Here is a 144,179-nt window from a genome sequence, read left to right as displayed (position 1 = left end):
ATTAACACAGAATTTGCGTCTATATGAAATACTCTGGATTCCCTGCATTGTCCTTCTAAATCGAGATACGTTTCTACGGAAACGGTAGGATTTCCCTTGGGGTTCCGAGTTTTTCTTTACCGATGCATTATTCCTCCTTTACTGCATCCCTCGCTCCCTCACATTGACGAATTAACACACAATTTGCGTCCATATGAAATACTCTGGATCCTCTGCATTGTCCTTCTAAATCGAGATACGTTTCTACGGAAACGATAGGATTTTCTTTTGGGAGTCGAGTATCTCTTTTCCGATGCATTATTCCTCCTTTACTGCATCCCTCGCTCCCTCACATTGACGAATTAACACACAATTTGCGTCCATATGATATACTCTGGATTCTCTGCATTGTCCTTCTAAATCGAGATACGTTTCTACGGAAACGATAGGATTTTCTTTGGGGTTCCGAGTATCTCTTTTCCGATGCATTATTCCTCCTTTACTGCATTTCTCGCTCCCTCACATTGACGAATTAACACACAATATGCGTCCATATGAAATACTCTGGATTCATTGCATTGTCCTTCTAAATCTAGATACGTTTCTACGGACACGATAGGATTTTCTTTGGGGTTCCGTGTATCGCTTATCCGATGCATTATTCCTCCTTTATTGCATCCCTCGCTCGCTCACATTGACGAATTAACACACAATTTGCGTCCATATGGAATACTCTGGATTCCCTGCATTGTCCTTCTAAATCGAGATACGTTTCTACGGAAACGATAGGATTTTCTTTGGGGTTCCGAGTATCTCATTTCCGATGCATTATTCCCCCTTTACTGCATCCCTCGCTCCCTCACATTGACGAATTAACACACAATTTGCGTCCATATGAAATACTCTGGATTCCCTGCATTGTCCTTCTAAATCGAGATACGTTTCTACGGAAACGATAGGACTTTCTTTGCGTTTCCGTGTATCTCTTTTCCGATGCATTATTCCTCCTTTAATGCATCCCTCGCTCCCTCACATTGACGAATTATCACACAATTTGCGTCCATATGAAATACTCAGGATTCCCTGCATTGTCCATCTAAATCGAGATACGTTTCTACGGAAACGATAGGATTTTCTTTGGGGTTCGGAGTATCTCTTTTCCGATGCATTATTCCTCCTTTACTGCATTTCTCGCTCCCTCACATTGACGAATTAACACACAATTTGCGTCCATATGAAATACTCTGGATCCCCTGCATTGTCCTTCTAAATCGAGATACGTTTCTACGGAAACGATAGGATTTTCTTTTGGGAGTCGAGTATCTCTTTTCCGATGCATTATTCCTCCTTTACTGCATCCCTCGCTCCCTCACATTGACGAATTAACACACAATTTGCGTCCATATGATATACTCTGTATTCTCTGCATTGTCCTTCTAAATCGAGATACGTTTCTACGGAAACGATAGGTTTTTCTTTGGGGTTCCGAGTATCTCTTTTCCGATGCATTATTCCTCCTTTACTGCATTTCTCGCTCCCTCACATTGACGAATTAACACACAATTTGCGTCCATATGAAATACTCTGGATTCCCTGCATTGTCCTTCTAAATCGAGATACGTTTCTACGGACACGATAGGATTTTCTTTGGGGTTCCGTGTATCGCTTATCCGATGCTTTATTCCTCCTTTATTGCATCCCTCGCTCGCTCACATTGACGAATTAACACACAATTTGCGTCCATATGGAATACTCTGGATTCCCTGCATTGTCCTTCTAAATCGAGATACGTTTCTACGGAAACGATAGGATTTTCTTTGGGGTTCCGAGTTTCTCCTTTTCCGATGCATTATTCCCCCTTTACTGCATCCCTCGCTCCCTCACATTGACGAATTAACATACAATTTGCGTCCATATGAAATACTCTGGATTCCCTGCATTGTCCTTCTAAATCGAGATACGTTTCTACGGAAACGATAGGATTTTGTTTGGGGTTCCGAGTATCTCTTTTCCGATGCATTATTCCTCCTTTAATGCATCCCTCGCTCCCTCACATTGACGAAATAACACACAATTTGCGTCCATATGAAATACTCAGGATTCCCTGCATTGTCCATCTGAATCGAGATACGTTTCTACGGAAACGATAGGATTTTCTTTGGGGTTCCGAGTATCTCTTTTCCGATGCATTATTCCTCCTTTACTGCATCCCTCGCTCCCTCACATTGACGAATTAACACACATTTTGCGTCCATATGAAATACTCTGGTTTCCCTGCATTGTCCTTCTAAATCGAGATACGTTTCTACGGAAACTATAGGATTTTCTTTGGGGTTCCGAGTATTTTTTTTCCGATGCATTATTCCTCCTTCACTGCATCCCTCGCTCCCACACATTGACTAATTAACACACAATTTGCGTCCATATGATATACTCTGGATTCCCTGCATTGTCCTTCTAAATCGAGATACGTTTCTACGGAAACGATAGGATTTTCTTTGGGGCTCCGAGTATCTCTTTTCCAATGCATTATTCCACCTTTACTGCATTTCTCGCTCCCTCACATTAACGAATTAACAAACAATTTGCGTCCATATGAAATACTCTGGATTCCTTGCATTGTCCTTCTAAATCGAGATACGTTTCTACGGAAACGATAGGATTTTCTTTGGGGTTCCGTGTATCGCTTATCCGATGCATTATTCCTCCTTTATTGCATTCCTCGCTCCCTCACGTTGACGAATTAACACACAATTTGCGTCCATATGGAATACTCTCGATTCCCGGCATTGTCCTTCTAAATCGACATACGTTTCTATGGAAACGATAGGATTTTCTTTGGGGTTCCGAGTATCTCTTTTCCGATGCATTATTCCTCATTTACTGCATCCCTCGATCCCTCACATTGACGAATTAACACACAATTTGCGTCCATATGAAATACTCTGGATTCCCTACATTGTCCTTCTAAATCGAGATACGTATCAACGGATAAGATAGGATTTTCTTTGGGGTTCCGAGTATCTCTTTTCCGATGCATTATTCCTCCTTTACTGCATTCCTCGCTCCCTCACATTGACGAATTAACACACAATTTGCGTCCATATGAAATACTCTGGATTCCCTGCATTGTCCTTCTAAATCGAGATACGTTTCTACGGAAACGATAGGATTTTCTTTGGGGTTCCGAGAATCTCTTTTCCGATGCATTATTCCTCCTTTACTGCATCCATCGCTCCCTCACATGGAAGAATTAACACAGAATTTGCGTCTATATGAAATACTCTGGATTCCCTGCATTGTCCTTCTAAATCGAGATATGTTTCTACGGAAACGGTAGGATTTCCCTTGGGGTTCCGAGTTTTTCTTTACCGATGCATTATTCCTCCTTTACTGCATCCCTCGCTCCCTCACATTGACGAATTAACACACAATTTGCGTCCATATGAAATACTCTGGATTCCCTGCATTGTCATTGTAAATCGAGATACGTTTCTACGGAAACGATAGGATTTTCTTTGGGGTTCCGAGTATCTCTTTTCCGATGCATTATTCCTCCTTTACTGCATCCCTCGCTCCCTCACATTGACGAATTAACACACAATTTGCGTCCATATGATATACTCTGGATTCCCTGCATTGTCCTTCTAAATCGAGATACGTTTCTACGGAAACGATAGGATTTTCTTTGGGGTTCCGAGTATCTCTTTTCCGATGCTTTATTCCTCCTTTACTGCATCCCTCGCTCCCTCACATTGACGAATTAACACACAATTTGCGTCCATATGAAATACTCTGGATCCTCTGCATTGTCCTTCTAAATCGAGATACGTTTCTACGGAAACGATAGGATTTTCTTTTGGGAGTCGAGTATCTCTTTTCCGATGCATTATTCCTCCTTTACTGCATCCCTCGCTCCCTCACATTGACGAATTAACACACAATTTGCGTCCATATGATATACTCTGGATTCTCTGCATTGTCCTTCTAAATCGAGATACGTTTCTACGGAAACGATAGGATTTTCTTTGGGGTTCCGAGTATCTCTTTTCCGATGCATTATTCCTCCTTTTCTGCATTTCTCGCTCCCTCACATTGACGAATTAACACACAATATGCGTCCATATGAAATACTCTGGATTCATTGCATTGTCCTTCTAAATCGAGATACGTTTCTACGGACACGATAGGATTTTCTTTGGGATTCCGTGTATCGCTTATCCGATGCATTATTCCTCCTTTATTGCGTCCCTCGCTCGCTCACATTGACGAATTAACACACAATTTGCGTCCATATGGAATACTCTGGATTCCCTGCATTGTCCTTCTAAATCGAGATACGTTTCTACGGAAACGATAGGATTTTCTTTGGGGTTCCGAGTATCTCATTTCCGATGCATTATTCCCCCTTTACTGCATCCCTCGCTCCCTCACATTGACGAATTAACACACAATTTGCGTCCATATGAAATACTCTGGATTCCCTGCATTGTCCTTCTAAATCGAGATACGTTTCTACGGAAGCGATAGGACTTTCTTTGGGTTTCCGTGTATCTCTTTTCCGATGCATTATTCCTCCTTTAATGCATCCCTCGCTCCCTCACATTGACGAATTATCACACAATTTGCGTCCATATGAAATACTCAGGATTCCCTGCATTGTCCATCTAAATCGAGATACGTTTCTACGGAAACGATAGGATTTTCTTTGGGGTTCGGAGTATCTCTTTTCCGATGCATTATTCCTCCTTTACTGCATTTCTCGCTCCCTCACATTGACGAATTAACACACAATTTGCGTCCATATGAAATACTCTGGATCCCCTGCATTGTCCTTCTAAATCGAGATACGTTTCTACGGAAACGATAGGATTTTCTTTTGGGAGTCGAGTATCTCTTTTCCGATGCATTATTCCTCCTTTACTGCATCCCTCGCTCCCTCACATTGACGAATTAACACACAATTTGCGTCCATATGATATACTCTGTATTCTCTGCATTGTCCTTCTAAATCGAGATACGTTTCTACGGAAACGATAGGTTTTTCTTTGGGGTTTCGAGTATCTCTTTTCCGATGCATTATTCCTCCTTTACTGCATTTCTCGCTCCCTCACATTGACGAATTAACACACAATTTGCGTCCATATGAAATACTCTGGATTCCCTGCATTGTCCTTCTAAATCGAGATACGTTTCTACGGACACGATAGGATTTTCTTTGGGGTTCCGTGTATCGCTTATCCGATGCATTATTCCTCCTTTATTGCATCCCTCGCTCGCTCACATTGACGAATTAACACACAATTTGCGTCCATATGGAATACTCTGGATTCCCTGCATTGTCCTTCTAAATCGAGATACGTTTCTACGGAAACGATAGGATTTTCTTTGGGGTTCCGAGTATCTCCTTTTCCGATGCATTATTCCCCCTTTACTGCATCCCTCGCTCCCTCACATTGACGAATTAACACACAATTTGCGTCCATATGAAATACTCTGGATTCCCTGCATTGTCCTTCTAAATCGAGATACGTTTCTACGGAAACGATAGGATTTTGTTTGGGGTTCCGAGTATCTCTTTTCCGATGCATTATTCCTCCTTTAATGCATCCCTCGCTCCCTCACATTGACGAATTAACACACAATTTGCGTCCATATGAAATACTCAGGATTCCCTGCATTGTCCATCTGAATCGAGATACGTTTCTACGGAAACGATAGGATTTTCTTTGGGGTTCCGAGTATCTCTTTTCCGATGCATTATTCCTCCTTTACTGCATCCCTCGCTCCCTCACATTGACGAATTAACACACATTTTGCGTCCATATGAAATACTCTGGTTTCCCTGCATTGTCCTTCTAAATCGAGATACGTTTCTACGGAAACTATAGGATTTTCTTTGGGGTTCCGAGTATTTTTTTTCCGATGCATTATTCCTCCTTCACTGCATCCCTCGCTCCCACACATTGACTAATTAACACACAATTTGCGTCCATATGATATACTCTGGATTCCCTGCATTGTCCTTCTAAATCGAGATACGTTTCTACGGAAACGATAGGATTTTCCTTGGGGCTCCGAGTATCTCTTTTCCAATGCATTATTCCACCTTTACTGCATTTCTCGCTCCCTCACATTAACGAATTAACAAACAATTTGCGTCCATATGAAATACTCTGGATTCCTTGCATTGTCCTTCTAAATCGAGATACGTTTCTACGGAAACGATAGGATTTTCTTTGGGGTTCCGTGTATCGCTTATCCGATGCATTATTCCTCCTTTTTTGCATTCCTCGCTCCCTCACATTGACGAATTAACACACAATTTGCGTCCATATGGAATACTCTCGATTCCCGGCATTGTCCTTCTAAATCGACATACGTTTCTATGGAAACGATAGGATTTTCTTTGGGGTTCCGAGTATCTCTTTTCCGATGCATTATTCCTCATTTACTGCATCCCTCGATCCCTCACATTGACGAATTAACACACAAATTGCGTCCATATGAAATACTCTGGGTTCCCTGCATTGTCCTTCTAAATCGGGATTCGTTTCTACGGAAACGATAGGATTTTCTTTGGGGTTCCGAAAATCTCTTTTCCGATGCATTATTTCTCCTTTACTGCATCCCTCGCTCCCTCACATTGACGAATTAACACACAATTTGCGTCCATATGAAATACCCTGGATTCCCTGCATTGTCCTAAATTGAGATACGTTTCTACGGAAACGATAGGATTTTCTTTGGGGTTCCAAGTATCTCTATTCTGATACATTATTCCTCCTTTACTGCATCCCTCGCTCCCTCACATTGACCAATTAACACACAATTTGCGTCCATATGAAATACTCTGGATTCCCTGCATTGTCCTTCTAAATCGAGATATGTTTCTACGGAAACGATAGGATTTTCTATGGGGTTCCGAGTATCTCTTTTCTGATGCATTATTCCTCCTTTACTGCATACCTCGCTCCCTCACATTGACAAATTAACACACAATTTGCGTCCATATGAAATTCTCTGGATTCCCCGCATTGTCCTTCTGAATCGGGATTCGTTTCTACGGAAACGATAGGTTTTTCTTTGGGGTTCCGAGTATCTCTTTTCCGATGCATTATTCCTCCTTTACTGCATCCCTCGCTCCCTCACATTGACGAATTAACACACAATTTGCGTCCATATGAAATACTCTGGATTCCCTGCATTGTCCTTCTAAACCGAGATACGTTTCTATGGAAACGATAGGATTCTCTTTGGGGTTCCGAGTATCTCTTTTCCGATGCATTATTCCTCCTTTACTGCATCCCTCGCTCCCTAACATTGACGAATTAACACACAATTTGCGTCCATATGAAATACTCTGGATTCCCTACATTGTCCTTCTAAATCGAGATACGTTTCAACGGATAAGATAGGATTTTCTTTGGGGTTCCGAGTATCTCTTTTCCGATGCATTATCCCTCCTTTACTGCATTCCTCGCTCCCTCACATTGACGAATTAACACACAATTTGTGTCCATATGAAATACTCTGGATTCCCTGCATTGTCCTTTTAAATCGAGATACGTTACTACGGAAACGATAGGATTTTCTTTGGGGTTCCGAGTATCTCTTTTCCGATGCATTATTCCTCCTTTACTGCATCCATCGCTCCCTCACATTGAAGAATTAACACACAATTTGCGTCTATATGAAATACTCTGGATTCCCTGCATTGTCCTTCTAAATCGAGATACGTCTCTACGGAAACGGTAGGATTTCCCTTGGGGTTCCGAGTATCTCTTTTCCGATGCATTATTCCTCCTTTACTGCATCCCTCGCTCCCTCACATTGACGAATTAACACACAATTTGCGTCCATATGAAATACTCTGGATTCCCTGCATTGTCATTGTAAATCGAGATACGTTTCTACGGAAACGATAGGATTTTCTTTGGGGTTCCGAGTATCTCTTTTCCGATGCATTATTCCTCCTTTACTGCATCCCTCGCTCCCTCACATTGACGAATTAACACACAATTTGCGTCCATATGATATACTCTGGATTCCCTGCATTGTCCTTCTAAATCGAGATACGTTTCTACGGAAACGAAAGGATTTTCTTTGGGGTTCCGAGTATCTCTTTTCCGATGCATTATTCCTCCTTTACTGCATCCCTCGCTCCCTCACATTGACGAATTAACACACAATTTGCGTCCATATGAAATACTCTGGATTCCCTGCATTGTCCTTCTAAATCGAGATACGTTTCTACGGACACGATAGGATTTTCTTTGGGGTTCCGTGTATCGCTTATCCGATGCATTATTCCTCCTTTATTGCATCCCTCGCTCCCTCACATTGACGAATTAACACACAATTTGCGTCCATATGGAATACTCTGGATTCCCTGCATTGTCCTTCTAAATCGAGATACGTTTCTACGGAAACGATAGGATTTTCTTTGGGGTTCCGATTATCTATTTTCCGATGCATTACTCCCCCTTTACTCCATCCCTCGCTCCCTCACATTGACGAATTAACACACAATTTGCGTCCATATGAAATACTCTGGATTCCCTGCTTTGTCCTTCTAAATCGAGATACGTTTCTACGGAAACGATAGGATTTTCTTTGGGGTTCCGAGTATCTCTTTTCCGATGCATTATTCCTCCTTTACTGCATCCCTCGCTCCCTCACATTGACGAATTAACACAGAATTTGCGTCCATATGAAATACTCAGGATTCCCTGCATTGTCCATCTAAATCGAGATACGTTTCTACAGAAACGATAGGATTTTCTTTGGGGTTCCGAGTATCTCTTTTCCGATGCATTATTCCTCCTTTACTGCATCCCCCGCTCCCTCACATTGACGAATTAACACACAATTTGCGTCCATATGAAATACTCTGGTTTCCCTGCATTGTCCTTCTAAATCGAGATACGTTTCTACGGAAACGATAGGATTTTCTTTGGGGTTCCGAGTATCTCTTTTCCGATGCATTATTCCTCCATCACTGCATCCCTCGCTCCCACACATTGACGAATTAACACACAATTTGCGTCCATATGATATACTCTGGATTCCCTGCATTGTCCTTCTAAATCGAGATACGTTTCTACGGAAACGATAGGATTTTCTTTGGGGCTCCGAGTATCTTTTTTCCAATGCATTATTCCACCTTTACTGCATTTCTCGCTCCCTCACTCTGACGAATTAACACACAATTTGCGTCCTTATAAAATACTCTGGATTCCCAGCATTGTCCTTCTAACTCGAGATACGTTTCTACGGAAACGATAGGATTTTCTTTGGGGTTCCGTGTATCGCTTATCCGATGCATTTTTCCTCCTTTATTGAATCTCTCGCTCCCTCACATTGACGAATTAACACACAATTTGCGTCCATATGGAATACTCTGGATTCCCGGCATTGTCCTTCTAAATCGAGATAGGTTTCTACGGAAATGATAGGATTTTCTTTGGCGTTCCGAGTATCTCTTTTCCGATGCATTATTCCTCCTTTACTGCATCCCTCGGTCCCTCACAATGACGAATTAACACACAATTTGCGTCCATATGAAATACTCTGGATTCCCTGCATTGTCCTTCTAAATCGAGATACGTTTCTATGGAAACGATAGGATTTTCTTTGGGGTTCCGAGTATCTCTTTTCCGATGCATTATTCCTCCTTTACTGCATCCCTCGATCCCTCACATTGACGAATTAACACACAAATTGCGTCCATATGAAATACTCTGGGTTTCCTGCATTGTCCTTCTAAATCGGGATTCGTTTCTACGGAAACGATAGGATTTTCTTTGGGGATCCGAGAATCTCTTTTCCGATGCATTATTCCTCCTTTACTGCATCCCTCGCTCCCTCACATTGACGAATTAACACACAATTTGCGTCCATATGAAATACCCTGGATTCCCTGCATTGTCCTAAATCGAGATACGTTTCTACGGAAACGATAGGATTTTCTTTGGGGTTCCAAGTATCTCTATTCCGATACATTATTTCTCCTTTACTGCATCCCTCGCTCCCTCACATTGACCAATTAACACACAATTTGCGTCCATATGAAATACTCTGGATTCCCTGCATTGTCCTTCTAAATCGAGATATGTTTCTACGGAAACGATAGGATTTTCTATGGGGTTCCGAGTATCTCTTTTCTGATGCATTATTCCTCCTTTACTGCATCCCTCGCTCCCTCACATTGACAAATTAACACACAATTTGCGTCCATATGAAATTCTCTGGATTCCCTGCATTGTCCTTCTGAATCGGGATTCGTTTCTACGGAAACGATACGTTTTTCTTTGGGGTTCCGAGTATCTCTTTTCCGATGCATTATTCCACCTTTACTGCATCCCTCGCTCCCTCACATTGACGAATTAACACACAATTTGCATCCATATGAAATACTCTGGATTCCCTGCATTGTCCTTCTAAATCGAGATACGTTTCTATGGAAACGATAGGATTCTCTTTGGGGTTCCGAGTATCTCTTTTCCGATGCATTATTCCTCCTTTACTGCATCCCTCGCTCCCTCACTTTGACGAATTAACACACAATTTGCGTCCATATGAAATACTCTGGATTCCCTACATTGTCCTTCTAAATCGAGATACGTTTCAACGGATAAGATAGGATTTTCTTTGGGGTTCCGAGTATCTCTTTTCCGATGCATTATTCCTCCTTTACTGCATTCCTCGCTCCCTCACATTGACGAATTAACACACAATTTGCGTCTATATGAAATACTCTGGATTCCCAGCATTACCTTCTAAATCGAGATACGTTTCTACGGATACGGTAGGATTTCCCTTGGGGTTCCGAGTATCTCTTTTCCGATGCATTATTCCTCCTTTACTGCATCCCTCGCTCCCTCACATTGACGAATTAACACACAATTTGCGTCCATATGAAATACTCTGGATTCCCTGCATTGTCATTGTAAATCGAGATACGTTTCTACGGAAACGATAGGATTTTCTTTGGGGTTCCGAGTATCTCTTTTCCGATGCATTATTCCTCCTTTACTGCATCCCTCGCTCCCTCACATTGACGAATTAACACACAATTTGCGTCCATATGATATACTCTCGATTCCCTGCATTGTCCTTCTAAATCGAGATACGTTTCTATGGAAACGAAAGGATTTTCTTTGGGGTTCCGAGTATCTCTTTTCCGATGCATTATTCCTCCTTTACTGCATCCCTCGGTCCCTCACATTGACGAATTAACACACAATTTGCGTCCATATGAAATACTCTGGATTCCCTGCATTGTCATTGTAAATCGAGATACGTTTCTACGGAAACGATAGGATTTTCTTTGGGGTTCCGAGTATCTCTTTTCCGATGCATTATTCCTCCTTTACTGCATCCCTCGCTCCCTCACATTGACGAATTAACACAGAATTTGCGTCCATATGAAATACTCAGGATTCCCTGCATTGTCCATCTAAATCGAGATACGTTTCTACGGAAACGATAGGATTTTCTTTGGGGTTCCGAGTATCTCTTTTCCGATGCATTATTCCTCCTTTACTGCATCCCTCGCTCCCTCACATTGACGAATTAACACACAATTTGCGTCCATATGAAATACTCTGGTTTCCCTGCATTGTCCTTCTAAATCGAGGTACGTTTCTACGGAAACGATAGGATTTTCTTTGGGGTTCCGAGTATCTCTTTTCCGATGCATTATTCCTCCATCACTGCATCCCTCGCTCCCACACATTGACGAATTAACACACAATTTGCGTCCATATGATATACTCTGGATTCCCTGCATTGTCCTTCTAAATCGAGATACGTTTCTACGGAAACGATAGGATTTTCTTTGGGGCTCCGAGTATCTTTTTTCCAATGCATTATTCCACCTTTACTGCATTTCTCGCTCCCTCACTCTGACGAATTAACACACAATTTGCGTCCATATAAAATACTCTGGATTCCCTGCATTGTCCTTCTAACTCGAGATACGTTTCTACGGAAACGACAGGATTTTCTTTGGGGTTCCGTGTATCGCTTATCCGATGCATTATTCCTCCTTTATTGAATCTCTCGCTCCCTCACATTGACGAATTAACACACAATTTGCGTCCATATGGAATACTCTGGATTCCCGGCATTGTCCTTCTAAATCGGGATACGTTTCTACGGAAATGATAGGATTTTCTTTGGGGTTCCGAGAATCTCTTTTCCGATGCATTATTCCTCCTTTACTGCATCCCTCGCTCCCTCACATTGACGAATTAACACACAATTTGCGTCCATATGAAATACCCTGGATTCCCTGCATTGTCCTAAATTGAGATACGTTTCTACGGAAACGATAGGATTTTCTTTGGGGTTCCAAGTATCTCTATTCTGATACATTATTCCTCCTTTACTGCATCCCTCGCTCCCTCACATTGACCAATTAACACACAATTTGCGTCCATATGAAATACTCTGGATTCCCTGCATTGTCCTTCTAAATCGAGATATGTTTCTACGGAAACGATAGGATTTTCTATGGGGTTCCGAGTATCTCTTTTCTGATGCATTATTCCTCCTTTACTGCATACCTCGCTCCCTCACATTGACAAATTAACACACAATTTGCGTCCATATGAAATTCTCTGGATTCCCTGCATTGTCCTTCTGAATCGGGATTCGTTTCTACGGAAACGATAGGTTTTTCTTTGGGGTTCCGAGTATCTCTTTTCCGATGCATTATTCCTCCTTTACTGCATCCCTCGCTCCCTCACATTGACGAATTAACACACAATTTGCGTCCATATGATATACTCTGGATTCCCTGCATTGTCCTTCTAAATCGAGATACGTTTCTACGGAAACGAAAGGATTTTCTTTGGGGTTCCGAGTATCTCTTTTCCGATGCATTATTCCTCCTTTACTGCATCCCTCGCTCCCTCACATTGACGAATTAACACACAATTTGCGTCCATATGAAATACTCTGGATTCCCTGCATTGTCCTTCTAAATCGAGATACGTTTCTACGGACACGATAGGATTTTCTTTGGGGTTCCGTGTATCGCTTATCCGATGCATTATTCCTCCTTTATTGCATCCCTCGCTCCCTCACATTGACGAATTAACACACAATTTGCGTCCATATGGAATACTCTGGATTCCCTGCATTGTCCTTCTAAATCGAGATACGTTTCTACGGAAACGATAGGATTTTCTTTGGGGTTCCGATTATCTATTTTCCGATGCATTACTCCCCCTTTACTCCATCCCTCGCTCCCTCACATTGACGAATTAACACACAATTTGCGTCCATATGAAATACTCTGGATTCCCTGCTTTGTCCTTCTAAATCGAGATACGTTTCTACGGAAACGATAGGATTTTCTTTGGGGTTCCGAGTATCTCTTTTCCGATGCATTATTCCTCCTTTACTGCATCCCTCGCTCCCTCACATTGACGAATTAACACACAATTTGCGTCCATGTGGAATACTCTGGATTCCCGGCATTGTCCTTCTAAATCGAGATAGGTTTCTACGGAAATAATAGGATTTTCTTTGGCGTTCCGAGTATCTCTTTTCCGATGCATTATTCCTCCTTTACTGCATCCCTCGGTCCCTCACATTGACGAATTAACACACAATTTGCGTCCATATGAAATACTCTGGATTCCCTGCATTGTCCTTCTAAATCGAGATACGTTTCTATGGAAACGATAGGATTTTCTTTGGGGTTCCGAGTATCTCTTTTCCGATGCATTATTCCTCCTTTACTGCATCCCTCGATCCCTCACATTGACGAATTAACACACAAATTGCGTCCATATCAAATACTCTGGGTTTCCTGCATTGTCCTTCTAAATCGGGATTCGTTTCTACGGAAACGATAGGATTTTCTTTAAGGATCCGAGAATCTCTTTTCCGATGCATTATTCCTCCTTTACTGCATCCCTCGCTCCCTCACATTGACGAATTAACACACAATTTGCGTCCATATGAAATACCCTGGATTCCCTGCATTGTCCTAAATCGAGATACGTTTCTACGGAAACGATAGGATTTTCTTTGGGGTTCCAAGTATCTCTATTCCGATACATTATTCCTCCTTTACTGCATCCCTCGCTCCCTCACATTGACCAATTAACACACAATTTGCGTCCATATGAAATACTCTGGATTCCCTGCATTGTCCTTGTAAATCGAGATATGTTTCTACGGAAACGATAGGATTTTCTATGGGGTTCCGAGTATCTCTTTTCTGATGCATTATTCCTCCTTTACTGCATCCCTCGCTCCCTCACATTGACAAATTAACACACAATTTGCGTCCATATGAAATTCTCTGGATTCCCTGCATTGTCCTTCTGAATCGGGATTCGTTTCTACGGAAACGATACGTTTTTCTTTGGGGTTCCGAGTATCTCTTTTCCGATGCATTATTCCACCTTTACTGCATCCCTCGCTCCCTCACATTGACGAATTAACACACAATTTGCGTCCATATGAAATACTCTGGATTCCCTGCATTGTCCTTCTAAATCGAGATACGTTTCTATGGAAACGATAGCATTCTCTTTGGGGTTCCGAGTATCTCTTTTCCGATGCATTATTCCTCCTTTACTGCATCCCTCGCTCCCTCACATAGACGAATTAACACACAATTTGCGTCCATATGAAATACTCTGGATTCCCTACATTGTCCTTCTAAATCGAGATACGTTTCAACGGATAAGATAGGATTTTCTTTGGGGTTCCGAGTATCTCTTTTCCGATGCATTATTCCTCCTTTACTGCATTCCTCGCTCCCTCACATTGACGAATTAACACACAATTTGTGTCCATATGAAATACTCTGGATTCCCTGCATTGTCCTTCTAAATCGAGATACGTTTCTACGGAAACGATAGGATTTTCTTTGGGGTTCCGAGTATCTCTTTTCCGATGCATTATTCCTCCTTTACTGCATCCATCGCTCCCTCACATTGAAGAATTAACACACAATTTGCGTCTATATGAAATACTCTGGATTCCCTGCATTACCTTCTAAATCGAGATACGTTTCTACGGATACGGTAGGATTTCCCTTGGGGTTCCGAGTATCTCTTTTCCGATGCATTATTCCTCCTTTACTGCATCCCTCGCTCCCTCACATTGACGAATTAACACACAATTTGCGTCCATATGAAATACTCTGGATTCCCTGCATTGTCATTGTAAATCGAGATACGTTTCTACGGAAACGATAGGATTATCTTTGGGGTTCCGAGTATCTCTTTTCCGATGCATTATTCCTCCTTTACTGCATCCCTCGCTCCCTCACATTGACGAATTAACACACAATTTGCGTCCATATGATATACTCTGGATTCCCTGCATTGTCCTTCTAAATCGAGATACGTTTCTACGGAAACGAAAGGATTTTCTTTGGGGTTCCGAGTATCTCTTTTCCGATGCATTATTCCTCCTTTACTGCATCCCTCGGTCCCTCACATTGACGAATTAACACACAATTTGCGTCCATATGAAATACTCTGGATTCCCTGCATTGTCCTTCTAAATCGAGATACGTTTCTACGGACACGATAGGACTTTCTTTGGGGTTCCGTGTATCGCTTATCCGATGCATTATTCCTCCTTTATTGCATCCCTCGCTCCCTCACATTGACGAATTAACACACAATTTGCGTCCATATGGAGTACTCTGGATTCCCTGCATTGTCCTTCTAAATCGAGATACGTTTCTACGGAAACGATAGGATTTTCTTTGGGGTTCCGATTATCTATTTTCCGATGCATTACTCCCCCTTTACTCCATCCCTCGCTCCCTCACATTGACGAATTAACACACAATTTGCGTCCATATGAAATACTCTGGATTCCCTGCTTTGTCCTTCTAAATCGAGATACGTTTCTACGGAAACGATAGGATTTTCTTTGGGGTTCCGAGTATCTCTTTTCCGATGCATTATTCCTCCTTTACTGCATCCCTCGCTCCCTCACATTGACGAATTAACACAGAATTTGCGTCCATATGAAATACTCAGGATTCCCTGCATTGTCCATCTAAATCGAGATACGTTTCTACGGAAACGATAGGATTTTCTTTGGGGTTCCGAGTATCTCTTTTCCGATGCATTATTCCTCCTTTACTGCATCCATCGCTCCCTCACATTGAAGAATTAACACACAATTTGCGTCTATATGAAATACTCTGGATTCCCTGCATTACCTTCTAAATCGAGATACGTTTCTACGGATACGGTAGGATTTCCCTTGGGGTTCCGAGTATCTCTTTTCCGATGCATTATTCCTCCTTTACTGCATCCCTCGCTCCCTCACATTGACGAATTAACACACAATTTGCGTCCATATGAAATACTCTGGATTCCCTGCATTGTCATTGTAAATCGAGATACGTTTCTACGGACACGATAGGATTTTCTTTGGGGTTCCGTGTATCGCTTATCCGTTGCATTATTCCTCCTTTATTGCATCCCTCGCTCCCTCACATTGACGAATTAACACACAATTTGCGTCCATATGAAATACTCTGGATTCCCTGCTTTGTCCTTCTAAATCGAGATACGTTTCTACGGAAACGATAGGATTTTCTTTGGGGTTCCGAGTATCTCTTTTCCGATGCATTATTCCTCCTTTACTGCATCCCTCGCTCCCTCACATTGACGAATTAACACAGAATTTGCGTCCATATGAAATACTCAGGATTCCCTGCATTGTCCATCTAAATCGAGATACGTTTCTACGGAAACGATAGGATTTTCTTTGGGGTTCCGAGTATCTCTTTTCCGATGCATTATTCCTCCTTTACTGCATCCCTCGCTCCCTCACATTGACGAATTAACACACAATTTGCGTCCATATGAAATACTCTGGTTTCCCTGCATTGTCCTTCTAAATCGAGGTACGTTTCTACGGAAACGATAGGATTTTCTTTGGGGTTCCGAGTATCTCTTTTCCGATGCATTATTCCTCCATCACTGCATCCCTCGCTCCCACACATTGACGAATTAACACACAATTTGCGTCCATATGATATACTCTGGATTCCCTGCATTGTCCTTCTAAATCGAGATACGTTTCTATGGAAACGATAGGATTTTCTTTGGGGCTCCGAGTATCTTTTTTCCAATGCATTATTCCACCTTTACTGCATTTCTCGCTCCCTCACTCTGACGAATTAACACACAATTTGCGTCCATATAAAATACTCTGGATTCCCTGCATTGTCCTTCTAACTCGAGATACGTTTCTACGGAAACGACAGGATTTTCTTTGGGGTTCCGTGTATCGCTTATCCGATGCATTATTCCTCCTTTATTGAATCTCTCGCTCCCTCACATTGACGAATTAACACACAATTTGCGTCCATATGGAATACTCTGGATTCCCGGCATTGTCCTTCTAAATCGGGATACGTTTCTACGGAAATGATAGGATTTTCTTTGGGGTTCCGAGTATCTCTTTTCCGATGCATTTATCCTCCTTTACTGCATCCCTCGGTCCCTCACATTGACGAATTAACACATAATTTGCGGTAATATGAAATACTCTGGATTCCCTGCATTGTCCTTCTAAATCGAGATACTTTTCTATGGAAACGATAGGATTTTCTTTGGGGTTCCGAGTATCTCTTTTCCGATGCATTATTCCTCCTTTACTGCATCCCTCGCTCCCTCACATTGACAAATTAACACACAAATTGCGTCCATATGAAATACTCTGGGTTCCCTGCATTGTCCTTCTAAATCGCGATTCGTTTCTACGGAAACGATAGGATTTTCTTTGGGGTTCCGAGTATCTCTTTTCCGATGCATTATTCCTCCTTTACTGCATGCCGCGCTCCCTCACATTGACGAATTAACACACAATTTGCGTCCATATGAAATACTCTGGATTCCCTGCATTGTCCTTCTAAATCGAGATACGTTTCTACGGAATCGATAGGATTTTCTTTGGGGTTCCAAGTATCTCTTTTCCGATACATTATTCCTCCTTTACTGCATCCCTCGCTCCCTCACATTGACCAATTAACACACAATTTGCGTCCATATGAAATACTCTGGATTCCCTGCATTGTCCTTCTAAATCGAGATATGTTTCTACGGAAACGATAGGATATTCTTTGGGGTTCCGAGTATCTCTTTTCTGATGCATTATTCCTCCTTTACTGCATACCTCGCTCCCTCACATTGACAAATTAACACACAATTTGCGTCCATATGAAATTCTCTGGATTCCCTGCATTGTCCTTCTGAATCGTAATTCGTTTGTACGGGAACGATAGGATTTTCTTTGGGGTTCCGAGTATCTCTTTTCCGATGCATTATTCCTCCTTTACTGCATCCCTCGCTCCCTCACATTGACGAATTAACACACAATTTGCGTCCATATGAAATACTCTGGATTCCCTGCATTGACCTTCTAAATCGAGATACGTTTGTATGGAAACGATAGGATTTTCTTTGGGGTTCCGAGTATCTCTTTTCCGATGCATTATTCCTCCTTTACTGCATCCCTCGCTCCCTCACATTGACGAATTAACACACAATTTGCATCCATATGAAATACTCTGGATTCCCGACATTGTCCTTCTAAATCGAGATACGTTTCTACGGATAAGATAGGATTTTCTTTGGGTTTCCGAGTATTTCTTTTCCGATGCATTATTCCTCCTTTACAGCATTCCTCGCTCCCTCACATTGACGAATTAACACACAATTTGTGTCCATATGAAATACTCTGGATTCCCTGCATTGTCCTTCTAAATCGAGATACGTTTCTACGGAAACGATAGGATTTTCTTTGGGGTTCCGAGTATCTCTTTTCCGATGCCTTATTCCTCCTTTACTGCATCCATCGCTCCCTCACATTGAAGAATTAACACACAATTTGCGTCTATATGAAATACTCTGGATTCCCTGCATTGTCCATCTAAATCGAGATACGTTTCTACGTAAGCGGTAGGATTTTCCTTGGGGTTCCGAGTATCTCTTTTCCGATGCATTATTCCTCCTTTACTGCATCCCTCGCTCCCTCACATTGACGAATTAACACACAATTTGCTTCCATATGAAATACTCTGGATTCCCTGCATTGTCATTGTAAATCGAGATACATTTCTACGGAAACGATAGGATCTTCTTTGGGGTTCCGAGTAACTCTTTTCCGATGCATTATTCCTCCTTTACTGCATCCCTCGCTCCCTCACACTGATGAATTAACACACAATTTGCGTCCATATGATATACTCTGGATTCCCTGCATTGTCCTTCTAAATCGAGATACGTTTCTACGGAAACGATAGGATTTTCTTTGGGGTTCCGAGTATCTCTTTTCCGATGCATTATTCCTCCCTTACTGCATCTCTCGCTCCCTCACATTGACGAATTAACACACAATTTGCGTCCATATGAAATACTCTGGATTCCCTGCATTGTCCTCCTAAATCAAGATACGTTTCTACGGAAACGATAGGATTTTCTTTGGGGTTCCGAGTATCTCTTTTCCGATGCATTATTCCTCCTTTACTGCATCCCTCGCTCCCTCACATTGACGAATTAACACACAATTTGCGTCCATATGAAATACTCAGGATTCCCTGCATTGTCCTTCTAAATCGAGATACGTTTCTACGGAAACGATAGGATTTTCTTTGGCGGTCCGAGTATCTCTTTTCCGATGCATTATTCCTCCTTTACTGCATCCCTCGCTAACTCACATTGACGAATTAACACACAATTTGCGTCCATATGAAATACTCTGGATTCCCTGCATTGTCCTTCTAAATCGAGATACGTTTCTACGGAAACGATAGGATTTTCTTTGGGGTTCCGAGTATCTCTTTTCCGATGCATTATTCGTCCTTTACTGCATCCCTCGCTCCCTAACATTGACGGAATAACACACAATTTGCGTCCATATGAAATACTCTGGATTCCCTGCATTGTCATTGTAAATCGAGATACGTTTCTACGGAAACGACAGGATTTTCTTTGGGGTTCCGAGTATCTCTTTTCCGATGCATTATTCCTCCTTTACTGCATCCCTCGCTCCCTCACATTCCCGAATTAACACACAAATTGCGTCCATATGAAATACTCTATGTTCCCTGCATTATTTTTCTAAATCGAGATACGTTTCTACGGAAACTATAGGATTTTCTTTTGGGAGTCGTGTATCTCTTTTCCGATGCATTATTCCTCCTTTACTGCATCCCTCGCTCTCTCACATTGACGAAATAACACACAATTTGCGTCCATATGAAATACTCTGGATTCCCTGCATTGTCCGTCTAAATCGAGATACGTTTCTACGGAAACGATAGGATTTTCTTTGGGGTTCCGAGTATCTCTTTTCCGATGCATTATTCCTCCTTTACTGCATCCCTCGCTCCCTCACATTGACGAATTAACACACAATTTGCGTCCATATGAAATACTCTGGATTCCCTGCATTGTCCTTGTAAATCGAGATACGTTTCTATGGAATCGATAGGATTCTCTTTGGGGTTCCGAGTATCTCTTTCCGATGATTATTCCTCCTTTACTGCATCCCTCGCTCCCTCACATTGACGAATTAACACACAATTTGCGTCCATATGAAATACTCTGGATTCACTACATTGTCCTTCTAAATCGAGATACGTTTCTACGGATAAGATAGGATTTTCTTTGGGGTTCCGAGTATCTCTTTTCCGATGCATTATTCCTCCTTTACTGCATTCCTCGCTCCCTCACATTGACGAATTAACACACAACTTGTGTCCATATGAAATACTCTGGATTCCCTGCATTGTCCTTCTAAATCGAGATACGTTTCTACAGAAACGATAGGATTTTCTTTGGGGTTCCGAGTATCTCTTTTCCGATGCCTTATTCCTCCTTTACTGCATCCATCCCTCCCTCACATTGAAGAATTAACACAAAATTTGCGTCTATATGAAATACTCTGGATTCCCTGCATTGTCCATCTAAATCGAGATACGTTTCTACGGAAACGGTAGGATTTTCTTTGGGGTTCCGAGTATCTCTTTTCCGATGCATTATTCCTCCTTTACTGCATCCCTCGCTCCCTCACATGAACGAATTAACACACAATTTGCGTCCAAATGAAATTTTCTGGATTCCCTGCATTGTCATTGTAAATCGAGATACGTTTCTACGGAAACGATAGGATTTTCTTTGGGGTTCCGAGTATCTCTTTTCCGATGCATTATTCCTCCTTTACTGCATCCCTGGCTCCCTCACATTCCCGAATTAACACACAAATTGCGTCCATATGAAATACTCTGGGTTCCCTGCATTATCTTTCTAAATCGGGATACGTTTCTATGGAAACGATAGGATTTTCTTTTGGGAGTCGTGTATCTCTTTTCCGATGCATTATTCCTCCTTTACTGCATCCCTCGCTCTCTCACATTGACGAATTAACACACAATTTGCGTCCATATGAAATACTCTGGATTCCCTGCATTGTCCTTCTAAATCGAGATACGTTTCTACGGAAACGATAGGATTTTCTTTGGGGTTCCGAGTATCTCTTTTCCGATGCATTGTTCCTCCTTTACTTCATCCCTCGCTCCCTCACATTGACATATTAACACACAATTTGCGTCCATATGAAATACTCTGGATTCCCTGCATTGTCCTTCTAAATCGAGATACGTTTCTACGGATAAGATAGGATTTTCTTTGGGGTTCCGAGTATCTCTTTTCCGATGCATTATTCCTCCTTCACTGCATCCCTCGCTCCCTCGCATTGACGAATTAACACACAATTTGCGTCCATATGGAATACTCTGGATTCCCTGCATTGTCCTTCTAAATCGAGATACGTTTCTACGGAAACGATAGGATTTTCTTTGGGGTTCCGAGTATCTCTTTTCCGATGCATTATTCCTCCTTTACTGCATCCCTAGCTCCCTCACATTGACGAATTAACACACAATTTGCGTCCATATGAAATACTCTGGATTCCCTGCATTGTCCTTCTAAATCGAGATACGTTTCTACGGAAACGATAGGATTTTCTTTGGGGTTCCGAGTATCTCTTTTCCGATGCATTATTCCTCCTTCACTGCATCCCTCGCTCCCACACATTGAGGAATTAACACACAATTTGCGTCCATATGAAATACTCAGGATTCCCTGCATTGTCCTTCTAAATCGAGATACGTTTCTACGGAAACGAGAGGATTTTCTTTGGGGTTCCGAGTATATCTTTTCCGATGCATTATTCCTCCTTTACTGCATCCCTCGCTCCCTCAAATTGACGAATTAACACACAATTTGCGTCCATATGAAATACTCTGGATTCCCTGCATTGTCCTTCTAAATCGAGATACGTTTCTATGGAAACGATAGGATTTTCTTTGGGGTTCCGAGTATCTCTATTCTGATGCATTATTCCTCCTTTACTGCATACCTCGCTCCCTCACATTGACAAATTAACACACAATTTGCGTCAATATGAAATTCTCTGGATTCCCTGCATTGTCCTTCTGAATCGGGATTCGTTTCTACGGGAACGTTTGGATTTTCTTTGGGGTTCCGAGTATCTCTTTTCCGATGCATTATTCCTCCTTTACTGCATCCCTCGCTCCCGCACATTGACGAATTAACACACAATTTGCGTCCATATGAAATACTCTGGATTCCCTGCATTGTCCTTCTAAATCGAGATACGTTTCTACGGAAACGATAGGATTTTCTTTGGGGTTCCAAGTATCTCTTTTCCGATACATTATTCCTCCTTTACTGCATCCCTCGCTCCCTCACATTGACCAATTAACACACAATTTGCGTCCATATGAAATACTCTGGATTCCCTGCATTGTCCTTCTAAATCGAGATATGTTTCTACGGAAACGATAGGATTTTCTTTGGGGTTCCGAGTATCTCTTTTCTGATGCATTATTCCTCCTTTACTGCATACCTCGCTCCCTCACATTGACAAATTAACACACAATTTGCGTCCATATGAAATTCTCTGGATTTCCTGCATTGTCCTTCTGAATCGGGATTCGTTTCTACGGGAACGATAGGATTTTCTTTGGGGTTCCGAGTATCTCTTTTCCGATGCATTATTCCTCCTTTACTGCATTCCTCGCTCCCTCACATTGACGAATTAACACACAATTTGCGTCCATATGAAATACTCTGGATTCCCTACATTGACCTTCTAAATCTAGATACGTTTGTATGGAAACGATAGGATTTTCTTTGGGGTTCCGAGTATCTCTTTTCCAATGCATTATTCCTCCTTTACTGCATCCCTCGCTCCCTCACATTGACGAATTAACACACAATTTGCATCCATATGAAATACTCTGGATTCCCGACATTGTCCTTCTAAATCGAGATACGTTTCTACGGAAACGATAGGATTTTCTTTGGGGTTCCGAGTAACTCTTTTCCGATGCATTATTCCTCCTTTACTGCATCCCTCGCTCCCTCACATTGATGAATTAACACACAATTTGCGTCCATATGATATACTCTGGATTCCCTGCATTGTCCTTCTAAATCGAGATACGTTTCTACGGAAACGATAGGATTTTCTTTGGGGTTCCGAGTATCTCTTTTCCGATGCATTATTCCTCCTTTACTGCATCTCTCGCTCCCTCACATTGACGAATTAACACACAATTTGCGTCCATATGAAATACTCTGGATTCCCTGCATTGTCCTCCTAAATCAAGATACGTTTCTACGGAAACGATAGGATTTTCTTTGGGGTTCCGAGTATCTCTTTTCCGATGCATTATTCCTCCTTTACTGCATCCCTCGCTCCCTCACATTGACGAATTAACACACAATTTGCGTCCATATGAAATACTCAGGATTCCCTGCATTGTCCTTCTAAATCGAGATACGTTTCTACGGAAACGATAGGATTTTCTTTGGGGGTCCGAGTATCTCTTTTCCGATGCATTATTCCTCCTTTACTGCATCCCTCGCTAACTCACATTGACGAATTAACACACAATTTGCGTCCATATGAAATACTCTGGATTCCCTGCATTGTCCTTCTAAATCGAGATACGTTTCTACGGAAACGATAGGATTTTCTTTGGGGTTCCGAGTATCTCTTTTCCGATGCATTATACGTCCTTTACTGCATCCCTCGCTCCCTAACATTGACGGAATAACACACAATTTGCGTCCATATGAAATACTCTGGATTCCCTGCATTGTCCTTCTAAATCGGGATTCGTTTCTACGGAAACGACAGGATTTTCTTTGGGGTTCCGAGTATCTCTTTTCCGATGCATTATTCCTCCTTTACTGCATCCCTCGCTCCCTCACATTGCCGAATTAACACACAAATTGCGTCCATATGAAATACTCTGGGTTCCCTGCATTATCTTTCTAAATCGAGATACGTTTCTACGGAAACTATAGGATTTTCTTTTGGGAGTCGTGTATCTCTTTTCCGATGCATTATTCCTCCTTTACTGCATCCCTCGCTCTCTCACATTGACGAATTAACACACAATTTGCGTCCGTATGAAATACTCTGGATTCCCTGCATTGTCCTTCTAAATCGAGATACGTTTCTACGGAAACGATAGGATTTTCTTTGGGGTTACGAGTATCTCTTTTCCGATGCCTTATTCCTCCTTTACTGCATCCATCGCTCCCTCACATTGAAGAATTAACACACAATTTGCGTCCAAATGAAATTCTCTGGATTCCCTGCATTGTCATTGTAAATCGAGATACGTTTCTACGGAAACGACAGGATTTTCTTTGGGGTTCCGAGCATCTCTTTTCCGATGCATTATTCCTCCTTTACTGCATCCCTCGCTCCCTCACATTGACGAATTAACACACAATTTGCGTCCATATGAAATACTCTGGATTCCCTGCAATGTCCTTCTAAATCGAGATACGTTTCTATGGAATCGATAGGATTTTCTTTGGGGTTCCGAGTATCTCTTTTCCGATGATTATTCCTCCTTTACTGCATCCCTCGCTCCCTCACATTGACGAATTAACACACAATTTGCGTCCATATGAAATACTCTGGATTCACTACATTGTCCTTCTAAATCGAGATACGTTTCTACGGATAAGATAGGATTTTCTTTGGGGTTCCGAGTATCTCTTTTCCGATGCATTATTCCTCCTTTACTGCATTCCTCGCTCCCTCACATTGACGAATTAACACACAATTTGTGTCCATATGAAATACTCTGGATTCCCTGCATTGTCCTTTGTAACATTATGTGATTGCCTTATCATTTTAAATCATTCATTAATCGAGCAGTCGCTCGGCAACAGCTACAGTTAGCAAATAATGTTGCGAAAATGTAAAAGGTGAACGACCTGTGACGTAACTTGTTTATTGTCGAAGCGCCGTCAGAGATACTGTGAGTTATTGACTTTGAAAACCGCGGCGCGAAAAACGGACAGAAGAAGAACATTTTTTTACACACTTTTTTTTGAGGTACGAGATATTCTCGATGAACAGTTACTCATTCTTTTGTTGTCTCCTGTAATTTGTGTCGGACGCGCATGTCTTGCCGCCGTATTATTATTGTCAAAATTAATATTGTTCTAGTGTAAAGTAAATGTGTAATACTAAAAGTGCCTAGCAGTAGATTTATTGTGCGACGTGTATGTGAAAACGTCAAAAGGAATTGTTTTCATTAAGAGAAGTGCCAGTCAAAACGGCATCCATGTTAATTTCTTCATTGCAGTGTAAGTTCGTCTATTAATTGCCATAAATTCAGAGTTAAATGGAACTGGTGTATGGACTATTCATTTACTATAGAATCTATGTCTCACTTCTTCATGAAATTATTTAATTTTCTATATGTTTCTGCCAAATAGAGAGTTCATAGTCACGAATTCTTTCGTCGAGTTCGGACGGAGGTTGCATGCGGCGAAATATTTTCTCCGCGCCATATTCTACTTGTAAATGCATGATAAACTACGGTCCCTTAGGAAATTCATGTTGAGCTATCCAAAATAATTATATTTTGAATAGGCATTTACTCTCCTCTGCAATGCAACTTCCGACTGATCAGACGATCCAACAAGAAACAGCCGCAGACGGTCGGCGTTCGCAAATATGTTTCCACCGCTGATTATAGCTATATGTTACAGCACAAAAGTAACATATTGTTATAATTAGAGACTAAGAACGGGGACATTTATAACTGTATGTTTATGTATATACATCACGTAAACATATCGTTATAATTGGCGCCCGAACAGGGACCCGAATTAAAAAAAAAAAAAACTTAAAGGAATAAAATTTTATGTAAGATAGGCATTGTGGAAATATTCATAAATAATTGTAGCTAATCTTGTGCTTTTTATTTGTTACATGGCATCAAACACCATCCAATAAAATTTCCATTGAGCGAAAGAAAGGAGATATTCAGAGTAAATTACGGAAGAGAGATTATTTTTTTTGGAACCGAATTTGTGCGAAAATCTAGTTGCAACGCCCAAAGCAGTCATCAGTAACGTAAGTTAAAATTTCGTTAGCCGTAGCCAAGCTTCCTTAATTTTAGCCGACATTAATCAATTTGTGACGATCTTTATTAGTTGCAGTAAAAATTTGCTTTGAATTCAGTAGATTGCATTTAGTAGATTAGTAATTTCTTCAAGTACTGTTTAAATTCCATTGTTGTGTATTGCATATCATTTGTTTTTAAATGTCCGCTGCCTGTTCACGGAGCTGACCAGCCTTAGTTTTCATTTATTTTGAACAGTGTGCAGCCATACTTTCTTTACGGTCCAGAATAGTCTCTTGTTCTCGTGACGTGCATCTCCCGACATTCCGATCTTGTGACGTAGCAGTGACAACCGACTCGCAACCGATAAATTACATCTCTGACAACAGCTGACGCCCGTAGCTCAAACGAACTTCATTGACTTACTGTTTGTAAATAAGTGAGCTATGGCAGACGATAAAATGTCATCACTAGATTCAGATGAACAGAATGAAACGAGTGAAGTGTCGCGTCGCTTACGGTCCCGCACGATAATTAGTAGGGCTGAGACACCAATTGAAACAATTGTAGAAAGTGAAGTGGGAAATCTTACGAACTTTGGTGCCTCACACCATAATGTTACTGGTACTGAACTAGACAATGCCAGCATAGTTTCTGCCACTAGTAGTCGTAGCCATATACCGGTTACAAGGGAGGCAGGTGAAAGCAATTCAGGGGTAGTGACAGACGATGTATTCAAACAGCTACTGAGTCAAATAAGTCAAATGATGCAGGACGGAAATCGCCAATTGAAAGAGGAAAATCGCCAAATGGTGAATTCCATTAAAAATGATTTGAAAGACGAAAATCGCCAATTGAAAGAGGAAAATCGCCAAATGTTAGCCGCGATTGAAGATAAACTGTCTACAGTAAGCGAAGAAATAAAAACTGTTAGAGAAGACGTAGCCAAAGAAGTAGCAAAGCAAGTTAAGGATGCTGTTTCTCAAATGCGAAGTGGAATAATTATCGAACTGAATGACACTTTAGCTACCATGCAAAGCGAGACAGCTGACATCCGAAACGCAACCAAGAATCTTGATTCCACCGTAACCACGGTTAATCACAGATTAGTCAGAGTAACTACGCAGGTAGAAAAATTAACCGAGGGAATGTCAAACTTGACTCTGGAAACGGAAACGAAAGTAAAGGAGAGGCTAGATAGTCATGAGAGAGAATTTAGAGAAAAGTGTGAGAACTGGATTGCTGGAAAGGACAAATTTGTCGAAGATAAAATTAACAAAGACCTAGTAGAGACTGTGAAAGCAACCACTCTTGGTATCTTGTCAGCTCCTGGAAGCTCCGGAGATACCGTAATGTCTGAACTCGGTAGCATTAGGCGTACCCTTCAGCAAGAATTACCAAATTGGAAGCAAGAGGTAACGGAACAGCTAAATAACCTGAAGGCACAAGTGAGTAGTAGTTCCCGAATACAGAGACCGAATTATCCTAACTCTTTAGCCTCAGAGGAAGAAGATGAATTATTTCGGCAATTCCGAATACCTGTTGTATCTAATGAACACACTTCACCACCACATATTCCAGTTAGTCAACGAAACCAAGAATCTGACTCATTAGTAAAAATGATGAAGGAAGAAAGCATGATAAAGCATCGAGTTTTTCAAACCTTTAACCCGGAAAAACGAAATATCCACCCAATTGTTTTTCTTCGTGGATTCTCCGGCATTTTTCCAAATTCGTGGACTGATTGACAGCGTATCCAATTTGTTACCGGATATATAGGTGGTGAATCGGCAATATGGGGAACAGAAATGGTTGATAAGTGTAGAACATATGAGGAGTTCGAGCACTGTTTCCTCAGCAAATTTTGGAGCGAAGGTGTTCAGAAGCGCCTTCGTAAAGAAGTCTATAATGCAGAACAATTTGACCCCAGGAATAGTAGCCTGAGAAAGTACTTCGAAAAATATCTTGGCAAAATTAGGTATTGGGATAACCCTATCAATAGTAAAGATGTAATTATGATTCTCAAGTCTAAATTACCCATTTCGATTCGTGAAAAGTTGATAGCCATACCAGATGATGATCCAGATACCTTTCTGTCGATATTAGATTCCCTAGACCTGATCTATGAGGACATGAGAGCTAACAAACCGCGGAATACTCCGCACAATTCTTGGCCACAACATTACGACAGTAACGGCTATGAAAAGCCAGGGAACGATTCAAAAAATAGTAACGATTGGCAAAACGGAAATAAAGGCAATGGGTATCCGCACAAAAGGAATAGACATAATCAACACAACCGATTCAATCCCGTGTATAACACGACTGGTAACCAGTACGGCAATCAATCGTACAAGCAGAAGTTTGGAAACGGTTTCAGTCAAAAAGGTTGGCAACAGCAGAGCGGATCGCAATGGAATGCACCGTACTCGCGCAGCCAACACTCAGATTACGGGCAGCAACAAACAGCTGATAACGCCCACTCATACCAATATAACTATGCGCCTAGTAAAAATCAAGCGCAGGGAATATACAGAAACACACAGTTTAACGGCAAACCACAGTGTGAAGGTGGATTTCACAGTAACAATTCCGGAAATCATAATAGTAATAAAAATCATCAGACCCCGCGAAGGCATTACAATCCCCCTGTATTTTTCGCAAACGCGGAAGACAGTAACACGTATTGGACACCAGAACAGACGCAGCAACATTTTGACACGAGGTTGGTGCATAACAGTAATTTTGTTCCTCAGTGTTCTCATAATGTCAGATTGGTCGAACTTTCTAATGATGAAGGCCAATCAAAACCACACAAACAGGAAAACTAAGTTCAGCATCTGAAAGCTCCCTAAGCGATGCTGTGAGACAGAATGGGGCTACCAGTTCGACGGAGAGACTAACCATGACGTACTTGTACTGAGATAAGGTGTTAACTTATAAAGTAGGCGAAAAGGTCTTGCTAAAAACACACTTTAAACCATCGTTGCTCTTACACAAAAATCGAAAATGGCAAAGTCTTTCTGAGGGACCTTACGAGATCCTTCGTATACCGCATACAGGTTGTTATCTGATTTCTGATCCCGCAAATGGAAAAATAAAAGGGTTATACCATCACTCTGATCTAAAAAAGTATCAAGCTACAGAATAAGTCAAAAGGAAAGCTTTATAATGACAAGAGAAGGTTAGCCGCTAGTGACTAAGTGACAACTGATCTGACTTCGTTAAAAAAATGCTTAGAATAAATTACACGACAGTGAGTCTATCTTGCTATACAGCAGAGAATTTAAAATATGTTATCTTGAGCCATAATTTAAGTACAGACAAGCTGATAAATAATAAAAAACAAATTCTTGTTTAACAAAGAAAGTGATCAACTCCAAGAACTCTACTTTTAAGATTTAGTTTTAAGGAGATAATATTTAAGAGAGAAAAATGAAATATAAAGCGAAGGATGTGCCTAACAAGCCGGCTTTTGCGATATGAAATGCTAAAGAAGTGAAAATAAAACATAGTATGTAAGAATTTTTTTTAAGTTCAAGGAGCAATGATCGAGAAATAAAATTTAGTTTCGTCAAGGACAAGGGTCGCTTGACAATTATTGGTTCCTGATCCCACAAAAAGGGAAAACAAGTAACTAATTTCTAAGTCAGCTATGTCTAGATTAAGTTCCAATGTACATAGAAATCTGGAACAGGTTCATCTCTGCATTAAAATAACGTAATGTTTACGAAGCATCTGAGTTACTTGTAAGTACCAACATGACCACGAAAGCGCTATCCTTCAGCTAGATAGATAAAGTAGCATTAATTGTGATTGCAATACGCAGGTCAGATTCATTCAAAGCCATAAGGGAAATAAATACGAAGTATAAGAGCGTAAGTGGCAAGGACAAAGCAATTATGACTTAAGGTCATATATAGAGGCCAATGCAGTGTAGCGCAAGCAGGCGTCAAGGCGAGAATAAAATGACGATGAAACCGCCGGCAAAACAAAGTAGCTAGTTTGTAATTGGAGCGCGTACGCAGACGTACGGCGCAAAGGAAAATTAATTTCTAAGTCATAAGGAACAAGGAGTTGTTTGCTAGATTTCTTCTACTATGTACTATTATATCTATGTCTTTCTTCTGAATTTGTGTAAATACCCTAACCCGCCTAAACCCGTCCCGTAGACTTGACGTCACAGATTGAGAAATACGGTTGACGTGGAAGGCTGGTTTGGCATACGATTTTCAAAAGGAAACGCGTGAACGAAATCGGGAAAAGCTAGTTTTGAAATGTCTTTATTTTTCCTTTTAAAGTCAATCCGAGACGGAAACCGAGATCGCGATAAGGAATTTGAATATTTTCTTGAATGGTGTTCTGTTCTCATGTGAGAGGGCGATCAAATGTGACTGATTGATCCTCACATCTAGTAAAAAGAGAATTTTTGTTGAAATGACAGTGATAACTTTAATGAATCTAATAAATAGAAAGAACGGTTGAAATGAATTAAAATAATAATAATTGCTAACAGATCGGAGAAACTAATGTATTGTGACTGTGAACTAAAAGCATAAATAGTCTTAGAGAAAGATGAGGAACAATGTAAAGCGAAATGTTAAAGATAGTTACCAACAAAGTAACAGAAATTGAAATGGACATGATAATCGAAGCTCTCAATTAGCAAGCTTCAAAGTGAGACAAACTATTTGATTATAAACTGTAAAAAATTGTGTACATAGTAGTGTATAAGTGAAGGCTTAAAATGGTGTGGAAGTCTGCCACAGACACGAAGCAATGCATCGTTGTTGTAAGTAAGTGATAATTTCATTCACGATGAAGATTAAAAGTGTTAAACGTGCAGATAGGCCGACGGACAATGATAGTCCGGTTGTGTAACCGAAGGCGGTGATGTGATTACGTGCAGTGCATCGGAAACCAAGTGTGTTAGCTGCTTTGCAAAGTGCGAGCGCTAGCCTACCTTAAAATCTTCAAAATCGGCGGGAAAATGTGGAGACAGGGATGGTTTCAATGGAGTCTCTGTCCCTGGTAATCTTCGTCCCTCCACACCAGCTCAGCAAACCACAAAAAACCACAACACCATCGACGCAACGTGTTCACTGAACCGTGCGCGGAAAAGCTGAAGTACCGCGTGGAGGCTAGTGAGCGCCTCGAGTTGCGATTCAGCTCTAACAATCAGCCTGTGTCAACGTACATCGACGCAACAAACGCGTTAAATTTAAAGTGATGTACTTGCACAGCACTCCCGCTGCAGTTCGACGAAACGGACTTTCCATGAAAGCCGCTCCCAAAATAAAAGACTCTTATATGAGTTCACAACATATCACATACTATGCTAATGTTATATCCCGTGGATGAAATGCGAACAGCCAAACCACACGCGAATTGTGACAAAGTCAAATTCCTATGAATCCCAAGTCCTAAAATAGATTTAAGCTTAGTTTTTAGACTAATGGTTATTTATATTTTTTGTTGCATGTAACGTGTGTACGTAACGTGCGAGTGAGACTCGCCCGCCAGAGCTGATGAAAAGTTTTCTACTCGGAGACCGCAAAGTAGCGATCCAACTTCTCAAGGCATAAGCTTCACCTGGAGAAGAATCAAATTTTAACTTACCTGTCAATACACAAACAATGAAAGCGTAAAAATTATAACAACTAGTGAGCAATGGAAAATGGACACGTGTGAGAAATTCCATGTGTGAGAACTATGTGTGTATAAAAAGATGAATCCTATGTGTTTTCTTTCAGGAGCAAAGAGCCTATGAGCTCTGGACAATAACTTGAGGCCACAAAGATGGTCGTTATGAACTCTGTAAAAAAAAGACTGTAATGAGTATAATTGTAAACTTCGTAGATTTACTGTCTTAGTCTTTAAATTTTTTTTGTGTATCTTTACCTTAAGAACTGACTTTGTCTATGAATGAGAGATCACCATATTTGTGTAATCCTAATAATCAAATGACAGGAATACTGTGTTTGATCAATGTAAATCTGTAAAGTACTCAATCCCATAATGTTAACGGCGACATGTGAATCTTGGTAATCTCCTTGATTTCCAAGATTCCCATGGAAGGCAATGTAACATTATGTGATTGCCTTATCATTTTAAATCATTCATTAATCGAGCAGTCGCTCGGCAACAGCTACAGTTAGCAAATAATGTTGCGAAAATGTAAAAGGTGAACGACCTGTGACGTAACTTGTTTATTGTCGAAGCGCCGTCAGAGATACTGTGAGTTATTGACTTTGAAAACCGCGGCGCGAAAAACGGACAGAAGAAGAACATTTTTTTACACACTTTTTTTTTGAGGTACGAGATATTCTCGATGAACAGTTACTCATTCTTTTGTTGTCTCCTGTAATTTGTGTCGGACGCGCATGTCTTGCCGCCGTATTATTATTGTCAAAATTAATATTGTTCTAGTGCAAAGTAAATGTGTAATACTAAAAGTGCCTAGCAGTAGATTTATTGTGCGACGTGTATGTGAAAACGTCAAAAGGAATTGTTTTCATTAAGAGAAGTGCCAGTCAAAACGGCATCCATGTTAATTTCTTCATTGCAGTGTAAGTTCGTCTATTAATTGCCATAAATTCAGAGTTAAATGGAACTGGTGTATGGACTATTCATTTACTATAGAATCTATGTCTCACTTCTTCATGAAATTATTTAATTTTCTATATGTTTCTGCCAAATAGAGAGTTCATAGTCACGAATTCTTTCGTCGAGTTCGGACGGAGGTTGCATGCGGCGAAATATTTTCTCCGCGCCATATTCTACTGGTAAATGCATGATAAACTACGGTCCCTTAGGAAATTCATGTTGAGCTATCCAAAATAATTATATTTTGAATAGGCATTTACTCTCCTCTGCAATGCAACTTCCGACTGATCAGACGATCCAACAAGAAACAGCCGCAGACGGTCGGCGTTCGCAAATATGTTTCCACCGCTGATTATAGCTATATGTTACAGCACAAAAGTAACATATTGTTATAATTAGAGACTAAGAACGGGGACATTTATAACTGTATGTTTATGTATATACATCACGTAAACATATCGTTATACCTTCTAAATCGAGATACGTTTCTACGGAAACGATAGGATTTTCTTTGGGGTTCCGAGTATCTCTTTTCCGATGCCTTATTCCTCCTTTACTGCATCCATCGCTCCCTCACATTGAAGAATTAACACACAATTTGCGTCTATATGAAATACTCTGGATTCCCTGCATTGTCCATCTAAATCGAGATACGTTTCTACGGAAACGGTAGGATTTTCCTTGGGGTTCCGAGTATCTCTTTTCCGATGCATTATTCCTCCTTTACTGCATCCCTCGCTCCCTCACATTGACGAATTAACACACAATTTGCGTCCAAATGAAATTCTCTGGATTCCCTGCATTGTCATTGTAAATCGAGATACGTTTCTACGGAAGCGATAGGATTTTCTTTGGGGTTCCGAGTATCTCTTTTCCGATGCATTATTCCTCCTTTACTGCATCCCTCGCTCCCTCACATTCCCGAATTAACACACAAATTGCGTCCATATGAAATACTCTGGGTTCCCTGCATTATCTTTCTAAATCGAGATACGTTTCTATGGAAACGATAGGATTTTCTTTTGGGAGTCGTGTATCTCTTTTCCGATGCATTATTCCTCCTTTACTGCATCCCTCGCTCTCTCACATTGACGAATTAACACACAATTTGCGTCCATATGAAATACTCTGGATTCCCTGCATTGTCCTTCTAAATCGAGATACGTTACTACGGAAACGATAGGATTTTCTTTGGGGTTCCGAGTATCTCTTTTCCGATGCATTGTTCCTCCTTTACTGCATCCCTCGCTCCCTCACATTGACGAATTAACACACAATTTGCGTCCATATGAAATACTCTGGATTCCCTGCATTGTCCTTCTAAATCGAGATACGTTTCTACGGATAAGATAGGATTTTCTTTGGGGTTCCGAGTATCTCTTTTCCGATGCATTATTCCTCCTTCACTGCATCCCTCGCTCCCTCACATTGACGAATTAACACACAATTTGCGTCCATATGGAATACTCTGGATTCCCTGCATTGTCCTTCTAAATCGAGATACGTTTCTACGGAAACGATAGGATTTTCTTTGGGGTTCCGAGTATCTCTTTTCCGATGCATTATTCCTCCTTTACTGCATCCGTCGCTTCCTCACATTGACGAATTAACACACAATTTGCGTCCATATGAAATACTCTGGATTCCCTGCATTGTCCTTCTAAATCGAGATACGTTTCTACGGAAACGATAGGATTTTCTTTGGGGTTCCAAGTATCTCTTTTCCGATGCATTATTCCTCCTTCACTGCATCCCTCGCTCCCACACATTGAGGAATTAACACACAATTTGCGTCCATATGAAATACTCAGGATTCCCTGCATTGTCCTTCTAAATCGAGATACGTTTCTATGGAATCGATAGGATTTTCTTTGGGGTTCCGAGTATCTCTTTTCCGATGATTATTCCTCCTTTACTGCATCCCTCGCTCCCTCACATTGACGAATTAACACTTAATTTGCGTCCATATGAAATACTCTGGATTCCCTACATTGTCCTTCTAAATCGAGATACGTTTTTACGGAAACGATAGGATTTTCTTTGGGGTTCCGAGTATCTCTTTTCCGATGCCTTATTCCTCCTTTACTGCATCCATCGCTCCCTCACATTGACCAATTAACACACAATTTGCGTCAATATGAAATACTCTGGATTCCCTGCATTGTCCTTCTAAATCGAGATATGTTTCTACGGAAACGATAGGATTTTCTTTGGGGTTCCAAGTATCTCTTTTCTGATGCATTATTCTTCCTTTACTTCATACCTCGCTCCCTCACATTGTCAAATTAACACACAATTTGCGTCCATATGAAATTCTCTGGATTCCCTGCATTGTCCTTCTAAATCGGGATTCGTTTCTACGGATACGATAGGATTTTCTTTGGGGTTCCGAGTATCTCTTTTCCGATGCATTATTCCTCCTTTACTGCATCCCTCGCTCCCTCACATTGACGAATTAACACACAATTTGCGTCCATATGAAATACTCTGGATTCCCTGCATTGTCTTTCTAAATCGAGATACGTTTCTATGGAAACGATAGGATTTTCTTTGGGGTTCCGAGTATCACTTTTCCGATGCATTATTCCTCCTTTACTGCATCCCTCGCTCCCTCACATTGACGAATTAACACACAATTTGCGTCCATATGAAATTCTCTGTATTCCGTGCATTGTCCTTCTAAATCGAGATACGTTTCTTCGGAAACGATAGGATTTTCTTTGGGGTTCCAAGTATCTCTTTTCCGATACATTATTCCTCTTTACTGCATCCCTCGCTCCCTCACATTGACCAATTAACACACAATTTGCGTCAATATGAAATACTCTGGATTCCCTGCATTGTCCTTCTAAATCGAGATATGTTTCTACGGAAACGATAGGATTTTCTTTGGGGTTCCGAGTATCTCTTTTCTGATGCATTAACCTCCTTTACTGCATCCCTCGCTCACTCAAATTGACGAATTAACACACAATTTGCGTCCATATGAAATACTCTGGATGCCCTGCATTGTCCTTCTAAATCGAGATACGTTTCTATGGGAACGATAGGATTTTCTTTGGGGTTCCAAGTATCTATCTTCCGATACATTATTCCTCCTTTACTGCATACCTCGCTCCCTCACATTGACGAATTAACACACAATTTGCGTCCATATGAAATTCTCTGGATTCCCTGCATTGTCCTTCTGAATCGGGATTCGTTTCTACGGAAACGATAGGATTTTCTTTGGGGTTCCGAGTATCTCTTTTCCGATGCATTATTCCTCCTTTACTGCATCCCTCGCTCCCTCACATTGACGAATTAACGCACAATTTGCGTCCATATGAAATACTCTGGATTCCCTGCATTGTCCTTCTAAATCGAGATACGTTTCTATGGAATTGATAGGATTTTCTTAGGGGTTCCGAGTATCTCTTTTCCGATGATTATTCCTCCTTTACTGCATCCCTCGCTCCCTCACATTGACGAATTAACACACAATTTGCGTCCATATGAAATACTCTGGATTCCCTACATTGTCCTTCTAAATCGAGATACGTTTCTACGGATAAGATAGGATTTTCTTTGGGGTTCCGAGTATCTCTTTTCCGATGCATTATTCCTCCTTTACTGCATTCCTCGCTCCCTCACATTGACGAATTAACACACAATTTGTGTCCATATGAAATACTCTGGATTCCCTGCATTGTCCTTCTAAATCGAGATACGTTTCTACGGGAACGATAGGATTTTCTTTGGGGTTCCGAGTATCTCTTTTCCGATGCCTTATTCCTCCTTTACTGCATCCATCGCTCCCTCACATTGAAGAATTAACTCACAATTTGCGTCAATATGAAAAACTTTGGGTTCCCTGCATTGTCTTTCTAAATCGAGATATGTTTCTACGGAAACGATAGGATTTTCTTTGGGGTTCCGAGTATGTCTTTTCTGATGCATTATTCTTCCTTTACTTCATACCTCGCTCCCTCACATTGACAAATTAACACACAATTTGCGTCCATATGAAATTCTCTGGATTCCCTGCATTGTCCTTGTAAATCGGGATTCGTTTCTACGGATACGATAGGATTTTCTTTGGGGTTCCGAGTATCTCCTTTCCGATGCATTATTCCTCCTTTACTGCATCCCTCGCTCCCTCACATTGACGAATTAACACACAATTTGCGTCCATATGAAATACTCTGGATTCCCTGCATTGTCCTTCTACATCGAGATACGTTTCTATGGAAACGATAGGATTTTCTTTGCGGTTCCGAGTATCACTTTTCCGATGCATTATTCCTCCTTTACTGCATCCCTCGCTCCCTCACATTGACGAATTAACACACAATTTGCGTCCATATGAAATACTCTGGATTCCCTGCATTGTCCTTCTAATTCGAGATACGTTTCTACGGATAAGATAGGATTTTCTTTTGGGAGTCGAGTATCTCTTTTCCGATGCATTATTCCTCCTTTACTGCATCCCTCGCTCCCTGACATTGACGAATTAACACACAATTTGCGTCCATATGAAATACTCTGGATTCCCTGCATAGTCCTTGTAAATCGAGATACGTTTCTACAGAAACGATAGGATTTTCTTTGGGGTTCCAAGTATCTCTTTTCCGATACATTATTCCTCCTTTACTGCATCCCTCGCTCCCTCACATTGACCAATTAACACACAATTTGCGTCAATATGAAATACTCTGGATTCCCTGCATTGTCCTTCTAAATCGAGATATGTTTCAACGGAAACGATAGGATTTTCTTTGGGGTTCCGAGTATCTCTTTTCTGATGCATTATTCCTCCTTTACTTCATACCTCGCTCCCTCACATTGACAAATTAACACACAATTTGCGTCCAAATGAAATTCTCTGGATTCCCTGCATTGTCCTTCTAAATCGGGATTCGTTTCTACAGATACGATAGGATTTTCTTTGGGGTTCCGAGTATCTCTTTTCCGATGCATTATTCCTCCTTTACTGCATCCCTCGCTCCCTCACATTGACGAATTAACACACAATTTGCGTCCATATGAAATACTCTGGATTCCCTGCATTGTCTTTCTAAATCGAGATACGTTTCTATGGAAACGATAGGACTTTCTTTGGGGTTCCGAGTATCTCTTTTCCGATGCATTATTCCTCCTTTACTGCATCCCTCGCTCCCTCACATTGACGAATTAACACACAATTTGCGTCCATATGAAATACTCTGGATTCCCTGCATTGTCCTTCTAAATCGAGATACGTTTCTACGGATAAGACAGGATTTTCTTTTGGGAGTCGAGTATCTCTTTTCCGATGCATTATTCCTCCTTTACTGCATCCCTCGCTCCCTGACATTGACGAATTAACACACAATTTGCGTCCATATGAAATTCTCTGGATTCCCTGCATAGTCCTTGTAAATCGAGATACGTTTCTACGGAAACAATAGGATTTTCTTTGGGGTTCCGAGTATCTGTTTTCCGATGCATTATTCCTCCTTTACTGCATCCCTCGCTCCCTCACATTGACGAATTAACACACAATTTGCGTCCATATGAAATACTCTGGATTCCCTGCATTGTCCTTCTAAATCGAGATACGTTTCTACGGAGACGATAGGATTTTCTTTGGGGTTCCAAGTATCTCTTTTCCGATGCACTATTCCTCCTTTACTGCATCCCTCGCTCCCTCACATTGACGAATTAACACACAATTTGCGTCCATATGAAATACTCTGTATTCCCTGCATTGTCCTTCTAAATCGAGATACGTTTCTACGGAAACGATAGGATTTTCTATGGGGTTCCAAGTATCTCTTTTCCGATACATTATTCCTCCTTTACTGCATCCCTCGCTCCCTCACATTGACCAATTAACACACAATTTGCGTCCATATGAAATACTCTGGATTCCCTGCATTGTCCTTCTAAATCGACATATGTTTCTACGGAAACGATAGGATTTTCTTTGGGGTTCCGAGTATCTCTCTTCTGATGCATTAACCTCCTTTACATCATACCTCGCTCCCTCACATTGACAAATTAACACACAATTTGCGTCCATATGAAATTCTCTGGATTCCCGGCATTGTCCTTCTAAATCGGGATTCGTTTCTACGGATACGATAGGATTTTCTTTGGGGATCCGAGTATCTCTTTTCCGATGCCTTATTCCTCCTTTACTGCATCCCTCGCTCCCTCACATTGACGAATTAACACACAATTTGCGTCCATATGAAATACTCTGGATTCCCTGCATTGTCCTTCTAAATCGAGATACGTTTCTATGGAAACGATAGGATTTTCTTTGGGGTTCCGAGTATCTCTTTCCCGATGCATTATTCCTCCTTTACTGCATCCCTCGCTCCCTCACATTGACGAATTAACACACAATTTGCGTCCATATGAAATACTCTGGATTCCCTGCATTGTCCTTCTAAATCGAGATACGTTTCTACGGATAAGATAGGGTTTTCTTTTGGGAGTCGAGTATCTCTTTTCCGATGCATTATTCCTCCTTTACTGCATCCCTCGCTCCCTGACATTGACGAATTAACACACAATTTGCGTCCATATGAAATACTCTGGATTCCCTGCATAGTCCTTGTAAATCGAGATACGTTTCTACGGAAACGATAGGATTTTCTTTGGGGTTCCAAGTATCTCTTTTCCGATACATTATTCCTCCTTTACTGCATCCCTCGCTCCCTCACATAGACCAATTAACACACAATTTGCGTCAATATGAAATACCCTGGATTCCCTGCGTTGTCCTTCTAAATCGAGATATGTTTCTACGGAAACGATAGGATTTTCTTTTTTGGGTTCCGAGTATCTCTTTTCTGATGCATTATTCCTCCTTTACTTCATACCTCGCTCCCTCACATTGACAAATTAACACACAATTTGCGTCCATATGAAATGCTCTGGATTCCCTGCATTGTCCTTCTAAATCGTGATTCGTTTCTACGCATACGATAGGATTTTCTTTGGGGTTCCGAGTATCTCTTTTCCGATGCATTATTCCTCCTTTACTGCATCCCTCGCTCCCTCACATTGACGAATTAACACACAATTTGCGTCCATATGAAATACTCTGGATTCCCTGGATTGTCCTTCTAAATCGAGATACGTTTCTATGGAAACGATAGGATTTTCTTAGGGGTTCCGAGTATCTCTTTTCCGATGCATTATTCCTCCTTTACTGCATCCCTCGCTCCCTCACATTGACGAATTAACACACAATTTGCGTCCATATGAAATACTCTGGATTCCCTGCATTGTCCTTCTAAATCGAGATACGTTTCTACGGATAAGATTGGATTTTCTTTTGGGAGTCGAGTATCTCTTTTCCGATGCATTATTCCTCCTTTACTGCATCCCTCTCTCCCTGACATTGACGAATTAACACACAATTTGCGTCCATATGAAATTCTCTGGATTCCCTGCATAGTCCTTGTAAATCGAGATACGTTTCTACGGAAACGATAGGATTTTCTTTGGGGTTCCGAGTATCTCTTTTCCGATGCATTATTCCTCCTTTACGGCATCGCTCGCTCCCTCACATTGACGAATTAACACACAATTTGCGTCCATATGAAATACTCTGGATTCCCTGCATTGTCCTTCTAAATCGAGATACGTTTCTACGGAAACGATAGGATTTTCTTTGGGGTTCCGAGTATCTCTTTTCCGATGCATTATTCCTCCTTCACTGCATCCCTCGCTCCCACACATTGAGGAATTAACACACAATTTGCGTCCATATGAAATACTCAGGATTCCCTGCATTGTCCTTCTAAATCGAGATACGTTTCTATGGAATCGATAGGATTTTCTTTGGGGTTCCGAGTATCTCTTTCCGATGATTATTCCTCCTTTACTGCATCCCTCGCTCCCTCACATTGACGAATTAACACTTAATTTGCGTCCATATGAAATACTCTGGATTCCCTACATTGTCCTTCTAAATCGAGATACGTTTCTACGGATAAGATAGGATTTTCTGTGGGGTTCCGAGTATCTCTTTTCCGATGCATTATTCCTCCTTTACTGCATTCCTCGCTCCCTCACATTGACGAATTAACACACAATATGTGTCCATATGAAATACTCTGGATTCCCTGCATTGTCCTTCTAAATCGAGATACGTTTCTACGGAAACGATAGGATTTTCTTTGGGGTTCCGAGTATCTCTTTTCCGATGCCTTATTCCTCCTTTACTGCATCCATCGCTCCCTCACATTGAAGAATTAACACACAATTTGCGTCTATATGAAATACTCTGGATTCCCAGCATTGTCCATCTAAATCGAGATACGTTTCTACGGAAACGGTAGGATTTTCCTTGGGGTTCCGAGTATCTCTTTTCCGATGCATTATTCCTCCTTTACTCCATCCCTCGCTCCCTCACATTGACGAATTAACACACAATTTGCGTCCATATGAAATTCTCTGGATTCCCTGCATTGTCATTGTAAATCGAGATACGTTTCTACGGAAACGATTGGATTTTCTTTGGGGTTCTGAGTATCTCTTTTCCGATGCATTATTCCTCCTTTACTGCTACCCTCGCTCCCTCACATTGACCAATTAACACACAATTTGCGTCAATATGAAATACTCTGGATTCCCTGCATTGTCCTTCTAAATCGAGATATGTTTCTACGGAAACGATAGGATTTTCTTTGGGGTTCCAAGTATCTCTTTTCTGATGCATTATTCTTCCTTTACTTCATACCTCGCTCCCTCACATTGTCAAATTAACACACAATTTGCGTCCATATGAAATTCTCTGGATTCCCTGCATTGTCCTTCTAAATCGGGATTCGTTTCTACGGATACGATAGGATTTTCTTTGGGGTTCCGAGTATCTCTTTTCCGATGCATTATTCCTCCTTTACTGCATCCCTCGCTCCCTCACATTGACGAATTAACACACAATTTGCGTCCATATGAAATACTCTGGATTCCCTGCATTGTCTTTCTAAATCGAGATACGTTTCTATGGAAACGATAGGATTTTCTTTGGGGTTCCGAGTATCACTTTTCCGATGCATTATTCCTCCTTTACTGCATCCCTCGCTCCCTCACATTGACGAATTAACACACAATTTGCGTCCATATGAAATACTCTGGATTCCCTGCACTGTCCTTCTAAATCGAGATACGTTTCTACGGATAAGATAGGATTTTCTTTTGGGAGTCGAGTATCTCTTTTCCGATGCATTATTCCTCCTTTACTGCATCCCTCGCTCCCTGACATTGACGAATTAACACACAATTTGCGTCCATATGAAATACTCTGGATTCCCTGCATTGTCCTTCTAAATCGAGATATGTTTCTACGGAAACGATAGGAATTTCTTTGGGGTTCCGAGTATCTCTTTTCTGATGCATTATTCCTCCTTTACTTCATACCTCGCTCCCTCACATTGACGAATTAACACACAATTTGCGTCCATATGAAATTCTCTGGAATCCCTGCATTGTCCTTCTAAATCGAGATACGTTTCTATGGAAACGATAGGATTTTCTTTGGGGTTCCGAGTATCTCTTTTCCGATGCATTATTCCTCCTTTACTGCATCCCTCGCTCCCTGACATTGACGAATTAACACACAATTTGCGTCCATATGAAATTCTCTGTATTCCCTGCATTGTCCTTCTAAATCGAGATACGTTTCTACGGAAACGATAGGATTTTCTTTGGGGTTCCAAGTATCTCTTTTCCGATACATTATTCCTCCTTTACTGCATCCCTCGCTCCCTCACATTGACCAATTAACACACAATTTGCGTCAATATGAAATACTCTGGATTCCCTGCATTGTCCTTCTAAATCGAGATATGTTTCTACGGAAACGATAGGATTTTCTTTGGGGTTCCGAGTATCTCTTTTCTGATGCATTAACCTCCTTTACTTCATACCTCGCTCCCTCACATTGACAAATTAACACACAATTTGCGTCCATATGAAATTCTCTGGATTCCCTGCATTGTCCTTCTAAATCGGGATTCGTTTCTACGGATACGATAGGATTTTCTTTGGGGTTCCGAGTATCTCTTTTCCGATGCATTATTCCTCCTTTACTGCATCCCTCGCTCCCTCACATTGACGAATTAACACACAATTTGCGTCCATATGAAATACTCTGGATTCCCTGCATTGTCCTTCTAAATCGAGATACGTTTCTATGGAAACGATAGGATTTTCTTTGGGGTTCCGAGTATCTCTTTCCCGATGCATTATTCCTCCTTTACTGCATCCCTCGCTCCCTCACATTGACGAATTAACACACAATTTGCGTCCATATGAAATACTCTGGATTCCCTGCATTGTCCTTCTAAATCGAGATACGTTTCTACGGATAAGATAGGATTTTCTTTTGGGAGTCGAGTATCTCTTTTCCGATGCATTATTCCTCCTTTACTGCATCCCTCGCTCCCTGACATTGACGAATTAACACACAATTTGCGTCCATATGAAATACTCTGGATTCCCTGCATAGTCCTTGTAAATCGAGATACGTTTCTACGGAAACGATAGTATTTTCTTTGGGGTTCCAAGTATCTCTTTTCCGATACATTATTCCTTATTTACTGCATCCATCGCTCCCTCACATAGACCAATTAACACACAATTTGCGTCCATATGAAATACTCTGGATTCCCTGCATTGTCCTTCTAAATCGAGATACGTTTCTACGGAAACGAGAGGATTTTCTTTGGGGTTCCGAGTATCTCTTTTCCGATGCATTTTTCCTCCGTTACTGCATCCCTCGCTCACTCAAATTGACGAATTAACACACAATTTGCGTCCATATGAAATACTCTGGATTCCCTGCATTGTCCTTCTAAATCGAGATACGTTTCTATGGAAACGATAGGATTTTCTTTGGGGTTCCAAGTATCTATCTTCCGATACATTATTCCTCCTTTACTGCATACCTCGCTCCCTCACATTGACAAATCAACACACAATTTGCGTCCATATGAAATTCTCTGGATTCCCTGCATTGTCCTTCTGAATCGGGATTCGTTTCTACGGAAACGATAGGATTTTCTTTGGGGTTCCGAGTATCTCTTTTCCGATGCATTATTCCTCCTTTACTGCATCCCTCGCTCCCTCACATTGACGAATTAACACACAATTTGCGTCCATATGAAATACTCTGGATTCCCTGCATTGTCCTTCTAAATCGAGATACGTTTCTATGGAATCGATAGGATTTTCTTAGGGGTTCCGAGTATCTCTTTTCCGATGATTATTCCTCCTTTACTGCATCCCTCGCTCCCTCACATTGACGAATTAACACACAATTTGCGTCCATATGAAATACTCTGGATTCCCTGCACTGTCCTTCTAAATCGAGATACGTTTCTACGGATAAGATAGGATTTTCTTTTGGGAGTCGAGTATCTCTTTTCCGATGCATTATTCCTCCTTTACTGCATCCCTCGCTCCCTGACATTGACGAATTAACACACAATTTGCGTCCATATGAAATACTCTGGATTCCCTGCATTGTCCTTCTAAATCGAGATATGTTTCTACGGAAACGATTGGAATTTCTTTGGGGTTCCGAGTATCTCTTTTCTGATGCATTATTCCTCCTTTACTTCATACCTCGCTCCCTCACATTGACGAATTAACACACAATTTGCGTCCATATGAAATTCTCTGGAATCCCTGCATTGTCCTTCTAAATCGAGATACGTTTCTATGGAAACGATAGGATTTTCTTTGGGGTTCCGAGTATCTCTTTTCCGATGCATTATTCCTCCTTTACTGCATCCCTCGCTCCCTGACATTGACGAATTAACACACAATTTGCGTCCATATGAAATTCTCTGTATTCCCTGCATTGTCCTTCTAAATCGAGATACGTTTCTACGGAAACGATAGGATTTTCTTTGGGGTTCCAAGTATCTCTTTTCCGATACATTATTCCTCCTTTACTGCATCCCTCGCTCCCTCACATTGACCAATTAACACACAATTTGCGTCAATATGAAATACTCTGGATTCCCTGCATTGTCCTTCTAAATCGAGATATGTTTCTACGGAAACGATAGGATTTTCTTTGGGGTTCCGAGTATCTCTTTTCTGATGCATTAACCTCCTTTACTTCATACCTCGCTCCCTCACATTGACAAATTAACACACAATTTGCGTCCATATGAAATTCTCTGGATTCCCTGCATTGTCCTTCTAAATCGGGATTCGTTTCTACGGATACGATAGGATTTTCTTTGGGGTTCCGAGTATCTCTTTTCCGATGCATTATTCCTCCTTTACTGCATCCCTCGCTCCCTCACATTGACGAATTAACACACAATTTGCGTCCATATGAAATACTCTGGATTCCCTGCATTGTCCTTCTAAATCGAGATACGTTTCTATGGAAACGATAGGATTTTCTTTGGGGTTCCGAGTATCTCTTTCCCGATGCATTATTCCTCCTTTACTGCATCCCTCGCTCCCTCACATTGACGAATTAACACACAATTTGCGTCCATATGAAATACTCTGGATTCCCTGCATTGTCCTTCTAAATCGAGATACGTTTCTACGGATAAGATAGGATTTTCTTTTGGGAGTCGAGTATCTCTTTTCCGATGCATTATTCCTCCTTTACTGCATCCCTCGCTCCCTGACATTGACGAATTAACACACAATTTGCGTCCATATGAAATACTCTGGATTCCCTGCATAGTCCTTGTAAATCGAGATACGTTTCTACGGAAACGATAGTATTTTCTTTGGGGTTCCAAGTATCTCTTTTCCGATACATTATTCCTTATTTACTGCATCCATCGCTCCCTCACATAGACCAATTAACACACAATTTGCGTCCATATGAAATACTCTGGATTCCCTGCATTGTCCTTCTAAATCGAGATACGTTTCTACGGAAACGAGAGGATTTTCTTTGGGGTTCCGAGTATCTCTTTTCCGATGCATTTTTCCTCCGTTACTGCATCCCTCGCTCACTCAAATTGACGAATTAACACACAATTTGCGTCCATATGAAATACTCTGGATTCCCTGCATTGTCCTTCTAAATCGAGATACGTTTCTATGGAAACGATAGGATTTTCTTTGGGGTTCCAAGTATCTATCTTCCGATACAATATTCCTCCTTTACTGCATACCTCGCTCCCTCACATTGACAAATCAACACACAATTTGCGTCCATATGAAATTCTCTGGATTCCCTGCATTGTCCTTCTGAATCGGGATTCGTTTCTACGGAAACGATTGGATTTTCTTTGGGGTTCCGAGTATCTCTTTTCCGATGCATTATTCCTCCTTTACTGCATCCCTCGCTCCCTCACATTGACGAATTAACACACAATTTGCGTCCATATGAAATACTCTGGATTCCCTGCATTGTCCTTCTAAATCGAGATACGTTTCTATGGAATCGATAGGATTTTCTTAGGGGTTCCGAGTATCTCTTTTCCGATGATTATTGCTCCTTTACTGCATCCCTCGCTCCCTCACATTGACGAATTAACACACAATTTGCGTCCATATGAAATACTCTGGATTCCCTACATTGTCCTTCTAAATCGAGATACGTTTCTACGGATAAGATAGGATTTTCTTTGGGGTTCCGAGTATCTCTTTTCCGATGCATTATTCCTCCTTTACTGCATTCCTCGCTCCCTCACATTGACGAATTAACACACAATTTGTGTCCATATGAAATACTCTGGATTCCCTGCATTGTCCTTCTAAATCGAGATACGTTTCTACGGAAACGATAGGATTTTCTTTGGGGTTCCGAGTATCTCTTTTCCGATGCCTTATTCCTCCTTTACTGCATCCATCGCTCCCTCACATTGAAGAATTAACACACAATTTGCGTCAATATGAAAAACTCTGGGTTCCCTGCATTGTCTTTCTAAATCGAGATATGTTTCTACGGAAACGATAGGATTTTCTTTGGTGTTCCGAGTATGTCTTTTCTGATGCATTATTCTTCCTTTACTTCATACCTCGCTCCCTCACATTGACAAATTAACACACAATTTGCGTCCATATGAAATTCTCTGGATTCCCTGCATTGTCCTTGTAAATCGGGATTCGTTTCTACGGATACGATAGGATTTTCTTTGGGGTTCCGAGTATCTCTTTTCCGATGCATTATTCCTCCTTTACTGTATCCCCCGCTCCCTCACATTGACGAATTAACACACAATTTGCGTCCATATGAAATACTCTGGATTCCCTGCATTGTCCCTCTACATCGAGATACGTTTCTATGGAAACGATAGGATTTTCTTTGGGGTTCCGAGTATCACTTTTCCGATGCATTATTCCTCCTTTACTGCATCCCTCGCTCCCTCACATTGACGAATTAACACACAATTTGCGTCCATATGAAATACTCTGGATTCCCTGCATTGTCCTTCTAAATCGAGATACGTTTCTACGGATAAGATAGGATTTTCTTTTGGGAGTAGAGTATCTCTTTTCCGATGCATTATTCCTCCTTTACTGCATCCCTCGCTCCCTGACATTGACGAATTAACACACAATTTGCGTCCATATGAAATACTCTGGATTCCCTGCATAGTCCTTGTAAATCGAGATACGTTTCTACGGAAACGATAGGATTTTCTTTGGGGTACCAAGTATCTCTTTTCCGATACATTATTCCTCCTTTACTGCATCCCTCGCTCCCTCACATTGACCAATTAACACACAATTTGCGTCAATATGAAATACTCTGGATTCCCTGCATTGTCCTTCTAAATCGAGATATGTTTCTACGGAAACGATAGGATTTTCTTTGGGGTTCCGAGTATCTCTTTTCTGATGCATTATTCCTCCTTTACTTCATACCTCGCTCCCTCACATTGACAAATTAACACACAATTTGCGTCCAAATGAAATTCTCTGGATTCCCTGCATTGTCCTTCTAAATCGGGATTCGTTTCTACAGATACGATAGGATTTTCTTTGGGGTTCCGAGTATCTCTTTTCCGATGCATTATTCCTCCTTTACTGCATCCCTCGCTCCCTCACATTGACGAATTAACACACAATTTGCGTCCATATGAAATACTCTGGATTCCCTGCATTGTCCTTCTAAATCGAGATACGTTTCTATGGAAACGATAGGATTTTCTTTGGGGTTCCGAGTATCTCTTTTCCGATGCATTATTCCTCCTTTACTGCATCCCTCGCTCCCTCAGATTGACGAATTAACACACAATTTGCGTCCATATGAAATACTCTGGATTCCCTGCATTGTCCTTCTAAATCGAGATACGTTTCTACGGATAAGACAGGATTTTCTTTTGGGAGTCGAGTATCTCTTTTCCGATGCATTATTCCTCCTTTACTGCATCCCTCGCTCCCTGACATTGACGAATTAACACACAATTTGCGTCCATATGAAATTCTCTGGATTCCCTGCATAGTCCTTGTAAATCGAGATACGTTTCTACGGAAACAATAGGATTTTCTTTGGGGTTCCGAGTATCTCTTTTCCGATGCATTATTCCTCCCTTACTGCATCCCTCGCTCCCTCACATAGACCAATTAACACACAATTTGCGTCAATATGAAATACCCTTGATTCCCTGCATTGTCCTTCTAAATCGAGATATGTTTCTACGGAAACGATATAATTTTCTTTGGGGTTCCGAGTATCTCTTTTCTGATGCATTATTCCTCCTTTACTTAATACCTCGCTCCCTCACATTGACAAATTAACACACAATTTGCGTCCATATGAAATTCTCTGGATTCCCAGCATTGTCCTTCTAAATCGTGATTCGTTTCTACGCATACGATAGGATTTTCTTTGGGGTTCCGAGTATCTCTTTTCCGATGCATTATTCCTCCTTTACTGCATCCCTCGCTCCCTCACATTGACGAATTAACACACAATTTGCGTCCATATGAAATACTCTGGATTCCCTGCATTGTCCTTCTAAATCGAGATACGTTTCTATGGAAACGATAGGATTTTCTTTGGGGTTCCGAGTATCTCTTTTCCGATGCATTATTCCTCCTTTACTGCATCCCTCGCTCCCTCACATTGACGAACTAACACACAATTTGCGTCCATATGAAATACTCTGGATTCCCTGCATTGTCCTTCTAAATCGAGATACGTTTCTACGGATAAGATTGGATTTTCTTTTGGGAGTCGAGTATCTCTTTTCCGATGCATTATTCCTCCTTTACTGCATCCCTCGCTCCCTGACATTGACGAATTAACACACAATTTGCGTCCATATGAAATTCTCTGGATTCCCTGCATAGTCCTTGTAAATCGAGATACGTTTCTACGGAAACGATAGGATTTTCTTTGGGGTTCCGAGTATCTCTTTTCCGATGCATTATTCCTCCTTTACGGCATCCCTCGCTCCCTCACATTGACGAATTAACACACAATTTGCGTCCATATGAAATACTCTGGATTCCCTGCATTGTCCTTCTAAATCGAGATACGTTTCTACGGAAACGATAGGATTTTCTTTGGGGTTCCGAGTATCTCTTTTCCGATGCTTTATTCCTCCTTTACGTCATCCCTCGCTCCCTCACACTGACCAATTAACACACAATTTGCGTCAATATGAAATACTTTGGATTCCCTGCATTGTCCTTCTAAATCGAGATATGTTTCTACGGAAACGATAGGATTTTCTTTGGGGTTCCGAGTATCTCTTTTCTGATGCATTAACCTCCTTTACTTCATACCTCGCTCCCTCACATTGACAAATTAACACACAATTTCCGTCCATATGAAATTCTCTGGATTCCCTGCATTGTCCTTCTAAATCGGGATTCGTTTCTACGGATACGATAGGATTTTCTTTGGGGTTCCGAGTATCTCTTTTCCGATGCATTATTCCTCCTTTACTGCATCCCTCGCTCCCTCACATTGACGAATTAACACACAATTTGCGTCCATATGAAATACTCTGGATTCCCTGCATTGTCTTTCTAAATCGAGATACGTTTCTATGGAAACGATAGGATTTTCTTTGGGGTTCCGAGTATCTCTTTTCCGATGCATTATTCCTCCTTTACTGCATCCCTCGCTCCCTCACATTGACGAATTAAAACACAATTTGCGTCCATATGAAATACTCTGGATTCCCTGCATTGTCCTTCTAAATCGAGATACGTTTCTACGGATAAGATAGGATTTTCTTTTGGGGGTCGAGTATCTCTTTTCCGATGCATTATTCCTCCTTTACTGCATCCCTCGCTCCCTGACATTGACGAATTAACACACAATTTGCGTCCATATGAAATACTTTGGATTCCCTGCATAGTCCTTGTAAATCGAGATACGTTTCTACGGAAACGATAGGATTTTCTTTGGGGTTCCAAGTATCTCTTTTCCGATACATTATTCCTCCTTTACTGCATCCCTCGCTCCCTCACATAGACCAATTAACACACAATTTGCGTCAATATGAAATACTCTGGATTCCCTGCATTGTTCTTCTAAATCGAGATATGTTTCTACGGAAACGATAGGATTTTCTTTGGGGTTCCGAGTATCTCTTTTCTGATGCATTATTCCTCCTTTACTTCATACCTCGCTCCCTCACATTGACAAATTAACACACAATTTGCGTCCATATGAAATTCTCTGGATTCCCTGCATTGTCCTTCTAAATCGGGATTCGTTTGTACGGATACGATAGGATTTTCTTTGGGGTTCCGAGTATCTCTTTTCCGATGCATTATTCCTCCTTTACTGCATCCCTCGCTCCCTCACATTGACGAATTAACACACAATTTGCGTCCATATGAAATCCTCTGGATTCCCTGCATTGTCCTTCTAAATCGAGATACGTTTCTATGGAAACGATAGGATTTTCTTTGGGGTTCCGAGTATCTCTTTTCCGATGCATTATTCCTCCTTTACTGCATCCCTCGCTCCCTCACATTGACGAAATAACACACAATTTGCGTCCATATGAAATACTCTGGATTCCCTGCATTGTCCTTCTAAATCGAGATACGTTTCTACGGATAAGATAGGATTTTCTTTTGGGAGTCGAGTATCTCTTTTCCGATGCATTATTCCTCCTTTACTGCATCCCTCGCTCCCTCACATTGACGATTTAACACACAATTTGCGTCCATATGAAATACTCTGGATTCCCTGCATAGTCCTTGTAAATCGCGATACGTTTCTACGGAAACGATAGGATTTTCTTTGGGGTTCCGAGTATCTCTTTTCCGATGCATTATTCCTCCTTTACTGCATCCCTCGCTCCCTCACATTGACGAATTAACACACAATTTGCGTCCATATGAAATACTCAGGATTCCCTGCATTGTCCTTCTAAATCGAGATACGTTTCTAGGGAAACGATAGGATTTTCTTTGGGGTTCAAAGTATCTCTTTTCCGATACATTATTCCTCCTTTACTGCATCCCTCGCTCCCTCACATTGACCAATTAACACACAATTTGCGTCAATATGAAATACTATGGACTCCCTGCATTGTCCTTCTAAATCGAGATATGTTTCTACGGAAACGATAGGATTTTCTTTGGGGTTCCGAGTATCTCTTTTCTGATGCATTAACCTCCTTTACTACATACCTCGCTCCCTCACATTGACAAATTAACACACAATTAGCGTCCATATGAAATACTCTGGATTCCCTGCATTGTCCTTCTAAATCGAGATACGTTTCTATGGAAACGATAGGATTTTCTTTGGGGTTCCGAGTATCTCTTTTCCGATGCATTATTCCTCCTTTACTGCATACCTCGCTCCCACACATTGACGAATTAAAACACAATTTGCGTCCATATGAAATACTCTGGATTCCATGCATTGTCCTTCTAAATCGAGATTCGTTTCTACGGATAAGATAGGATTTTCTTTTAGGAGTCGAGTATCTCTTTTCCGATGCATTATTCCTCCTTTACTGCATCCCTCGCTCCCTGACATTGACGAATTAACACACAATTTGCGTCCATATGAAATACTCTGGATTCCCTGCATAGTCCTTGTAAATCGAGATACGTTTCTACGGAAACGATAGGATTTTCTTTGGGGTTCCGAGTATCTCTTTTCCAATGCATTATTCCTCCTTTACTGCATCCCTCGCTCCCTCACATTGACGAATTAACTCACAATTTGCGTCCATATGAAATACTCTGTATTCCCTGCATTGTCCTTCTAAATCGAGATACGTTTCTACGGAAACGATAGGATTTTCTTTGGGGTTCCGAGTATCTGTTTTCCGATGCACTATTCCTCCTTTACTGCATCCCTCGCTCCCTCACATTGACGAATTAACACACAATTTGCGTCCATATGAAATACTCTGGATTCCCTGCATTGTCCTTCTAAATCGAGATACGTTTCTACGGAAACGATAGGATTTTCTTTGGGGTTCCAAGTATCTCTTTTCCGACACATTATTCCTCCTTTACTGCTTCCCTCGCTCCCTCACATTGACCAATTAACACACAATTTGCGTCAATATGAAATACTCTGGATTCCTTGCATCGTCCTTCTAAATCGAGATATGTTTCTACGGAAACGATAGGATTTTCTTCGGGGTTCCGAGTATCTCTTTTCTGATGCATTATTCTTCCTTTACTTCATACCTCGCTCCCTCACATTGACAAATTAACACACAATTTGCGTCCATATGAAATTCTCTGGATTCCCTGCATTGTCCTTCTAAATCGGGATTCGTTTCTACGGATACGATAGGATTTTCTTTGGGGTTCCGAGTATCTCTTTTCCGATGCATTATTCCTCCTTTACTGCATCCCTCGCTCCCTCACATTGACGAATTAACACACAATTTGCGTCCATATGAAATACTCTGGATTCCCTGCATTGTCCTTCTAAATCGAGATACGTTTCTATGGATAAGATAGGGTTTTCTTTTGGGAGTCGAGTATCTCTTTTCCGATGCATTATTCCTCCTTTACTGCATCCCTCGCTCCCTCACATTGAAGAATTAACACACAATTTGCGTCTATATGAAATACTCTGGATTCCCTGCATTGTCCTTCTAAATCGAGATACGTTTCTACGGAAACGGTAGGATTATCCTTGGGGTTCCGAGTATCTCTTTTCCGATACATTATTCCTCCTTTACTGCATCCCTCGCTCCCTCACATTGACGAATTAACACACAATTTGCGTCCATATGAAATACTCTGGATTCCCTGCATTGTCCTTGTAAATCGTGATACGTTTCTACGGAAACGAAAGGATTTTCTTTGGGGTTCCGAGTCTCTCTTTTCCGATGCATTATTCCTCCTTTACTGCATCCCTCGCTCCCTCACATTGACGAATTAACACACAATTTGCGTCCATATGAAATACTCTGGATTCCCTGCATTGTCCTTCTAAATCGGGATTCGTTTCTACGGAAACGACAGGATTTTCTTTGGGGTTCCGAGTATCTCTTTTCCGATGCATGATTCCTCCTTTACTGCATCCCTCGCTCCCTTACATTGCTGAATTAACACACAAATTGCGTCCATATGAAATACTCTGGGTTCCCTGCATTATCTATCTAAATCGAGATACGTTTCTACGGAAACGATAGGATTTTCTTTTGGGAGTCGAGTATCTCTTTTCCGATGCATTATTCCTCCTTTACTGCATCCCTCGCTCCCTCACATTGACGAATTAACACACAATTTGCGTCCATATGAAATACTCTGGATTCCCTGCATTGTCCTTCTAAATCGAGATACGTTTCTACGGAAACGATAGGATTTTCTTTGGGGTTCCGAGTATCTCTTTTCCGATGCATTATTCCTCCTTCACTGCATCCCTCGCTCCCACACATTGGGGAATTAACACACAATTTGCGTCCATATGAAATACTCAGGATTCCCTGCATTGTCCTTCTAAATCGAGATACGTTTCTACGGAAACGAGAGGATTTCCTTTGGGGTTCCGAGTATCTCTTTTCCGATGCATTATTCCTCCTTTACTGCATCCCTCGCTCCCTCACATTGACGAATTAACACACAATTTGCGTCCATATGAAATACTCTGGATTCCCTGCATTGTCCTTCTAAATCGAGATACGTTTCTACGGAAACGATAGGATTTTCTTTGGGGTTCCGAGTATCTCTTTTCCGATGCATTATGCCTCCTTTACTGCATCCCTCGCTCCCTCACATTGGCGAATTAACACACAATTTGCGTCCATATGAAATACTCTGGATTCCCTGCATTGTCCTTCTAAATCGAGATACGTTTCTATGGAAACGATAGGATTTTCTTTGGGGTTCCGAGTATCTCTTTTCCGATGCATTATTCCTCGTTTACTGCATCCCTCGCTCCCTCACATTGACGAATTAACACACAATTTGCGTCCATATGAAATACTCTGGATTCCCTGCACTGTCCTTCTAAATCGGGATTCGTTTCTACGGAAACGACAGGATTTTCTTTGGGGTTCCGAGTATCTCTTTTCCGATGCATTATTGCTCCTTTACTGCATCCCTCGCTCCCTCACATTGCCAAATTAACACACAAATTGCGTCCATATGAAATACTCTGTGTTCCCAGCATTATCTTTCTAAATCGAGATACGTTTCTACGGAAACGATAGGATTTTCTTTTTGGAGTCGAGTATCTCTTTTCCGATGCATTATTCCTCCTTTACTGCATCCCTCGCTCCATCACATTGACGAATTAACACACAATTTGCTTCCATATGAAATACTCTGGATTCCCTGCATTGTCCTTCTAAATCGAGATACGTTTCTACGGAAACGATAGGATTTTCTTTGGGGTTCCGAGTATCTCTTTTCCAATGCATTATTCCTCCTTTACTGCATCCCACGCTCCCTCACATTGACGAATTAACACACAATTTGCGTTCATATGAAATACTCTGGATTCCCTGCATTGTCCTTCTAAATCAAGATACGCTTCTACGGAAACGATAGGATTTTCTTTGGGGTTCCGAGTATCTCGTTTCCGATGCATTATTCCTCCTTTACTGCATCCCTCGCTCCCACACATTGACGAATTAACACACAATTTGCGTCCGTATGAAATACTCTGGATTCGCTGAATTGTCCTTCTAAATCGAGATACGTTTCTACGGAAACGATAGGATTTTCTTTTCGGAGTCGAGTATCTCTTTTCCGATGCATTATTCCTCCTTTACTGCATCTATTCCTCCTGTACTGCATCCCTCGCTCCCACAAATTGACGAATTAACACACAATTTGCGTCCATATGATATACTCCGGATTCCCTGCATTGTCCTTCTAAATCGAGATACGTTTCTACAGAAACGATAGGATTTTCTTTGGGGTTCCGAGTATCTCTTTTCCGATACATTATTCCTCCTTTACTGCATCCCTCGCTCCCTCACATTGACGAATAAACACACAATTTGCGTCCATATGAAATACTCTGGAATCCCTGCATTGTCCTTCTAAATCGAGATACGTTTCTACGGAAACGACAGGATTTTCTTTGGGGTTCCGAGTATCTCTTTTCCGATGCATTATTCCTCCCTTATTGTATCCCTCGCTAACTCACATTGACGAATTAACACACAATTTGCGTCCATATGAAATACACTGGATTCCCTGCATTGTCCTTCTAAATCGAGATACGTTTCTACGAAAGCGATAGGATTTTCTTTTGGGTTCCGAGTATCTCTTTCCCGATGCATTATTCCTCCTTTACTGCATCCCTCGTTCCCTCACATTGACGAATTAACACACAATTTGCGTCCATATGAAATACTCTGGATTCCCTGCATTGTCCTTCTAAATCGAGATACGTTTCTACGGAAACGATAGGATTTTCTTTGGGGTTCCAAGTATCTCTTTTCCGATGCATTATTCCTCCTTTACTGCATCCCTCGCTCCCTCACATTGACGAATTTACACACAATTTGCGTCCATATGAAATACTCTGGATTCCCTGCATTGTCCTTATAAATCAAGATACGTTTCTACGGAAACGATAGGATTTTCTTTGGGGTTCCGAGTATCTCTTTTCCGATGCATTATTCCTCCTTTACTGCATCCCTCGCTCCCTCACATTGACGAATTAACACACAATTTGCGTCCATATGAAATACTCTGGATTCCCTGCATTGTCCATCTAAATCGAGATACGTTTCTACGGAAACGATAGGATTTTCTTTGGGGTTCCGCGTATCTCTTTTCCGATGCATTATTCCTCCTTTACTGCATCTCTCGCTCCCTCACATTGACGAATTAACACACAATTGGCGTCCATATGAAATACTCTGGATTCCCTGCATTGTCCTTCTAAATCGAGATACGTTTCTACGGATAAGATAGGATTTTCTTTGGGGTTCCGAGTATCTCTTTTCCGATGCATTATTCCTCCTTTACTGCATCCCTCACTCCACCACATTGACGAATTAACACACAATTTGCGTCCATATGAAATACTCTGGATTCCTTGCATTGTCCTTCTATATCGAGATACGTTTCTACGGAAACGATAGGATTTTCTTTGGGGTTCCGAGTATCTCTTTTCCAATGCATTATTCCTCCTTTACTGCATCCCTCGCTCCCTCACATTGCCGAATTAACACACAATTTGCGTCCATATGAAATACTCTGGGTTCCCTGCATTATCTTTCTAAAACGAGATACGTTTCTACGGAAACGATAGGATTTTCTTTTGGGAGTCGAGTATCTCTTTTCTGATGCATTATTCCTCCTTTACTGCATCCCTCGCTCCCTCACATTGACCAATTAACACACAATTTGCGTCCATATGAAATACTGTGGAATCCTTGCATTGTCCTTCTAAATCGAGATACGTTTCTACGGAAACGATAGGATTTTCTTTGGGGTTCCGAGTATCTCTTTTCCGATGCATTATTCCCCCTTTACTGCATCCCTCGCTCCCTCACATTGACGAATAAACACACAATTTGCGTCCATATGAAATACTCTGGATTCCCTGCATTGTCCTTCTAAATCGAGATACGTTTCTACGGAAACGATAGTATTTTCTTTGGGGTTCCGAGTATCTCTTTTCCGATGCATTATTCCTCCTTTACTGCCTCCCTCGCTCCCTCACATTGACGAATTTACACACAATTAGCGTCCATATGAAATACTCTGGATTCCCTGCATTGTCCTTATAAATCAAGATACGTTTCTACGGAAACGATAGGATTTTCTTTGGGGTTCCGAGTATCTCTTTTCCGATGCATTATTCCTCCTTTACTGCATCCCTCGGTCCCTCACATTGACGAATTAACACACAATTTGCGTCCATATGAAATACTCTGGATTCCCTGCATTGTCCTTCTAAATCGAGATACGTTTCAACGGAAACGACAGGATTTTCTTTGGGGTTCCGAGTATCTCTTTTCCGATTCATTATTCCTCCTTTACTGCATCCCTCGCTAACTCACATTGACGAATTAACACACAATTTGCGTCCATATGAAATACACTGGATTCCCTGCATTGTCCTTGTAAATCGAGATACGTTTCTACGGAAACGATAAGATTTTCTTTTGGGTTCGAGTATCTCTTTTCCGATGCATTATTCCTCCTTTACTGCATCCCTCGTTCCCTCACATTGACGAATTAACACACAATTTGCGTCCATATGAAATGCTCTGGATTCCCTGCATTCTTCTTCTAAATCGGGATTCGTTTCTACGGAAACGATAGGATTTTCTTTGGGGTTCCAAGTACCTCTTTTCCGATGCATTTTTCCTCCTTTACTGCGTCCCTCGCTCCCTCACATTGCCGAATTAACACACAAATTGCGTCCATATGAAATACTCTGGGATCCCTGCATTATCTTTCTAAAACGAGATACGATTCTACGGAAACGATAGGATTTTCTTTTGGGAGTCGAGTATCTCTTTTCCGATGCATTATTCCTCCTTTACTGCATCCCTCGCTCCCTCACATTGACGAATTAACACACAATTTGCGTCCATATGATATACTCTGAATTCCCTGCATTGTCCTTCTAAATCGAGACACGTTTCTACGGAAACGATAGGATTTTCTTTGGGGTTCCGAGTATCTCTTTTCCGATGCATTATTCCTCCTTTACTTCTTACCTCGCTCCCTCACATTGACGAATTAACACACAATTTGCGTTCATATGAAATACTCTGGATTCCCTGCATTGTCCTTCTAAATCAAGATACGCTTCTACGGAAACGATAGGATTTTCTTTGGGGTTCCGAGTATCTCGTTTCCGATGCATTATTCCTCCTTTACTGCATCCCTCGCTCCCTCACATTGACGAATTAACACACAATTTGCGTCCGTATGAAATACTCTGGATTCGCTGAATTGTCCTTCTAAATCGAGATACGTTTCTACGGAAACGATAGGATTTTCTTTTCGGAGTCGAGTATCTCTTTTCCGATGCATTATTCCTCCTTTACTGCATCTATTCCTCCTGTACTGCATCCCTCGCTCCCACAAATTGACGAATTAACACACAATTTGCGTCCATATGATATACTCCGGATTCCCTGCATTGTCCTTCTAAATCGAGATACGTTTCTACAGAAACGATAGGATTTTCTTTGGGGTTCCGAGTATCTCTTTTCCGATACATTATTCCTCCTTTACTGCATCCCTCGCTCCCTCACATTGACGAATAAACACACAATTTGCGTCCATATGAAATACTCTGGAATCCCTGCATTGTCCTTCTAAATCGAGATACGTTTCTACGGAAACGACAGGATTTTCTTTGGGGTTCCGAGTATCTCTTTTCCGATGCATTATTCCTCCCTTATTGCATCCCTCGCTAACTCACATTGACGAATTAACACACAATTTGCGTCCATATGAAATACACTGGATTCCCTGCATTGTCCTTCTAAATCGAGATACGTTTCTACGAAAGCGATAGGATTTTCTTTTGGGTTCCGAGTATCTCTTTCCCGATGCATTATTCCTCCTTTACTGCATCCCTCGTTCCCTCACATTGACGAATTAACACACAATTTGCGTCCATATGAAATACTCTGGATTCCCTGCATTGTCCTTCTAAATCGAGATACGTTTCTACGGAAACGATAGGATTTTCTTTGGGGTTCCAAGTATCTCTTTTCCGATGCATTATTCCTCCTTTACTGCATCCCTCGCTCCCTCACATTGACGAATTTACACACAATTTGCGTCCATATGAAATACTCTGGATTCCCTGCATTGTCCTTATTAATCAAGATACGTTTCTACGGAAACGATAGGATTTTCTTTGGGGTTCCGAGTATCTCTTTTCCGATGCATTATTCCTCCTTTACTGCATCCCTCGCTCCCTCACATTGACGAATTAACACACAATTTGCGTCCATATGAAATACTCTGGATTCCCTGCATTGTCCATCTAAATCGAGATACGTTTCTACGGAAACGATAGGATTTTCTTTGGGGTTCCGCGTATCTCTTTTCCGATGCATTATTCCTCCTTTACTGCATCTCTCGCTCCCTCACATTGACGAATTAACACACAATTGGCGTCCATATGAAATACTCTGGATTCCCTGCATTGTCCTTCTAAATCGAGATACGTTTCTACGGATAAGATAGGATTTTCTTTGGGGTTCCGAGTATCTCTTTTCCGATGCATTATTCCTCCTTTACTGCATCCCTCACTCCACCACATTGACGAATTAACACACAATTTGCGTCCATATGAAATACTCTGGATTCCTTGCATTGTCCTTCTATATCGAGATACGTTTCTACGGAAACGATAGGATTTTCTTTGGGGTTCCGAGTATCTCTTTTCCAATGCATTATTCCTCCTTTACTGCATCCCTCGCTCCCTCACATTGCCGAATTAACACACAATTTGCGTCCATATGAAATACTCTGGGTTCCCTGCATTATCTTTCTAAAACGAGATACGTTTCTACGGAAACGATAGGATTTTCTTTTGGGAGTCGAGTATCTCTTTTCTGATGCATTATTCCTCCTTTACTGCATCCCTCGCTCCCTCACATTGACCAATTAACACACAATTTGCGTCCATATGAAATACTGTGGAATCCTTGCATTGTCCTTCTAAATCGAGATACGTTTCTACGGAAACGGAAGGATTTTCTTTGGGGTTCCGAGTATCTCTTTTCCGATGCATTATTCCCCCTTTACTGCATCCCTCGCTCCCTCACATTGACGAATAAACACACAATTTGCGTCCATATGAAATACTCTGGATTCCCTGCATTGTCCTTCTAAATCGAGATACGTTTCTACGGAAACGATAGTATTTTCTTTGGGGTTCCGAGTATCTCTTTTCCGATGCATTATTCCTCCTTTACTGCCTCCCTCGCTCCCTCACATTGACGAATTTACACACAATTTGCGTCCATATGAAATACTCTGGATTCCCTGCATTGTCCTTATAAATCAAGATACGTTTCTACGGAAACGATAGGATTTTCTTTGGGGTTCCGAGTATCTCTTTTCCGATGCATTATTCCTCCTTTACTGCATCCCTCGGTCCCTCACATTGACGAATTAACACACAATTTGCGTCCATATGAAATACTCTGGATTCCCTGCATTGTCCTTCTAAATCGAGATACGTTTCAACGGAAACGACAGGATTTTCTTTGGGGTTCCGAGTATCTCTTTTCCGATTCATTATTCCTCCTTTACTGCATCCCTCGCTAACTCACATTGACGAATTAACACACAATTTGCGTCCATATGAAATACACTGGATTCCCTGCATTGTCCTTGTAAATCGAGATACGTTTCTACGGAAACGATAAGATTTTCTTTTGGGTTCGAGTATCTCTTTTCCGATGCATTATTCCTCCTTTACTGCATCCCTCGTTCCCTCACATTGACGAATTAACACACAATTTGCGTCCATATGAAATGCTCTGGATTCCCTGCATTCTTCTTCTAAATCGGGATTCGTTTCTACGGAAACGATAGGATTTTCTTTGGGGTTCCAAGTACCTCTTTTCCGATGCATTTTTCCTCCTTTACTGCGTCCCTCGCTCCCTCACATTGCCGAATTAACACACAAATTGCGTCCATATGAAATACTCTGGGATCCCTGCATTATCTTTCTAAAACGAGATACGATTCTACGGAAACGATAGGATTTTCTTTTGGGAGTCGAGTATCTCTTTTCCGATGCATTATTCCTCCTTTACTGCATCCCTCGCTCCCTCACATTGACGAATTAACACACAATTTGCGTCCATATGATATACTCTGAATTCCCTGCATTGTCCTTCTAAATCGAGACACGTTTCTACGGAAACGATAGGATTTTCTTTGGGGTTCCGAGTATCTCTTTTCCGATGCATTATTCCTCCTTTACTTCTTACCTCGCTCCCTCACATTGACGAATTAACACACAATTTGCGTTCATATGAAATACTCTGGATTCCCTGCATTGTCCTTCTAAATCAAGATACGCTTCTACGGAAACGATAGGATTTTCTTTGGGGTTCCGAGTATCTCGTTTCCGATGCATTATTCCTCCTTTACTGCATCCCTCGCTCCCTCACATTGACGAATTAACACACAATTTGCGTCCGTATGAAATACTCTGGATTCGCTGAATTGTCCTTCTAAATCGAGATACGTTTCTACGGAAACGATAGGATTTTCTTTTCGGAGTCGAGTATCTCTTTTCCGATGCATTATTCCTCCTTTACTGCATCTATTCCTCCTGTACTGCATCCCTCGCTCCCACAAATTGACGAATTAACACACAATTTGCGTCCGTATGATATACTCCGGATTCCCTGCATTGTCCTTCTAAATCGAGATACGTTTCTACAGAAACGATAGGATTTTCTTTGGGGTTCCGAGTATCTCTTTTCCGATACATTATTCCTCCTTTACTGCATCCCTCGCTCCCTCACATTGACGAATAAACACACAATTTGCGTCCATATGAAATACTCTGGATTCCCTGCATTGTCCTTCTAAATCGAGATACGTTTCTACGGAAACGACAGGATTTTCTTTGGGGTTCCGAGTATCTCTTTTCCGATGCATTATTCCTCCCTTATTGCATCCCTCGCTAACTCACATTGACGAATTAACACACAATTTGCGTCCATATGAAATACACTGGATTCCCTGCATTGTCCTTCTAAATCGAGATACGTTTCTACGGAAGCAATAGGATTTTCTTTTGGGTTCCTAGTATCTCTTTCCCGATGCATTATTCCTCCTTTACTGCATCCCTCGTTCCCTCACATTGACGAATTAACACACAATTTGCGTCCATATGAAATACTCTGGATTCCCTGCATTGTCCTTCTAAATCGAGATACGTTTCTACGGAAACGATGGGATTTTCTTTGGGGTTCCAAGTATCTCTTTTCCGATGCATTATTCCTCCTTTACTGCATCCCTCGCTCCCTCACATTGACGAATTTACACACAATTTGCGTCCATATGAAATACTCTGGATTCCCTGCATTGTCCTTATAAATCAAGATACGTTTCTACGGAAACGATAGGATTTTCTTTGGGGTTCCGAGTATCTCTTTTCCGATGCATTATTCCTCCTTTACTGCATCCCTCGCTCCCTCACATTGACGAATTAACACACAATTTGCGTCCATATGAAATACTCTGGATTCCCTGCATTGTCCATCTAAATCGAGATACGTTTCTACGGAAACGATAGGATTTTCTTTGGGGTTCCGCGTATCTCTTTTCCGATGCATTATTCCTCCTTTACTGCATCTCTCGCTCCCTCACATTGACGAATTAACACACAATTGGCGTCCATATGAAATACTCTGGATTCCCTGCATTGTCCTTCCAAATCGAGATACGTTTCTACGGATAAGATAGGATTTTCTTTGGGGTTCCGAGTATCTCTTTTCCGATGCATTATTCCTCCTTTACTGCATCCCTCGCTCCACCACATTGACGAATTAACACACAATTTGCGTCCATATGAAATACTCTGGATTCCTTGCATTGTCCTTCTATATCGAGATACGTTTCTACGGAAACGATAGGATTTTCTTTGGGGTTCCGAGTATCTCTTTTCCGATGCATTATTCCTCCTTTACTGCATCCCTCGCTCCCTCACATTGCCGAATTAACACACAATTTGCGTCCATATGAAATACTCTGGGTTCCCTGCATTATCTTTCTAAAACGAGATACGTTTCTACGGAAACGATAGGATTTTCTTTTGGGAGTCGAGTATCTCTTTTCTGATGCATTATTCCTCCTTTACTGCATCCCTCGCTCCCTCACATTGACCAATTAACACACAATTTGCGTCCATATGAAATACTCTGGATTCCTTGCATTGTCCTTCTAAATCGAGATACGATTCTACGGAAACGATAGGATTTTCTTTGGGGTTCCGAGTATCTCTTTTCCGATGCATTATTCCCCCTTTACTGCATCCCTCGCTCCCTCACATTGACGAATAAACACACAATTTGCGTCCATATGAAATACTCTGGATTCCCTGCATTGTCCATCTAAATCGAGATACGTTTCTACGGAAACGATAGTATTTTCTTTGGGGTTCCGAGTATCTCTTTCCGATGCATTATTCCTCCTTTACTGCCTCCCTCGCTCCCTCACATTGACGAATTTGCACACAATTTGCGTCCATATGAAATACTCTGGATTCCCTGCATTGTCCTTATAAATCAAGATACGTTTCTACGGAAACGATAGGATTTTCTTTGGGGTTCCGAGTATCTCTTTTCCGATGCATTATTCCTCCTTTACTGCATCCCACGCTCCCTCACATTGACGAATTAACACACAATTTGCGTCCATATGAAATACTCTGGATTCCCTGCATTGTCCTTCTAAATCGAGATACGTTTCAACGGAAACGACAGGATTTTCTTTGGGGTTCCGAGTATCTCTTTTCCGATTCATTATTCCTCCTTTACTGCATCCCTCGCTAACTCACATTGACGAATTAACACACAATTTGCGTCCATATGAAATACACTGGATTCCCTGCATTGTCCTTGTAAATCGAGATACGTTTCTACGGAAACGATAAGATTTTCTTTTGGGTTCGAGTATCTCTTTTCCGATGCATTATTCCTCCTTTACTGCATCCCTCGTTCCCTCACATTGACGAATTAACACACAATTTGCGTCCATATGAAATGCTCTGGATACACTGCATTGTTCTTCTAAATCGGGATTCGTTTCTACGGAAACGATAGGATTTTCTTTGGGGTTCCAAGTACCTCTTTTCCGATGCATTTTTCCTCCTTTACTGCGTCCCTCGCTCCCTCACATTGCCGAATTAACACACAAATTGCGTCCATATGAAATACTATGGGATCCCTGCATTATCTTTCTAAAACGAGATACGATTCTACGGAAACGATAGGATTTTCTTTTGGGAGTCGAGTATCTCTTTTCCGATGCATTATTCCTCCTTTACTGCATCCCTCGCTCCCTCACATTGACGAATTAACACACAATTTGCGTCCATATGATATACTCTGAATTCCCTGCATTGTCCTTCTAAATCGAGACACGTTTCTACGGAAACGATAGGATTTTCTTTGGGGTTCCGAGTATCTCTTTTCCGATGCATTATTCCTCCTTTACTGCATCCCTCGCTCCCTCACATTGACGAATTAACACACAATTTGCGTCCATATGAAATACTCTGAATTCCCTGCATTGTCCTTCTAAATCAAGATTCGTTTCTACGGAAACGATAGGATTTTCTTTGGGGTTCCGAGTATCTCTTTTCCGATGCATTATTCCTCCTTTACTGCATCCCTCGCTAACTCACATTGACGAATTAACACACAATTTGCGTCCATATGAAATACTCTGGATTCCCTGCATTGTCCTTCTAAATCGAGATACCTTTCTTCGGAAACGATAGGATTTTCTTTGGGGTTCCGAGTATCTCTTTTCCGATGCATTATTCCTCCTTTACTGCATCCCTCGCTCCCTCACATTGACGAATTAACACACAATTTGCGTCCATATGAACTACTCTGGATTCCCTGCATTGTCCTTCTAAATCGAGATACGTTTCTACGGAAACGATAGGATTTTCTTTGGGGTTCCGAGTATCTCTTTTCCGATGCATTATTCCTCCTTTACTGCATCCCTCGCTCCCTCACATTGACGAATTAACACACAATTGGCGTCCATATGAAATACTCTGGATTCCCTGCATTGTCCTTCTAAATCGAGATACGTTTCTACGGAAACGATAGGATTTTCTTTGGGGTTCCGAGTATCTCTTTTCCGATGCATTATTCCTCCTTTACTGCATCCCTCGCTCCACCACATCGACGAATTAACACACAATTTGCGTCCATATGAAATACTCTGGATTCCTTGCATTGTCCTTCTATATCGAGATACGTTTCTACGGAAACGATAGGATTTTCTTTGGGGTTCCGAGTATCTCTTTTCCGATGCATTATTCCTCCTTTACTGCATCCCTCGCTCCCTCACATTGACGAATTAACACACAATTTGCGTCCATATGAAATACTCTGGATTCGCTGAATTGTCCTTCTAAATCGAGATATGTTTCTACGGAAACGATAGGATTTCCTTTGGGGTTCCGCGTATCTCTTTTCCGATGTATAATTCCTCCTTTACTGCATCCCTCGCTTCCTCACATTGACGAATTAACACACAATTTGCGTCCATATGAAATACTCTGGATTCCCTGCATTGTCCTTCTAAATCGAGATGCGTTTCTGTGGAAACGATAGGATTTTCTTTGGGGTTCCGAGTATCTCTTTTCCGATGCATTATTCTTCCTTTACTGCATCCCTCGCTCCCTGACATTGACGAATTAACACACAATTTGCATCCATATGAAATACTCTGGATTCCCTGCATTGTCCTTGTAAATGGAGATACGTTTCTACGGAAACGATAGGATTTTCTTTGGGGTTCCGAGTATCTATTTTCCGATGCATTATTCCTCATTTACTGCATCCCTCGCTCCCTCACATTGACAAATTAAAACACAATTTGCGTCCATATGAAATACTCTGGATTCCTTGCATTGTCCTTCTAAATCGAGATACGTTTCTACAGAAACGATAGGATTTTCTTGGGGGTACCGAGTATCTCTTTTCCGATGCATTACTCCTCCTTTACTGCATGCCTCGCCCTCTCACATTGCCGAATTAACACACAATTTGGGTCCATATGAAATACTCTGGGTTCCCTGCATTATCTTTCTAAAACGAGATACATTTCTACGGAAATGATAGGATTTTTTTTGGGAGTCGAGTATCTCTTTTCCGATGCATTATTCCTCCTTTACTGCATCTATTCCTCCTGTACTGCATCCCTCGCTCCCACAAATTGACGAATTAACACACAATTTGCGTCCATATGATATACTCCGGATTCCCTGCATTGTCCTTCTATATCTAGATACGTTTCTACGGAAACGATTGGATTTTCTTTGGGGTTCCGAGTTTCTCTTTTCCGATCCATTATTCATCCTTTACTGCATCCCTCGCTCCCTCACATTGACGAATTAACACACAGTTTGCGTCCATATGAAATACTCTGGATTCCCTGCATTGTCCTTCTAAATCGAGATACGATTCTACGGAAACGATAGGATTTTCTTTTGGGAGTCGAGTATCTCTTTTCCGATGCATTATTCCTCCTTTACTGCATCCCTCGCTCCCTCACATTGACGAATTAACACACAATTTGCGTCCATATGAAATACTCTGGATTCCCTGCATTGTCCTTCTAAATCGAGATACGTTTCTACGGAAACGATAGGATTTTCTTTGGGGTTCCGAGTATCTCTTTTCCGATGCAATATTCCTCCTTTACTGCATCCCTCGCTCCCTCACATTGACGAATTATCACACAATTTGCGTCCATATGAAATACTCTGGATTCCCTGCATTGTCCTTCTAAATCAAGATACGTTTCTACGGAAACGATAGGATTTTCTTTGAGGTTCCGAGTATCTCTTTTCCGATGCATTATTCCTCCTTTACTGCATCCCTCGCTCCCTCACATTGACGAATTAACACACAATTTGCGTCCATATGAACTACTCTGGATTCCCTGCATTGTCCTTCTAAATCGAGATACGTTTCTACGGAAACGATAGGATTTTCTATGGGGTTCCGAGTATCTCTTTTCCGATGCATTATTCCTCCTTTACTGCATCCCTCGCTCCCTCACATTGACGAATTAACACACAATTGGCGTCCATATGAAATACTCTGGATTCCCTGCATTGTCCTTCTAAATCGAGATACGTTTCTACGGAAACGATAGGATTTTCTTTGGGGTTCCGAGTATCTCTTTTCCGATGCATTATTCCTCCTTTACTGCATCCCTCGCTCCACCACATCGACGAATTAACACACAATTTGCGTCCATATGAAATACTCTGGATTCCTTGCATTGTCCTTCTATATCGAGATACGTTTCTACGGAAACGATAGGATTTTCTTTGGGGTTCCGAGTATCTCTTTTCCGATGCATTATTCCTCCTTTACTGCATCCCTCGGTCCCTCACATTGACGAATTAACACACGATTTGCGTCCATATGAAATACTCTGGATTCCCTGCATTGTCCTTCTAAATCGAGATGCGTTTCTGTGGAAACGATAGGATTTTCTTTGGGGTTCCGAGTATCTCTTTTCCGATGCATTATTCCTCCTTTACTGCATCCCTCGCTCCCTGACATTGACGAATTAACACACAATTTGCATCCATATGAAATACTCTGGATTCCCTGCATTGTCCTTGTAAATGGAGATACGTTTCTACGGAAACGATAGGATTTTCTTTGGGGTTCCGAGTATCTATTTTCCGATGCATTATTCCTCATTTACTGCATCCCTCGCTCCCTCACATTGACAAATTAAAACACAATTTGCGTCCATATGAAATACTCTGGATTCCTTGCATTGTCCTTCTAAATCGAGATACGTTTCTACAGAAACGATAGGATTTTCTTGGGGGTTCCGAGTATCTCTTTTCCGATGCATTACTCCTCCTTTACTGCATGCCTCGCCCTCTCACATTGCCGAATTAACACACAATTTGGGTCCATATGAAATACTCTGGGTTCCCTGCATTATCTTTCTAAAACGAGATACATTTCTACGGAAACGATAGGATTTTCTTTTGGGAGTCGAGTATCTCTTTTCCGATGCATTCTTCCTCCTTTACTGCATCTATTCCTCCTGTACTGCATCCCTCGCTCCCACAAATTGACGAATTAACACACTATTTGCGTCCATATGATATACTCCGGATTCCCTGCATTGTCCTTCTATATCTAGATACGTTTCTACGGAAACGATTGGATCTTCTTTGGGGTTCCGAGTTTCTCTTTTCCGATCCATTATTCATCCTTTACTGCATCCCTCGCTCCCTCACATTGACGAATTAACACACAGTTTGCGTCCATATGAAATACTCTGGATTCCCTGCATTGTCCTTCTAAATCGAGATACGATTCTACGGAAACGATACGATTTTCTTTTGGGAGTCGAGTATCTCTTTTCCGATGCATTATTCCTCCTTTACTGCATCCATCGCTCCCTCACATTGACGAATTAACACACAATTTGCGTCCATATGAAATACTCTGAATTCCCTGCATTGTCCTTCTAAATCGAGATACGTTTCTACGGAAACGATAGGATTTTCTTTGGGGTTCCGAGTATCTCTTTTCCGATGCATTATTCCTCCTTTACTGCATCCCTCGCTCCCTCACATTGACGAATTATCACACAATTTGCGTCCATATGAAATACTATGGATTCCCTGCATTGTCCTTCTAAATCAAGATACGTTTCTACGGAAACGATAGGATTTTCTTTGGGGTTCCGAGTATCTCTTTTCCGATGCATTATTCCTCCTTTACTGCATTCCTCGCTCCCTCACATTGACGAATTAACACACAATTTGCTTCCATATGAAGTACTCTGGATTCACTGCATTGTCCTTCTAAATCGAGATACGTTTCTACAGAAACGATAGGATTTTCTTTGGGGTTCCGCGTATCTCCTTTCCGATGCATTATTCCTCCTTTACTGCATCCCTCGCTCCCTCACATTGACGAATTAACACACAATTTGCGTCCATATGAAATACTCTGGATTCCCTGCATTGTCCTTCTAAATCGAGATACGTTTCTACGGAAACGATAGGATTTTCTTTGGGGTTCCGAGTATCTCTTTTCCGATGCATTATTCCTCCTTTACTGCATCCCTCGCTCCCTCACATTGACGAATTAACACACAATTTGCGTCCATATGAGATACTCTGGATTCCCTGCATTGTCCTTCTAAATCGAGATACGTTTCTACGGAAACGATAGGATTTTCTTTGGGGTTCCGAGTATCTCTTTTCCAATGCACTATTCCTCCTTTACTGCATTTGTCGCTCCCTCACATTGACGAATTAACACACAATTTGCGACCATATGAAATACTCTGGATTCCCTGCATTGTCCTTCTAAATCGAGATACGTTTCTACGGAAACGATAGGATTTTCTTTGGGGTTCCGTGTATCGCTTATCCGATGCATTATTCCTCCTTTACTGCATCCCTCGCTCCCTCACATTGACGAATTAACACACAATTTGCGTCCATATGGAATACTCTAATTTCCCTGCATTGTCCTTCTAAATCGAGATACGTTTCTACGGAAACGATAGGATTTTCTTTGGGGTTCCGCGTATCTCCTTTCCGATGCATTATTCCTCCTTTACTGCATCCCTCGCTCCCTCACATTGACGAATTAACACACAATTTGCGTTCATATGAAATACTCTGGATTCCCTGCATTGTCCTTCTAAATCGAGATACGTTTCTACGGAAACGATAGGATTTTCTTTGGGGTTCCGAGTATCTCTTTTCCGATGCATTATTCCCCCTTTACTGCATCCCTCGCTCCCTCACATTGACGAATTAACACACAATTTGCGTCCATATGAAATACTCTGGATTCGCTGAATTGTCCTTCTAAATCGAGATACGTTTCTACGGAAACGACAGGAATTCCTTTGGGGTTCCGCGCATCTCTTTTCCGATGCATAATTCCTCCTTTACTGCATCCCTCGCTTCCTCACATTGACGAATTAACACACAATTTGCGTCCATATGAAATACTTTGGATTCCCTGCATTGTCCTTCTAAATCGAGATACGTTTCTACAGAAACGATAGGATTTTTTTTGGGGTTCCGAGTATCTATTTTCCGATGCATTATTCCTCCTATACTGCATCCCTCGCTCCCTCACATTGACGAATTAACACACAATTTGCGTCCATATGAAATACTCTGGATTCCTTGCATTGTCCCTCTAAATCGAGATACGTTTCTACGGAAACGATAGGATTTTCTGTGGGGTTCCGAGTATCCCTTTTCCGATGCATTATTCCTCCTTTACTGCATCCCTCGCTCTCTCACATTGCCGAATTAACACACAATTTGGGTCCATATGAAATACTCTGGGTTCCCTGCATTATCTTTCTAAAACGAGATACGTTTCTACGGAAACGATAGGATTTTCTTTTGGGAGTCGAGTATCTCTTTTCCGATGCATTATTCCTCCTTTACTGCATCTATTCCTCCTGTACTGCATCCCTCACTCCCACAAATTGACGAATTAACACACAATTTGCGTCCATATGATATACTCCGGATTCCCTGCATTGTCCTTCTATATCGAGATACGTTTCTACGGAAACGATTGGATTTTCTTTGGGGTTCCGAGTATCTCTTTTCCGATCCATTATTCATCCTTTACTGCATCCCTCACTCCCTCACATTGACGAATTAACACACCATTTGCGTCCATATGAAATACTCTGGATTCCCTGCATTGTCCTTCTAAATCGAGATACGTTTCTACGGAAACGATAGGATTTTCTTTGGGGTTCCGAGTATCTCTTTTCCGATGCATTATTCCATCTTTACTGCATCCCTCGCTCCCTCACATTGACGAATTAACACACAATTTGCGTCCATATGAAATACTCTGGATTCCCTGCATTGTCCTTCTAAATCGAGATACGTTTCTACGGAAACGACAGGATTTTCTTTGGGGTTCCGAGTATCCCTTTTCCGATGCATTATTCCTCCTTTACTGCATCTATCGCTAACTCACATTGACGAATTAACACACAATTTGCGTCCATATGAAATACTCTGGATTCCCAGCATTGTCCTTCTAAATCGGGATTCGTTTCTACGGAAACGATAGGATTTTCTTTGGTGTTCCAAGTATCTCTTTTCCGATGCATTTTTCCTCCTTTACTGCATCCCTCACTCCCTCACATTGCCGAATTAACACACAAATTGCGTCCATATGAAATACTCTGGGTTCCCTGCATTATCTTTCCAAATCGAGATACGATTCTACGGAAACGAAAGGATTTTCTTTTGGGAGTCGAGTATCTCTTTTCCGATGCATTATTCCTCCTTTACTGCATCACTCGCTCCCTCACATTGACGAATTAACACACAAATTGCGTCCATATGAAATACTCTGAATTCCCTGCATTGTCCTTCTAAATCGAGATACGTTTCTACGGAAACGATAGGATTTTCTTTGGGGTTCCGAGTATCTCTTTTCCGATGCATTATTCCTCCTTTACTGCATCCCTCGCTCCCTCACATTGACGAATTAACACACATTTGGCGTCCATATGAAATACCCTGGATTCCCTGCATTGTCCTTCTAAATCGAGATACGTTTCTACGGAAACGATAGGATTTTCTTTGGGGTTCCGAGTATCTCTTTTCCGATGCATTATTCCTCCTTTACTGCATCCCTCGCTCCACCACATTGACGAATTAAAACACAATTTGCGTCCATATGAAATACTCTGGATTCCCTGCATTGTCTTTCTAAATCGAGATGCGTTTCTGTGGAAACGATAGGATTTTCTTTGGGGTTCCGAGTATCTCTTTTCCGATGCATTATTCCTCCTTTACTGCATCCCTCGCTCCCTGACATTGACGAATTAACACACAATTTGCATCCATATGAAATACTCTGGATTCCCTGCATTGTCCTTGTAAATGGAGATACGTTTCTACGGAAACGATAGGATTTTCTTTGGGGTTCCGAGTATCTATTTTCCGATGCATTATTCCTCCTTTACTGCATCCCTCGCTCCCTCACATTGACAAATTAACACACAATTTGCGTCCATATGAAATACTCTGGATTCCTTGCATTGTCCTTCTAAATCGAGATACGTTTCTACAGAAACGATAGGATTTTTTGTGGGGTTCCGAGTATCTCTTTTCCGATGCATTACTCCTCCTTTACTGCATGCCTCGCCCTCTCACATTGCCGAATTAACACACAATTTGGGTCCATATGAAATACTCTGGGTTCCCTGCATTAACTTTCTAAAACGAGATACGTTTCTACGGAAACGATAGGATTTTCTTTTGGGAGTCGAGTATCTCTTTTCCGATGCATTATTCCTCCATTACTGCATCTATTCCTCCTGTACTGCATCCCTCGCTCCCACAAATTGACGAATTAACACACAATTTGCGTCCATATGATATACCCCGGATTCCCTGCATTGTCCTTCTATATCTAGATACGTTTCTACGGAAACGATTGGATTTTCTTTGGGGTTCCGAGTATCTCTTTTCCGATCCATTATTCATCCTTTACTGCATCCTCGCTCCCTCACATTGACGAATTAACACACAGTTTGCGTCCATATGAAATACTCTGGATTCCCTGCATTGTCCTTCTAAATCGAGATACGATTCTACGGAAACGATAGGATTTTCTTTTGGGAGTCGAGTATCTCTTTTCCGATGCATTATTCCTCCTTTACTGCATCCCTCGCTCCCTCACATTGACGAATTAACACACAATTTGCGTCCATATGAAATACTCTGAATTCCCTGCATTCTCTTTCTAAATCGAGATACGTTTCTACGGAAACGATAGGATTTTCTTTGGGGTTCCGAGTATCTCTTTTCCGATGCATTATTCCTCCTTTACTGCATCCCTCGCTCCCTCACATTGACGAGTTATCACACAATTTGCGTCCATATGAAATACTCTGGATTCCCTGCATTGTCCTTCTAAATCAAGATACGTTTCTACGGAAACGATAGGATTTTCTTTGGGGTTCCGAGTATCTCTTTTCCGATGCATTATTCCTCCTTTACTGCATTCCTCGCTCCCTCACATTGACGAATTAACACACAATTTGCGTCCATATGAAGTACTCTGGATTCACTGCATTGTCCTTCTAAATCGAGATACGTTTCTACAGAAACGATAGGATTTTCTTTGGGGTTCCGCGTATCTCCTTTCCGATGCATTATTCCTCCTTTACTGCATCCCTCGCTCCCTCACATTAACGAATTAACACACAATTTGCGTCCATATGAAATACTCTGGATTCCCTGCATTGTCCTTCTAAATCGAGATACGTTTCTACGGAAACGATAGGATTTTCTTTGGGGTTCCGAGTATCTCTTTTCCGATGCATTATTCCTCCTTTACTGCATCCCTCGCTCCCTCACATTGACAAATTAACATACAATTTGCGTCCATATGAGATACTCTGGATTCCCTGCATTGTCCTTCTAAATCGAGATACGTTTCTACGGAAACAATAGGATTTTCTTTGGGGTTCCGAGTATCTCTTTTCCAATGCATTATTCCTCCTTTACTGCATTTGTCGCTCCCTCACATTGACGAATTAACACACAATTTGCGACCATATGAAATACTCTGGATTCCCTGCATTGTCCTTCTAAATCGAGATACGTTTCTACGGAAACGATAGGATTTTCTTTGGGGTTCCGTGTATCGCTTATCCGATGCATTATTCCTCCTTTACTGCATCCCTCGCTCCCTCCCATTGACGATTTAACACACAATTTGCGTCCATATGGAATACTCTAATTTCCCTGCATTGTCCTTCTAAATCGAGATACGTTTCTACGGAAACGATTGGATTTTCTTTGGGGTTCCGAGTATCTCTTTTCCGATGCATTATTCCCCCTTTACTGCAGCCCTCGCTCCCTCACATTGACGAATTAACACACAATTTGCGTCCATATGAAATACTCTGGATTCCCTGCATTGTCCTTCTAAATCGAGATACGTTTATACGGAAACGATTGGATTTTCTTTGGGGTTCCGAGTATCTCTTTTCCGATGCATTATTCCTCCTTTACTGCATCCCTCGCTCCCTCACATTGACGAATTAACACACAATTTGCGTCCATATGAAATACTCAGGATTCGCTGAATTGTCCTTCTAAATCGAGATACGTTTCTACGGAAACGACAGGATTTCCTTTGGGGTTCCGCGTATCTCTTTTCCGATGCATAATTCCTCCTTTACTACATCCCTCGCTTCCTCACATTGACGAATTAACACACAATTTGCGTCCATATGAAATACTCTGGATTCCCTGCATTGTCCTTCTAAATCGAGATACGTTTCTACGGAAACGATAGGATTTTTTTTGGGGTTCCGAGTATCTCTTTTCCGATGCATTATTCCTCCTTTACTGCATCCCTCGCTCTCTCACATTGCCGAATTAACACTCTATTTGGGTCCATATGTAATACTCTGGGTTCCCTGCATTATCTTTCTAAAACGAGATACGTTTCTACGGAAACGATAGGATTTTTTTTGGGAGTCGAGTATCTCTTTTCCGATGCATTATTCCTCCTTTACTGCATCTATTCCTCCTGTACTGCATCCCTCGCTCCCACAAATTGACGAATTAACACACAATTTGCGTCCATATGATATACTCCGGATTCCCTGCATTGTCCTTCTATATCTAGATACGTTTCTACGGAAACGATTGGATTTTCTTTGGGGTTCCGAGTTTCTCTTTTCCGATCCATTATTCATCCTTTACTGCATCCCTCGCTCCCTCACATTGACGAATTAACACACAGTTTGCGTCCATATGAAATACTCTGGATTCCCTGCATTGTCCTTCTAAATCGAGATACGATTCTACGGAAACGATAGGATTTTCTTTTGGGAGTCGAGTATCTCTTTTCCGATGCATTATTCCTCCTTTACTGCATCCCTCGCTCCCTCACATTGACGAATTAACACACAATTTGCGTCCATATGAAATACTCTGGATTCCCTGCATTGTCCTTCTAAATCGAGATACGTTTCTACGGAAACGATAGGATTTTCTTTGGGGTTCCGAGTATCTCTTTTCCGATGCAATATTCCTCCTTTACTGCATCCCTCGCTCCCTCACATTGACGAATTATCACACAATTTGCGTCCATATGAAATACTCTGGATTCCCTGCATTGTCCTTCTAAATCAAGATACGTTTCTACGGAAACGATAGGATTTTCTTTGAGGTTCCGAGTATCTCTTTTCCGATGCATTATTCCTCCTTTACTGCATCCCTCGCTCCCTCACATTGACGAATTAACACACAATTTGCGTCCATATGAACTACTCTGGATTCCCTGCATTGTCCTTCTAAATCGAGATACGTTTCTACGGAAACGATAGGATTTTCTATGGGGTTCCGAGTATCTCTTTTCCGATGCATTATTCCTCCTTTACTGCATCCCTCGCTCCCTCACATTGACGAATTAACACACAATTGGCGTCCATATGAAATACTCTGGATTCCCTGCATTGTCCTTCTAAATCGAGATACGTTTCTACGGAAACGATAGGATTTTCTTTGGGGTTCCGAGTATCTCTTTTCCGATGCATTATTCCTCCTTTACTGCATCCCTCGCTCCACCACATCGACGAATTAACACACAATTTGCGTCCATATGAAATACTCTGGATTCCTTGCATTGTCCTTCTATATCGAGATACGTTTCTACGGAAACGATAGGATTTTCTTTGGGGTTCCGAGTATCTCTTTTCCGATGCATTATTCCTCCTTTACTGCATCCCTCGGTCCCTCACATTGACGAATTAACACACGATTTGCGTCCATATGAAATACTCTGGATTCCCTGCATTGTCCTTCTAAATCGAGATGCGTTTCTGTGGAAACGATAGGATTTTCTTTGGGGTTCCGAGTATCTCTTTTCCGATGCATTATTCCTCCTTTACTGCATCCCTCGCTCCCTGACATTGACGAATTAACACACAATTTGCATCCATATGAAATACTCTGGATTCCCTGCATTGTCCTTGTAAATGGAGATACGTTTCTACGGAAACGATAGGATTTTCTTTGGGGTTCCGAGTATCTATTTTCCGATGCATTATTCCTCATTTACTGCATCCCTCGCTCCCTCACATTGACAAATTAAAACACAATTTGCGTCCATATGAAATACTCTGGATTCCTTGCATTGTCCTTCTAAATCGAGATACGTTTCTACAGAAACGATAGGATTTTCTTGGGGGTTCCGAGTATCTCTTTTCCGATGCATTACTCCTCCTTTACTGCATGCCTCACCCTCTCACATTGCCGAATTAACACACAATTTGGGTCCATATGAAATACTCTGGGTTCCCTGCATTATCTTTCTAAAACGAGATACATTTCTACGGAAACGATAGGATTTTCTTTTGGGAGTCGAGTATCTCTTTTCCGATGCATTCTTCCTCCTTTACTGCATCTATTCCTCCTGTACTGCATCCCTCGCTCCCACAAATTGACGAATTAACACACTATTTGCGTCCATATGATATACTCCGGATTCCCTGCATTGTCCTTCTATATCTAGATACGTTTCTACGGAAACGATTGGATTTTCTTTGGGGTTCCGAGTTTCTCTTTTCCGATCCATTATTCATCCTTTACTGCATCCCTCGCTCCCTCACATTGACGAATTAACACACAGTTTGCGTCCATATGAAATACTCTGGATTCCCTGCATTGTCCTTCTAAATCGAGATACGATTCTACGGAAACGATACGATTTTCTTTTGGGAGTCGAGTATCTCTTTTCCGATGCATTATTCCTCCTTTACTGCATCCATCGCTCCCTCACATTGACGAATTAACACACAATTTGCGTCCATATGAAATACTCTGAATTCCCTGCATTGTCCTTCTAAATCGAGATACGTTTCTACGGAAACGATAGGATTTTCTTTGGGGTTCCGAGTATCTCTTTTCCGATGCATTATTCCTCCTTTACTGCATCCCTCGCTCCCTCACATTGACGAATTATCACACAATTTGCGTCCATATGAAATACTATGGATTCCCTGCATTGTCCTTCTAAATCAAGATACGTTTCTACGGAAACGATAGGATTTTCTTTGGGGTTCCGAGTATCTCTTTTCCGATGCATTATTCCTCCTTTACTGCATTCCTCGCTCCCTCACATTGACGAATTAACACACAATTTGCGTCCATATGAAGTACTCTGGATTCACTGCATTGTCCTTCTAAATCGAGATACGTTTCTACAGAAACGATAGGATTTTCTTTGGGGTTCCGCGTATCTCCTTTCCGATGCATTATTCCTCCTTTACTGCATCCCTCGCTCCCTCACATTGACGAATTAACACACAATTTGCGTCCATATGAAATACTCTGGATTCCCTGCATTGTCCTTCTAAATCGAGATACGTTTCTACGGAAACGATAGGATTTTCTTTGGGGTTCCGAGTATCTCTTTTCCGATGCATTATTCCTCCTTTACTGCATCCCTCGCTCCCTCACATTGACGAATTAACACACAATTTGCGTCCATATGAGATACTCTGGATTCCCTGCATTGTCCTTCTAAATCGAGATACGTTTCTACGGAAACGATAGGATTTTCTTTGGGGTTCCGAGTATCTCTTTTCCAATGCACTATTCCTCCTTTACTGCATTTGTCGCTCCCTCACATTGACGAATTAACACACAATTTGCGACCATATGAAATACTCTGGATTCCCTGCATTGTCCTTCTAAATCGAGATACGTTTCTACGGAAACGATAGGATTTTCTTTGGGGTTCCGTGTATCGCTTATCCGATGCATTATTCCTCCTTTACTGCATCCCTCGCTCCCTCACATTGACGAATTAACACACAATTTGCGTCCATATGGAATACTCTAATTTCCCTGCATTGTCCTTCTAAATCGAGATACGTTTCTACGGAAACGATAGGATTTTCTTTGGGGTTCCGCGTATCTCCTTTCCGATGCATTATTCCTCCTTTACTGCATCCCTCGCTCCCTCACATTGACGAATTAACACACAATTTGCGTTCATATGAAATACTCTGGATTCCCTGCATTGTCCTTCTAAATCGAGATACGTTTCTACGGAAACGATAGGATTTTCTTTGGGGTTCCGAGTATCTCTTTTCCGATGCATTATTCCCCCTTTACTGCATCCCTCGCTCCCTCACATTGACGAATTAACACACAATTTGCGTCCATATGAAATACTCTGGATTCGCTGAATTGTCCTTCTAAATCGAGATACGTTTCTACGGAAACGACAGGAATTCCTTTGGGGTTCCGCGCATCTCTTTTCCGATGCATAATTCCTCCTTTACTGCATCCCTCGCTTCCTCACATTGACGAATTAACACACAATTTGCGTCCATATGAAATACTTTGGATTCCCTGCATTGTCCTTCTAAATCGAGATACGTTTCTACAGAAACGATAGGATTTTTTTTGGGGTTCCGAGTATCTATTTTCCGATGCATTATTCCTCCTATACTGCATCCCTCGCTCCCTCACATTGACGAATTAACACACAATTTGCGTCCATATGAAATACTCTGGATTCCTTGCATTGTCCCTCTAAATCGAGATACGTTTCTACGGAAACGATAGGATTTTCTGTGGGGTTCCGAGTATCCCTTTTCCGATGCATTATTCCTCCTTTACTGCATCCCTCGCTCTCTCACATTGCCGAATTAACACACAATTTGGGTCCATATGAAATACTCTGGGTTCCCTGCATTATCTTTCTAAAACGAGATACGTTTCTACGGAAACGATAGGATTTTCTTTTGGGAGTCGAGTATCTCTTTTCCGATGCATTATTCCTCCTTTACTGCATCTATTCCTCCTGTACTGCATCCCTCACTCCCACAAATTGACGAATTAACACACAATTTGCGTCCATATGATATACTCCGGATTCCCTGCATTGTCCTTCTATATCGAGATACGTTTCTACGGAAACGATTGGATTTTCTTTGGGGTTCCGAGTATCTCTTTTCCGATCCATTATTCATCCTTTACTGCATCCCTCACTCCCTCACATTGACGAATTAACATACCATTTGCGTCCATATGAAATACTCTGGATTCCCTGCATTGTCCTTCTAAATCGAGATACGTTTCTACGGAAACGATAGGATTTTCTTTGGGGTTCCGAGTATCTCTTTTCCGATGCATTATTCCATCTTTACTGCATCCCTCGCTCCCTCACATTGACGAATTAACACACAATTTGCGTCCATATGAAATACTCTGGATTCCCTGCATTGTCCTTCTAAATCGAGATACGTTTCTACGGAAACGACAGGATTTTCTTTGGGGTTCCGAGTATCCCTTTTCCGATGCATTATTCCTCCTTTACTGCATCCATCGCTAACTCACATTGACGAATTAACACACAATTTGCGTCCATATGAAATACTCTGGATTCCCAGCATTGTCCTTCTAAATCGGGATTCGTTTCTACGGAAACGATAGGATTTTCTTTGGTGTTCCAAGTATCTCTTTTCCGATGCATTTTTCCTCCTTTACTGCATCCCTCACTCCCTCACATTGCCGAATTAACACACAAATTGCGTCCATATGAAATACTCTGGGTTCCCTGCATTATCTTTCCAAATCGAGATACGATTCTACGGAAACGAAAGGATTTTCTTTTGGGAGTCGAGTATCTCTTTTCCGATGCATTATTCCTCCTTTACTGCATCACTCGCTCCCTCACATTGACGAATTAACACACAAATTGCGTCCATATGAAATACTCTGAATTCCCTGCATTGTCCTTCTAAATCGAGATACGTTTCTACGGAAACGATAGGATTTTCTTTGGGGTTCCGAGTATCTCTTTTCCGATGCATTATTCCTCCTTTACTGCATCCCTCGCTCCCTCACATTGACGAATTAACACACATTTGGCGTCCATATGAAATACCCTGGATTCCCTGCATTGTCCTTCTAAATCGAGATACGTTTCTACGGAAACGATAGGATTTTCTTTGGGGTTCCGAGTATCTCTTTTCCGATGCATTATTCCTCCTTTACTGCATCCCTCGCTCCACCACATTGACGAATTAAAACACAATTTGCGTCCATATGAAATACTCTGGATTCCCTGCATTGTCTTTCTAAATCGAGATGCGTTTCTGTGGAAACGATAGGATTTTCTTTGGGGTTCCGAGTATCTCTTTTCCGATGCATTATTCCTCCTTTACTGCATCCCTCGCTCCCTGACATTGACGAATTAACACACAATTTGCATCCATATGAAATACTCTGGATTCCCTGCATTGTCCTTGTAAATGGAGATACGTTTCTACGGAAACGATAGGATTTTCTTTGGGGTTCCGAGTATCTATTTTCCGATGCATTATTCCTCCTTTACTGCATCCCTCGCTCCCTCACATTGACAAATTAACACACAATTTGCGTCCATATGAAATACTCTGGATTCCTTGCATTGTCCTTCTAAATCGAGATACGTTTCTACAGAAACGATAGGATTTTTTGTGGGGTTCCGAGTATCTCTTTTCCGATGCATTACTCCTCCTTTACTGCATGCCTCGCCCTCTCACATTGCCGAATTAACACACAATTTGGGTCCATATGAAATACTCTGGGTTCCCTGCATTAACTTTCTAAAACGAGATACGTTTCTACGGAAACGATAGGATTTTCTTTTGGGAGTCGAGTATCTCTTTTCCGATGCATTATTCCTCCATTACTGCATCTATTCCTCCTGTACTGCATCCCTCGCTCCCACAAATTGACGAATTAACACACAATTTGCGTCCATATGATATACCCCGGATTCCCTGCATTGTCCTTCTATATCTAGATACGTTTCTACGGAAACGATTGGATTTTCTTTGGGGTTCCGAGTATCTCTTTTCCGATCCATTATTCATCCTTTACTGCATCCCTCGCTCCCTCACATTGACGAATTAACACACAGTTTGCGTCCATATGAAATACTCTGGATTCCCTGCATTGTCCTTCTAAATCGAGATACGATTCTACGGAAACGATAGGATTTTCTTTTGGGAGTCGAGTATCTCTTTTCCGATGCATTATTCCTCCTTTACTGCATCCCTCGCTCCCTCACATTGACGAATTAACACACAATTTGCGTCCATATGAAATACTCTGAATTCCCTGCATTCTCTTTCTAAATCGAGATACGTTTCTACGGAAACGATAGGATTTTCTTTGGGGTTCCGAGTATCTCTTTTCCGATGCATTATTCCTCCTTTACTGCATCCCTCGCTCCCTCACATTGACGAGTTATCACACAATTTGCGTCCATATGAAATACTCTGGATTCCCTGCATTGTCCTTCTAAATCAAGATACGTTTCTACGGAAACGATAGGATTTTCTTTGGGGTTCCGAGTATCTCTTTTCCGATGCATTATTCCTCCTTTACTGCATTCCTCGCTCCCTCACATTGACGAATTAACACACAATTTGCGTCCATATGAAGTACTCTGGATTCACTGCATTGTCCTTCTAAATCGAGATACGTTTCTACAGAAACGATAGGATTTTCTTTGGGGTTCCGCGTATCTCCTTTCCGATGCATTATTCCTCCTTTACTGCATCCCTCGCTCCCTCACATTAACGAATTAACACACAATTTGCGTCCATATGAAATACTCTGGATTCCCTGCATTGTCCTTCTAAATCGAGATACGTTTCTACGGAAACGATAGGATTTTCTTTGGGGTTCCGAGTATCTCTTTTCCGATGCATTATTCCTCCTTTACTGCATCCCTCGCTCCCTCACATTGACAAATTAACATACAATTTGCGTCCATATGAGATACTCTGGATTCCCTGCATTGTCCTTCTAAATCGAGATACGTTTCTACGGAAACAATAGGATTTTCTTTGGGGTTCCGAGTATCTCTTTTCCAATGCATTATTCCTCCTTTACTGCATTTGTCGCTCCCTCACATTGACGAATTAACACACAATTTGCGACCATATGAAATACTCTGGATTCCCTGCATTGTCCTTCTAAATCGAGATACGTTTCTACGGAAACGATAGGATTTTCTTTGGGGTTCCGTGTATCGCTTATCCGATGCATTATTCCTCCTTTACTGCATCCCTCGCTCCCTCCCATTGACGATTTAACACACAATTTGCGTCCATATGGAATACTCTAATTTCCCTGCATTGTCCTTCTAAATCGAGATACGTTTCTACGGAAACGATTGGATTTTCTTTGGGGTTCCGAGTATCTCTTTTCCGATGCATTATTCCCCCTTTACTGCAGCCCTCGCTCCCTCACATTGACGAATTAACACACAATTTGCGTCCATATGAAATACTCTGGATTCCCTGCATTGTCCTTCTAAATCGAGATACGTTTATACGGAAACGATTGGATTTTCTTTGGGGTTCCGAGTATCTCTTTTCCGATGCATTATTCCTCCTTTACTGCATCCCTCGCTCCCTCACATTGACGAATTAACACACAATTTGCGTCCATATGAAATACTCTGGATTCGCTGAATTGTCCTTCTAAATCGAGATACGTTTCTACGGAAACGACAGGATTTCCTTTGGGGTTCCGCGTATCTCTTTTCCGATGCATAATTCCTCCTTTACTACATCCCTCGCTTCCTCACATTGACGAATTAACACACAATTTGCGTCCATATGAAATACTCTGGATTCCCTGCATTGTCCTTCTAAATCGAGATACGTTTCTACGGAAACGATAGGATTTTTTTTGGGGTTCCGAGTATCTCTTTTCCGATGCATTATTCCTCCTTTACTGCATCCCTCGCTCTCTCACATTGCCGAATTAACACTCTATTTGGGTCCATATGTAATACTCTGGGTTCCCTGCATTATCTTTCTAAAACGAGATACGTTTCTACGGAAACGATAGGATTTTCTTTTGGGACTCGAGTATCTCTTTTCCGATGCATTATTCCTCCTTTACTGCATCTATTCCTCCTGTACTGCATCCCTCGCTCCCACAAATTGACGAATTAACACACAATTTGCGTCCATATGATATACTCCGGATTCCCTGCATTGTCCTTCTATATCGAGATACGTTTCTACGGAAACGATTGGATTTTCTTTGGGGTTCCGAGTATCTCTTTTCCGATCCATTATTCATCCTTTACTGCATCCCTCGCTCCCTCACATTGACGAATTAACACACCATTTGCGTCCATATGAAATACTCTGGATTCCCTGCATTGTCCTTCTAAATCGAGATACGTTTCTACGGAAACGATAGGATTTTCTTTGGGGTTCCGAGTATCTCTTTTCCGATGCATTATTCCATATTTACTGCATCCCTCGCTCCCTCACATTGACGAATTAACACACAATTTGCGTCCATATGAAATACTCTGGATTCCCTGCATTGTCCTTCTAAATCGAGATACGTTTCTACGGAAACGACAGCATTTTCTTTGGGGTTCCGAGTATCTCTTTTCCGATGCATTATTCCTCCTTTACTGCATCCATCGCTAACTCACATTGACGAATTAACACACTATTTGCGTCCATATGAAATACTCTGGATTCCCAGCATTGTCCTTCTAAATCGGGATTCGTTTCTGCGGAAACGATCAGATTTTCTTTGGTGTTCCAAGTATCTCTTTTCCGATGCATTTTTCCTCCTTTACTGCATCCCTCGCTCCCTCACATTGCCGAATTAACACACAAATTGCGTCCATATGAAATACTCTGGGTTCCCTGCATTATCTTTCCAAATCGAGATACGATTCTACGGAAACGATAGGATTTTCTTTTGGGAGTCGAGTATCTCTTTTCCGATGCATTATTCCTCCTTTACTGCATCACTCGCTCCCTCACATTGACGAATTAACACACAATTTGCGTCCATATGAAATACTCTGAATTCCCTGCATTGTCCTTCTAAATCGAGATACGTTTCTACGGAAACGATAGGATTTTCTTTGGGGTTCCGAGTATCTCTTTTCCGATGCATTATTCCTCCTTTACTGCATCCCTCGCTCCCTCACATTGACGAATTAACACACAATTGGCGTCCATATGAAATACCCTGGATTCCCTGCATTGCCCTTCTAAATCGAGATACGTTTCTACGGAAACGATAGGATTTTCTTTGGGGTTCCGAGTATCTCTTTTCCGATGCATTATTCCTCCTTTACTGCATCCCTCGCTCCACCACATTGACGAATTAACACACAATTTGCGTTCATATGAAATACTCTGGATTCCTTGCATTGTCCTTCTATATCGAGATACGTTTCTACGGAAACGATAGGATTTTCTTTGGGGTTCCGAGTATCTCTTTTCCGATGCATTATTCCTCCTTTACTGCATCCCTCGCTCCCTCACATTGCCGAATTAACACACAATTTGCGTCCATATGAAATACTCTGGGTTCCCTGCATTATCTTTCTAAAACGAGATACGTTTCTACGGAAACGATAGGATTTTCTTTTGGGAGTCGAGTATCTCTTTTCCGATGCATTATTCCTCCTTCACTGCATCCCTCGCTCCCGCACATTGACGAATTAACACACAATTTGCGTCCATATGATATACTCTGGATTCTCTGCATTGTCCTTCTAAATCGAGATACGTTTCTACGGAAACGATAGGATTTTCTTTGGGGTTCCGAGTATCTCTTTTCCAATGCATTATTCCTCCTTTACTGCATTTCTCCCTCCCTCACATTGACGAATTAACACACAATTTGTGACCATATGAAATACTCTGGATTCCCTGCGTTGTCCTTCTAAATCGAGATACGTTTCTACAGAAACGATAGGATTTTCTTTGGGATTCCGTGTATCGCTTATCCGATGCATTATTCCTCCTTTACTGCATCCCTCGCTCCCTCACATTGACGAATTAACACACAATTTGCGTCCATATGGAATACTCTAAATTCCCTGCATTGTCCTTCTAAATCGAGATACGTTTCTACGGAAACGATAGGATTTTCTTTGGGGTTCCGAGTATCTCTTTTCCGATGCATTATTCCCCCTTTACTGCATCCCTCGCTCCCTCACATTGACGAATTAACACACAAATTGCGTGCATATGAAATTCTCTGAATTCCCTGCATTGTCCTTCTAAATCGAGATACGTTTCTACGGAAACGATAGGATTTTCTTTGGGGTTCCGAGTATCTCTTTTCCGATGCATTATTTCTCCTTTACTGCATCCCTCGCTCCCTCACATTGACGAATTAACACACAATTTGCGTCCGTATGAGATACTCTGTATTTCCTGCATTGTCCTTCTAAATCGAGGTACGTTTCTACGGAAACGATAGGATTTTCTTTGGGGTTCCGAGTATCTCTTTTCCGATGCATTATTCCTCCTTTACTGCATCCCTCGCTCCCTCACATTGTCGAATTAACACACAATTTGCGTCCATATGAAATACTCTGGATTCCCTGCATTGTCCTTCTAAATCGAGATACGTTTCTATGGAAACGATAGGATTTTCTTTGGGGTTCCGAGTATCTCTTTTCCGATGCATTATTCCTCCTTCACTGCATCCCTCGCTCCCTCACATTGACGAATTAACACACAATTTGCGTCCATATGAAATACTCTGGATTCCCTGCATTATCCTTCTAAATCGAGATACGTTTCTATGGAAACGAGAGGATTTTGTTTGGGGTTCCGAGTATCTCTTTTCCGATGCATTATTCCTCCTTTACTGCATCCCTCGCTCCCTCACATTGACGAATTAACACACAATTTGCATCCATATGAAATACTCTGGATTCCCTGCATTGTCCTTGTAAATGGAGATACGTTTCTACGGAAACGATAGGATTTTCTCTGGGGTTCCGAGTATCTATTTTCCGATGCATTATTCCTCCTTTACTGCATCCCTCGCTCCCTCACATTGACAAATTAACACACAATTTGCGTCCATATGAAATACTCTGGATTCCTTGCATTGTCCTTCTAAATCGAGATACGTTTCTACAGAAACGATAGGATTTTTTGTGGGGTTCCGAGTATCTCTTTTCCGATGCATTACTCCTCCTTTACTGCATGCCTCGCCCTCTCACATTGCCGAATTAACACACAATTTGGGTCCATATGAAATACTCTGGGTTCCCTGCATTATCTTTCTAAAACGAGATACGTTTCTACGGAAACGATAGGATTTTCTTTTGGGAGTCGAGTATCTCTTTTCCGATGCATTATTCCTCCTTTACTGCATCTATTCCTCCTGTACTGCATCCCTCGCTCCCACAAATTGACGATTTAACACACAATTTGCGTCCATATGATATACTCCGGATTCCCTGCATTGTCCTTCTATATGTAGATACGTTTCTACGGAAACGATTGGATTTTCTTTGGGGTTCCGAGTATCTCTTTTCCGATCCATTATTCATCCTTTACTGCATCCCTCGCTCCCTCACATTGACGAATTAACACACAGTTTGCGTCCATATGAAATACTCTGGATTCCCTGCATTGTCCTTCTAAATCGAGATACGATTCTACGGAAACGATAGGATTTTCTTTTGGGAGTCGAGTATCTCTTTTCCGATGCATTATTCCTCCTTTACTGCATCCCTCGCTCCCTCACATTGACGAATTAACACACAATTTGCGTCCATATGAAATACTCTGAATTCCCTGCATTGTCCTTCTAAATCGAGATACGTTTCTGCGGAAACGATAGGATTTTCTTTGGGGTTCCGAGTATCTCTTTTCCGATGCATTATTCCTCCTTTACTGCATCCCTCGCTCCCTCAAATTGACGAATTATCACACAATTTGCGTCCATATGAAATACTCTGGATTCCCTGCATTGTCCTTCTAAATCAAGATACGTTTCTACGGAAACGATAGGATTTTCTTTGGGGTTCCGAGTATCTCTTTTCCGATGCATTATTCCTCCTTTACTGCATTCCTCGATCCCTCACATTGACGAATTAACACACAATTTGCGTCCATATGAAGTACTCTGGATTCACTGCATTGTCCTTCTAAATCGAGATACGTTTCTACAGAAACGATAGGATTTTCTTTGGGGTTCCGCGTATCTCCTTTCCGATGCATTATTCCTCCTTTACTGCATCCCTCGCTCCCTCACATTAACGAATTAACACACAATTTGCGTCCATATGAAATACTCTGGATTCCCTGCATTGTCCTTCTAAATCGAGATACGTTTCTACGGAAACGATAGGATTTTCTTTGGGGTTCCGAGTATCTCTTTTCCGATGCATTATTCCTCTTTTACTGCATCCCTCGCTCCCTCACATTGACGAATTAACACACAATTTGCGTCCATATGAGATACTCTGGATTCCCTGCATTGTCCTTCTAAATCGAGATACGTTTATACGGAAACGATTGGATTTTCTTTGGGGTTCCGAGTATCTCTTTTCCGATGCATTATTCCTCCTTTACTGCATCCCTCGCTCCCTCACATTGACGAATTAACACACAAATTGCGTCCATATGAAATACTCTGGATTCGCTGAATTGTCCTTCTACATCGAGATACGTTTCTACGGAAACGACAGGATTTCCTTTGGAGTTCCGCGTATCTCTTTTCCGATGCATAATTCCTCCTTTACTGCATCCCTCGCTTCCTCACATTGACGAATTAACACACAATTTGCGTCCATATGAAATACTCTGGATTCCCTGCATTGTCCTTCCAAATCGAGATACGTTTCTACGGAAACGATAGGATTTTTTTTGGGGTTCCGAGTATCTATTTTCCGATGCATTATTCCTCCTTTACTGCATCCCTCGCTCCCTCACATTGACGAATTAACACACAATTTGCGTCCATATGAAATACTCTGGATTCCTTGCATTGTCCTTCTAAATCGAGATACGTTTCTACGGAAACGATAGGATTTTCTGTGGGGTTCCGAGTATCTCTTTTCCGATGCATTATTCCTCCTTTACTGCATCCCTCGCTCCCTCACATTGCCGAATTAACACACAATTTGGGTCCATATGTAATACTCTGGTTTCCCTGCATTATCTTTCTAAAACGAGATACGTTTCTACGGAAACGATAGGATTTTCTTTTGGGACTCGAGTATCTCTTTTCCGATGCATTATTCCTCCTTTACTGCATCTATTCCTCCTGTACTGCATCCCTCGCTCCCACAAATTGACGAATTAACACACAATTTGCGTCCATATGATATACTCCGGATTCCCTGCAGTGTCCTTCTATATCGAGATACGTTTCTACGGAAACGATTGGATTTTCTTTGGGGTTCCGAGTATCTCTTTTCCGATCCATTATTCATCCTTTACTGCATCCCTCGCTCCCTCACATTGACGAATTAACACACCATTTGCGTCCATATGAAATACTCTGGATTCCCTGCATTGTCCTTCTAAATCGAGATACGTTTCTACGGAAACGATAGGATTTTCTTTGGGGTTCCGAGTATCTCTTTTCCGATGCATTATTCCATCTTTACTGCATCCCTCGCTCCCTCACATTGACGAATTAACACACAATTTGCGTCCATATGAAATACTCTGGATTCCCTGCATTGTCCTTCTAAATCGAGATACGTTTCTACGGAAACGACAGTATTTTCTTTGGGGTTCCGAGTATCTCTTTTCCGATGCATTATTCCTTCTTTACTGCATCCATCGCTAACTCACATTGACGAATTAACACACAATTTGCGTCCATATGAAATACTCTGGATTCCCAGCATTGTCCTTCTAAATCGGGATTCGTTTCTACGGAAACGATAGGATTTTCTTTGGTGTTCCAAGTATCTCTTTTCCGATGCATTTTTCCTCCTTTACTGCATCCCTCGCTCCCTCACATTGCCGAATTAACACACAAATTGCGTCCATATGAAATACTCTGGGTTCCCTGCATTATCTTTCCAAATCGAGATACGATTCTACGGAAACGATAGGATTTTCTTTTGGGAGTCGAGTATCTCTTTTCCGATGCAGTATTCCTCCTTTACTGCATCACTCGCTCCCTCACATTGACGAATTAACACACAATTTGCGTCCATATGAAATACTCTGAATTCCCTGCATTGTCCTTCTAAATCGAGATACGTTTCTACGGAAACGATAGGATTTTCTTTGGGGTTCCGAGTATCTCTTTTCCGATGCATTATTCCTCCTTTACTGCATCCCTCGCTCCCTCACATTGACGAATTAACACACAATTGGCGTCCATATGAAATACCCTGGATTCCCTGCATTGCCCTTCTAAATCGAGATAAGTTTCTACGGAAACGATAGGATTTTCTTTGGGGTTCCGAGTATCTCTTTTCCGATGCATTATTCCTCCTTTACTGCATCCCTCGCTCCACCACATTGACGAATTAACACACAATTTGCGTTCATATGAAATACTCTGGATTCCTTGCTTTGACCTTCTATATCGAGATACGTTTCTACGGAAACGATAGGATTTTCTTTGGGGTTCCGAGTATCTCTTTTCCGATGCATTATTCCTCCTTTACTGCATCCCTCGCTCCCTCACATTGCCGAATTAACACACAATTTGCGTCCATATGAAATACTCTGGGTTCCCTGCATTATCTTTCTAAAACGAGATACGTTTCTACGGAAACGATAGGATTTTCTTTTGGGAGTCGAGTATCTCTTTTCCGATGCATTATTCCTCCTTTACTGCATCCCTCGCTCCCTCACATTGACGAATTAACACACAATTTGCGTCCATATGATATGCTCTGGATTCTCTGCATTGTCCTTCTAAATCGAGATACGTTTCTACGGAAACGATAGGATTTTCTTTGGGGTTCCGAGTATCTCTTTTCCAATGCATTATTCCTCCTTTACTGCATTTCTCCCTCCCTCACATTGACGAATTAACACACAATTTGTGACCATATGAAATACTCTGGATTCCCTGCGTTGTCCTTCTAAATCGAGATACGTTTCTACGGAAACGATAGGATTTTCTTTGGGATTCCGTGTATCGCTTATCCGATGCATTATTCCTCCTTTACTGCATCCCTCGCTCCCTCACATTGACGAATTAACACACAATATGCGTCCATATGGAATACTCTAAATTCCCTGCATTGTCCTTCTAAATCGAGATACGTTTCTACGGAAACGATAGGATTTTCTTTGGGGTTCCGAGTATCTCTTTTCCGATGCATTATTCCCCCTTTACTGCATCCCTCGCTCCCTCACATTGACGAATTAACACACAAATTGCGTCCATATGAAATACTCTGGATTCCCTGCATTGTCCTTCTAAATCGAGATACGTTTCTACGGAAACGATAGGATTTTCTTTGGGGTTCCGAGTATCTCTTTTCCGATGCATTATTCCTCCTTTACTGCATCCCTCGCTCCCTCACATTGACGAATTAACACACAACTTGCGTCCGTATGAAATACTCTGTATTCCCTGCATTGTCCTTCTAAATCGAGGTACGTTTCTACGGAAACGATAGGATTTTCTTTGGGGTTCCGAGTATCTCTTTTCCGATGCATTATTCCTCCTTCACTGCATCCCTCGCTCCCTCACATTGACGAATTAACACACAATTTGAATCCATATGAAATACTCTGGATACCCTGCATTATCCTTCTAAATCGAGATACGTTTCTATGGAAACGAGAGGATTTTGTTTGGGGTTCCGAGTATCTCTTTTCCGATGCATTATTCCTCCTTTACTGCATTCCTCGCTCTCTCACATTGACGAATTAACACACAATTTGCGTCCATATGAAATACTCTGGTTTCCCTGCATTTTCCTTCTAAATCGTGATACGTTTCTTTGGAAACGATAGGATTTTCTTTGGGGTTCCGAGTATCTCTTTTCCGATGCATTATTCCTCCTTTACTGCATCCCTCGCTCCCTCACATTGACGAATTAACACACAATTTGCGTCCATAGGGAATACTCTGGATTCCCTGCATTGTCCTTCTAAATCGAGATTCGTTTCTACGGAAACGACAGGATTTTCTTTGGGGTTCCGAGTATCTCTTTTCCGATGCATTATTCCTCCTTTACTGCATCCCTCGCTCCCTCACATTGACGAATTAACACACAATTTGCGTCCATATGAAATACTCTGGATTCCCTGCATTGTCCTTCTAAAACGAGATACGTTTCTACGGAAACGAGAGGATTTTCTTTGGGGTTCCGAGTATCTCTTTTCCGATGCATTATTCCTCCTTTACTGCATCCCTCGCTCCCTCACATTGACGAATTAACACACAATTTGCGTCCATATGAAATACTCTGGTTTCCCTGCATTGTCCTTCTAAATCGAGATACGTTTCTACGGAAACGATAGGATTTTCTTTGGGGTTCCGAGTATCTCTTTTCCGATGCATTATTCCTCCTTTACTGCATCACTCGCTCCCTCACATTGACGAATTAACACACAATTTGCGTCCATATGAAATACTCTGGATTCCCTGCATTGTCCTTTTAAATCGAGATACGTTTCTATGGAAACGAGAGGATTTTCTTTGGGGTTCCGAGTATCTCTTTTCCGATGCATTATTCCTCCTTTACTGCATCCCTCGCTCACTCACATTGACGAATTAACACACAAATTGCGTCCATATGAAATACTCTGGGTTCCCTGCATTGTCCTTCTAAATCGGGATTCGTTTCTACGGAAACGATAGGATTTTCTTTGGGGTTCCGAGTATCTCTTTTCCGATGCATTATTCCTCCTTTACTGCATCCCTCGCTCCCTCACATTGACGAATTAACACACAATTTGCGTCCATATGAAATACTCTGGATTCCCTGCATTGTCCTTTTAAATCGAGTTACGTTTCTACGGAAACGATAGGATTTCCTTTGGGTTTCCGATTATCTCTTTTCCAATGCATTATTCCTCCTTTACTGCATTTCTCCCTCCCTCACATTGACGAATTAACACACAATTTGTGACCATATGAAATACTCTGGATTCCCTGCGTTGTCCTTCTAAATCGAGATACGTTTCTACGGGAACGATAGGATTTTCTTTGGGATTCCGTGTATCGCTTATCCGATGCATTATTCCTCCTTTACTGCATCCCTCGCTCCCTCACATTGACGAATTAACACACAATTTGCGTCCATATGGAATACTCTAAATTCCCTGCATTGTCCTTCTAAATCGAGATACGTTTCTACGGAAACGATAGGATTTTCTTTGGGGTTCCGAGTATCTCTTTGCCGATGCATTATTCCTCCTTTACTGCATCCCTCGCTCCGTCACATTGTCGAATTAACACACAAATTGCGTCCATATGAAATACTCTGGGTTCCCTGCATTATCTTTCTAATCGAGCTACGTTTCTACGGAAACGATAGGATTTTCTTTGGGGTTCCGAGTATCTCTTTTCCGATGCATTATTCCTCCTTTACTGCATCCCTCGCTAGCTCACATTGACGAATTAACACTCAATTTGCGTCCATATGAAATACTCTGGATTCCCTGCATTGTCCTTCTAAATCGGGATTCGTTTCTACGGAAACGACAGGATTTTCTTTGGGGTTCCGAGTATCTCTTTTCCGATGCATTATTCCTCCTTTACTGCATCCCTCGCTCCCTCACATTGCCGAATTAACACACAAATTGCGTCCATATGAAATACTCTGGGTTCCCTGCATTATCTTTCTAAATCGAACTACGTTTCTACGGAAACGATAGGATTTTCTTTTGGGAGTCGAGTATCTCTTTTCCGATCCATTATTCCTCCTTTACTGCATCCCTCGCTCCCTCACATTGACGAATTAACACACAATTTGCGTCCATATGAAATACTCTGGATTCCCTGCATTGTCCTTCTAAATCGAGATACGTTTCTACGGAAACGATATGATTTTCTTTGGGGTTCCGAGTATCTCTTTTCCGATGCATTATTCCTCCTTTACTGCATCCCTCGCTCCCTCACATTGACGAATTAACACACAATTTGCGTCCATATGAAATACTCTGGATTCCCTACATTGTCCTTCTAAATCAAGATACGTTTCTACGGAAACGATAGGATTTTCTTTGGGGTTCCGAGTTTCTCTTTTCCGATGCATTAATCCTCCTTCACTGCATCCCTCGCTCCCTCACATTGACGAATTAACACACAATTTGCGTCCATATGAAATACTCTGGATTCCCTGCATTATCCTTCTAAATCGAGATACGTTTCTATGGAAACGAGAGGATTTTGTTTGGGGTTCCGAGTATCTCTTTTCCGATGCATTATTCCTCCTTTACTGCATCCCTCGCTCCCTCACATTGACGAATTAACACACAATTTGCGTCCATATGATATACTCTGGATTCCCTGCATTGTCCTTCTAAATCGAGATACGTTTCTACGGAAACGATAGGATTTTCTTCGGGGTTGCGAGTATCTCTTTTCCGATTCATTATTCCTCCTTTACTGCATCCCTCGCTCCCTCACATTGACGAATTAACACACAATTTGCGTCCATATGAAATACTCTGGATTCCCTGCATTGTCCTTCTAAATCGAGATACGTTTCTATGGAAACGATAGGATTTTCTTTGGGGTTCCGAGTATCTCTTTTCCGATGCATTATTCCTCCTTCACTGCATCCCTCGCTCCCTCACATTGACGAATTAACACACAATTTGCGTGCATATGAAATACTCTGGATTCCCTGCATTATCCTTCTAAATCGAGATACGTTTCTATGGAAACGAGAGGATTTTGTTTGGGGTTCCGAGTATCTCTTTTCCGATGCATTATCCCTCCTTTACTGCATTCCTCGCTCCCTCACATTGACGAATTAACACACAATTTGCGTCCATATGAAATACTCTGGTTTCCCTGCATTTTCCTTCTAAATCGAGATACGTTTCTTTGGAAACGATAGGATTTTCTTTGGGGTTCCGAGTATCTCTTTTCCGATGCATTATTCCTCCTTTACTGCATCCCTCGCTCCCTCACATTGACGAGTTAACACACAATTTGCGTCCATATGGAATACTCTGGATTCCCTGCATTGTCCTTCTAAATCGAGATTCGTTTCTACGGAAACGATAGGTTTTTCTTTGGGGTTCCGAGTATCTCTTTTCTGATGCATTATTCCTCCTTTACTGCATCACTCGCTCCCTCACATTGACGAATTAACACACAATTTGCGTCCATATGAAATACTCTGGATTCCCTGCATTGTCCTTTTAAATCGAGATACGTTTCTATGGAAACGATAGGATTTTCTTTGGGGTTCCGAGTATCTCTTTTCCGATGCATTATTCCTCCTTTACTGCATCCCTCGCTCCCTCACCTTGACGAGTTAACACACAAATTGCGTCCATATGAAATACTCTGGGTTCCCTGCATTGTCCTTCTAAATCGGGATTCGTTTCTACGGAAACGATAGGATTTTCTTTGGGGTTCCGAGTATCTCTTTTCCGATGCATTATTCCTCCTTTGCTGCATCCCTCGCTCCCTCACATTGACGAATTAACACTCAATTTGCGTCCATATGAAAGACTCTGGATTCCCTTCATTGTCCTTCTAAATCGAGATACGTTTCTACGGAAACGATAGGATTTTCTTTGGGGTTCCGAGTATCTCTTTTCCGATGCATTATTCCTCCTTTACTGCATCCCTCGCTCCCTTACATTGACGAATTAACACACAATTTGCGTCCATATGAAATACTCTGGATTCCCTGCATTGTCCTCCTAAATCGAGATACGTTTCTACGGAAACGATAGGATTTTCTTTGGGGTTCCAAGTATCTCTTTTCCGATACATTATTCCTCCTTTACTGCATCCCTCGCTCCCTCACATTGACCAATTAACACACAATTTGCGTCCATATGTAATACTCTGGATTCCATGCATTGTCCTTCTAAATCGAGATTCGTTTCTACGGAAACGACAGGATTTTCTTTGGGGTTCCGAGTATCTCTTTTCCGATGCATTATTCCTCCTTTACTGCATCCCTCGCTCCCTCACATTGACGAATTAACACACAATTTGCGTCCATATGAAATACTCTGGATTCCCTGCATTGTCCTTCTAAATCGAGATACGTTTCTACGGAAACGAGAGGATTTTCTTTGGGGTTCCGAGTATCTCTTTTCCGATGCATTATTCCTCCTTTACTGCATCCCTCGCTCCCTCACATTGACGAATTAACACACAATTTGCGTCCATATGAAATACTCTGGTTTCCTTGCATTGTCCTTCTAAATCGAGATACGTTTCTACGGAAACGATAAGATTTTCTTTGGGGTTCCGAGTATCTCTTTTCCGATGCATTATTCCCCCTTTACTGCATCCCTCGCTCCCTCACATTGACGAATTAACACACAAATTGCGTCCATATGAAATACTCTGGATTCCCTGCATTGTCCTTCTAAATCGGGATTCGTTTCTACGGAAACGATAGGATTTTCTTTGGGGTTCCGAGTATCTCTTTTCCGATGCATTATTCCTCCTTTACTGCATCCCTCGCTAGCTCACATTGACGAATTAACACTCAATTTGCGTCCATATGAAATACTCTGGATTCCCTGCATTGTCCTTCTAAATCGGGATTCGTTTCTACGGAAACGACAGGATTTTCTTTGGGGTTCCGAGTATCTCTTTTCCGATGCATTATTCCTCCTTTACTGCATCCCTCGCTCCCTCACATTGCCGAATTAACACACAAATTGCGTCCATATGAAATACTCTGGGTTCCCTGCATTATCTTTCTAAATCGAACTACGTTTCTACGGAAACGATAGGATTTTCTTTTGGGAGTCGAGTATCTCTTTTCCGATCCATTATTCCTCCTTTACTGCATCCCTCGCTCCCTCACATTGACGCATTAACACACAATTTGCGTCCATATGAAATACTCTGGATTCCCTGCATTGTCCTTCTAAATCGAGATACGTTTCTACGGAAACGATATGATTTTCTTTGGGGTTCCGAGTATCTCTTTTCCGATGCATTATTCCTCCTTTACTGCATCCCTCGCTCCCTCACATTGACGAATTAACACACAATTTGCGTCCATATGAAATACTCTGGATTCCCTACATTGTCCTTCTAAATCAAGATACGTTTCTACGGAAACGATAGGATTTTCTTTGGGGTTCCGAGTTTCTCTTTTCCGATGCATTAATCCTCCTTCACTGCATCCCTCGCTCCCTCACATTGACGAATTAACACACAATTTGCGTCCATATGAAATACTCTGGATTCCCTGCATTATCCTTCTAAATCGAGATACGTTTCTATGGAAACGAGAGGATTTTGTTTGGGGTTCCGAGTATCTCTTTTCCGATGCATTATTCCTCCTTTACTGCATCCCTCGCTCCCTCACATTGACGAATTAACACACAATTTGCGTCCATATGATATACTCTGGATTCCCTGCATTGTCCTTCTAAATCGAGATACGTTTCTACGGAAACGATAGGATTTTCTTCGGGGTTGCGAGTATCTCTTTTCCGATTCATTATTCCTCCTTTACTGCATCCCTCGCTCCCTCACATTGACGAATTAACACACAATTTGCGTCCATATGAAATACTCTGGATTCCCTGCATTGTCCTTCTAAATCGAGATACGTTTCTATGGAAACGATAGGATTTTCTTTGGGGTTCCGAGTATCTCTTTTCCGATGCATTATTCCTCCTTCACTGCATCCCTCGCTCCCTCACATTGACGAATTAACACACAATTTGCGTGCATATGAAATACTCTGGATTCCCTGCATTATCCTTCTAAATCGAGATACGTTTCTATGGAAACGAGAGGATTTTGTTTGGGGTTCCGAGTATCTCTTTTCCGATGCATTATCCCTCCTTTACTGCATTCCTCGCTCCCTCACATTGACGAATTAACACACAATTTGCGTCCATATGAAATACTCTGGTTTCCCTGCATTTTCCTTCTAAATCGAGTTACGTTTCTTTGGAAACGATAGGATTTTCTTTGGGGTTCCGAGTATCTCTTTTCCGATGCATTATTCCTCCTTTACTGCATCCCTCGCTCCCTCACATTGACGAATTAACACACAATTTGCGTCCATATGGAATACTCTGGATTCCCTGCGTTGTCCTTCTAAATCGAGATTCGTTTCTACGGAAACGATAGGATTTTCTTTGGGGTTCCGAGTATCTCTTTTCTGATGCATTATTCCTCCTTTACTGCATCACTCGCTCCCTCACATTGACGAATTAACACACAATTTGCGTCCATATGAAATACTCTGGATTCCCTGCATTGTCCTTTTAAATCGAGATACGTTTCTATGGAAACGATAGGATTTTCTTTGGGGTTCCGAGTATCTCTTTTCCGATGCATTATTCCTCCTTTACTGCATCCCTCGCTCCCTCACCTTGACGAGTTAACACACAAATTGCGTCCATATGAAATACTCTGGGTTCCCTGCATTGTCCTTCTAAATCGGGATTCGTTTCTACGGAAACGATAGGATTTTCTTTGGGGTTCCGAGTATCTCTTTTCCGATGCATTATTCCTCCTTTGCTGCATCCCTCGCTCCCTCACATTGACGAATTAACACTCAATTTGCGTCCATATGAAAGACTCTGGATTCCCTTCATTGTCCTTCTAAATCGAGATACGTTGATACGGAAACGATAGGATTTTCTTTGGGGTTCCGAGTATCTCTTTTCCGATGCATTATTCCTCCTTTACTGCATCCCTCGCTCCCTTACATTGACGAATTAACACACAATTTGCGTCCATATGAAATACTCTGGATTCCCTGCATTGTCCTAAATCGAGATACGTTTCTACGGAAACGATAGGATTTTCTTTGGGGTTCCAAGTATCTCTTTTCCGATACATTATTCCTCCTTTACTGCATCCCTCGCTCCCTCACATTGACCAATTAACACACAATTTGCGTCCATATGTAATACTCTGGATTCCATGCATTGTCCTTCTAAATCGAGATTCGTTTCTACGGAAACGACAGGATTTTCTTTGGGGTTCCGAGTATCTCTTTTCCGATGCATTATTCCTCCTTTACTGCATCCCTCGCTCCCTCACATTGACGAATTAACACACAATTTGCGTCCATATGAAATACTCTGGATTCCCTGCATTGTCCTTCTAAATCGAGATACGTTTCTACGGAAACGAGAGGATTTTCTTTGGGGTTCCGAGTATCTCTTTTCCGATGCATTATTCCTCCTTTACTGCATCCCTCGCTCCCTCACATTGACGAATTAACACACAATTTGCGTCCATATGAAATACTCTGGTTTCCTTGCATTGTCCTTCTAAATCGAGATACGTTTCTACGGAAACGATAAGATTTTCTTTGGGGTTCCGAGTATCTCTTTTCTGATGCATTATTCCTCCTTTACTGCATCACTCGCTCCCTCACATTGACGAATTAACACACAATTTGCGTCCATATGAAATACTCTGGATTCCCTGCATTGTCCTTTTAAATCGAGATACGTTTCTATGGAAACGATAGGATTTTCTTTGGGGTTCCGAGTATCTCTTTTCCGATGCATTATTCCTCCTTTACTGCATCCCTCGCTCCCTCACATTGACGAGTTAACACACAAATTGCGTCCATATGAAATACTCTGGGTTCCCTGCATTGTCCTTCTAAATCGGGATTCGTTTCTACGGAAACGATAGGATTTTCTTTGGGTTTCTGAGTATCTCTTTTCCGATGCATTATTCCTCCTTTACTGCATCCCTCGCTCCCTCACATTGACGAATTAACACACAATTTGCGTCCATATGAAATACTCTGGATTCCCTGCATTGTCCTTCTAAATCGAGATACGTTTCTACGGAAACGAGAGGATTTTCTTTGGGGTTCCGAGTATCTCTTTTCCGATGCATTATTCCTCCTTCACTGCATCCCTCGCTCCCTCACATTGTCGAATTAACACACACTTTTAGCGTCCATATGAAATTCTCTGGATTCCCTGCATTGTCCTTCTAAATCGGGATTCGTTTCTACGGAAACGATAGGATTTTCTTTGGGGTTCCGAGTATCTCTTTTCCGATGCATTATTCCTCCTTTACTGCATCCCTCGCTCCCTCACATTGACGAATTAACACACAATTTGCGTCCATATGAACTACTCTGGATTCCCTGCATTGTCCTTCTAAATCGAGATACGTTTCTTTGGAAACGATAGGATTTTCTTTGGGGTTCCGAGTATCTCTTTTCCGATGCATTATTCCTCCTTTACTGCATCCCTCGCTCTCTCACATTGACGAATTAACACACAATTTGCGTCCATATGAAATACTCTGGTTTCCCTGCATGGTCCTTCTAAAGCGAGATACGTTTCTACGGAAACGATAGGATTTTCTTTGGGGTTCCGAGTATCTCTTTTCCGATGCATTATTCCTCCTTTACTGCATCCCTCGCTCCCTCACATTGACGAATTAACACACAATTTGCGTCCATATGAAATACTCTGGATTCCCTGCATTGTCCTAAATCGAGATACGTTTCTACGGAAACGATAGGATTTTCTTTGGGGTTCCAAGTATCTCTTTTCCGATACATTATTCCTCCTTTACTGCATCCCTCGCTCCCTCACATTGACCAATTATCACACAATTTGCGTCCATATGTAATACTCTGGATTCCATGCATTGTCCTTCTAAATCGAGATATGTTTCTACGGAAACGATAGGATTTTCTTTGGGGTTCCGAGTATCTCTTTTCTGATGCATTATTCCTCCATTGCTGCATACCTCGCTCCCTCACATTGACGAATTAACACACAATTTGCGTCCATATGAAATACTCTGGATTCCCTGCATTGTCCTAAATCGAGATACGTTTCTACGGAAACGATAGGATTTTCTTTGGGTTTCTGAGTATCTCTTTTCCGATGCATTATTCCTCCTTTACTGCATCCCTCGCTCCCTCACATTGACGAATTAACACACAATTTGCGTCCATATGAAATACTCTGGATTCCCTGCATTGTCCTTCTAAATCGAGATACGTTTCTACGGAAACGAGAGGATTTTCTTTGGGGTTCCGAGTATCTCTTTTCCGATGCATTATTCCTCCTTCACTGCATCCCTCGCTCCCTCACATTGTCGAATTAACACACAATTTGCGTCCATATGAAATTCTCTGGATTCCCTGCATTGTCCTTCTAAATCGGGATTCGTTTCTACGGAAACGATAGGATTTTCTTTGGTGTTCCGAGTATCTCTTTTCCGATGCATTATTCCTCCTTTACTGCATCCCTCGCTCCCTCACATTGACGAATTAACACACAATTTGCGTCCATATGAACTACTCTGGGTTCCCTGCATTATCTTTCTAAATCGAGCTACGTTTCTACGGAAACGATAGGATTTTCTTTTGGGAGTCGAGTATCTCTTTTCCGATGCATTATTCCTCCTTTACTGCATTCCTCGCTCCCTCACATTGACGAATTAACACACAATTTGCGTCCATATGAAATACTCTGGATTCCCTGCATTGTCCTTCTAAATCGAGATACGTTTCTACGGAAACGATAGGATTTTCTTTGGGGTTCCGAGTATCTCTTTTCCGATGCATTATTCCTCCTTTACTGCATCCCTCGCTCCCTCACATTGACGAACTAACACACAATTTGCGTCCATATGAAATACTCTGGATTCCCTGCATTGTCCTTCTAAATCAAGATACGTTTCTACGGAAACGATAGGATTTTCTTTGGGGTTCCGAGTTTCTCTTTTCCGATGCATTAATCCTCCTTTACTGCATCCCTCGCTCCCTCACATTTACGAATTAACACACAATTTGCGTCCATATGAAATACTCTGGATTCCCTGCATTGTCCTTTTAAATCGAGATACGTTTCTACGGAAACGATAGGATTTTCTTTGGGGTTCCGAGTATCTCTTTTCCGATGCATTATTCCTCCTTTACTGCATCCCTCGCTCCCTCACATTGACGAATTAACACACAATTTGCGTCCATATGAAATACTCTGGTTTCCCTGCATTGTCCTTCTAAATCGAGATACGTTTCTATGGAAACGACAGGATTTTCTTTGGGGTACCGAGTATCTCTTTTCCGATGCATTATTCCTCCTTTACTGCATCCCTCGCTCCCTCACATTGACGACTTAACACACAATTTGCGTCCATATGAAATACACTGGATTCCCTGCATTGTCCTTCTAAATCGAGATACGTTTCTATGGAAACGATAGGATTTACTTTGCGGTTCCGAGTATCTCTTTTCTGATGCATTATTCCTCCTTTACTGCATACCTCGCTCCCTCACATTGACGAATTAACACACAATTTGCGTCCATATGAAATTCTCTGGATTCCCTGCATTGTCCTTCTAAATCGGGATTCGTTTCTACGGAAACGATAGGATTTTCTTTGGGGTTCCGAGTATCTCTTTTCCGATGCATTATTCCTCTTTTACTGCATCCCTCGCTCCCTCACATTGACGAATTAACACACAATTTGCGTCCATATGAAATACTCTGGATTCCCTGCATTGTCCTTTTCAATCGAGATACGTTTCTATGGAAACGATAGGACTTTCTTTGGGGTTCCGAGTATCTCTTTTCCGATGCATTATTCCTCCTTTACTGCATCCCTCGCTTCCTCACATTGACGAATTAACACACAATTTGCGTCCATATGAAATACTTTGGATTCCCTGCATTGTCCTCCTAAATCGAGATACGTTTCTACGGAAACGATACGATTTTGTTTGGGGTTCCGAGTATCTCTTTTCCGATGCATTATTCCTCCTTTCCTGCATCCCTCGCTCCCTCACATTGACGAATTAACACACAATTTGCGTCCATATTAAATACTCTGGATTCCCTGCATTGTCCTGAATCGAGATACGTTTCTACGGAAACGATAGGATTTTCTTTGGGGTTCCAAGTATCTCTTTTCCGATACATTATTCCTCCTTTACTGCATCCCTCGCTCCCTCACATTGACCAATTAACACACAATTTGCGTCCATATGTAATACTCTGGATTCCATGCATTGTCCTTCTAAATCGAGATATGTTTCTACGGAAACGATAGGATATTCTTTGGGGTTCCGAGTATCTCTTTTCTGATGCATTATTCCTCCATTACTGCATACCTCGCTCCCTCACATTGACGAATTAACACACAATTTGCGTCCATATGAAATACTCTGGATTCCCTGCATTGTCCTAAATCGAGATACGTTTCTACGGAAACGATAGGATTTTCTTTGGGTTTCTGAGTATCTCTTTTCCGATGCATTATTCCTCCTTTACTGCATCCCTCGCTCCCTCACATTGACGAAATAACACACAATTTGCGTCCATATGAAATACTCTGGATTCCCTGCATTGTCCTTCTAAATCGAGATACGTTTCTACGGAAACGAGAGGATTTTCTTTGGGGTTCCGAGTATCTCTTTTCCGATGCATTATTCCTCCTTCACTGCATCCCTCGCTCCCTCACATTGTCGAATTAACACACAATTTGCGTCCATATGAAATTCTCTGGATTCCCTGCATTGTCCTTCTAAATCGGGATTCGTTTCTACGGAAACGATAGGATTTTCTTTGGGGTTCCGAGTATCTCTTTTCCGATGCATTATTCCTCCTTTACTGCATCCCTCGCTCCCTCACATTGACGAATTAACACACAATTTGCGTCCATATGAACTACTCTGGATTCCCTGCATTGTCCTTCTAAATCGAGATACGTTTCTTTGGAAACGATAGGATTTTCTTTGGGGTTCCGAGTATCTCTTTTCCGATGCATTATTCCTCCTTTACTGCATCCCTCGCTCTCTCACATTGACGAATTAACACACAATTTGCGTCCATATGAAATACTCTGGTTTCCCTGCATGGTCCTTCTAAAGCGAGATACGTTTCTACGGAAACGATAGGATTTTCTTTGGGGTTCCGTGTATCTCTTTTCCGATGCATTATTCCTCCTTTACTGCATCCCTCGCTCCCTCACATTTACGAATTAACACACAATTTGCGTCCATATGAAATACTCTGGATTCCCTGCATTGTCCTTTTAAATCGAGATACGTTTCTACGGAAACGATAGGATTTTCTTTGGGGTTCCGAATATCTCTTTTCCGATGCATTATTCCTCCTTTACTGCATCCCTCGCTCCCTCACATTGACGAATTAACACACAATTTGCGTCCATATGAAATACACTGGATTCCCTGCATTGTCCTTCTAAATCGAGATACGTTTCTATGGAAACGATAGGATTTACTTTGCGGTTCCGAGTATCTCTTTTCTGATGCATTATTCCTCCTTTACTGCATACCTCGCTCCCTCACATTGACGAATTAACACACAATTTGCGTCCATATGAAATTCTCTGGATTCCCTGCATTGTCCTTCTAAATCGGGATTCGTTTCTACGGAAACGATAGGATTTTCTTTGGGGTTCCGAGTATCTCTTTTCCGATGCATTATTCCTCTTTTACTGCATCCCTCGCTCCCTCACATTGACGAATTAACACACAATTTGCGTCCATATGAAATACTCTGGATTCCCTGCATTGTCCTTTTCAATCGAGATACGTTTCTATGGAAACGATAGGACTTTCTTTGGGGTTCCGAGTATCTCTTTTCCGATGCATTATTCCTCCTTTACTGCATCCCTCGCTTCCTCACATTGACGAATTAACACACAATTTGCGTCCATATGAAATACTTTGGATTCCCTGCATTGTCCTCCTAAATCGAGATACGTTTCTACGGAAACGATACGATTTTGTTTGGGGTTCCGAGTATCTCTTTTCCGATGCATTATTCCTCCTTTCCTGCATCCCTCGCTCCCTCACATTGACGAATTAACACACAATTTGCGTCCATATTAAATACTCTGGATTCCCTGCATTGTCCTGAATCGAGATACGTTTCTACGGAAACGATAGGATTTTCTTTGGGGTTCCAAGTATCTCTTTTCCGATACATTATTCCTCCTTTACTGCATCCCTCGCTCCCTCACATTGACCAATTAACACACAATTTGCGTCCATATGTAATACTCTGGATTCCATGCATTGTCCTTCTAAATCGAGATATGTTTCTACGGAAACGATAGGATATTCTTTGGGGTTCCGAGTATCTCTTTTCTGATGCATTATTCCTCCATTACTGCATACCTCGCTCCCTCACATTGACGAATTAACACACAATTTGCGTCCATATGAAATACTCTGGATTCCCTGCATTGTCCTAAATCGAGATACGTTTCTACGGAAACGATAGGATTTTCTTTGGGTTTCTGAGTATCTCTTTTCCGATGCATTATTCCTCCTTTACTGCATCCCTCGCTCCCTCACATTGACGAATTAACACACAATTTGCGTCCATATGAAATACTCTGGATTCCCTGCATTGTCCTTCTAAATCGAGATACGTTTCTACGGAAACGAGAGGATTTTCTTTGGGGTTCCGAGTATCTCTTTTCCGATGCATTATTCCTCCTTCACTGCATCCCTCGCTCCCTCACATTGTCGAATTAACACACAATTTGCGTCCATATGAAATTCTCTGGATTCCCTGCATTGTCCTTCTAAATCGGGATTCGTTTCTACGGAAACGATAGGATTTTCTTTGGGGTTCCGAGTATCTCTTTTCCGATGCATTATTCCTCCTTTACTGCATCCCTCGCTCCCTCACATTGACGAATTAACACACAATTTGCGTCCATATGAACTACTCTGGATTCCCTGCATTGTCCTTCTAAATCGAGATACGTTTCTTTGGAAACGATAGGATTTTCTTTGGGGTTCCGAGTATCTCTTTTCCGATGCATTATTCCTCCTTTACTGCATCCCTCGCTCTCTCACATTGACGAATTAACACACAATTTGCGTCCATATGAAATACTCTGGTTTCCCTGCATGGTCCTTCTAAAGCGAGATACGTTTCTACGGAAACGATAGGATTTTCTTTGGGGTTCCGAGTATCTCTTTTCCGATGCATTATTCCTCCTTTACTGCATCCCTCGCTCCCTCACATTTACGAATTAACACACAATTTGCGTCCATATGAAATACTCTGGATTCCCTGCATTGTCCTTTTAAATCGAGATACGTTTCTACGGAAACGATAGGATTTTCTTTGGGGTTCCGAATATCTCTTTTCCGATGCATTATTCCTCCTTTACTGCATCCCTCGCTCCCTCACATTGACGAATTAACACACAATTTGCGTCCATATGAAATACTCTGGTTTCCCTGCATTGTCCTTCTAAATCGAGATACGTTTCTATGGAAACGACAGGATTTTCTTTGGGGTACCGAGTATCTCTTTTCCGATGCATTATTCCTCCTTTACTGCATCCCTCGCTCCCTCACATTGACGACTTAACACACAATTTGCGTCCATTTGAAATACACTGGATTCCCTGCATTGTCCTTCTAAATCGAGATACGTTTCTATGGAAACGATAGGATTTACTTTGCGGTTCCGAGTATCTCTTTTCTGATGCATTATTCCTCCTTTACTGCATACCTCGCTCCCTCACATTGACGAATTAACACACAATTTGCGTCCATATGAAATTCTCTGGATTCCCTGCATTGTCCTTCTAAATCGGGATTCGTTTCTACGGAAACGATAGGATTTTCTTTGGGGTTCCGAGTATCTCTTTTCCGATGCATTATTCCTCTTTTACTGCATCCCTCGCTCCCTCACATTGACGAATTAACACACAATTTGCGTCCATATGAAATACTCTGGATTCCCTGCATTGTCCTTTTAAATCGAGATACGTTTCTATGGAAACGATAGGATTTTCTTTGGGGTTCCGAGTATCTCTTTTCCGATGCATTATTCCTCCTTTACTGCATCCCTCGCTTCCTCACATTGACGAATTAACACACAATTTGCGTCCATATGAAATACTTTGGATTCCCTGCATTGTCCTCCTAAATCGAGATACGTTTCTATGGAAACGATAGGATTTTGTTTGGGGTTCCGAGTATCTCTTTTCCGATGCATTATTCCTCCTTTACTGCATCCCTCGCTCCCTCACATTGACGAATTAACACACAATTTGCGTCCATATGAAATACTCAGGATTCCCTGCATTGTCCTTCTAAATCGAGATACGTTTCTACGGAAACGATAGGATTTTCTTTGGGGTTCCGAGTATCTCTTTTCCGATGCATTATTCCTCCTTTACTGAATCCCTCGCTAACTCACATTGACGAATTAACACACAATTTGCGTCCATATGAAATACTCTGGATTCCCTGCATTGTCCTTCTAAATCGGGATTCGTTTCTACGGAAACGACAGTATTTTCTTTGGGGTTCCGAGTATCTCTTTTCCGATGCATTATTCCTCCTTTACTGCATCCCTCGCTCCCTCACATTGCCGAATTAACACACAAATTGCGTCCATATGAAATACTCTGGGTTCCCTGCATTATCTTTCTAAATCGAGCTACGTTTCTACGGAAACGATAGGATTTTCTTTTGGGAGTCGAGTATCTCTTTTCCGATGCATTATTCCTCCTTTACTGCATCCCTCGCTCCCTCACATTGACGAATTAACACACAATTTGCGTCCATATGAAATACTCTGGATTCCCTGCATTGTCCTTCTAAATCGAGATACGTTTCTACGGAAACGACACGATTTTCTTTAGGGTTCCGAGTATCTCTTTTCCGATGCATTATTCCTCCTTTACTGCATCCCTCGCTCCCTCACATTGACGAATTAACACACAATTTGCGTCCATATGAAATACTCTGGATTCCCTGCATTGTCCTAAATCGAGATACGTTTCTACGGAAACGATAGGATTTTCTTTGGGGTTCCAAGTATCTCTTTTCCGATACATTATTCCTCCTTAACTGCATCCCTCGCTCCCTCACATTGACCAATTAACACACAATTTGCGTCCATATGTAATACTCTGGATTCCATGCATTGTCCTTCTAAATCGAGATATGTTTCTACGGAAACGATAGGATTTTCTTTGGGGTTCCGAGTATCTATTTTCTGATGCATTATTCCTCCATTACTGCATACCTCGCTCCCTCACATTGACGAATTAACACACAATTTGCGTCCATATGAAATACTCTGGATTCCCTGCATTGTCCTAAATCGAGATACGTTTCTACGGAAACGATAGGATTTTCTTTGGGTTTCTGAGTATCTCTTTTCCGATGCATTATTCCTCCTTTACTGCATCCCTCGCTCCCTCACATTGACGAATTAACACACAATTTGCGTCCATATGAAGTACTCTGGATTCCCTGCATTGTCCTTCTAAATCGAGATACGTTTCTACGGAAACGAGAGGATTTTCTTTGGGGTTCCGAGTATCTCTTTTCCGATGCATTATTCCTCCTTCACTGCATCCCTCGCTCCCTCACAATTTCGAATTAACACACAATTTGCGTCCATATGAAATTCTCTGGATTCCCTGCATTGTCCTTCTAAATCGGGATTCGTTTCTACGGAAACGATAGGATTTTCTTTGGGGTTCCGAGTATCTCTTTTCCGATGCATTATTCCTCCTTTACTGCATCCCTCGCTCCCTCACATTGACGAATTAACGCACAATTTGCGTCCATATGAACTACTCTGGATTCCCTGCATTGTCCTTCTAAATCGAGATACGTTTCTTTGGAAACGATAGGATTTTCTTTGGGGTTCCGAGTATCTCTTTTCCGATGCATTATTCCTCCTTTACTGCATCCCTCGCTCTCTCACATTGACGAATTAACACACAATTTTCGTCCATATGAAATACTCTGGTTTCCCTGCATGGTCCTTCTAAAGCGAGATTCGTTTCTACGGAAACGATAGGACTTTCTTTGGGGTTCCGAGTATCTCTTTTCCGATGCATTATTCCTCCTTTACTGCATCCCTCGCTCCCTCACATTGACGAATTAACACACAATTTGCGTCCATATGAAATACTCTGGATTCCCTGCATTGTCCTAAATCGAGATACGTTTCTACGGAAACGATAGGATTTTCTTTGGGGTTCAAAGTATCTCTTTTCCGATACATTATTCCTCCTTTACTGCATCCCTCGCTCCCTCACATTGACCAATTAACACACAATTTGCGTCCATATGTAATACTCTGGATTCCATGCATTGTCCTTCTAAATCGAGATATGTTTCTACGGAAACTATAGGATTTTCTTTGGGGTTCCGAGTATCTCTTTTCTGATGCATTATTCCTCCATTACTGCATACCTCGCTCCCTCACATTGACGAATTAACACACAATTTGCGTCCATATGAAATACTCTGGATTCCCTGCATTGTCCTAAATCGAGATACGTTTCTACGGAAACGATAGGATTTTCTTTGGGTTTCTGAGTATCTCTTTTCCGATGCATTATTCCTCCTTTACTGCATCCCTCGCTCCCTCACATTGACGAATTAACACACAATTTGCGTCCATATGAAATACTCTGGATTCCCTGCATTGTCCTTCTAAATCGAGATACGTTTCTACGGAAACGAGAGGATTTTCTTTGGGGTTCCGAGTATCTCTTTTCCGATGCATTATTCCTCCTTCACTGCATCCCTCGCTCCCTCACATTGTCGAATTAACACACAATTTGCGTCCATATGAAATTCTCTGGATTCCCTGCATTGTCCTTCTAAATCGGGATTCGTTTCTACGGAAACGATAGGATTTTCTTTGGTGTTCCGAGTATCTCTTTTCCGATGCATTATTCCTCCTTTACTGCATCCCTCGCTCCCTCACATTGACGAATTAACACACAATTTGCGTCCATATGAACTACTCTGGGTTCCCTGCATTATCTTTCTAAATCGAGCTACGTTTCTACGGAAACGATAGGATTTTCTTTTGGGAGTCGAGTATCTCTTTTCCGATGCATTATTCCTCCTTTACTGCATCCCTCGCTCCCTCACATTGACGAATTAACACACAATTTGCGTCCATATGAAATACTCTGGATTCCCTGCATTGTCCTTCTAAATCGAGATACGTTTCTACGGAAACGATAGGATTTTCTTTGGGGTTCCGAGTATCTCTTTTCCGATGCATTATTCCTCCTTTACTGCATCCCTCGCTCCCTCACATTGACGAATTAACACACAATTAGCGTCCATATGAAATACTCTGGATTCCCTGCATTGTCCTTCTAAATCAAGATACGTTTCTACGGAAACGATAGGATTTTCTTTGGGGTTCCGAGTTTCTCTTTTCCGATGCATTAATCCTCCTTTACTGCATCCCTCGCTCCCTCACATTTACGAATTAACACACAATTTGAGTCCATATGAAATACTCTGGATTCCCTGCATTGTCCTTTTAAATCGAGATACGTTTCTACGGAAACGATAGGATTTTCTTTGGGGTTCCGAGTATCTCTTTTCCGATGCATTATTCCTCCTTTACTGCATCCCTCGCTCCCTCACATTGACGAATTAACACACAATTTGCGTCCATATGAAATACTCTGGTTTCCCTGCATTGTCCATCTAAATCGAGATACGTTTCTACGGAAACGACAGGATTTTCTTTGGGGTACCGAGTATCTCTTTTCCGAAGCATTATTCCTCTTTTACTGCATCCCTCGCTCCCTCACATTGACGACTTAACACACCATTTGCGTCCATATGAAATACACTGCATTCCCTGCATTGTCCTTCTAAATCGAGATACGTTTCTATGGAAACGATAGGATTCTCTTTGGGGTTCCGAGTATCTCTTTTCTGATGCATTATTCCTCCTTTACTGCATACGTCGCTCCCTCACATTGACGAATTAACACACAATTTGCGTCCATATGAAATTCTCTGGATTCCCTGCATTGTCCTTCTAAATCGGGATTCGTTTCTACGGAAACGATAGGATTTTCTTTGGGGTTCCGAGTATCTCTTTTCCGATGCATTATTCCTCCTTTACTGCATCCCTCGCTCCCTCACATTGACGAATTAACACACAATTTGCGTCCATATGAACTACTCTGGGTTCCCTGCATTATCTTTCTAAATCGAGCTACGTTTCTACGGAAACGATAGGATTTTCTTTTGGGAGTCGAGTATCTCTTTTCCGATGCATTATTCCTCCTTTACTGCATTCCTCGCTCCCTGACATTGACGAATTAACACACAATTTGCGTCCATATGAAATACTCTAAATTCCCTGCATTGTCCTTCTAAATCGAGATACGTTTCTACGGAAACGATAGGATTTTCTTTGGGGTTCCGAGTATCTCTTTTCCGATGCATTATTCCTCCTTTACTGCATCCCTCGCTCCCTCACATTGACGAATTAACACACAATTTGCGTCCATATGAAATACTCTGGATTCCCTGCATTGTCCTTCTAAATCAAGATACGTTTCTACGGAAACGATAGGATTTTCTTTGGGGTTCCGAGTTTCTCTTTTCCGATGCATTAATCCTCCTTTACTGCATCCCTCGCTCCCTCACATTTACGAATTAACACACAATTTGCGTCCATATGAAATACTCTGGATTCCCTGCATTGTCCTTTTAAATCGAGATACGTTTCTACGGAAACGATAGGATTTTCTTTTGGGGTCCCGAGTATCTCTTTTCCGATGCATTATTCCTCCTTTACTGCATCCCTCGCTCCCTCACATTGACGAATTAACACACAATTTGCGTCCATATGAAATACTCTGGTATCCCTGCATTGTCCTTCTAAATCGAGATACGTTTCTATGGAAACGACAGGATTTTCTTTGGGGTACCGAGTATCTCTTTTCCGATGCATTATTCCTCCTTTACTGCATCCCTCGCTCCCTCACATTGACGACTTAACACACAATTTGCGTCCATATGAAATACACTGGATTCCCTGCATTGTCCTTCTAAATCGAGATACGTTTCTATGGAAACTATAGGATTTACTTTGCGGTTCCGAGTATCTCTTTTCTGATGCATTATTCCTCCTTTACTGCATACCTCGCTCCCTCACATTGACGAATTAACACACAATTTGCGTCCATATGAAATTCTCTGGATTCCCTGCATTGTCCTTCTAAATCGGGATTCGTTTCTACGGAAACGATAGGATTTTCTTTGGGGTTCCGAGTATCTCTTTTCCGATGCATTATTCCTCTTTTACTGCATCCCTCGCTCCCTCACATTGACGAATTAACACACAATTTGCGTCCATATGAAATACTCTGGATTCCCTGCATTGTCCTTATAAATCGAGATACGTTTCTATGGAAACGATAGGATTCCCTTTGGGGTTCCGAGTATCTCTTTTCCGATGCATTATTCCTCCTTTACTGCATCCCTCGCTTCCTCACATTGACGAATTAACACACAATTTGCGTCCATATGAAATACTTTGGATTCCCTGCATTGTCCTCCTAAATCGAGATACGTTTCTACGGAAACGATAGGATTTTGTTTGGGGTTCCGAGTATCTCTTTTCCGATGCATTATTCCTCCTTTACTGCATCCCTCGCTCCCTCACATTGACGAATTAACACACAATTTGCGTCCATATGAAATACTCAGGATTCCCTGCATTGTCCTTCTAAATCGAGATACGTTTCTACGGAAACGATAGGATTTTCTTTGGGGTTCCGAGTATCTCTTTTCCGATGCATTATTCCTCCTTTACTGACTCCCTCGCTAACTCACATTGACGAATTAACACACAATTTGCGTCCATATGAAATACTCTGGATTCCCTGCATTGTCCTTCTAAATCGGGATTCGTTTCTACGGAAACGACAGTATTTTCTTTGGGGTTCCGAGTATCTCTTTTCCGATGCATTATTCCTCCTTTACTGCATCCCTCGCTCCCTCACATTGCCGAATTAACACACAAATTGCGTCCATATGAAATACTCTGGGTTCCCTGCATTATCTTTCTAAATCGAGCTACGTTTCTACGGAAACGATAGGATTTTCTTTTGGGAGTCGAGTATCTCTTTTCCGATGCATTATTCCTCCTTTACTGCATCCCTCGCTCCCTCACATTGACGAATTAACACACAATTTGCGTCCATATGAAATACTCTGGATTCCCTGCATTGTCCTTCTAAATCGAGATACGTTTCTACGGAAACGATAGGATTTTCTTTGGGGTTCCGAGTATCTCTTTTCCGATGCATTATTCCTCCTTTACTGCATCCCTCGCTCCCTCACATTGACGAATTAACACACAATTTGCGTCCATATGAAATACTCTGGATTCCCTGCATTGTCCTTCTAAATCAAGATACGTTTCTACGGAAACGATAGGATTTTCTTTGGGGTTCCGAGTTTCTCTTTTCCGATGCATTAATCCTCCTTTACTGCATCCCTCGCTCCCTCACATTTACGAATTAACACACAATTTGCGTCCATATGAAATACTCTGGATTCCCTGCATTGTCCTTTTAAATCGAGATACGTTTCTACGGAAACGATAGGATTTTCTTTGGGGTTCCGAGTATCTCTTTTCCGATGCATTATTCCTCCTTTACTGCATCCCTCGCTCCCTCACATTGACGAATTAACACACAATTTGCGTCCATATGAAATACTCTGGTTTCCCTGCATTGTCCATCTAAATCGAGATACGTTTCTACGGAAACGACAGGATTTTCTTTGGGGTACCGAGTATCTCTTTTCCGATGCATTATTCCTCCTTTACTGCATCCCTCGCTCCCTCACATTGACGACTTAACACACCATTTGCGTCCATATGAAATACACTGCATTCCCTGCATTGTCCTTCAAAATCGAGAGACGTTTCTATGGAAACGATAGGATTCTCTTTGGGGTACCGAGTATCTCTTTTCTGATGCATTATTCCTCCTTTACTGCATACCTCGCTCCCTCACATTGACGAATTAACACACAATTTGCGTCCATATGAAATTCTCTGGATTCCCTGCATTGTCCTTCTAAATCGGGATTCGTTTCTACGGAAACGATAGGATTTTCTTTGGGGTTCCGAGTATCTCTTTTCCGATGCATTATTCCTCTTTTACTGCATCCCTCGCTCCCTCACATTGACGAATTAACACACAATTTGCGTCCATATGAAATACTCTGGATTCCCTGCATTGTCCTTTTAAATCGAGATACGTTTCTATGGAAACGATAGGATTATCTTTGGGGTTCCGAGTATCTCTTTTCCGATGCATTATTCCTCCTTTACTGCATCCCTCGCTCCCTCACATTGACGAATTAACACACAAATTGCGTCCATATGAAATACTCTGGGTTCCCTGCATTGTCCTTCTAAATCGGGATTCGTTTCTACGGAAACGATAGGATTTTCTTTGGGGTTCCGAGTATCTCGTTTCCGATGCATTATTCCTCCTTTGCTGCATCCCTCGCTCCCTCACATTGACGAATTAACACTCAATTTGCGTCCATATGAAATACTCTGGTTTCCCTGCATGGTCCTTCTAAAGCGAGATACGTTTCTACGGAAACGATAGGATTTTCTTTGGGGTTCCGAGTATCTCTTTTCCGATGCATTATTCCTCCTTTACTGCATCCCTCGCTCCCTCACATTGACGAATTAACACACAATTTGCGTCCATATGAAATACTCTGGATTCCCTGCATTGTCCTAAATCGAGATACGTTTCTACGGAAACGATAGGATTTTCTTTGGGGTTCCAAGTATCTCTTTTCCGATACATTATTCCTCCTTTACTGCATCCCTCGCTCCCTCACATTGACCAATTAACACACAATTTGCGTCCATATGTAATACTCTGGATTCCATGCATTGTCTTTCTAAATCGAGATATGTTTCTACGGAAACGATAGGATTTTCTTTGGGGTTCCGAGTATCTCTTTTCTGATGCATTATTCCTCCATTACTGCATACCTCGCTCCCTCACATTGCCGAATTAACACACAATTTGCGTCCATATGAAATACTCTGGATTCCCTGCATTGTCCTAAATCGAGATACGTTTCTACGGAAACGATAGGATTTTCTTTGGGTTTCTGAGTATCTCTTTTCCGATGCATTATTCCTCCTTTACTGCATCCCTCGCTCCCTCACATTGACGAATTAACACACAATTTGCGTCCATATGAAATACTCTGGATTCCCTGCATTGTCCTTCTAAATCGAGATACGTTTCTACGGAAACGAGAGGATTTTCTTTGGGGTTCCGAGTATCTCTTTTCCGATGCATTATTCCTCCTTCACTGCATCCCTCGCTCCCTCACATTGTCGAATTAACACACAATTTGCGTCCATATGAAATTCTCTGGATTCCCTGCATTGTCCTTCTAAATCGGGATTCGTTTCTACGGAAACGATAGGATTTTCTTTGGGGTTCCGAGTATCTCTTTTCCGATGCATTATTCCTCCTTTACTGCATCCCTCGCTCCCTCACATTGACGAATTAACACACAATTTGCGTCCATATGAACTACTCTGGGTTCCCTGCATTATCTTTCTAAATCGAGCTACGTTTCTACGGAAACGATAGGATTTTCTTTTGGGAGTCGAGTATCTCTTTTCCGATGCATTATTCCTCCTTTACTGCATCCCTCGCTCCCTCACATTGACGAATTAACACACAATTTGCGTCCATATGAAATACTCTGGATTCCCTGCATTGTCCTTCTAAATCGAGATACGTTTCTACGGAAACGATAGGATTTTCTTTGGGGTTCCGAGTATCTCTTTTCCGATGCATTATTCCTCCTTTACTGCATCCCTCGCTCCCTCACATTGACGAATTAACACACAATTTGCGTCCATATGAAATACTCTGGATTCCCTGCATTGTCCTTCTAAATCAAGATACGTTTCTACCGAAACGATAGGATTTTCTTTGGGGTTCCGAGTTTCTCTTTTCCGATGCATTAATCCTCCTTTACTGCATCCCTCGCTCCCTCACATTTACGAATTAACACACAATTTGCGTCCATATGAAATACTCTGGATTCCCTGCATTGTCCTTTTAAATCGAGATACGTTTCTACGGAAACGACAGGATTTTCTTTGGGGTACCGAGTATCTCTTTTCCGATGCATTATTCCTCCTTTACTGCATCCCTCGCTCCCTCACATTGACGACTTAACACACCATTTGCGTCCATATGAAATACACTGCATTCCCTGCATTGTCCTTCTAAATCGAGATACGTTTCTATGGAAACGATAGGATTCTCTTTGGGGTTCCGAGTATCTCTTTTCTGATGCATTATTCCTCCTTTACTGCATACCTCGCTCCCTCACATTGACGAATTAACACACAATTTGCGTCCATATGAAATTCTCTGGATTCCCTGCATTGTCCTTCTAAATCGGGATTCGTTTCTACGGAAACGATAGGATTTTCTTTGGGGTTCCGAGTATCTCTTTTCCGATGCATTATTCCTCCTTTACTGCATCCCTCGCTCCCTCACATTGACGAATTAACACACAATTTGCGTCCATATGAACTACTCTGGGTTCCCTGCATTATCTTTCTAAATCGAGCTACGTTTCTACGGAAACGATAGGATTTTCTTTTGGGAGTCGAGTATCTCTTTTCCGATGCATTATTCCTCCTTTACTGCATTCCTCGCTCCCTGACATTGACGAATTAACACACAATTTGCGTCCATATGAAATACTCTGGATTCCCTGCATTGTCCTTCTAAATCGAGATACGTTTCTACGGAAACGATAGGATTTTCTTTGGGGTTCCGAGTATCTCTTTTCCGATGCATTATTCCTCCTTTACTGCATCCCTCGCTCCCTCACATTGACGAATTAACACACAATTTGCGTCCATATGAAATACTCTGGATTCCCTGCATTGTCCTTCTAAATCAAGATACGTTTCTACGGAAACGATAGGATTTTCTTTGGGGTTCCGAGTTTCTCTTTTCCGATGCATTAATCCTCCTTTACTGCATCCCTCGCTCCCTCACATTTACGAATTAACACACAATTTGCGTCCATATGAAATACTCTGGATTCCCTGCATTGTCCTTTTAAATCGAGATACGTTTCTACGGAAACGATAGGATTTTCTTTTGGGGTCCCGAGTATCTCTTTTCCGATGCATTATTCCTCCTTTACTGCATCCCTCGCTCCCTCACATTGACGAATTAACACACAATTTGCGTCCATATGAAATACTCTGGTTTCCCTGCATTGTCCTTCTAAATCGAGATACGTTTCTATGGAAACGACAGGATTTTCTTTGGGGTACCGAGTATCTCTTTTCTGATGCATTATTCCTCCTTTACTGCATCCCTCGCTCCCTCACATTGACGACTTAACACACAATTTGCGTCCATATGAAATACACTGGATTCCCTGCATTGTCCTTCTAAATCGAGATACGTTTCTATGGAAACTATAGGATTTACTTTGCGGTTCCGAGTATCTCTTTTCTGATGCATTATTCCTCCTTTACTGCATACCTCGCTCCCTCACATTGACGAATTAACACACAATTTGCGTCCATATGAAATTCTCTGGATTCCCTGCATTGTCCTTCTAAATCGGGATTCGTTTCTACGGAAACGATAGGATTTTCTTTGGGGTTCCGAGTATCTCTTTTCCGATGCATTATTCCTCTTTTACTGCATCCCTCGCTCCCTCACATTGACGAATTAACACACAATTTGCGTCCATATGAAATACTCTGGATTCCCTGCATTGTCCTTATAAATCGAGATACGTTTCTATGGAAACGATAGGATTCTCTTTGGGGTTCCGAGTATCTCTTTTCCGATGCATTATTCCTCCTTTACTGCATCCCTCGCTTCCTCACATTGACGAATTAACACACAATTTGCGTCCATATGAAATACTTTGGATTCCCTGCATTGTCCTCCTAAATCGAGATACGTTTCTACGGAAACGATAGGATTTTGTTTGGGGTTCCGAGTATCTTTTTTCCGATGCATTATTCCTCCTTTACTGCATCCCTCGCTCCCTCACATTGACGAATTAACACACAATTTGCGTCCATATGAAATACTCAGGATTCCCTGCATTGTCCTTCTAAATCGAGATACGTTTCTACGGAAACGATAGGATTTTCTTTGGGGTTCCGAGTATCTCTTTTCCGATGCATTATTCCTCCTTTACTGACTCCCTCGCTAACTCACATTGACGAATTAACACACAATTTGCGTCCATATGAAATACTCTGGATTCCCTGCATTGTCCTTCTAAATCGGCATTCGTTTCTACGGAAACGACAGTATTTTCTTTGGGGTTCCGAGTATCTCTTTTCCGATGCATTATTCCTCCTTTACTGCATCCCTCGCTCCCTCACATTGCCGAATTAACACACAAATTGCGTCCATATGAAATACTCTGGGTTCCCTGCATTATCTTTCTAAATCGAGCTACGTTTCTACGGAAACGATAGGATTTTCTTTTGGGAGTCGAGTATCTCTTTTCCGATGCATTATTCCTCCTTTACTGCATCCCTCGCTCCCTCACATTGACGAATTAACACACAATTTGCGTCCATATGAAATACTCTGGATTCCCTGCATTGTCCTTCTAAATCGAGATACGTTTCTACGGAAACGATAGGATTTTCTTTGGGGTTCCGAGTATCTCTTTTCCGATGCATTATTCCTCCTTTACTGCATCCCTCGCTCCCTCACATTGACGAATTAACACACAATTTGCGTCCATATGAAATACTCTGGATTCCCTGCATTGTCCTTCTAAATCAAGATACGTTTCTACGGAAACGATAGGATTTTCTTTGGGGTTCCGAGTTTCTCTTTTCCGATGCATTAATCCTCCTTTACTGCATCCCTCGCTCCCTCACATTTACGAATTAACACACAATTTGCGTCCATATGAAATACTCTGGATTCCCTGCATTGTCCTTTTAAATCGAGATACGTTTCTACGGAAACGATAGGATTTTCTTTGGGGTTCCGAGTATTTCTTTTCCGATGCATTATTCCTCCTTTACTGCATCCCTCGCTCCCTCACATTGACGAATTAACACACAATTTGCGTCCATATGAAATACTCTGGTTTCCCTGCATTGTCCATCTAAATCGAGATACGTTTCTACGGAAACGACAGGATTTTCTTTGGGGTACCGAGTATCTCTTTTCCGATGCATTATTCCTCCTTTACTGCATCCCTCGCTCCCTCACATTGACGACTTAACACACCATTTGCGTCCATATGAAATACACTGCATTCCCTGCATTGTCCTTCAAAATCGAGAGACGTTTCTATGGAAACGATAGGATTCTCTTTGGGGTACCGAGTATCTCTTTTCTGATGCATTATTCCTCCTTTACTGCATACCTCGCTCCCTCACATTGACGAATTAACACACAATTTGCGTCCATATGAAATTCTCTGGATTCCCTGCATTGTCCTTCTAAATCGGGATTCGTTTCTACGGAAACGATAGGATTTTCTTTGGGGTTCCGAGTATCTCTTTTCCGATGCATTATTCCTCTTTTACTGCATCCCTCGCTCCCTCACATTGACGAATTAACACACAATTTGCGTCCATATGAAATACTCTGGATTCCCTGCATTGTCCTTTTAAATCGAGATACGTTTCTATGGAAACGATAGGATTATCTTTGGGGTTCCGAGTATCTCTTTTCCGATGCATTATTCCTCCTTTACTGCATCCCTCGCTCCCTCACATTGACGAATTAACACACAAATTGCGTCCATATGAAATACTCTGGGTTCCCTGCATTGTCCTTCTAAATCGGGATTCGTTTCTACGGAAACGATAGGATTTTCTTTGGGGTTCCGAGTATCTCGTTTCCGATGCATTATTCCTCCTTTGCTGCATCCCTCGCTCCCTCACATTGACGAATTAACACTCAATTTGCGTCCATATGAAATACTCTGGTTTCCCTGCATGGTCCTTCTAAAGCGAGATACGTTTCTACGGAAACGATAGGATTTTCTTTGGGGTTCCGAGTATCTCTTTTCCGATGCATTATTCCTCCTTTACTGCATCCCTCGCTCCCTCACATTGACGAATTAACACACAATTTGCGTCCATATGAAATACTCTGGATTCCCTGCATTGTCCTAAATCGAGATACGTTTCTACGGAAACGATAGGATTTTCTTTGGGGTTCCAAGTATCTCTTTTCCGATACATTATTCCTCCTTTACTGCATCCCTCGCTCCCTCACATTGACCAATTAACACACAATTTGCGTCCATATGTAATACTCTGGATTCCATGCATTGTCCTTCTAAATCGAGATATGTTTCTACGGAAACGATAGGATTTTCTTTGGGGTTCCGAGTATCTCTTTTCTGATGCATTATTCCTCCATTACTGCATACCTCGCTCCCTCACATTGCCGAATTAACACACAATTTGCGTCCATATGAAATACTCTGGATTCCCTGCATTGTCCTAAATCGAGATACGTTTCTACGGAAACGATAGGATTTTCTTTGGGTTTCTGAGTATCTCTTTTCCGATGCATTATTCCTCGTTTACTGCATCCCTCGCTCCCTCACATTGACGAATTAACACACAATTTGCGTCCATATGAAATACTCTGGATTTCCTGCATTGTCCTTCTAAATCGAGATACGTTTCTAGGGAAACGATAGGATTTTCTTTGGGGTTCCGAGTATCTCTTTTCCGATGCATTATTCCTCCTTCACTGCATCCCTCGCTCCCTCACATTGTCGAATTAACTCACAATTTGCGTCCATATGAAATTCTCTGGATTCCCTGCATTGTCCTTCTAAATCGGGATTCGTTTCTACGGAAACGATAGGTTTTTCTTTGGGGTTCCGAGTATCTCTTTTCCGATGCATTATTCCTCCTTTACTGCATCCCTCGCTCCCTCACATTGACGAATTAACACACAATTTGCGTCCATATGAACTACTCTGGATTCCCTGCATTGTCCTTCTAAATCGAGATACGTTTCTTTGGAAACGATAGGATTTTCTTTGGGGTTCCGAGTATCTCTTTTCCGATGCATTATTCCTCCTTTACTGCATCCCTCGCTCTCTCACATTGACGAATTAACACACAATTTGCATCCATATGAAATACTCTGGTTTCCCTGCATGGTCCTTCTAAAGCGAGATACGTTTCTACGGAAACGATAGGATTTTCTTTGGGGTTCCGAGTATCTCTTTTCCGATGCATTATTCCTCCTTTACTGCATCCCTCACTCCCTCACATTGACGAATTAACACACAATTTGCGTCCATATGAAATACTCTGGATTCCCTGCATTGTCCTAAATCGAGATACGTTTCTACGGAAACGATAGGATTTTCTTTGGGTTTCTGAGTATCTCTTTTCCGATGCATTATTCCTCCTTTACTGCATCCCTCGCTCCCTCACATTGACGAATTAACACACAATTTGCGTCCATATGAAATACTCTGGATTCCCTGCATTGTCCTCTAAATCGAGATACGTTTCTACGGAAACGATAGGATTTTCTTTGGGGTTCCGAGTATCTCTTTTCCGATGCATTATTCCTCCTTCACTGCATCCCTCGCTCCCTCACATTGACGAATTAACACACAATTTGCGTCCATATGAAATTCTCTGGATTCCCTGCATTGACCTTCTAAATCGGGATTCGTTTCTACGGAAACGATAGGATTTTCTTTGGGGTTCCGAGTATCTCTTTTCCGATGCATTATTCCTCCTTTACTGCATCCCTCACTCCCTCACATTGACGAATTAACACACAATTTTCGTCCATATGAACTACTCTGGATTCCCTGCATTGTCCTTCTAAATCGAGATACGTTTCTACGGAAACGATAGGATTTTCTTTAGCGTTCGGAGTATCTCTTTTCCGATGCATTATTCCTCCTTTACTGCATCCCTCGCTCCCTCACATTGACGAATTAACACACAATTTGCGTCCATATGATATACTCTGGATTCCCTGCATTGTCCTTCTAAATCGAGATACGTTTCTACGGAAACGATAGGATTTTCTTCGGGGTTCCGAGTATCTCTTTTCCGATGCATTATTCCTCCTTTACTGCATCCCTCGCTTCCTCACTTTGACGAATTAACACACAATTTGCGTCCATATGAAACACTTTGGACTCCCTGCATTATCCTAAATCGAGATACGTTTCTACGGAAACGATAGGATTTTCTTTGGGTTTCTGAGTATCTCTTTTCCGATGCATTATTCCTCCTTTACTGCATCCCTCGCTCCCTCACATTGACGAATTAACACACAATTTGCGTCCATATGAAATACTCTGGATTCCCTGCATTGTCCTTCTAAATCGAGATACGTTTCTACGGAAACGATAGGATTTTCTTTGGGGTTCCGAGTATCTCTTTTCCGATGCATTATTCCTCCTTCACTGCATCCCTCGCTCCCTCACATTGTCGAATTAACACACAATTTGCGTCCATATGAAATTCTCTGGATTCCCTGCATTGTCCTTCTAAATCGGGATTCGTTTCTACGGAAACGATAGGATTTTCCTTGGGGTTCCGAGTATCTCTTTTCCGATGCATTATTCCTCCTTTACTGCATCCCTCGCTCCCTCACATTGACGAATTAACACACAATTTGCGTCCTTATGAACTACTCTGGATTCCCTGCATTGTCCTTCTAAATCGAGATACGTTTCTTTGGAAACGATAGGATTTTCTTTGGGGTTCCGAGTATCTCTTTTCCGATGCATTATTCCTCCTTTACTGCATCCCTCGCTCTCTCACATTGACGAATTAACACACAATTTGCATCCATATGAAATACTCTGGTTTCCCTGCATGGTCCTTCTAAAGCGAGATACGTTTCTACGGAAACGATAGGATTTTCTTTGGGGTTCCGAGTATCTCTTTTCCGATGCATTATTCCTCCTTTACTGCATCCCTCACTCCCTCACATTGACGAATTAACACAAAATTTGCGTCCATATGAAATACTCTGGATTCCCTGCATTGTCCTAAATCGAGATACGTTTCTACGGAAACGATAGGATTTTCTTTGGGTTTCTGAGTATCTCTTTTCCGATGCATTATTCCTCCTTTACTGCATCCCTCGCTCCCTCACATTGACGAATTAACACACAATTTGCGTCCATATGAAATACTCTGGATTCCCTGCATTGTCCTTCTAAATCGAGATACGTTTCTACGGAAACGATAGGATTTTCTTTGGGGTTCCGAGTATCTCTTTTCCGATGCATTATTCCTCCTTCACTGCATCCCTCGCTCCCTCACATTGACGATTTAACACACAATTTGCGTCCATATGAAATTCTCTGGATTCCCTGCATTGTCCTTCTAAATCGGGATTCGTTTCTACGGAAACGATAGGATTTTCTTTGGGGTTCCGAGTATCTCTTTTCCGATGCATTATTCCTCCTTTACTGCATCCCTCGCTCCCTCACATTGACGAATTAACACACAATTTTCGTCCATATGAACTACTCTGGATTCCCTGCATTGTCCTTCTAAATCGAGATACGTTTCTACGGAAACGACTGGATTTTCTTTAGCGTTCGGAGTATCTCTTTTCCGATGCATTATTCCTCCTTTACTGCATCCCTCGCTCCCTCACATTGACGAATTAACACACAATTTGCGTCCATATGATATACTCTGGATTCCCTGCATTGTCCTTCTAAATCGAGATACGTTTCTACGGAAACGATAGGATTTTCTTCGGGGTTCCGAGTATCTCTTTTCCGATGCATTATTCCTCCTTTACTGCATCCCTCGCTTCCTCACATTGACGAATTAACACACAATTTGCGTCCATATGAAATACTTTGGATTCCCTGCATTGTCCTCCTAAATCTAGATACATTTCTACGGAAACGATAGGATTTTGTTTGGGGTTCCAAGTATCTCTTTTCCGATGCATTATTCCTCCTTTACTGCATCCCTCGCTCCCTCACATTGACGAATTAACACACAATTTGCGCCCATATGAAATACTCAGGATTCCCTGCATTGTCCTTCTAAATCGAGATACGTTTCTACGGAAACGATAGGATTTTCTTTGGGGTTCCGAGTATTTCTTTTCCGATGCATTATTCCTCCTTTACTGAATCCCTCGCTAACTCACATTGACGAATTAACACACAATTTGCGTCCATGTGAAATACTCTGGATTCCCTGCATTGTCCTTCTAAATCGGGATTCGTTTCTACGGAAACGATAGGATTTTCTTTGGGGTTCCGAGTATCTCTTTTCCGATGCATTATTCCTCCTTTACTGCATCCCTCGCTCCCTCACATTGACGAATTAACACACAATTTTCGTCCATATGAACTACTCTGGATTCCCTGCATTGTCCTTCTAAATCGAGATACGTTTCTACGGAAACGATAGGATTTTCTTTGGGGTTCCGAGTATCTCTTTTCCGATGCATTATTCCTCCTTCACTGCATCCCTCGCTCCCTCACATTGACGATTTAACACACAATTTGCGTCCATATGAAATTCTCTGGATTCCCTGCATTGTCCTAAATCGGGATTCGTTTCTACGGAAACGATAGGATTTTCTTTGGGGTTCCGAGTATCTCTTTTCCGATGCATTATTCCTCCTTTACTGCATCCCTCGCTCCCTCACATTGACGAATTAACACACAATTTTCGTCCATATGAACTACTCTGGATTCCCTGCATTGTCCTTCTATATCGAGATACGTTTCTACGGAAACGACTGGATTTTCTTTAGCGTTCGGAGTATCTCTTTTCCGATGCATTATTCCTCCTTTACTGCATCCCTCGCTCCCTCACATTGACGAATTAACACACAATTTGCGTCCATATGATATACTCTGGATTCCCTGCATTGTCCTTCTAAATCGAGATACGTTTCTACGGAAACAATAGGATTTTCTTCGGGGTTCCGAGTATCTCTTTTCCGATGCATTATTCCTCCTTTACTGCATCCCTCGCTTCCTCACATTGACGAATTAACACACAATTTGCGTCCATATGAAATACTTTGGATTCCCTGCATTGTCCTCCTAAATCTAGATACGTTTCTACGGAAACGATAGGATTTTGTTTGGGGTTCCGAGTATCTCTTTTCCGATGCATTATTCCTCCTTTACTGCATCCCTCGCTCCCTCACATTGACGAATTAACACACAATTTGCGTCCATATGAAATACTCAGGATTCCCTGCATTGTCCTTCTAAATCGAGATACGTTTCTACGGAAACGATAGGATTTTCTTTGGGGTTCCGAGTATCTCTTTTCCGATGCATTATTCCTCCTTTACTGAATCCCTCGCTAACTCACATTGACGAATTAACACACAATTTGCGTCCATGTGAAATACTCTGGATTCCCTGCATTGTCCTTCTAAATCGGGATTCGTTTCTACGGAAACGACAGGATTTTCTTTGGGGTTCCGAGTATCTCTTTTCCGATGCATTATTCCTCCTTTACTGCATCCCTCGCTCCCTCACATTGCCGAATTAACACACAAATTGCGTCCATATGAAATACTCTGGGTTCCCTGCATTATCTTTCTAAATCGAGCTACGTTTCTACGGAAACGATAGGATTTTCTTTTGGGAGTCGAGTATCTCTTTTCCGATGCATTATTCCTCCTTTACTGTATCCCTCGCTCCCTCACATTGACGAATTAACACACAATTTGCGTCCATATGAAATACTCTAGATTCCCTGCATTGTCCTTCTAAATCGAGATACGTTTCTACGGAAACGATAGGATTTTCTTTGGGGTTCCGAGTATCTCTTTTCCGATGCATTATTCCTCCTTTACTGCATCCCTCGCTCCCTCACATTGACGAATTAACACACAATTTGCGTCCATGTGAAATACTCTGGATTCCCTGCATTGTCCTTCTAAATCGGGATTCGTTTCTACGGAAACGACAGGATTTTCTTTGGGGTTCCGAGTATCTCTTTTCCGATGCATTATTCCTCCTTTACTGCATCCCTCGCTCCCTCACATTGCCGAATTAACACACAAATTGCGTCCATATGAAATACTCTGGGTTCCCTGCATTATCTTTCTAAATCGAGCTACGTTTCTACGGAAACGAAAGGATTTTCTTTTGGGAGTCGAGTATCTCTTTTCCGATGCATTATTCCTCCTTTACTGCATCCCTCGCTCCCTCACATTGACGAATTAACACACAATTTGCGTCCATATGAAATACTCTGGATTCCCTGCATTGTCCTTCTAAATCGAGATACGTTTCTACGGAAACGATAGGATTTTCTTTGGGGTTCCGAGTATCTCTTTTCTGATGCATTATTCCTCCTTTACTGCATCCCTCGCTCCCTCACATTGACGAATTAACACACAATTTGCGTCCATATGAAATACTCTGGATTCCCTGCATTGTGCTTCTAAATCAAGGTACGTTTCTACGGAAACGATAGGATTTTCTTTGGGGTTCCGAGTTTCTCTTTTCCGATGCATTAATCCTCCTTTACTGCATCCCTCGCTCCCTCACATTTACGAATTAACACACAATTTGCGTCCATATGAAATACTCTGGATTCCCTGCATTGTCCTTTTAAATCGAGATACGTTTCTACGGAAACGATAGGATTCTCTTTGGGGTTCCGAGTATCTCTTTTCCGATGCATTATTCCTCCTTTACTGCATCCCTCGCTCCCTCACATTGACGAATTAACACACAATTTGCGTCCATATGAAATACTCTGGTTTCCCTGCATTGTCCTTCTAAATCGAGATACGTTTCTACGGAAACGACAGGATTTTCTTTGGGGTACCGAGTATCTCTTTTCCGATGCATTATTCCTCCTTTACTGCATCCCTCGCTCACTCACATTGACGACTTAACACACAATTTGCGTCCATATGAAATACACTGGATTCCCTGCATTGTCCTTCTAAATCGAGATACGTTTCTAAGGAAACGATAGGATTTTCTTTGGGGTTCCGAGTATCTCTTTTCCGATGCATTATTCCTCCTTTACTGCATCCCTCGCTCCCTCACATTGACGAATTAACACACAAATTGCGTCCATATGAAATACTCTGGGTTCCCTGCATTGTCCTTCTAAATCGGGATTCGTTTCTACGGAAACGATAGGATTTTCTTTGGGGTTCCGAGTATCTCTTTTCCGATGCATTAATCCTCCTTTACTGCATCCCTAGCTCCCTCACATTGACGAATTAACACACAATTTGCGTCCATATGAAATACTCTGGATTCCCTGCATTATCCTTCTAAATCGAGATACGTTTCTACGGAAACGATAGGATTTTCTTTGGGGTTCCGAGTATCTCTTTTCCGATGCATTATTCCTCCTTTACTGCATCCCTCGCTCCCTCACATTGACGAATTAACACACAATTTGCGTCCATATGAAATACTCTGGATTCCCTGCATTGTCCTAAATCGAGATACGTTTCTACGGAAACGATAGGATTTTCTTTGGGGTTCCAAGTATCTCTTTTCCGATACATTAATCCTCCTTTACTGCATCCCTCGCTCCCTCACATTGACCAATTAACACACAATTTGCGTCCATATGTAATACTCTGGATTCCATGCATTGTCCTTCTAAATCGAGATATGTTTCTACGGAAACGATAGGATTTTCTTTTGGGTTCCGAGTATCTCTTTTCTGATGCATTATTCCTCCTTTACTGCATCCCTCGCTCCCTCACATTGACGAATTAACACACAATTTGCGTCCATATGAAATTCTCTGGATTCCCTGCATTGTCCTTCTAAATCGGGATTCGTTTCTACGGAAACGATAGGATTTTCTTTGGGGTTCCGAGTATCTCTTTTCCGATGCATTATTCCTCTTTTACTGCATCCCTCGCTCCCTCACATTGACGAATTAACACACAATTTGCGTCCATATGAAATACTCTGGATTCCCTGCATTGTCCTTGTAAATCGAGATACGTTTCTTTGGAAACGATAGGATTTTTTTTGGGGTTCCGAGTATCTCTTTTCCGATGCATTATTCCTCCTTTACTGCATCCCTCGCTCCCTCACATTGACGAATTAACACACAATTTGCGTCCATATGAAATACTCTGGTTTCCCTGGATTGTCCTTCTAAAGCGAGATACGTTTCTACGGAAACGATAGGATTTTCTTTGGGGTTCAGAGTATCTCTTTTCCGATGCATTATTCCTCCTTTACTGCATCCCTCGCTCCCTCACATTGACGAATTAACACACAATTTGCGTCCATATGAAATACTCTGGATTCCCTGCATAGTCCTTCTAAATCGAGATACATTTCTACAGAAACGATAGGATTTTCTTTGGGGTTTCGAGTATCTCTTTTCCGATGCATTATTCCTCCTTCACTGCATCCCTCGCTCCCTCACATTGACGAATTAACACACAATTTGCGTCCATATGAACTACTCTGGATTCCCTGCATTGTCCTTCTAAATCGAGATACGTTTCTTTGGAAACGATAGGATTTTCTTTGGTGTTCCGAGTATCTCTTTTCCGATGCATTATTCCTCCTTTACTGCATCCCTCGCTCCCTCACATTGACGAATTAACACACAATTTGCGTCCATATGAAATACTCTGGATTCCCTGCATGGTCCTTCTAAAGCGAGATACGTTTCTACGGAAACGATAGGATTTTCTTTGGGGTTCCGAGTATCTCTTTTCCGATGCATTATTCCTCCTTTACTGCATCCCTCGCTCCCTCACATTGACGAATTAACACACAATTTGCGTACATATGAAATACTCTGGATTCCCTGCATTGTCCTTCTAAATCGAGATACGTTTCTACGGATAAGATTGGATTTTCTTTGGGTTTCTGAGTATCTCTTTTCCGATGCATTATTCCTCCTTTACTGCATCCCTCGATCCATCACTTTGACGAATTAACACACAATTTACGTCCATATGAAATACTCTGGATTCCCTGCATTGTCCTTCTAAATCGAGATACGTTTGTACGGAAACGATAGGATTTTCTTTGGGGTTCCGAGTATCTCTTTTCCGATGCATTATTCCTCCTTCACTGCATCCCTCGCTCCCTCACATTGACGAATTAACACACAATTTGCGTCCATATGAAATTCTCTGGATTCCCTGCATTGTCCTTCTAAATCGGGATTCGTTTCTACGGAAACGATAGGATTTTCTTTGGGGTTCCGAGTATCTCTTTTCCGATGCATTATTCCTCCTTTACTGCATCCCTCGCTCCCTCACATTGACGAATTAACACATAATTTGCGTCCATATGAACTACTCTGGATTCCCTGCATTGTCCGTCTAAATCGAGATACGTTTCTACGGAAACGATCGGATTTTCTTTGGCGTTCGGAGTATCTCTTTTCCGATGCATTATTCCTCCTTTACTGCATCCCTCGCTCCCTCACATTGACGAATTAACACACAATTTGCGTCCATATTAAATACTCAGGATTCCCTGCATTGTCCTTCTAAGTCGAGATACGTTTCTACGGAAACGATAGGACTTTCTTTGGGGTTCCGAGTATCTCTTTTCCGATGCATTATTCCTCCTTTACTGAATCCCTCGCTAACTCACATTGACGAATTAACACACAATTTGCATCCATATGAAATACTCTGGATTCCCTGCATTGTCCTTCTAAATCGAGATAAGTTTCTACGGAAACGATAGGATTTTCTTTGGGGTTCCGAGTATCTCTTTTCCGATGCATTATTCCTCCTTTACTGCATCCCTCGCTCCCTCACATTGACGAATTAACACACAAATTGCGTCCATATGAAATACTCTGGGTTCCCTGCATTGTCCTTCTAAAACGGGATTCGTTTCTACGGAAACGACAGGATTTTCTTTGGGGTTCCGAGTATCTCTTTTCCGATGCATTATTCCTCCTTTACTGCATCCCTTGCTCCCTCACATTGCCGAATTAACACACAAATTGCGTCCATATGAAATACTTTGGGTTCCCTGCATTATCTTTCTAAATCGAGATACGTTTCTACGGAAACGATAGGATTTTCTTTTGGGAGTCGAGTATCTCTTTTCCGATGCATTATTCCTCCTTTACTGCATCCCTCGCTCCCTCACATTGACGAATTAACACACAATTTGCGTCCATATGAAATACTCTGGATTCCCTGCATTGTCCTTCTAAATCGAGATACGTTTCTACGGATAAGATAGGGTTTTCTTTTGGGAGTCGAGTATCTCTTTTCCGATGCATTATTCCTCCTTTACTGCATCCCTTGCTCCCTCACATTGCCGAATTAACACACAAATTGCGTCCATATGAAATACTTTGGGTTCCCTGCATTATCTTTCTAAATCGAGATACGTTTCTACGGAAACGATAGGATTTTCTTTTGGGAGTCGAGTATCTCTTTTCCGATGCATTATTCCTCCTTTACTGCATCCCTCGCTCCCTCACATTGACGAATTAACACACAATTTGCGTCCATATGAAATACTCTGGATTCCTTGCATTGTCCTTCTAAATCGAGATACGTTTCTACGGAAACGACAGGATTTTCTTTGGGGTTCCGAGTATCTCTTTTCCGAAGCATTATTCCTCCTTTACTGCATCCCTCGCTCCCTCACATTGACGAATTAACACACAATTTGCGTCCATATGAAATACTCTAGATTCCCTGCATTGTCCTCCTAAATCGAGATACGTTTCTACGGAAACGATAGCATTTTGTTTGGGGTTCCGAGTATCTCTTTTCCGATGCATTATTCCTCCTTTACTGCATCCCTCGCTCCCTCACATTGACGAATTAACACATAATTTGCGTCCATATGAACTACTCTGGATTCCCTGCATTGTCCGTCTAAATCGAGATACGTTTCTACGGAAACGATCGGATTTTCTTTGGCGTTCGGAGTATCTCTTTTCCGATGCATTATTCCTCCTTTACTGCATCCCTCGCTCCCTCACATTGACGAATTAACACACAATTTGCGTCCATATTAAATACTCAGGATTCCCTGCATTGTCCTTCTAAGTCGAGATACGTTTCTACGGAAACGATAGGATTTTCTTTGGGGTTCCGAGTATCTCTTTTCCGATGCATTATTCCTCCTTTACTGAATCCCTCGCTAACTCACATTGACGAATTAACACACAATTTGCATCCATATGAATTACTCTGGATTCCCTGCATTGTCCTTCTAAATCGAGATAAGTTTCTACGGAAACGATAGGATTTTCTTTGGGGTTCCGAGTATCTCTTTTCCGATGCATTATTCCTCCTTTACTGCATCCCTCGCTCCCTCACATTGACGAATTAACACACAAATTGCGTCCATATGAAATACTCTGGGTTCCCTGCATTGTCCTTCTAAAACGGGATTCGTTTCTACGGAAACGACAGGATTTTCTTTGGGGTTCCGAGTATCTCTTTTCCGATGCATTATTCCTCCTTTACTGCATCCCTTGCTCCCTCACATTGCCGAATTAACACACAAATTGCGTCCATATGAAATACTTTGGGTTCCCTGCATTATCTTTCTAAATCGAGATACGTTTCTACGGAAACGATAGGATTTTCTTTTGGGAGTCGAGTATCTCTTTTCCGATGCATTATTCCTCCTTTACTGCATCCCTCGCTCCCTCACATTGACGAATTAACACACAATTAGCGTCCATATGAAATACTCTGGATTCCCTGCATTGTCCTTCTAAATCGAGATACGTTTCTACGGATAAGATAGGATTTTCTTTTGGGAGTCGAGTATCTCTTTTCCGAACCATTATTCCTCCTTTACTGCATCCCTCGCTCCCTCACATTGACGAATTAACACACAATTTGCGTCCATATGAAATACTCTGGATTCCCTGCATTGTCCTTCTAAATCAAGATACGTTTCTACGGAAACGAAAGGATTTTCTTTGGGGTTCCGAGTATCTCTTTTCCGATGCATTATTCCTCCTTTACTGCATCCCTCGCTCCCTCACATTGACGAATTAACACACAATTTGCGTCCATATGAAATACTCTGGATTCCTTGCATTGTCCTTCTAAATCGAGATACGTTTCTACGGAAACGACAGGATTTTCTTTGGGGTTCCGAGTATCTCTTTTCCGATGCATTATTCCTCCTTTACTGCATCCCTCGCTCCCTCACATTGACGAATTAACACACAATTTGCGTCCATATGAAATACTCTGGATTCCCTGCATTGTCCTTCTAAATCGAGATACGTTTCTACGGAAACGATAGGATTTTCTTTGGGGTTCCGAGTATCTCTTTTCCGATGCATTATTCCTCCTTTACTGCATCCCTCGCTCCCTCACATTGACGAATTAACACACAATTTGCGTCCATATGAAATACTCTGGATTCCCTGCATTGTCCTCCTAAATCGGGATTCGTTTCTACGGAAACGACAGGATTTTCTTTGGGGTTTCCGAGTATCTCTTTTCCGATGCATTATTCCTCCTTTACTGCATCCCTCGCTCCCTCACATTGCCGAATTAACACACAAATTGCGTCCATATGAAATACTCTGGGTTCCCTGCATTATCTTTCTAAAACGAGATACGTTTCTACGGAAACGATAGGATTTTCTTTTGGGAGTCGAGTATCTCTTTTCCGATGCATTATTCCTCCTTTACTGCATCCCTCGCTCCCTCACATTGACGAATTAACACACAATTTGCGTCCATATGAAATACTCTGGATTCCCTGCATTGTCCTTCTAAATCGAGATACGTTTCTACGGAAACGATAGGATTTTCTTTGGGGTTCCGAGTATCTCTTTTCCGTTGCATTATTCCTCCTTTACTGCATCCCTCGCTCCCTCACATTGACGAATTAACACACAATTTGCGTCCATATGAAATACTCTGGATTCCCTGCATTGTCCTTCTAAATCAAGATACGTTTCTACGGCAACGATAGGATTTTCTTTGGGGTTCCGAGTATCTCTTTTCCGAAGCATTATTCCTCCTTTACTGCATCCCTCGCTCCCTCACATTGACGAATTAACACACAATTTGCGTCCATATGAAATACTCTGGATTCCCTGCATTGTCCTCCTAAATCGAGATACGTTTCTACGGAAACGATAGCGTTTTGTTTGGGGTTCCGAGTATCTCTTTTCCGATGCATTATTCTACGGAAACGATAGGATTTTCTTTGGGGTTCCGTGTATCTCTTTTCCGTTGCATTATTCCTCGTTTACTGCATCCCTCGCTCCCTCACATTGACGAATTAACACACAATTTGCGTCCATATGAAATACTCTGGATTCCCTGCATTGTCCTTCTAAATCAAGATACGTTTCTACGGAAACGATAGGATTTTCTTTTGGGAGTCGAGTATCTCTTTTCCGATGCATTATTCCTCCTTTACTGCATCCCTCGCTCCCTCACATTGACGAATTAACACACAATTTGCGTCCCTATGAAATACTCTGGATTCCCTGCATTGTCCTTCTAAATCGAGATACGTTTGTACGGAAACGATAGGATTTTCTTTGGGGTTCCGAGTATCTCTTTACCGATGCATTATTCCTCCTCTACTGCATCACTCGCTCCCTCACATTGACTAATTAACACACAATTTGCGTCCATATGATATACTCTGCATTCCCTGCATTGTCCTTCTAAATCGAGATACGTTTCTTCGGAAACGATAGGATTTTCTTTGGGGTTCCGAGTATATCTTTTCCGATGCATTATTCCTCCTTTACTGCATCCCTCGCTCCCTCACATTGATGAATTAACACACAATTTGCGTCCATATTAAATACTCTGGATTCCCTGCAGTGTCCTTCTAAATCGAGATATGTTTCTACAGAAACGATAGGATTTTCTTTGGGGTTCCGAGTATCTCTTTTCCGATGCATTATTCCTCCTTTACTGCATCCCTCGCTCCCTCACATTGACGAATTAACACACAATTTGCGTCCATATGAAATAGTCAGGATTCCCTGCATTGTCCTTCTAAATCGGGATTCGTTTCTACGGAAACGACAGGATTTTCTTTGGGGTTCCGAGTATCTCTTTTCCGATGCATCATTCCTCCTTTGCTGCATCCCTCGCACCCTCTCATTTGCCGAATTAACAAACAAATTGCGTCCATATGAAATACTCTAGGTTCCCTGCATTATCTTTCTAAATCGAGATACGTTTCTACGGAAACGATAGGATTTTCTTTTGGGAGTCGAGTATCTCTTTTCCGATGCATTATTCCTCCTTTACTGCATCCCTCGCTCCCTCACATTGACGAATTAACACACAATTTGCGTCCCTATGAAATACTCTGAATTCCCTGCATTGTCCTTCTAAATCGAGATACGTTTCTACGGAAACAATAGGATTTTCTTTGGGGTTCCGAGTATCTCTTTTCCGATGCATTATTCCTCCTTTACTGCATCCCTCGCTCCCTCACATTGACGAATTAACACACAATTTGCGTCCATATGAAATACTCTGGATTCCCTGCACTGTCCTTCTAAATCGGGATTCGTTTCTACGGAAACGACAGGATTTTCTTTGGGGTTCCGAGTATCTCTTTTCCGATGCATTATTCCTCCTTTACTGCATCCCTCGCTCCCTCACATTGCCGAATTAACACACAAATTGCGTCCATATGAAATACTCTGGGTTCCCTGCACTATCTTTCTAAATCGAGATACGTTTCTACGGAAACGATAGGATTTTCTTTTGGGAGTCGAGTATCTCTTTTCCGGTGCATTATTCCTCCTTTACTGCATCCCTCGCTCCCTCACATTGACGAATTAACACACAATTTGCGTCCATATGAAATACTCTGGATTCCCTGCATTGTCCTTCTAAATCGAGATACGTTTCTACGGAAACGATAGGATTTTCTTTGGGGTTCCGAGTATCTCTTTTCCGATGCATTATTCCTCCTTTACTGCATCCCTCGCTCCCTCACATTGACGAATTAACACACAACTTGCGTCCATATGAAATACTCTGGATTCCCTGCATTGTCCTTCTAAATCAAGATACGTTTCTACGGAAACGATAGGATTTTCTTTGGGGTTCCGAGTATCTCTTTTCCGCTGCATTATTCCTCCTTTACTGCATCCCTCGCTCCCTCACATTGACGAATTAACACACAATTTGCGTCCATATGAAATACTCTGGATTCCCTGCATTGTACTTCTAAATCGACATACGTTTCTACGGAAACGATAATATTTTCTTTGGGGTTCCGCGTATCTCTTTTTCGATGCATTATTCCTCCTTTACTGCATACCTCGCTTCCTCACATTGACGATTTAACACACAATTTGCGTCCATATGAAATACTCTGGATTCCCTGCATTGTCCTTCTAAATCGAGATACGTTTCTACGGAAACGTTAGGATTTTCTTTGGGGTTCCGAGTATCTCTTTTCCGATGCATTATTCCTACTTTACTGCATCCCTCGCTCCCTGACATAGACGAATTAACACACAATTTGCGTCCATATGAAATACTCTGGATTCCCTGCATTGTCCTTGTAAATCGAGATACGTTTCTACGGAAACAATAGGTTTTTCTTTGAGGTTCCGAGTATCTCTTTTCCGATGCATTATTCCTCCTTTACTGCATCCCTCGCTCCCTCACATTGACGAATTAACACACAATTTGTGTCCATATGATATACGCTGGATTCCCTGCATTGTCCTTCTAGATCGAGATACGTTTCTACGGAAACGATAGGATATTCTTTGTGGTTCCGAGTATCTCTTTTCCGATGCATTATTCCTCCTTTACTGCATCCCTCGCTCCCTCACATTGACGAATTAACACACAATTTGCGTCCATATGAAATACACTGGATTCCCTGCATTGTCCTCCTAAATCGAGATACGTTTCTACGGAAACGATAGGATTTTCTTTGGGGTTCCGAGTATCTCTTTTCCGATGCATTATTCCTCCTTTAGTGCATCCCTCGCTCCCTCACATTGACGAATTAACACACAATTTGCGTCCATATGAAATACTCAGGATTCCCTGCATTGTCCTTCTAAATCGAGATACGTTTCTACGGAAACGATAGGATTTTCTTTGGGGTTCCGAGTATCTCTTTTCCGATGCATTATTCCTCCTTTACTGCATCCCTCGCTAACTCACATTGACGAATTAACACACAATTTGCGTCCATATGAAATACTCTGGATTCCCTGCATTGTCCTTCTAAATCGAGATACGTTTCTACGGAAACGAAAGGATTATCTTTGGGGTTCCGAGTATCTCTTTTCCGATGCATTATTCCACCTTTACTGCATCCCTCGCTCCCTCACATTGACGAATTAACACACAATTTGCGTCCATATGAAATACTCTGGATTCCCTGCATTGTCCTTCTAAATCGGGATTCGTTTCTACGGAAACGACAGGATTTTCTTTGGGGTTCCGAGTATCTCTTTTCCGATGCATTATTCCTCCTTTACTGCATCCATCGCTCCCTCACATTGACGAATTAACACACAATTTGCGTCCAGATGAAATACTCTGGATTCCCTGCATTGTCCTTCTAAATCAAGATACGTTTCTACGGAAACGAAAGGATTTTCTTTGGGGTTCCGAGTATCTCTTTTCCGATGCATTATTCCTCCTTTACTGCATCCCTCGCTCCCTCACATTGACGAATTAACACACAATTTGCGTCCATATGAAATACTCTGGATTCCCTGCATTGTCCTTCTAAATCGAGGTACGTTTGTACGGAAACAATAGGATTTTCTTTGGGGTTCCGAGTATCTCTTTTCCGATGCATTATTCCTCCTTTACTGCATCCCTCGCTCCCTCACATTGACGAATTAACACCCAATTTGCGTCCATATGAAATACTCTGGATTCCTTGCATTGTCCTTCTAAATCAAGATACGTTTGTACGGAAACGATAGGATTTTCTTTGGGGTTCCGAGTATCTCTTTTCCGATGCATTATTCCTCCTTTACTGCATCCCTCGCTCCCTCACATTGCCGAATTAACACACAATTTGCGTCCATATGTAATACACTGGGTTCCCTGCATTATCTTTCTAAAACGAGATACGTTTCTACGGAAACGATAGGATTTTCTTTTGGGAGTCGAGTATCTCTTTTCCGATGCATTATTCCTCCTTTACTGCATCTATTCCTCCTTTACTGCATCCATCGCTCCCTCACATTGACGAATTAACACACAAATTGCGTCCATATGAAATACTCTGGATTCCCTGCATTGTCCTTCTAAATCAAGATACGTTTCTACGGAATCGATAGGATTTTCTTTGGGGTTCCGAGTATCTCGTTTCCGATGCATTATTCCTCCTTTACTGCATCCATCGCTCCCTCACATTGACGAATTAACACTAAATTTGCGTCCAGATGAAATACTCTGGATTCCCTGCATTGTCCTTCTAAATCGGGATTCGTTTCTACGGAAACGACAGGATTTTCTTTGGGGTTCCGAGTATCTCTTTTCCGATGCATTATTCCTCCTTTACTGCATCCATCGCTCCCTCACATTGACGAATTAACACACAATTTGCGTCCAGATGAAATACTCTGGATTCCCTGCATTGTCCTTCTAAATCAAGATACGTTTCTACGGAAACGAAAGGATTTTCTTTGGGGTTCCGAGTATCTCTTTTCCGATGCATTATTCCTCCTTTACTGCATCCCTCGCTCCCTCACATTGACGAATTAACACACAATTTGCGTCCATATGAAATACTCTGGATTCCCTGCATTGTCCTTCTAAATCGAGGTACGTTTGTACGGAAACAATAGGATTTTCTTTGGGGTTCCGAGTATCTCTTTTCCGATCCATTATTCCTCCTTTACTGCATCCCTCGCTCCCTCACATTGATGAATTAACACACAATTTGCGTCCATATGAAATACTCTGGATTCCCTGCATTGTCCTTGTAAATCGAGATACGTTTCTACGGAAACGATAGGATTTTCTTTGGGGTTCCGAGTATCTCTTTTCCGATACACCATTCCTCCTTTACTGCATCCCTCGCTCTCTCACATTGACGAATTAACACCGAATTTGCGTCCATATGAAATACTCTGGATTCCTTGCATTGTCCTTCTAAATCGAGATACGTTTCTACGGAAACGATAGGATTTTCTTTGGGGTTCCGAGTATCTCTTTTACGATGCATTATTCCTCCTTTACTGCATCCCTCCCTCCCTCACATTGCCGAATTAACACACAATTTGCGTCCATATGAAATACTCTGGGTTCCCTGCATTATCTTTCTAAAACGAGATACGTTTCTACGGAAACGATAGGATTTTCTTTTGGGAGTCGAGTATCTCTTTTCCGATGCATTATTCCTCCTTTACTGCATCTATTCCTCCTTTACTGCATCCCTCGCTCCCTCACATTGACGAATTAACACACAATTTGCGTCCATATGAATTACTCTGGATTCGCTGCATTGTCCTTCTAAATCAAGATACGTTTCTACGGAATCGATAGGATTTTCTTTGGGGTTCCGAGTATCTCGTTTCCGATGCATTATTCCTCCTTAACTGCATCCCTCGCTTCCTCACATTGACGAATTAACACACAATTTGCGTCCATATGAAATACTCTGGATTCCCTGCAATGTCTTTCTAAATCGAGATACGTTTCTACGGAAACGATAGGATTTTCTTTGGGGTTCCGCGTATCTCTTTTCCAATGCATTATTCCTCCTTTACTGCATCCCTCGCTCCCTCACATTGACCAATTAACACACAATTTGCGTCCATATGAAATACTCTGGATTCCCTGCATTGTCCTTCTAAATCGAGATACGTTTCTACGGAAACGATAGGATTTTCTTTGGGGTTCCGAGTATCTCTTTTCCGATGCATTATTCCTCCTTTACTGCATCCCTCGCTCCCTCAAATTGCCGAATTAACACACAAATTGCGTCCATATGAAATACTCTGGGTTCCCTGCATTATCTTTCTAAATCGAGCTACGTTTCTACGGAAACGATAGGATTTTCTTTTGGGAGTCGAGTATCTCTTTTCCGATGCATTATTCCTCCTTTACTGCATCCCTCGCTCCCTCACATTGACGAATTATCACACAATTTGCGTCCATATGAATTACTCTGGATTCGCTGCATTGTCCTTCTAAATCAAGATACGTTTCTACGGAATCGATAGGATTTTCTTTGGGGTTCCGAGTATCTCGTTTCCGATGCATTATTCCTCCTTAACTGCATCCCTCGCTTCCTCACATTGACGAATTAACACACAATTTGCGTCCATATGAAATACTCTGGATTCCCTGCAATGTCTTTCTAAATCGAGATACGTTTCTACGGAAACGATAGGATTTTCTTTGGGGTTCCGAGTATACCTTTTCCGATGCATTATTCCTCCTTTACTGCATCCCTCGCTCCCTGACATTGACGAATTAACAAACAATTTGCGACCATATGAAATACTCTGGATTCCCTGCATTGTCCTTTTAAATCGAGATACGTTTCTACGGAAACAATAGGTTTTTCTTTGGGGTTCCGAGTATCTCTTTTCCGATGCATTATTCCTCCTTTACTGCATCCCTCGCTCCCTCACATTGACGAATTAACACACAATTTGCGTCCATATGATATACTCTGGATTCCCTGCATTGTCCTTCTAAATCGAGATACGTTTCTACGGACACGATAGGATTTTCTTTGGGGTTCCGAGTATCTCTTTTCCGATGCATTATTCCTCCTTTACTGCATCCCTCGCTCCCTCACATTGACGAATTAACACGCAATTTGCGTCCATATGAAATACTCTGGATTCCCTGCATTGTCCTCCTAAATCGAGATACGTTTCTACGGAAACGATAGGATTTTCTTTGGGGTTCCGAGTATCTCTTTTCCGATGCATTATTCCTCCTTTACTGCATCCTTCGCTCCCTCACATTGACGAATTAACACACAATTTGCGTCCATATGAAATACTCTGGATTCCCTGCATTGTCCGTCTAAATCGAGATACGTTTCTACGGAAACGATCGGATTTTCTTTGGCGTTCGGAGTATCTCTTTTCCGATGCATTATTCCTCCTTTACTGCATCCCTCGCTCCCTCACATTGACGAATTAACACACAATTTGCGTCCATATTAAATACTCAGGATTCCCTGCATTGTCCTTCTAAGTCGAGATACGTTTCTACGGAAACGATAGGATTTTCTTTGGGGTTCCGAGTATCTCTTTTCCGATGCATTATTCCTCCTTTACTGAATCCCTCGCTAACTCACATTGACGAATTAACACACAATTTGCGTCCATATGAAATACTCTGGATTCCCTGCATTGTCCTTCTAAATCGAGATAAGTTTCTACGGAAACGATAGTATTTTCTTTGGGGTTCCGAGTATCTCTTTTCCGATGCATTATTCCTCCTTTACTGCATCCCTCGCTCCCTCACATTGACGAATTAACACACAAATTGCGTCCATATGAAATACTCTGGGTTCCCCGCATTGGCCTTCTAAAACGGGATTCGTTTCTACGGAAACGACAGGATTTTCTTTGGGGTTCCGAGTATCTCTTTTCCGATGCATTATTCCTCCTTTACTGCATCCCTCGCTCCCTCACATTGCCGAATTAACACACAAATTGCGTCCATATGAAATACTTTGGGTTCCCTGCATTATCTTTCTAAATCGAGATACGTTTCTACGGAAACGATAGGATTTTCTTTTGGGAGTCGAGTATCTCTTTTCCGATGCATTATTCCTCCTTTACTGCATCCCTCGCTCCCTCACATTGACGAATTAACACACAATTTGCGTCCATATGAAATACTCTGGATTCCCTGCATTGTCCTTCTAAATCGAGATATGTTTCTACGGATAAGATAGGATTTTCTTTTGGGAGTCGAGTATCTCTTTTCCGAACCATTAATCCTCCTTTACTGCATCCCTCGCTCCCTCACATTGACGAATTAACACACAATTTGCGTCCATATGAAATACTCTGGATTCCCTGCATTGTCCTTCTAAATCAAGATACGTTTCTACGGAAACGAAAGGATTTTCTTTGGGGTTCCGAGTATTTCTTTTGCGATGCATTATTCCTCCTTTACTGCATCCCTCGCTCCCTCACATTGACGAATTAACACACAATTTGCGTCCATATGAAATACTCTGGATTCCTTGCATTGTCCTTCTAAATCGAGATACGTTTCTACGGAAACGACAGGATTTTCTTTGGGGTTCCGAGTATCTCTTTTCCGATGCATTATTCCTCCTTTACTGCATCCCTCGCTCCCTCACATTGACGAATTAACACACAATTTGCGTCCATATGAAATACTCTGGATTCCCTGCATTGTCCTTCTAAATCGAGATACGTTTCTACGGAAACGATAGGATTTTCTTTGGGGTTCCGAGTATCTCTTTTCCGATGCATTATTCCTCCTTTACTGCATCCCTCGCTCCCTCACATTGACGAATTAACACACAATTTGCGTCCATATGAAATACTCTGGATTCCCTGCATTGTCCTCCTAAATCGGGATTCGTTTCTACGGAAACGACAGGATTTTCTTTGGGGTTCCGAGTATCTCTTTTCCGATGCATTATTCCTCCTTTACTGCATCCCTCGCTCCCTCACATTGCCGAATTAACACACAAATTGCGTCCATATGAAATACTCTGGGTTCCCTGCATTATCTTTCTAAAACGAGATACGTTTCTACGGAAACGATAGGATTTTCTTTTGGGAGTCGAGTATCTCTTTTCCGATGCATTATGCCTCCTTTACTGCATCCCTCGCTCCCTCACATTGACGAATTAACACACAATTTGCGTCCATATGAAATACTCTGGATTCCCTGCATTGTCCTTCTAAATCGAGATACGTTTCTACGGAAACGATAGGATTTTCTTTGGGGTTCCGAGTATCTTTTTTCCGTTGCATTATTCCTCCTTTACTGCATCCCTCGCTCCCTCACATTGACGAATTAACACACAATTTGCGTCCATATGAAATACTCTGGATTCCCTGCATTGTCCTTCTAAATCGAGATAAGTTTCTACGGAAACGATAGTATTTTCTTTGGGGTTCCGAGTATCTCTTTTCCGATGCATTATTCCTCCTTTACTGCATCCCTCGCTCCCTCACATTGACGAATTAACACACAAATTGCGTCCATATGAAATACTCTGGGTTCCCTGCATTGGCCTTCTAAAACGGGATTCGTTTCTACGGAAACGACAGGATTTTCTTTGGGGTTCCGAGTATCTCTTTTCCGATGCATTATTCCTCCTTTACTGCATCCCTCGCTCCCTCACATTGCCGAATTAACACACAAATTGCGTCCATATGAAATACTTTGGGTTCCCTGCATTATCTTTCTAAATCGAGATACGTTTCTACGGAAACGATAGGATTTTCTTTTGGGAGTCGAGTATCTCTTTTCCGATGCATTATTCCTCCTTTACTGCATCCCTCGCTCCCTCACATTGACGAATTAACACACAATTTGCGTCCATATGAAATACTCTGGATTCCCTGCATTGTCCTTCTAAATCGAGATATGTTTCTACGGATAAGATAGGATTTTCTTTTGGGAGTCGAGTATCTCTTTTCCGAACCATTATTCCTCCTTTACTGCATCCCTCGCTCCCTCACATTGACGAATTAACACACAATTTGCGTCCATATGAAATACTCTGGATTCCCTGCATTGTCCTTCTAAATCAAGATACGTTTCTACGGAAACGAAAGGATTTTCTTTGGGGTTCCGAGTATCTCTTTTGCGATGCATTATTCCTCCTTTACTGCATCCCTCGCTCCCTCACATTGACGAATTAACACACAATTTGCGTCCATATGAAATACTCTGGATTCCTTGCATTGTCCTTCTAAATCGAGATACGTTTCTACGGAAACGACAGGATTTTCTTTGGGGTTCCGAGTATCTCTTTTCCGATGCATTATTCCTCCTTTACTGCATCCCTCGCTCCCTCACATTGACGAATTAACACACAATTTGCGTCCATATGAAATACTCTGGATTCCCTGCATTGTCCTTCTAAATCGAGATACGTTTCTACGGAAACGATAGGATTTTCTTTGGGGTTCCGAGTATCTCTTTTCCGATGCATTATTCCTCCTTTACTGCATCCCTCGCTCCCTCACATTGACGAATTAACACACAATTTGCGTCCATATGAAATACTCTGGATTCCCTGCATTGTCCTTCTAAATCGAGATACGTTTCTACGGAAACGATAGGATTTTCTTTGGGGTTCCGAGTATCTCTTTTCCGATGCATTATTCCTCCTTTACTGCATCCCTCGCTCCCTCACATTGCCGAATTAACACACAAATTGCGTCCATATGAAATACTCTGGGTTCCCTGCATTATCTTTCTAAAACGAGATACGTTTCTACGGAAACGATAGGATTTTCTTTTGGGAGTCGAGTATCTCTTTTCCGATGCATTATTCCTCCTTTACTGCATCCCTCGCTCCCTCACATTGACGAATTAACACACAATTTGCGTCCATATGAAATACTCTGCATTCCCTGCATTGTCCTTCTAAATCGAGATACGTTTCTACGGAAACGATAGGATTTTCTTTGGGGTTCCGTGTATCTCTTTTCCGTTGCATTATTCCTCGTTTACTGCATCCCTCGCTCCCTCACATTGACGAATTAACACACAATTTGCGTCCATATGAAATACTCTGGATTCCCTGCATTGTCCTTCTAAATCAAGATACGTTTCTACGGAAACGATAGGATTTTCTTTTGGGAGTCGAGTATCTCTTTTCCGATGCATTATTCCTCCTTTACTGCATCCCTCGCTCCCTCACATTGACGAATTAACACACAATTTGCGTCCCTATGAAATACTCTGGATTCCCTGCATTGTCCTTCTAAATCGAGATACGTTTGTACGGAAACGATACGATTTTCTTTGGGGTTCCTAGTATCTCTTTACCGATGCATTATTCCTCCTCTACTGCATCACTCGCTCCCTCACATTGACTAATTAACACACAATTTGCGTCCATATGATATACTCTGGATTCCCTGCATTGTCCTTCTAAATCGAGATACGTTTCTTCGGAAACGATAGGATTTTCTTTGGGGTTCCGAGTATATCTTTTCCGATGCATTATTCCTCCTTTACTGCATCCCTCGCTCCCTCACATTGATGAATTAACACACAATTTGCGTCCATATTAAATACTCTGGATTCCCTGCAGTGTCCTTCTAAATCGAGATATGTTTCTACAGAAACGATAGGATTTCCTTTGGGGTTCCGAGTATCTCTTTTCCGATGCATTATTCCTCCTTTACTGCATCCCTCGCTCCCTCACATTGACGAATTAACACACAATTTGCGTCCATATGAAATAGTCAGGATTCCCTGCATTGTCCTTCTAAATCGGGATTCGTTTCTACGGAAACGACAGGATTTTCTTTGGGGTTCCGAGTATCTCTTTTCCGATGCATCATTCCTCCTTTGCTGCATCCCTCGCACCCTCTCATTTGCCGAATTAACAAACAAATTGCGTCCATATGAAATACTCTAGGTTCCCTGCATTATCTTTCTAAATCGAGATACGTTTCTACGGAAACGATAGGATTTTCTTTTGGGAGTCGAGTATCTCTTTTCCGATGCATTATTCCTCCTTTACTGCATCCCTCGCTCCCTCACATTGACGAATTAACACACAATTTGCGTCCCTATGAAATACTCTGGATTCCCTGCATTGTCCTTCTAAATCAAGATACGTTTCTACGGAAACGATAGGATTTTCTTTGGGGTTCCGAGTATCTCTTTTCCGATGCATTATTCCTCCTTTACTGCATCCCTCGCTCCCTCACATTGACGAATTAACACACAATTTGCGTCCATATGAAATACTCTGGATTCCCTGCACTGTCCTTCTAAATCGGGATTCGTTTCTACGGAAACGACAGGATTTTCTTTGGGGTTCCGAGTATCTCTTTTCCGATGCATTATTCCTCCTTTACTGCATCCCTCGCTCCCTCACATTGCCGAATTAACACACAAATTGCGTCCATATGAAATACTCTGGGTTCCCTGCACTATCTTTCTAAATCGAGATACGTTTCTACGGAAACGATAGGATTTTCTTTTGGGAGTCGAGTATCTCTTTTCCGGTGCATTATTCCTCCTTTACTGCATCCCTCGCTCCCTCACATTGACGAATTAACACACAATTTGCGTCCATATGAAATACTCTGGATTCCCTGCATTGTCCTTCTAAATCGAGATACGTTT

This window comes from Schistocerca nitens, chromosome 2, assembly GCF_023898315.1.
Source record: "Schistocerca nitens isolate TAMUIC-IGC-003100 chromosome 2, iqSchNite1.1, whole genome shotgun sequence".
NCBI lineage: Eukaryota > Metazoa > Arthropoda > Insecta > Orthoptera > Acrididae > Schistocerca > Schistocerca nitens.
This window is presented reverse-complemented; position numbering follows the sequence as displayed.